Source organism: Schistocerca gregaria, chromosome 8, assembly GCF_023897955.1.
Source record: "Schistocerca gregaria isolate iqSchGreg1 chromosome 8, iqSchGreg1.2, whole genome shotgun sequence".
NCBI classification, from domain to species: Eukaryota; Metazoa; Arthropoda; class Insecta; order Orthoptera; family Acrididae; genus Schistocerca; species Schistocerca gregaria.
The window spans coordinates 327820450-327964628 of record NC_064927.1 but is presented as its reverse complement, the minus strand read 5'-3'; the positions used below and the strand labels follow the sequence as shown (position 1 = coordinate 327964628).

General features: G+C 40.7%; 1 protein-coding gene across 1 annotated transcript; it reads left to right on the top strand.

Moving 5' to 3' along the window:
• The first annotated feature begins 31912 nt into the window (after positions 1-31912).
• LOC126284958 (odorant receptor Or2-like) lies at positions 31913-121893 on the top strand. Its single transcript, XM_049984232.1, has 5 exons — positions 31913-32733; positions 103358-103457; positions 111812-111913; positions 116285-116440; positions 121837-121893. The coding sequence occupies exons 1-5, from the start codon at positions 31913-31915 to the stop codon at positions 121891-121893; spliced, it is 1236 nt and encodes a 411-aa protein (XP_049840189.1).
• Positions 121894-144179: the final 22286 nt, after the last annotated feature.

Genomic DNA, 144179 nt, shown 5'->3' with positions numbered 1-144179 from the left:
ACTGCCAAAAAACCATGGGTGACAGAAGAAATACTTCAGTTGATCGATGAAAGAAGGAATCAGAAAAATGTTTAGGGATATTCAGGAATACAGACATACAAGTCGCTGAGGAATGAAATAAATAGGGCAGGGAAGCTATGACGAAACTGCTGCACGAAAATGTGTAGGAATGGAAAAAAAATGATTTTTGGAAGGATTGACTTAGCATATACAAAAGTAAACACAACCCTCGGTAGCATTAAAAGCAAGGGTGATAACATTAAGAGTGTTACTGAAATTCCACTGTTAAATGTAGACGAGGGAGCGGATTGGTGTAAAGACTACATTGAAGGCATATATGAAGGGAAACACTTGTTTGATGTGATAGAAGACGAAACAGAAGTCGATTTAGAAGAGATAGGGGATCCAGTATTGGAATCAGAATATAAGAGAGCTTTAGAGGATCAAATAAGTCACGACAACATTCCATCACAGTTCCTAAAATCTTTGGGGGAAGGGGCAACAAAACGACTGTTCACCTTGGCGAGTAGAATGTATGAGTCTGACGACATATCATCTGACTTTCTGAAAAATATCGTCTAAAAAATTCCGAAGACTGCAAGAGCTGAAAACTGTGAGAATTATTGCACAATCACCTTAACAGCCATTGCACCAAAGTTGTTGACAAGTGTAATATACAGAAGAACGGAAAAGAAATTTGAAGATGTGTTGTATGGCGATCATTTTGGCTTTAGGAAAGGTAAAGGTACTAGAAAGGTAATTCTGACATTGCAGTTGATAGTGGAAGCACGACTAAAGAAAATTAAGATACGTTCATAGAATTTGTCGATCTGGAAAAAGCGTTCGACAATGAAGAATGGTGGTCGATGTTCAAAATCCTGAGAAAGATAGGGGCAAGCTGCAGGGAGAGAGGGATAATATACAATATGTACAAGAGTCAAGGGGATTAATGACACTGGACGATCAAGAACGAGGTGCTCGGATAAAAAAGGGTTTAAGACAGTGATACCGTCTTTCCTAGTTACTGATTAATTTGTAAGACGAAGCAGTAATGACGGTAATAAAAGAAAGATTCAGCAGTGGAATTAAAATTCAAGGTGAAAGGATATCAGTATTACGATTCGCTAGTGGCATTGCTATCGTGACTGAAAGAGAAGAATAACATGATCTGCTGAATGGGGTACACATTGTAATGAGTGCAGAGTATGGACTGAGAGTAAATCGAAGAAAGATGAAAGTAATGAGAAGTAGCACAAATAAGAACAGTAAGAAACTAAACGTCAGGATTGATGGTCATGGAGTACATGAAGTTAAGCAATTCTGTTTCCTAGGCAACAAAATAACCAATGACAGATGGAGCAAGGAGGATATCAAAAGCAGACCAGCACTGGCACAAAGGGCATTCCTAGACAAGAGAAGTCTACTAGTATCAAGCATATGCCATGATTTGAGGAAGAAATTTCTGAGAATGTTGGTTTGGAGCAAAGCATTATGTGGTAGTGAAACATGGACTGTGACAACACCAGAGCAGAAGAGAATCGAAGCATATGAGAATTCATGCTATAGGTGAATGGTGAAAATTAGGAGGAATGATAAGGTAAAGACTGAGGAGGTTCTGTGCAGATAGGAGAAGAAAGGAATATGTGTAAGACACTGACAAGGAGATCGGACAGGACGTTACGATATCTGTTCAGATATCAGGGAATGACTTCCATGGTACTAGAGGGAGCTGTAGAAGGCAAAAACTGTAGTGGAAGACAGAGATTGGAATACATCTGAAGGGGGACAAAGGGAGAGTTGGTCCATTTTGTTAGTGCAGGTTGCCTACAGCAGGGGCAGGTATGCACTCAGGGGTAAAAATATTTTTCTCCTTTCATTGACAGATCATTAACTATTTTTCCCCCTTGATTGACAGGTTATTAAACATATTGCTCTGCTAACAGGGTCCTTCCTTTTGAGTGACAGGTCTTTAACCTATTGTTCCCACCCTCTCCACCCCCCACCCCTCTGGAACTATCCAACCCATCGCCTCCCTCTCAATGCTACAGGCACACTTTCAAGTCTGAGTTATTGGAATAGCCCCTCTCACTCTTATCGATTTGTTTGGCCATTTAATTAAATTGATCAATTAAATAATCACCCTCCTTCTGCTAAACCCGCCCTCCAGAATATTGGCGGGAAAAAGACTGAGTTGACAGGTGATTTAGAGGGAATTGGATTGCAGTGAATGGAATATTGTTTAAACAATTTCTCAATGTGTGGCATATTGTTAATTTAAACAATTTTGGGGATTGCAGGCAGTGTATAGAACATAGTTTATTTATTTATTTAACGAATTTTTCAGGAATTCGATCCCCAACCCCTCTACACTCATCTCTCCTCCTCCACCTGGAAACTGGCGGATCTCCAGTAGAGAGGAAGGATCTGATGAAGGGAAATTCTAGGGTATATTAGTCACTTATAAAAAAATTAGTTTGTGGGGCTTGGAATGCTCTTGCTAATCATTCTCTGCTGCTTGGAATAATAAAGTCTTGTAGGAAGTAATTAAGTCGATCACCCTTCTTTTCATTCCGATCGCGCAAGGTATACGGTCGTGAAACACACGTCACACGTAATTACACAGTTAAAAATATTTCGATCGCGAAGCACACACTGCCCTCTTTCGCCAGTCGACTGGACCACACAGAAACCACTGCACACGCTGCCAAGTATCCCGGTGCAACGGCGGCCTCTGTGAAGCGCAGATGCGGCAGTCAGCTACCAAGCCACTTGCAGGTGTCCGTTCAGGTCCCGCAAGCGTGAGACGGCGGCATACCTTTCATAATTAACAGCTGAGAAATTCCTGTGAAAACATGTGTTCACCTAGGCACCGTTGCCAGCACGATGATGCATAACCTTTACACCTATGGTCCAGTCAATACCTAATTGCCTTGTGACTGACCATCGCAAGAGCAGCTAAAATGTTGTCAGTGATGTACTGAAATCACAGGTCTATGTAAATAAGAGCCAAGTCTCCCTCTGGCACTGGACTCACATTCGGGAGGACGACGGCTAAATCCCACGTCCTGAGATCCTGATTTAGGTTTTCTGTGATTTCTCTAAATCGCTCCAGGCCAATGGCGGGATGGTTCCTTTGAAAGGATACGGCTGACTTCCTTCCTCAAAAAATGGTTCAAATGGCTCTGAGCACTATGGGACTTAACTGCTGTGGTCATCAGTCCCCTGGAACTTAGAACTACTTAAACCTAACTAATCTAAGGACATCACACACATCCATGCCCGAGGCAGGATTCGAACCTGCAACCGTAGCGGTCGCGCGGTTCCAGACTGTAGCGCTAGAACCGCTCGGCCACTCCGTCCAGCCTTCCTTCCTCTTCCTAATCCGATGAGACCGATGATCTCACTCTCTGCCCCCCCCCCCCTCTGCCGAAAAAAAGCAAACAAAAGAAATCGCCCTCTGGATGCGCTATAGAAATCTTTTGCAGTACCTTCCAGCATAGCACAGGATGCATTGTTCATACTTTCTGTAGGTTTGCGTATGTGGATGTGTCATGGATGGCTCCCAGGACCCGGTCCTCCCGCTGGTGGACACAACTTCCAATATAGAACACACTTCTGACATAACGAGTGGTTGGTCCACTTTCAAGGCCTATCCCAGATGTGAGGCGTGGTGGATCCGCCTCTGAACGTGGCTCTGGATATAATGCACGACAGATCCACACTCTAACGATAACTCGGATGTGGTATATTGTGGATCTGTATCATCCCAACATCGCTCCGGACATTGTGCATGGCGGATCCACCTTCAAACCTTGCCCCAGACATGGCGTATTGTGGATTGCAACACAACATCGCTCCTGACATAACTCACAGTGGATCTGCACTTGAACACTAACTGGGTTCCTCTGCAGGTCCTTGGAGCCATCTATGGCACACGCACATACACATACAGAAAAGAGATTAAACGCACCATAAATGTACAATATGTGGGTGGAGACGACTTAATTTAATTGATACACTGCTGTACTTTCCGCCTGACCAGTAGAATAGCGCTTTTGCGCTAAGTGTTGGCAGCTGTACTACATTTACAAGCAATTTTAGAGCACAGAACGAGGAGTGATATCATGATTGAAGGGGTAGAAGTGATATAAAACCGATAGAATTACGAAAAATGACGGAAAATACTTATAAATTGAAGGAAAATACACCGAAATGAGAGGAAATACCGAAGTACTTGCGTTTCTTCTGGTTAGCGCAGAATAATTCTTGTACACGGGGGCCAGTATGCAACAGCAAGAGGAATCCGAGAAAACTTTGAAAAATAAATACCAGGAATCTGGGAGACAACCACTTTTTAACTGTGGAGGCAGCGCTCTACTCCATGTCTATTGAGGTAACAGTGATAGACGCAGGACCCGAACAGACATCTGCGAGTGATTTTCATTTAATTAATTGATGTGGTTAACCTTGCCAAAATGTTTGAGGACATTTGCCTTAGAACATATTAATTAGATCATGCACATGAGGTTTAGCATGCGATGTTCTTCTGACAATTAGTAGCAAGGAGTTGTGGCTTGTTACACATATTCAACGTCTTCAGTGTGTTGGACGAGGCGGAACTATTCATTGTTCTAGCGGACATGTAGTTGCCAGCAACCGATTCATATCCATCTATGAATAAGAAAGCGACAAACGTTACATCACATATCTTCACACAACTAACTTATACAGCTGGGCGATGTTGCAACTTCCTCCCATATCTAATTTGGAGTGGTTTCCTCCAGAAAGCATGAAACATTTTATGGTGAAGGACATACCAGACACTTTGAATACAGGATAATTACTGGAGACAGGCCGCGAATACCGCAATAGTGATCAGAATTTACATTTAGATTTATCCCTATAGCGCCGTCCTCGATAGTAGAAACTCGAAGAACTGCGTTGATTGCAAATCCTAATTTTAAAACCAATGTTATTTTGAAACAAAATCTAGTCGCCATCGAAATGGATACACTAAATGTTCTTCAATAAACCAGTCGCAGTTTCAATGGCGACTTTTCGATTTCGATTATGGCTGCACACTGAATAAATTCCCATCGAACTGTGTGAGACTACGAGTATGCTACACAGCCACTGACAGTCTCGTCTACCACATTAAAACTCCAAATGCGTACGAAGATATCAGGAGTTGTGTGCATATAAGGTTCGATACTTCGGGATTCAAAGATAATAACAAATACTATATTCCACTAGTGAATAAATGCTTCTGGATTAATGAAGACCGAACTCAACGGTGCATCTACCTTAGAATTAGTGTGCCTGCGCTCAAAAATGTATAATCTTGAGACAGAGTGTGGGCGCATTATGCAAAGAGCCAAAGGGGTATAACACTCTTCAGCGAATAGGCTAACCATTGATGATTACAACCTTTGTATCCTTGATTCAGATGTGAAAAGCACTGAGCATTAAGTCATCCTGTGAAAAAGTAAGTTGTAGTGACTACTAAACAACTTGAATTTTCTTTATCTGCACAGGATGGGGGATGTCATACACTTCCCAATAAAGTGAATGCAGTGGACTTGGACCATTATCCCATTAAAATGATGATTGTATAAAATGTAAATACTTGATTGGTTTTAATTGTAAGGAATAAAAATGTGAATAATATAAACACTTTAAAATTATGTTTATTTGTTATGTAAGCACCTGACTGGCTTTTATAGTAAAAAAATTAAAGATTTAAATACTGGAAAAAGTGCAATATGAATATTGTAAACATATGAATAATGTACATGAACAATAAACTGTGATGAAAAATTACTTTTTAATAGTGATACTTATATGTAGAGTATTTTTTATGTTTGTCACACAATGTAGAGAGTGTCTGTCTATCATCTGGGCTGGTCCTACAAGGACAACTGAGACATGCAGACATATCTCTACCTCTTGCTGCAATGGTCATCTCTCTTGGCCCTGCAGAGGCAACGAAAATTTATTGTAAGGTAGCATTTAATTAGTGACAGTGATAGAAAGATGTTCTCTCTCTCTCTCTCTCTCTCTCTCTCTCTCACACACACACACACACACAAATGTGAGATGACATTATTAACCAAATATTTCAATTTAATTGATAAGACAGCACAAATGATAATTTTGGAGGAATTTCACATCGTAATTCAGAGTGACAAGGGTTCTGCATTATAGTATCACAACTGAAATGTTGCCTTCAACGAACAACCGGAAAAGAAGACTTTTTTTTCAAAAGTCAATACGGGATATGGGTTGAGTAATGTTCATTGACGTCAGCAGACAGCTAAAGGGGGGCAGTATTTATATTGAGGTACTTCTGTTTTTACTCATCTATCCTCACCAAAAGGAAATTTGCATACTAGTAAACAATCGACCTTAGCAGATTGTTTTGCTTGAGGGACATTTATACTTTAATCACGAAAATGTTAAAACAGCTATTCCAGAAATATCTGGGTCCCTGAAATTCAAGCCTCTTGGCTATTACACCATCAATATTCGTCTTAGAATGATGACTTATTGCAGTTGAGGAGCAATGGAGATCTCTAAAAAGGACAATCATAGAAGTTCGAAAGAAAACATAGGTAAAAAGAAGATAACTGCCAAAAAACCATGGGTGACAGAAGAAATACTTCAGTTGATCGATGAAAGAAGGAATCAGAAAAATGTTTAGGGATATTCAGGAATACAGACATACAAGTCGCTGAGGAATGAAATAAATAGGGCAGGGAAGCTATGACGAAACTGCTGCACGAAAATGTGTAGGAATGGAAAAAAAAAAATGATTTTCGGAAGGATTGACTTAGCATATACAAAAGTAAACACAACCCTCGGTAGCATTAAAAGCAAGGGTGATAACATTAAGAGTGTTACTGAAATTCCACTGTTAAATGTAGACGAGGGAGCGGATTGGTGTAAAGACTACATTGAAGGCATATATGAAGGGAAACACTTGTTTGATGTGATAGAAGACGAAACAGAAGTCGATTTAGAAGAGATAGGGGATCCAGTATTGGAATCAGAATATAAGAGAGCTTTAGAGGATCAAATAAGTCACGACAACATTCCATCACAGTTCCTAAAATCTTTGGGGGAAGGGGCAACAAAACGACTGTTCACCTTGGCGAGTAGAATGTATGAGTCTGACGACATATCATCTGACTTTCTGAAAAATATCGTCTAAAAAATTCCGAAGACTGCAAGAGCTGAAAACTGTGAGAATTATTGCACAATCACCTTAACAGCCATTGCACCAAAGTTGTTGACAAGTGTAATATACAGAAGAACGGAAAAGAAATTTGAAGATGTGTTGTATGGCGATCACTTTGGCTTTAGGAAAGGTAAAGGTACTAGAAAGGTAATTCTGACATTGCAGTTGATAGTGGAAGCACGACTAAAGAAAATTAAGATACGTTCATAGAATTTGTCGATCTGGAAAAAGCGTTCGACAATGAAGAATGGTGGTCGATGTTCAAAATCCTGAGAAAGATAGGGGCAAGCTGCAGGGAGAGAGGGATAATATACAATATGTACAAGAGTCAAGGGGATTAATGACACTGGACGATCAAGAACGAGGTGCTCGGATTAAAAAGGGTTTAAGACAGTGATACCGTCTTTCCTCGTTACTGATTAATTTGTAAGACGAAGCAGCAATGACGGTAATAAAAGAAAGATTCAGCAGTGGAATTAAAATTGAAGGTGAAAGGATATCAATATTACGATTCGCTAGTGGCATTGCTATCGTGACTGAAAGAGAAGAATAACATGATCTGCTGAATGGGGTACACATTCTAATGAGTACAGAGTATGGACTGAGAGTAAATCGAAGAAAGATGAAAGTAATGAGAAGTAGCACAAATAAGAACAGTAAGAAACTAAACGTCAGGATTGATGGTCATGGAGTACATGAAGTTAAGCAATTCTGTTTCCTAGGCAACAAAATAACCAATGACAGATGGAGCAAGGAGGATATCAAAAGCAGACCAGCACTGGCACAAAGGGCATTCCTAGACAAGAGAAGTCTACTAGTATCCAGCATATGCCATGATTTGAGGAAGAAATTTCTGAGAATGTAGGTTTGGAGCAAAGCATTATGTGGTAGTGAAACATGGACTGTGACAACACCAGAGCAGAAGAGAATCGAAGCATATGAGAATTCATGCTATAGGTGAATGGTGAAAATTAGGAGGAATGATAAGGTAAAGACTGAGGAGGTTCCGTGCAGATAGGAGAAGAAAGGAATATGTGTAAGACACTGACAAGGAGATCGGACAGGACGATACGATATCTGTTCAGATATCAGGGAATGACTTCCATGGTACTAGAGGGAGCTGTAGAAGGCAAAAACTGTAGTGGAAGACAGAGATTGGAATACATCTGAAGGGGGACAAAGGGAGAGTTGGTCCATTTTGTTAGTGCAGGTTGCCTACAGCAGGGGCAGGTATGCACTCAGGGGTAAAAATATTTTTCTCCTTTCATTGGCAGATCATTAACTATTTTTCCCCCTTGATTGACAGGTTATTAAACATATTGCTCTGCTAACAGGGTCCTTCCTTTTGAGTGACAGGTCTTTAACCTATTGTTCCCACCCTCTCCACCCCCCACCCCTCTGGAACTATCCAACCCATCGCCTCCCTCTCAATGCTACAGGCACACTTTCAAGTCTGAGTTATTGGAATAGCCCCTCTCACTCTTATCGATTTGTTTGGCCATTTAATTAAATTGATCATTTAAATAATCACCCTCCTTTTGCTAAACCCGCCCTCCAGAATATTGGCGGGAAAAAGACTGAGTTGACAGGTGATTTAGAGGGAATTGGATTGCAGTGAATGGAATATTGTTTAAACAATTTCTCAATGTGTGGCATATTGTTAATTTAAACAATTTTGGGGATTGCAGGCAGTGTATAGAACATAGTTTATTTATTTATTTAACGAATTTTTCAGGAATTCGATCCCCAACCCCTCTACACTCATCTCTCCTCCTCCACCTGGAAACTGGCGGATCTCCAGTGGAGAGGAAGGATCTGTTGAAGGGAAATTCTAGGGTATATTAGTTACTTATAAAAAAATTAGTTTGTGGGGCTTGAAATGCTCTTGCTAATCATTCTCTGCTGCTTGGAATAATAAAGTCTTGTAGGAAGTAATTAAGTCGATCACCCTTCTTTTCATTCCGATCGCGCAAGGTATACGGTCGTGAAACACACGTCACACATAATTACACAGTTAAAAATATTTCGATCGCGAAGCACACACAGCCCTCTTTCGCCAGTAGACTGGACCACACAGAAACCACTGTACACGCTGCCAGGTGTCCCGGTGCAACGGCGGTCTCTGTGAAGCGCAGATGCGGCAGTCAGCTACCAAGCCACTTGCAGGTGTCCGTTCAGGTCCCGCAAGCATGAGACGGCGGCATGCCTTTCATAATTAACAGCTGAGAAATTCCTGTGGAAACATGTGTTCACCTAGGCACCGTTGCCAGCACGATGATGCATAACCTTTACACCTATGGTCCAGTCAATACCTAATTGCCATGTGACTGACCATCGCAAGAGCAGCTAAAATGTTGTCAGTGATGTACTGAAATCACAGGTCTATGTAAATAAGAGCCAAGTCTCCCTCTGGCACTGGACTCACATTCGGGAGGACGACGGCTAAATCCCACGTCCTGAGATCCTGATTTAGGTTTTCTGTGATTTCTCTAAATCGCTCCAGGCCAATGGCGGGATGGTTCCTTTGAAAGGATACGGCTTACTTCCTTCCTCAAAAAATGGTTCAAATGGCTCTGAGCACTATGGGACTTAACTGCTGTGGTCATCAGTCCCCTGGAACTTAGAACTACTTAAACCTAACTAATCTAAGGACATCACACACATCCATGCCCGAGGCAGGATTCGAACCTGCAACCGTCGCGGTCGCGCGGTTCCAGACCGTAGCGCTAGAACCGCTCGGCCACTCCGTCCAGCCTTCCTTCCTCTTCCTAATCCGATGAGACCGATGATCTCACTTTCTGCCCCCCCCCCCCCCCTGCCGAAAAAAAGCAAACAAAAGAAATCGCCCTCTGGATGCGCTATAGAAATCTTTTGCAGTACCTTCCAGCATAGCACACGATGCATTGTTCCTACTTTCTGTAGGTTTGCGTATGTGGATGTGTCATGGATGGCTCCCAGGACCCGGTCCTCCCGCTGGTGGACACAACTTCCAATATAGAACACACTTCTGACATAACGAGTGGTTGGTCCACTTTCAAGGCCTATCCCAGATGTGAGGCGTGGTGGATCCGCCTCTGAACGTGGCTCTGGATATAATGCACGACAGATTCACACTCTAACGTTAACTCGGATGGGGTATATTGTGGATCTGTATCATCCCAACATCGCTCCGGACATTGTACATGGCGGATCCACCATCAAACCCTGCCCCAGACATGGCGTATTGTGGATTGCAACACAACATCGCTCCTGACATAACTCACAGTGGATCTGCACTTGAACACTAACTGGGTTCCTCAGCAGGTCCTTGGAGCCATCTATGGCACACGCACATACACTTACAGAAAAGAGATCAAACGCACCATAAATGTACAATATGTGGGTGGAGACGACTTAATTTAATTGATACACTGCTGTACTTTCCGTCTGACCAGTAGAATAGTGCATTTGCGCTAAGTGTTGGCAGCTGTACTACATTTACAAGCAATTTTAAAGCGCAGAACGAGAAGATAAACGTGATATAAAACTGATAAAATTACGAAAAATGACGGAAAATACGTATAAATTGAAGGAAAATACACTGAAATGAGTGGAAATTACCGAAGTACTTGCGTTTCTTCTGGTTAGCGCAGAACAATTCTTGTACACGGGGGCCTGTATGCAACAGCAAGAGGAATCCGAGAAAACTTTGAAAAATAAATACCAGGAATCTGGGAGACAATCACTTTTTAACTGTAGTGGCAGCGCTCTACTCCATGTCTATTGAGCTAACAGTGATAGACGCAGGACCCGAACAGACATCTGCGAGTGGCTTGGCAGCTGACAACCACGTCTTCACTTCGTAGGGCCACTGGGGCACCGTGACGCCTGGCAGCATGAGCGGTGGCGTCCTGTGTGGTCCGGTGCGCAGGGGACGGCGGACATTGCGATCGAACTATTTTTAAATGTGTGATTACGTATGAGGCGTGTTTCTTTCTGGTGTACCTTGTGTGTTTAGAATAAAAAGAAGAGCGATCAATTTGACTACTTCTTACAAGACCTAAATCTTTCCAAACAGCAGAGAATAATGAGGAAGAGAATTCCAGGCCCCACAAACTAAATCTTGTATAAATAAACAATATACCCTAGAATTTCCCTTCATCATACCCTTCCTTCCCACTGCAGTGCCGCCAGTTTCCAGATAGAGGAGGGGAGGATGACAGGGGGTGACGAAGAGGTGGAGGGACCGATTTCATGAAAACTTCCTGACACAAAAAAATAAACTACATTCCATATATTGCCTTGAATCCCCAAAATTCTTTAAATAAAAAATATACCACACATTTTCTAAATTGTGTAAACAATATTCCATACACTTCAATCGAATTCCCTCCAAATAATCTATCAACTGAGTCTTTTCCCACCAGTTTCCAGGAGGGGAGGGTTTACTAGAGGGAGATGAGGGGTTAATTGATTGATCAATTTAATTAAGTAGTCAATTAAATTGATAAGAGTGATTTGGGGTTTTCCAGTAACTCAGATCTGAAATTGTACCTGCAGTAGTGACGGGGAGGGGGTGGGTTAATGGTTTCATGAGGTGTTCGGAAGAGGCAAGGGAACAATAGGTTAAGGACCTGTCAGTCAAAAGGAAGGATTCTTATAGCAGAACAATAGGTTAAGGACCTGGCAATCGAAGCAGAACGATAGGTTAATGATCTTTCAATCAAAAGGAAGGATCTTTTAAGCAGAACAATTAGTTAAGAATATGTCAATCAAACGCGAACAATAGGTTGATGACCTGTCAATCAAACCTTAGGTTTGCCGGTGAGTGTATACCTACCCCTGCCGGCTGGGGTGGCCGTGCGGTTCTAGGCACTACAGTCTGGAACCTAGTGACCGCTACGGTCGCAAGTTCGAATCCTGCCTCGGGCATGGATGTGTGTGATGTCCTTAGGTTAGTTAGGTTTAATTAATTCCAAGTTCTAGGCGACTAATAACTTCAGAAGTTAAGTCGCATAGTGCTCAGAGCCATTTGAACCATATACCTACCACTGATGTATTCAACCTGCATTAATAAAATCCACCAGCTCTGTCATTGTCCCCCTAGTTACATCCACAAATAATTGAGGACATAGGTTGCAAGTACTAATCTGAACTGAAGAGGTTGGCACAGGAGAGGCAGGCCACATCAAACAAGTCATAAGACTGATTGAGGACCCAAAAATAAATAAATACCAAAATAAAATAAAATGAAGGCTCATCAGCAACCTATTCGTGATCTTCGTGATCATCTAAGTTAATGTCTTCGCTGTTGCTACTACTGTTGCTGCCTCTCCTTCTTCTTCTATTTTTCCCCAGCGAGTCGATTAGAGTGCAAATTCATCTCTGCTAGTCCACAAGGACCAAAGTTTCTATAGCAGTAATTGAGAAGGAAGACGTGTTCATAGATATGACAAAAAATGTTTGAATGAACTACATAAGAACTTTCTTGAATTACCGAATTCCTATTGCTTTTTTTTCTCCCAAATTGTTAGATCAGATTTCGAGGAGCTCAATAGGTATTTACATCTGTGAGGCTGAAGCTTGTTCTAATTGATTCTCCGCTTTATATAACCTCTGTCTCCCTTCTAAAAATTGTGGAGTTGATTCTCATGGAGATTTCTTTGTTGAATCAGACCTTACATACTGCACAAACTCCGCAGATTTTGTGCCAGATTGAGGATTGTGTAACAATGAATGAGAAACAATAATGTAGATACAAGAAACATATATAAGAAAGTGATATAGGCATAACCAAAGAAAGTTTCATAAAGAGAAAAAAAGTGTACATTTTTTGTAGGCAGTTGTTGCATGTGTCGAATTCCCTACTCTCTTTCTCTGTCACTCAGCTCCCTGTTGATTGCGATGTTCACGGTTTTCTGACAAAACATAAATGACTCAAGCGAGTTCGAAGGTCTCCTCTTATACACTCGGCCCCCAGCTGAGTCAGCAGAGATTTATTTTGTTGTCTGCTGAATCAGAGATTGCGCTTTCACATTTCCAAGAGAAACCGAGTGTGTCTTTTCCTGACAGAATGAAAGGTGACGGCTATTTTCCGACAAGTTCAGATTTGTTAATCACAGCGTCAAAAATGGTTCAAATGGCTCTGAGCACTAAGGCACTTAACATCTGAGGTCATCAGCCCCCTAGAACGTAGAACTACTTAAACCTAACTAAACTAAGAATATCACACCCATTCATGCCCCTGGAAGGATTCGGACCTGCAACCGTAGCGGTCGCGCGGTTCCAGACTGAAGCGCCTACAACCACTCGGCCACAGCGGCAGGCACCACAGCTTCACTCAGAAGCTTTTTACACTCAGCTTCTCCTCACTGCAAGCTTCCCGCCTCTGTAGATATAGAGGAGGCATACTACAAAAAATTAAAAAATCTTGTAACCTCCCCACAGAAAAATAAAATAATATAAGTAATATTCATATTTGGTGTAACCTCTCAACAGTAAAAGTTCCGAAACCTCCCAACAGTAAAAAATATAACCATAACATTGACATTTAGCGTAACCTACCAACAGACAAATTCCGTAACTTATCAATAATAAAATGTGACTAATCTCTCAATAATAAAAAATGTGACTCACTTATAACCTTTCAATAATTGACTGTCAATTTAATCTGGTAAATTTTCGACCTCAGCAGTGCAGCGTCATGGCCCTGAAAGATCATACTGAACAAATTGAAAATTCTTACCTCAGTCTAGTCGCCGGATAACGCATATATATCTGCTCCTATATGAAACTAAACTTTTCTGGCACAGCCCAGTGCAATGCTGGCCTACAGATTTGTCATGTATAAAAGGAACAACTGATTTTTCTTTTCAGTAATTGGGATGACCAAGGATTGGAGAAATGAGTAAATTCTTTAAATTGAAATGAATGATTGTCAAAAGTTACTTTTTATGAGAAAGATTATTATTAAGAGGTTTTTTTGAAACATTTACATGGGACTTGATATAACAATACTACATATGCGCGAGGCTACTTTTACCTTATGCTGCAACGATGAGCCTCCGCCATCGCTCCACCACGACCGGCCCAGCCAACACGATACACCAGACTGCTCGCTAGCAACTACATACTGCTACTGCTACACAGTTCCTACTGCATACAACTCTGCTCTTTGGTCTGAGATTCTCTTACAGTTAGCATATCGCAGGCAGCACGTGAGCAATACATCGAAATTACATGAGCTCGAGTGCGCTAGCAACAAATTCTTTAACCATGGACCTCTTACAATCTTGGTGAACCAGTTTTAAAACTTGAATACTTATTTGACTATACAAATCACACTGAAATCCGACACCCACAAATAACTCGAGAGCATGACAAAGATTCATCTAGATGATGTAACATGTGTACTATCACGTCATGAGTATCTTAGAATTTCCTATCTCTTGTTGCTACCCTCTCACGTTAAAAAAATTTCACTCTTACGAGCGATGGTGATGTGAAGCTTCCGCAGTCGCCGTGGACTTGCAAAAGAAATAAAGTTTTGCATCTGTCTTGCACTTTTCAAGAGAATGGCTGTCGTAGTATACGACACGAAGACGACGTAGTGCTTCCACACATTATGCGAGACGTCTAGAATGTAGCGTAATGGGACCGTCGCATAGAATAACTTCAGTCAATAATAGCAGCTCCATTCAGTATACGTTACTGTCTATCGCTTTCAAACGATTCGTGTTACACTGTGGGGAAAAAAAAAAGAAGAATGCGGTCGCTCACGATCCGGTTTACGAGAAATTTCTCCATTATCTACTGAAGATAAAAGTCATTTCTGCTTCGTAATCTGAACCACCAACATCGTGGGAAGGTTGGTATGATTCAATACACTGATTGCCAAACCAAATTTCCAAAGAAGCGTCATTTTAATGAAAATCTAGTCGCTATTGATTGCAGTAAGTAGACTCAAAGTACACTTTAAAACCCCAGTCACAGTTGTAATGACGATTTTGGATGTTCGCAAGAAGCTTCTTTATCATTTCCTCTCGGTCCACATGCACCAGATCTCCCCAAGTCAGAGAAATTTGAAGAGGTACCGGGAATCGAACCCGGGTCTGTCCGCACTAAACGCACACTCATCATTTGGATTCTGAAGTGACTGATTTCATTGCGTTTGTAAAAACATGATGGTGATGAATAACATCCGTCTCCATCTTCAGTGCTTATTTTGGCGAGAGTACAACCTTACAATATGAATGAAAGACAAAATGTTTACTTTAATAAATGAGCGAGATTGTAATAGACTATATTACAGTTTTTTTGCAGCTGTGTAATAGCAGGAAATGACATTGATATTCTCAATATACTTTAGATCCGACATCACGTAAAGAACCAGGTCCTATTGGATTTCTTGAAGAGTGATTATTTTACTTTCATCCAAGCTTGTGAACCTAATGTTTAATTAATAGTAATCCTGGAAAATATGGCACTTTATCTTTCTTTATTTTTTTTGGGTGGGGAGAGGGGAGTTAAGGCACGTTCGCTTTCCAGTATTTGTGGTATTTGCATCTATTATAGTATCCTAGAGAGCAAAGGAGTTCCAAGAAACTACACCACAGTTGGAATAAAAGGTTGACTGAGAGACATGGAGGTTGGATTCAGCCCACTCTCCCCTAACCCTCCCTGACAGTTCATAAAAAGTGAAACGGAGGTTTTGAATGAAGTGTGAGCAAATTTATTTTTAGAAAGAGTTTACCATCATTCTAGTGTCACCACGTTAAGAGAGAGAGAGAGTTTGTAGCCCATATATACGCATGGGATAGTACAGGAATTCGCTAATATTGATATGAAACACGCGTTCACCATTCACTGTCTAGAGAAGTCTGCAATGGACCGACATCCACTTACGGAGTTAAAAGAAAAAAACACTCCAGTCAGTGGTCTCTCTTGCAAGCACTGAAAGTATCATTACAAACCATGGAGGCTCGGGTATTTTTATTTTTTTTATCAAGAGTAAGAATGATTAATGTAGCTCGTAACTTGAGGTGAATAACACCTTTCTTGTGCAACACAGGTATATGTAAATAATGCCTATGATGGATACAGATGAAAAAAAAGTCCACATTAGATGAAATTTGAAATACAAGAACCAATGGAATCTATGTAAGTAATACTGCATTTCAACAGCCTCGTACATGGAAAAAACCACACGTAGAGCGTAAGAAATTAGCATAAAAAGTGTGCAGGGGTAAAAAAAAGTACAGTGTAGAACGGAAAAAGAATCATAGTGCATACACATTTAAATGAGAATAGTTTCCTATTATTTCAGGAGGGTTTATTGTTTTAAATGTTGCTCAGCTTGGTTTCCGTTATTAACTTGTTACATACTAAGCATTGTTGTGGCTTATATTTCTGCTGGTACCAAACTGCATCGTTATTCAACGAAGCCTGTTTCACTAGTGTGAGAGATGCCGTTTTGAGAGATGCCGTTTTGAGAGATGCCGTTTTGAGATGCCGTTTAAATTTCGACATGGAGCCAGGCGATAAAAATGCTATAGCATTTCGTCAGAGTAGAGCAAAAAGTTCTAGACTTCATAATGTGAGTAAATGATGACAATCGATGAATCATGTTCCTTGCGAAGATTAGAATGCAAAAATCAGGCTTCCACGCAAATTTTAAAACATGATTTTTCTGTGTTGCACGGTCAGTTTGGTTTCCGTTATTCATTTGTTACATAGTGCGCATTGTTGTGGGTTATATTTCTGCTGGTAGCAAACTGCATCGTTATTCAACAACGCCTGTTTCACTAGTGTGAGATGCCGTTTTGAGAGATGCCGTTTTGAGAGATGCCGTTTAAATTTCGACATGGAACCATGCGATAAAAATACTATAGCATTTCGTCAGAGTAGAGCAAAAAGTTCTAGACTTCATAATGCGAGTAAATGATGACAATTGATGATTCATGTTCCTTGCGAAGATTACGAATGCAAAAATCAGGCTTCCACACAAATTTGAAAACATGATTTTTCTGTCTTGCACCTTATAATTGGTTGTTTTCTGTCTTAAAAGATGCTTTTCAAGCTTCATTACGAAATACTAATGAACTGCGGTGTTAACAATGGCGTTTGTTCCGGAAAAACAACTGAAAGATTGTCGGTGATCACTTAAATAATTAACACAGTGTGTGCTGGTTTGATACCAGATCTACAAGAAGCTTCATGCTGTACGGCTGTAGGCCTATGTTTGGGGAGGGACGATGCAGCATGGAGTAGCGTAGTAGCACGACACAGGTGCGCAACAAGGCGGACCATTCTGGCTTGTTGGAGTTAGTTCCGTTAGATGGACTACGAAGCTAACCGGTTCCTGATCCGGAACTACGAGAGTAACTGAACTGTATTGCACTGTAGTGGAAGTGGAAATGTAACTGGCCTGTTGGAGGATGGGCCTGCCAGCAGACGGAGCAACATTAACATCCACGTGATGTGCAGACGTTGTTTGTTCTTCGGTAGAAGGGCCGGCAGTTCCCTGGTGGGCGTGTTGCTCGGAAACGTAGCTAGTGTCACCTGGTGGAGTCTGGGACAAATGGCATGTTTACGTACTGACAGTGTACAGCACAGTGTCGTGGCACGAGATGGCTGTTTTATACACACTGATCAGCCAGAAACTATGAGCACTGGCCTACTATCGATAGAAACCCATCCAGCCGATAGAAGCGTCACCAGGCGGGAATGGCTGGTAGTGAGACACACGCACGATGAAAGGGGTATCAGAGAGCGTGCGGTCCGTGTGAGGACTGGGGAAGTTGTGTTATCTACACTGAAGAGCCGAAGAAACTGGTACACCTGCCTAACATTGTGTAGGGTCCCCACAAGGACGCAAAAGTGGCGCAGCACGACGTGGCACAGACTCTACTCATGTCTGAAAGAGTGCTGGTGGAAATCGACGCCATGAATTCTGCAGAGCAGTCCACTAATCCTTCAAAATACGAGGAGTTTGGAGACCTGAATAGTGCGTTGAAGGCATCACAGATATGCTTCACAATGTTAATGTCTGGGCAGTTTTGTGGCCAGTGGAAGCGTTTAAACTCAGAAGAGTGTTCTTGGAGCCACTCGGTAGCAATTACGAACGTGTGCGGTGTCGCACTGCCTTTCCTCGAACTGTCGAAGTCTGTCGGCATGCACACTGGACATGAATGGCTTCAGGTGATCAGGCAGGATGCTGACGTACGTGTCACCTGTCAGAGGCGTACCAGGAGTCCCGTATCACTCCAGCTGTACGCGATCCACAGGATTACAGAGCCTCCACCGGCTTGAAGAGTCCCCTGCTAACATGCAGGATCCATGAATCCATGCGGTTGTCTCCATAGCCGTACACGTCCATCCCATCGATACAATGTGAAACGAAACTGGTCCGACCAGGCAACATGTTTCCAGTCATCAACATTCCAATGTCGGTCTTGATGGGCCCAGGAGAGGCGTAAATCTTTGTGTCGTGCAGTCGTCAAGGGAACGCGAGTGGGCATTCGGTGCCGAAAGCCCATACCGTTGATGTTTCGTTGAATGGTTTGCACCCTGACACTTGTTGACGGTCCAACACTGAAATCTGCAGCAGTCTGTGGAAGGGTTGCCCCTCTGTCACATTGAACGTTTCTTTTCCGTTGTTGGTCCCGTTCTTGCAAGATCTTTTTCCGGCCGCATCCATTGCATATGGGAAAGATAACCTAAGAATGTTTTCGTAGGACTAGATACGTTAATGGTTTGTGTACTAGATGCAGTGATATGTTTCATAGATGGAGTGATAGGAGGTTTGAAAGTCCTGAGAAATGTAGGCATAAACTGTGGCTCTAATATGTAATATCGATTGCTTGCGTGTTGGAAGTTACCAAAGAAGCAAGAAGTGCTAAAAGGATTGCCAAGAGGAAATTTGAAGATGAAGAAATGCTGCCGGATGAAGACTATGCTTCAGGAATGTTCTGAGGCACAGCTGAATCGGACTCATATCTTCATTTGCAATTTCCCGCAAGTTGTATTTTTCAGAATTCATTTACAAATATCTCCTAAAGATTAAAAATCATTGCTCTATTTTTTTCTGTGACTTCCAATAGTCCATACTTACGCAGTAGATCCAAGCTTTAATGCACGATCAACTAAATTATAAAAAAAAATAACATTTTTACTAGGATAAATTATAAAAATTAAAATTTAAGATGTGATATTTTAATCCTTGTAATATACATGATAGACGGTATTAAATAGGTCTGGTAACTTAGCCATCATGTCATGTATATTTGGTAACAATTGGGACTCCTTCAAATGAATAACATCAGATTAAATGGTACGTCAATTTGAGGAAGCATTTTGGAAAAAAAATTGCATCAGTTTCCTTGTGATTTTTAAATAACCTTAAGCAGGTTCAAAAATATTCAAAATACTTTTGATTTGTTTAGAAAGTGTGCTGTATTACCTGATAAAAACAAAAAAAATCTTTAAAACATATATATTTTAAACAGTGCGTGAAAGAAAGAGGTGTTGATTTTTACATGATATTGAGCCGAAAAACACTTCCGCTCGTCAACAGACTCCCCAGCCGTGAATATTATGAAGGATATCTGGGATGCTTTACAACCTGCTGTTCAGAAGATATTTACACCCCATCGTATTCGTAAGGATTTATGGACAGTCCTGCAGGGTTCATGGTGTCAATTCCGTCCAGTAGTGCTTCAGACATTAGTCGAGTCCATGCCACGTTGTGCAGCAGCACTTCTGCCTTGCGGGGCCCTAATAACATAATGCAGGTCTACCCGTTCGTTCGGTTCTTCACTGTAGAACAACACTGTGGGTATCTGACAAATGTCCTAGAAACAATTCGCGAGGTGCTTAGAGAAACACAAAATGAAATACGAAATCTATAGAAGAAATAAATAAAATCGCAGGAAGAAAAGAGTAAATCATTTAGGGAAGAAATTGAAAAGACCTTCAACCAATAATTAGTAGTTTTGGAATTACTTTACGTGACCTTGAACCAGAGCACGAAAACTTGAAAACGAATCAGCGTTATGACAAGGAAGAATTGTTATCTAAATGTTACACGCATAACAAAACAGAACAAGCATCTTAACACAACTGTAAAATAAATTGGCGAAGAAGTGGAAACTTCGACATTAAATTCTGAAGAACAAAAAGAACAGCTAAGCAGAATTAAGGAAAAAGTTTTTAATTTATCGGCTTTTCCGGTCTGGTTTTTAAATATCAGCCAACAGAGAAATAATAAGAGATAATGATAATAGTATGTGATCAGAGTATAAATTTCTACAGCTGCTTAATACCAACTTTGGGTATTTGACAGTGGCTTTTTGCGTAAGGTCCGTTCATTGTAAGTTTGACTGTGAGTGACTCTTCTGAAAATGTTTATTTATCGGACTTCGTAGAGTGAATAATTCCAAAGCACTGGCTCGTGCTGGGAAATTGCAACGTAAATGATAACAAAGATTAAATAATATCACTGTATTCACAAAGTATTATACTAAATTAAATTACGTAGACACTTACATTAAATCTGTTGCTATGTGTAACTATGAGATTGCGTCTAAATAAAATAGAATAATGGCGGTGTGCCAAATAATTACCGGCAGTGATGGCAGATATGTGTCCGATCTGGACCGCTACAAGAACAAAAAACGTGCCCTCTTCTCAGCAATACAACTGAATTGCGAAATTATTATAATGTTTCAGCAGTTTCACGCCACAATCGACACAACCGATTATACTAATTAATATCATAACTAACTCTTTATGTATATTCTCAACTTATATCTACGTTTTTGCACTATATCAAAGCCCATCCTAAAAATATGCGTTTAAAAGTTGATGACCTGACAGCGAAAATGGCAAATTTATCAACCAGTGCACATAGAGATTCAAATGACGCAATGCCAGTTAAGTTTTCAGACAGAGCAGAATATCAGTCTTTAATAAATGTGAAAGAAAACCAACAGAAAATTAATCCGTAAAATAAGCGTTCGAGAAACACTATTAATAAGGTAGTCGAGCGTCCAAAAAAAAAAAAAAAAAAAAAACTGCCACTATGAAAAGAAGAATTTGACTGTGTACGTTCCTATTCAGAAAACTTTGGTGACCATACAAATCTACGGCGTTTAGGTGATTTCCCACGAGACCAGTACCACGCATCCAAATACAAAGAATCGTGGATGTGGTGCAATAGAGAACAATCTGGTTCCCACAGAAATGGTAACTTCGATTACAAACACTTTTTGACAGTACATCAATTCAAAAATTTCAGGAACTAGATGCATCTCTTATCTAGGATTGTTAGGTTCCTATACTCCTTGCCACAAAATTGGCCACTTCAACACAAATTAAAATTTCTCTGCGGTTAACTGGAAAATGAACCTGCAGCAAGAATGCGCTCAGTAGTGACAGATTGCCAAAGCGTAAATGATTTCTGTAGAGTATTTTTGTTAACCTACTACTGGTCACGGGCCACACAAGACCGAGTAAAACATAGCATTATAATGTTACGGAACTCTGAACAGTCTGTCTTCCTGATTCCAGCAAAATACTTGGAAGACATGGTGTGTAGGAATCAGTCCTTATCAAACCCATACCGTCTGTCAGAGATAATTCGCATTTGTTTAACAAAGTAACCTACACTTTTGAGACATGTAATTTTGCCAGTTGATGTAGAGTTGATTTATAAGCATTTCAAAAATTACTTCAGGAACCCGAATAGGACAGTGACAACGGCTTTTGTACCGCGTGAAAACAAGAACTATGATAGCTCGCATAACAAACACAACCACAGAAACAATTACAGATTGGATAACCGAAACGTCCGTACGACGCACAATGAAATGAAATGAAATGAAGTGATCGTATGGCATTGTTGGCCGGAAGGCTCCATCCGGGGAAGTTCGGCGGCCGAGTTCAAGTCTTATTTCAGTCAACGCCACATTGGGCAACTTGCGTGCCTGTGATGAGGATGAAATGGTGATGAAGACGACGCAATACCAAATCCACGAGCGTAGAAAATAATGATTGTTGTGACAGAAGTAATTTCCGGAGCTCTGACTATGAACACAGTGACATATGTCTTAGAGATTTTGGCAAAGGAAATAGGCATAATCACAAATACCAAAACTATCAAAATAATGAAAGACAATACTATGACTAAAATGTTGAGGTAGATCAAACATTCAAAATACATGGCACAATAACGATTATGCAAATAGCAATCAACACAGTCAAAGTAATCAGTTTCATAATTCACAGTGGCAAAATTCTTGAAGGGCAAGCCCAGCACGACAGATAGAAATAGCTGAAGTTATAACACCAAGTCCACAAGATAATGAACGACGAGGAAGCAATACAAGACTATGACTCGCAACGCCGGCAGCAAGCAATTCAGTGGGCCACACAAAACACTCGGCTGCCGAAAGTTTGGACTTCGTGCGTTTTGGAGACATTACAGATTTTGGCTGGAAGAAACATCCAATAACAAACATTTCAGTCGGCAAGACTACACTTGCCGCTGTCCTTAACTCTGATAGCCGTATTTCCATTGTCAGTGACACTGCCTTCCACAAATGTATGACAACAACAGGTTGTCTGACTTCACGTAAGCTTAAAGTAAAAGGAGTGATTTCTTGAAAAAGTGTTGACATGAAGCATCAAACATATTTATACTTTTTGTGTCAAGACCATAAATTTTCGACGAATATCTTGATTGTTCCTCTTTTGTCCACTGAAATAATATTAGGAGCAGATTTTCTAAGCAAGTAAAACGCTGTTTTGCATTTCACTGACGTCGCAGTAGGAATGGAAGTGTTGGGTAAGTCAGTTTCATTAACATTTCAAGACTGGATCTTGAAAAAAAAAGAAGAAATAAATAATTTTTGTTTTTTGACAGATAATGCTTCGCAGATTCCATCTGAATACTTTTGTACTGACATAACTTGTGCATATGCTTTTTATGATTAAATGGATCAATAGATATATACACAGAGTCTCACTCAGGATGAGGGCACAGCAATCTAAAGAACGCAATGTACAGAAACTGACAGTAAGGTTCTTCTTGACATTCTGGGAGGACATTCTATTGTTTTTACGCATCGTGTAGGAACTATTAAGGGTTTTCAATATAAATTACAGTTCAAGGCGTACAATAAGTTTTGAGTTAAACCATACATCATTTCAGCTTGAGACAGGGAAAAAGTGAAGGGAGATATTCAGTTCATGCTAGAACTCGCAGTCAGTTCATACAACAACCCATTACATATTGTGAAGAAGAAAAATTGCTCGGTTAGGCTCCTAGTTTAAGCGGTTTGTCACAATTAATGAGACTACAAGAACAGGCTAGGTACAAACATTGGAAGGACCCGTGCATAATTTCTGCAGTGTGCTAATTGTGTCTTCTGTTGACCTCCCTGTAAGTGTTTGGCAAAAAGAGTTACATCTGGATCCGGAAATCACTGTCAATCAGAGTTTGGTAGAACAACAGTAAAATATTTTGGCCATATACAAGGAACGTAGAACAAAAAAGGTATGCCAGATTGGCTTAGTGCGCTCTCATTGGTCAGCGATTTGTTACGTCACCCGGGCAGCCAGACGGCAGCAGTCTCCGTTTGTAGAATATGAGAGATTGCAAAATAACTGTTTTCACGTCTCTTCTCATATAACTTAGAGTTTCGTGCTCACAGGGTTGAACGCACTTCATGTTAATATTATATACAAGGTTTCCGAAAGAAATGCGTTAATTATTAGTAGCTGTCAAACTACAGACCGATACCATCAAACTACAGACCGATTTCACTTTTGCCAGCATTCTCAAAAAATTTAGAAAAAGTAATGTACAGGCAGCTTCTCAACCATCTGACCACAAATAACATATCATCAAGAACACAGTTTGGATTTCTGAAGGGTTCTGATATCGAAAAGGCTATTTACACCTACAGTGAAAATGTACTTAATTCATTGAATAAAAAGTTACAAGCAGCAGGTATTTTCTGTGATTTGTCAAAGGCATTCGATTGTGTAAACCACAACATTCTTTTAAATAAATTATAATTCTATGGTGTCACGGGCAGTGCTGCAAAATGGTTCAAGTCATACCTCGCTAACAGGAAACAAAGGGTGTCAGTGCAAGGGACTAGTGAATTAAGTCCTCAGTCATCATCAGAATGGGAAGAAATTACATGTGGTGACCCACAAGGATCCATCTTAGGGCCATTGCTCTTTCTTGTGTACATTAATGATCTCTCATCAGTTACACTGCCAGAAGCAGAGTTCGTTTTGTTTGCAGATGACACAAGTATTGCAATAAATAGTATGTCGAGTGTAGCTCTAGAAAGATCTGCTAATGATATTTTCATGGATATTAATAAATGGTTCAAAGCTAACTCAGTGACATTAAACTTCGAAAAGACTCACTATATGCAATTCAGAACCTGTAAGAGGTTTCCACCCAGCATATTCATAAAGTACGAAGAAGAGCAGATAGAAGAGGTTGACAGTCTTAGCAGACATAGGCCACATAAACTTGCATACTTTGCCTACTTTCATTCCATAATGTCATATGGTATAATATTTTGGGGTAACTCTTCAAGTCAAACAAAAGTTCTCAGAGTCCAAAAGTGTGTCATACGTATTGTTTGTGGAGTAAACTCACGGACGTCTTGTAGAAACCTCTTCGAAGAACTGGGTATACTAACTACTGCCTCTCAGTATATTTACTCCTTAATGAAATTTGTCCTAAATAATATATCTCTTTTTCCAACAAACAGCTCAGTTCATATATACCAGGAACAAAAATGATCTGCACAAGGACTTAAAAGCACTTAGTTTAGTTCAAAAAGGGATCCACTACTCAAGAACATTCATCTTCAATAATTTGCCAGCAAACAAAAAAAAAAAAAAACTGAGTTACAAATAAAGATCAGTTTAAAAGGAGCCTGAAAGACTTACTAGTGGCCAACTCCTTCTACTCCATTGACGAATTTTTTAATAGAAACAAATGATGTGTTGTATATATTCATACTATTAGTATTGTTATTTCAGCTTAAAAGAAAGTGACATGTTCCACATCCACGAGGATCTCCTCAACGCGGATCTACGGAACGAAAAACTAATCTAATCTAATCTAAAGCAATGATGAAAATTCGTCACGCAAAACTAGTGGCCGATATTCGTATCCGCATTCATGCTCGTGTTTCAGGCATCTGAGTACGGTAAATGTTTTACACTTGGGTGGTGCCTATTTTACATATGTTTTTGTAAATAAAAAGATAGTAATTTTTGAACTTATCTTACAAAGCTGATGCAGAAGCTATGTCGAAGATGCTGAAGGCGACGCTGACCAGAGCCAATTCTTCCTTGCTGAATTCCGTTTCATTGCATCAATTTTGGCTGTTTTGTTTAAATGTCTAATCCGTATAAAAGTTCTTGTTCTGACATGTAACTGAACTATTTTGCTATTAAGTTCGGGAAATTTCGCACTTATATGATCTGCTAAGGTTATCATCACTCTATTACAATGAGAAATATTTGATCCATGAAAAGCAGCAAATATAATTTCTAACTCACGTATTGTAGCAAACCAGTCAGTAGAGGGAGAAATGAGGCCCCCTTTTGAAATAATAGTAATCCAGTCTTACTTCAGGCTTAATTATGTATCAACAACACACTGCCCTGCTCTATTTCCCAAAGAACTGTTAACGTTTTGCACTTGAATGCTATATATCCTGCTACATATTTTGAAGCATCATCATTCACTGGTACACACTGAATCACTGAGCTCGAAATCTATGAGCAAGTTTTCCTCATTTGTAGGGACGTCAAATGATTTATCAGTTACACGTATACATATTTCACTGGAGAGGAAACGTGCAAAATATTCCTCAGTTGCATCAGCTGGTGTCGGGTAGTTTTCAGAAGCAGAATTCTCATTTCTGTCCTCTGAAGTCGAAGCCCCAGAAGACAAAGGTATTTCACTTGCAGTTCCAGTCAGTATCAATAAACGAATTCTGTTTTTCACCTCCAAAGGAGTGGGATTGTTGTAGAAGACACCAAGGCCACGGATTCTGGAAAAGAAATTTTCCAGACAATCTTGATTAAGTCTGACTGTCAATATATAAGGAGCTCGGGAATTTTTCATATCATTGTGAAGTCCAAAAAGTGAATTTATTGATATAATGAATCCCTTCTGAAACGGGAGAAGACTGTTTCTTTCTTTTTCCTTCTCGCATATTAGAACATATTTCAAGAAATCTTTTTAGAGAGTTTTCTTGACTTCTGATATTAAACCCGTAACCACTTCTAAGGGGAGCTTTCTCATCTTGAAGGTATCTCGAATTCAGCACATCGAAAGCATCGTTGACCAGCTCCATGAAGCTTCCTTCGCGATCTGTATGCAGAACATATCTCACAGCTTGGGCAGTGCGACGTCAAAATATCTGTGCAACCCTTCGGACATTCTGACGATCAAGTCCACTAACGTTAAGACGAACCTCTGATATGTGGTGATTGATCGAAAGATCGCCTTCCTGATGTCGAAGAAGATCTTGTGTAACCTTTTTGTAATCACAGTACCATCAGCCAAAGTGATCCCATCATCGATAAAATGATTTCTTAATAACTTAAGCAAATGTGGAACATCAAAAATAACCAAGACTTTCCTGCTATGATCAATAGGCTTTGAAAAGAACATTTTGGATGTAGACACACCAAGTAGCTTCCACACATTCATATTTTTTGGTCACACGTAACAGCTGCGATAGTGATTCCTGCTGTTTCAACTTCTTTTATGACATTCTGTAACAAATCACTAGACATTGCAACATCAAAGTCATAATACACTGGCTGCTTCCATTTTGAAAACAAGCTGCGAACCATGACTACTTGGACATTGTTGTGTGGTCCGAGTACTACATCGTCGGACGAATGTAAGTCACACGACCATCAATGTTCATCTCGTCGAAGCTTAGGACACCAATCGCCTCTAATGATGTGAACATTTCTGACCTACCTTTAATTAACTCCAAAACTGGTTTCAAAATACCTGGTTGGTACTTGAGCTGTTTCGTCCATGTCTGGAGTATTGACCTGCAGGGAAAAGGATAATTCTTCCTCCTCAGGTAGGCATATGCTTTAGGAGACAAAGCTATCAATGTGAGAGCATTTGCAATGTCCTCTGAGCACCACTTTACTTGCTTCCTCTTCTTTAACAGACAACGAATTTGTCTTGGTGTGAAACAATGAGAAAGTGTACTTCTCACATCATTTGTGCTTCTTAGTGTGAGACACATCACGTTTTATAGATGTAGCTTGCTCTATAACTTCTTTCATGAAGTTAATTCTTTGTTCCAGTCGAACATTTTTAATCTTCAAACTAACCAATTCTTTCTTCAGTGCTTGAATTTCCTGGTCTTTAAGTGAAATTAGCGGATCAGTAAAAACGTCTGTGTTGCTGGATTTGTCCAGCTTACTTTTCTTGGGAGATAAAGTTTTCAACGTTGAGAGAGCTCTTTTTTTACTGTTCTAGTGTCACAGCGACCTTCTCTCTCTGTTAGAACACTACCGGAACTTCGAATACATTTCCGTGCCAGTTTGGTATTTTTAGAGACGGAACAGCATTATCCTGTAGCAGTTTTCGTGTAGGTAGACCTAATAATTCATTCTGCAAGTCTCGTTTGTAATCACTTTCACAAAAATGTTCAGAACAAACTCTTGCATTATTAACATTAATTTTGTCCTCTCGTTTACAACGAGCAATCCACTTACCCTGTAGTTCAACATTTTTTGGAAAACGATGATAAATTACGCCTTCAGTCCTACGTCCACTATTACTACATTCAGCAACTGCACAACACGGCATATTTGTAGACATAATTCCAAGAACGAAGCTACAAGACTCACGGAACAATTCCTTTCCAACTGAACACTCGGCGGGACAAGAATTACGGACTAACTAACGTGTAACATGAACTCACATGCACGCCTTCGATAGAAACACTGAGCGACACTGTTGTAAACAAACTGCAGTAGCTGCCAGGTGACGTCACAGCTCGAGATTCATCATGGCGGATAAAGGAGTGGGAGGTCGCATTTCCACTCTCGTGGTCAGACGGTCCAGCAGCCCATATAACTTCGGCAGGAGGTATTGGGACAGACCCAAAGATACTTAAAGCAACTGTTAAACAATCTTTGGTCTCGTCGTGGCACAGTCTTTGCCCCTGCGCAGTCTGATGCATTTGTAATTGAAGTGTGGTAGGTGATGGACATATTCAGTAGTGCTGTGTTGGCGTGTGATGGTATTTGTTAGATGAAGAAAGATGTAGTATAAAGAACAGCAAGGAATAATGTAAGGAGAAAAGGATACAAATTTTGAATATTGTTATTCTTTTTGAAACGAAAAAGTTAGAGGTAAAAGTGGAGCACTGTGTAATTGGGAATGATTATTGCCAGCTAGTTAATTTTCTCAGAGCTGAGGGAAAGACCACCCCACTTCCCTGAGCGATGCATTAACATATTAATTGATTAAGCCGTTCGGTTTCTATAGAAATTCTCTGTTAATGCTGTAAGTATTTTAAATCATTGTTCGCTTTGTTAGGCACAGTATTTTTCAGACCTATGTTATGTGTGAAGATCATGCGAAATTTTGCTTTATCTTTTTGAATACATATCTCATATTAAATTCTTTGTCTTGGAATACCATTTGACAGGAATAGTTACACTCTCCAGCCCTCTGTTTATCACTACACATTACCACATGCAACAGTTTGTCTGTTTAGAAACAGAAATCTAACTTAACCGGTGCCTGCATGCTGTTTGCTGTTGTACTTTCACGAAATCTGCACCAGTGTTGGTCAAGACGCGAAGTAAGTGGAAAGTTTCACTGGGGCCCGATAAGCGTTTTACTTTAGTTGCGTATTTAGTATAAAGGCAAGTTGCATTCAGATCAATTACAGTTCATTTACAATGACATTTTGTTTAGTCAAAGGTTAGCTTACGAGTTTAAGTTTGCTTAGAGTTTGTGGGGACATAGTTTTGGTAGTACCTGGACATTTATAGAGTGGGAGGTACGTTTGGGCTGAATTTCAGACAAAAACAGATACAAGTGGGAGGTTACAATGGCGTGAACAGCTTGATCGCGGTTTTCCCACAGATACTCGATCGGATTTAAACCAAGGGATTCGGTGGCCATGTGAGTACGGGAAATTCATCCTAGTGCACTTGGAACCACGAGCATGCACTGCGAGCTGCGGTACACGTTGGATTGTCCTACTGGTAGAGACCACCATGCCGAGGAGAAAAAAATACTACATTTAGGGGTGGACATTGCCCTCAAGGAGGCATAGGTTTTGGTGTTGGTCCACTGTGCCATCCAAAATGGCCGGTTAATCCAGGGAATGCCACGAAAACATTACGCTCCTACCTCTGGCCAGACCATACAGATGGTAATAGCGCGGCAGTAGACGCCAACGACAATCTGTCAGATGGAGCATAAAACGTGATTCATCTGAAAAGAACACCTCTCGCGACTCAGATGCGGTATTGGTGTGCAAATTCCAGCCTTCGTCACTGATGAACAGCTTTCAACATGGGTGCACGAACCAGGCACCTGCGGCAGACGCCAATACACATAAACATTTGTTGGGCGGTCATTGAGGAGACCCTGTTGGTAATCCTTTGGTTCAGCTGGGTTGTCAGTTGTTGAAAATAAGACGTGTGTTCGCCCCTACACATTTCTGCAGCTGTCGTTCACGCCTGTCATCTATGCCTGCAGTGTGTCACAGTTGCCTCGGCACTGGTTTTGGATAGCGCCATTTCGCCATACGCTGTATACTTTAATCAGACGATCCCCAAACAGTTTACAAACTCTGCCATCTCAAAAGCTTCCACCCTTGATCTGAAACCCAATGATCATACCCGTTTGGACGTCTGACAAATCTTTCTGTTTTCACATTACGATAATGACTGCACTGTTTCCCGCGTACTCCCGACAGGAATTATATACCCTCCGATGCGACGTGCCGTCTGTGAGTGTTCATAGCAGGTTGACGTCGAACATAGGCCGTGACCATGTGACTGGGCCACTACTCTTACAAGAAGGCGTTCAGCTGTTAAAGTTAAAGCATAAGCACAGGTATGAAAAACTGTAGCCTTCGATTCGACAGCCACAGTACACGACAGGAACATGGAATTTTTCGCTCTGTCAGTTCACTTATAGGTTGGTTTAGCATATTAACACTGCGTAGATAGGAGTTGTGCACGGTCTACATTCATCTATGGTTATGAACTAATCCTATTCAGCATTTTTGTCACTTTCTAGAGAAAACTGAACACCCAGCAGGCATGAGTGTCATGTGTCAAAGAACTTTCCATATGACATCACTAGCTGAGTGACAGTCAGGTGTTTTTACCCCCACAGTGACGCTTTCCAGACGGTAACTGATATGTGAACAAAGTTTAGTTGAAGTCAATCCAGCAGTTTTAGAGGAGATGTGAACATACATAACCACATACATATATATAATATATATAATGTGCAAGAATATATTTTTCTCGTTTTCTGACTGTGATGAAATATGCTCAATATGATGCCCATAGTGACGCTGAAGTTACCCCAAAAGATTCATCTAGTGGTTTCGGAGATCAGCTTGTTGAGACATTGTAACAGACAGACCAGAAAGTTTTAGCAGTCGCAAAATTTTAAATCACAATGTGAAGTAGCTTTGGAGATTGGCGTGGACAAAAGCAGAGAAACAGACACAACGGTTTTACAGATTTATTATTAGTACCAATTGTCAAGCCTACTATACAACAGATGTACACCAGGGTCAGTCATACAAGCACACTGCAAGCAAAATGTTGTGTTGACATACAACACTTTCCTAGCACACACCAAGGAAGGAATCGAAAACGACCATTTGCCTCATCTAAAACTGCCCATTCATATAGATTGATGTGGACCGAATGTGTCTCATCAAGGCGTTGACACTGTGAGAATAAAAAATACACCAGCATCTAAGTCAGATTCAGATTCACGTTGAATACTGTGTATTCAATTCTAGACAGTTAAGCTAGCTATAATGTGTTCCAGTATTCAGCACTTTCTATGTGGGGCAACTGATTTATCAAAGACACATATAAATATATATCTGACAACTGATGAAAGTAGGCTCAGTTTCCAGCACATGTTACAAGTAAATTTCCTTTGATACACGGAAAATATGCTCAGCGTCGACGTAACGAGGTGGAGAGGGAGTAGTTACATTTAATTGCGCCGTCTCTAATGACCTCAGTGTTAACGGGACGTTAAACCATAATCTTCCTTCTACTTAATTGGGCTGATCCATCAATTTCTGTAATGCTGAGCAAGACGACCAAACCACTTGCATCTTTCATTTATCGTGTCGTGTTACTTTGCCTGCATTACGTAACTCAGACTTCATTAACTTTACAAGACCCTAAATAATGGGTTACCATGCTCAACATCACTCTATTACTGACAACTCATTATCAAGCCGGATATTTGCTGCAGTTACGTTCATTTATATATAGATGGTCGCTGGAATCTCAGTGGATGTAAAAAAGACTGAACGATCCCGACTAGCTGTCGTTTGTCATCTAATTTAATTATCTTACGAATGAAGCGCCAGTCAGCGGCACTTCTAGACTAACTAGATGGCGCGAGAAGTACCGGAGGAAACTGAAATGCCACTGTCCTGGGCTGACAGTGGGCAGTCGATCCTCAAACTGAACATCCGCCATCTGTGGCTCTTTGGTGCGTGGCCTCTGTCTGGTTCATGGTTTTATGACGTGTACAACGCTTTCTGCCTCGCAATGGGCGTGTGGAACGCGATAGAAAGTTCACTGTCCCTTTACTACAGCTGGGGAGACATGGATGAGACGACGCTGGTATTCATCAGCGCCTTCACCAATGCCTGCGGCACCGCCAAGATGGCCTTGTTCATGCGCAGTCGGCGACAGTACAACGCACTGGCTCGCCGCGTGGAGGTGCTGATGTCTGTGCAAAGCGAATTCTGTTCGGCAGACCCTGCCTTGGCTGACATTCGGCGAGGCTCCCAGCGGCGTGCCTCCCGCCTCACCATAGGACTGTTGTTCCTAATGTTCTCGCAGTACCCTGTGTGGTTCCCCATGCCGATCATTACGCAGCCAGAACAACGGCGCCTGCCGCTAGTTCAGCACGGCTGGGACAACAACACCAACTACTACGAGCTGTCGTACGCCTTGCAGTGCATGTTAGCGACGTGGGCAACACAGCTCAGCAACAGTGTGGACTTACTCTTCGTTACTGTCATGATCCTCACGGCTGCGGAGATGCGAATTCTTACGCTGCGCATTGTCAGTCTGAAATCGGAGAACAACGAAGTAGGGCTAGTAAAAAGGGACAATGTCGTGATCGGCCAGACGGAGAATACTTGCGATGATGAAATGTACGAAAAATTATGTCAGTGCATTGAAAGTCACCAGAAAGTCATCAGGTATGTTGGACAAATTGAATAATTTCTTTTACCACAAACCTGGATACGCCACAAACTATAATGCTTGCTGCACTGCTGTACTGTACATTACATTAACATTTAGCATCTGCTAGTTTCTAATGTGATGAACCATTAGAACTGAGGAAGTGCTATGCGAAAAATCTTGTCGTGAAATCAAGCGAGATTTTGTCACAACCGGTAACTTACACCTAATGACGATGACTGTAGAGCCGCGCACTCCTGGTAAAAATGCATTTTATCATACGATTAGTAAGTAACAGATGGTGTTAGTTGTTTGACTTAAATCCACGAGGAGAACTATCCAAGGACAGGCAAACTTATTATGTAGGCTCACAGTTAAGCGAAGCAAACGACATCATGCTTGGCAACTCTAAGAAAGACGTCCTTGCAAAATATTTGCTAGATACATATCTAGTAGGATAAACCTTAACTTTATCTGTTTTGAAAAGAAAGCAGAAAGTAACTTTCCGTTGTGCACACTGTCATCAGAGATGGGGAAAAAAGGTGGACTGCGGATCGATGGTGCAGGAAACTGACTCCAGTATTTTCAAAGGAATCATTATGATACCAGCCTTAAATCAATATAGCCAGGCGTCCGTGTACCCTCTTCTTTCCCTTCGAAAGCGACTTCAGTGCCTTCCTCTTTTTCATCAGTTTGTTTAGTGTGTGGTAAGGTGTTGGTTTGTACATTGGGGCCGTCATCTGATTTCTACAAATATTATGGGATTCACTACGATATGCCAGGCCGTTACGGTTACGGCGAAGATTCTGTGCAAATCACAACGTTCAGGCCTTAAATGAATGGTGGGCTATAAAGTATCTTGTGTGGTGCTAATGAACGCTTAAACACATAAGAAATGAGCAGTAGAGATAACATTAAGGTACATCGGGAATCATTCTTCAGATGACGGGGACGGTTGGGTGTAGGTAAACCGAAATTTCCCCTTAAGAGTTTCGTTATGAAAATGAGTATAACCTGGTCTCGGTATCTGGATGCACACATACAGTACACATGTTTTGATGGTAAGCCATCTGCGTACTTTCCCAAGGATGCACATCAGCTGCTTAATCACATCTGTTGTTCGGTGGATAAAATTTTTCCTTGTTGATGATACGGCCCTTTACGCTTGTTTGTGGCGGAAGGGCGTGCGAGGAGTGAGGGAAGAACTATTGATGAAGGTGGGATGTAAAGCTGGTGGTAGGACACTTCTGATGTTGACCAGTGTAAGCCTCTTCTTCTCTGCATAGCTAGTCCCAACTACGACCAACTGAACTTCATGACTGAAGCCGCGACATAATCTCGTTCTACAGTTTTTAACACCCTCTCGCCCCACATACAATCTTCCGTTATCATAGTGACGAATCCTTGATTCCCCAAAATGTGTGCTATCAACTGGTCACTTCTTTTAGTCAATTTGTGTCACAAACTTCGTTTTCCCTCAGTTCGATACACTAATTCCTGTTAGTTATCCGATCTACCCATCTAAACTTCAGCATTCCTCTGTAGTACCACAGTACAAAAGCTTCTATTATCTTCTGGCATGAAATGTTTATCGTCCTATTTTGATCTCCGTGCAAAGCTTAAGTCAGACAAATGTCTTAAAAAAATATTCAAACACATTTATATTTGATGTTATCAAATTTATCTTTCTCGGGAACATTGTTCTTGTTACAACTTTTGCAAATTTTGTATCTTCTTTGGTGGTGGTGGTGGTGGTGGTTAGTGTTTAACGTCCCGTCGACAACGAGGTCATTAGAGACGGAGCGCAAGCTCGGGTTAGGGAAGGATAGGTAAGGAAATCGGCCGTGCCCTTTCAAGGAACCATCCCGGCATTTGCCTGAAACGATTTAGGGAAATCACGGGAAACCTAAATCAGGATGGCCGGAGACGGGATTGAACCGTCGTCCTCCCGAATGCGAGTCCAGTGTGCTAACCACTGCGCCACCTCGCTCGGTCTATATCTTCTTTGGCCTCCAGCAGTTATTTTGCTGCCCAAATAGCAAAATTCTTCTACTACTTTCAGAGTCTCATTCCCTACTCTAATTACCCTAGCAACATCTGATTTCATACTACTACAATCCTTTACCCACGTTTTACTTTTATGATGTTCATTTTATAACAGTCTGTTCCATTCAGCTAATCTTCCCTCACACACACATTAAGAAAGTAAAGCACCGACCAACCACCTAAAAGTTATCCCCATGGGCCTGAAAACGGTAGATGTGATGTATACGTACAGGCAAACGAATGTTTACTATTGCAGAAAAATTGGATAATTTATTCAAGAGAAAGAGCTTCACAAATAGAGCAAGTCGGTAACGCGTTTGTCCACCTCTGGCTCATATGCAAGCAGTTATTTGGTTTGGCAATTAGTGACAGTGTTGTTAGACTCCCTCTTGTCATCTTCTGTCCAACTGTTGCCTTAGCTCTTGAAAATGCAAATTCGTTTAAACTGGTTGGAGGAACATACCCACAATTGGCCAAAAGCTCTCAACTGGGGAGAGATACAGCGACCTTACTGGCCAAAGCAGACTTTGACCAGCAGGAAGACAAGCAGTAGAAACTCTCGCTCTGTGCAGGTGAGGATTATCTTACTGAAATGTACGCCCAGGATAGCTTGCTAAGAAGGACAACAAAATGGGGCGTAGAATATCGTCGATGAACCGCTGCACTGTCAGGATGCCGAGGATGACAACCAAAGGGGTCCTGCTATGAAAAAAAAAAGGCAGCTCAGACCATTATTCCAGGCTGTTGGACCGTATGGTTGGTGAGTGTCAAGTTGATACCCAACCATTGTCTTGGAGTATTGAGTTATGTCTTCACAGATCATCGGGGCTCATTTCGAAGCGTTATCACTCGAGACAATTCTAGTCCATTCAATGAGACTATAGACCAAAGAAGTGTCTGGAGACGCCTCCAACAGCGATGGGGTACCAACTTTACTCTAGACCACTGTACAGCTCGACAAACAGGAGTGAAGGTCTGGGGTGCTATTTCTTTTCGTAGTAAGACTCTTTTGGTTGTCATTCGTGGCAGCCTTGCAGCACAGCGATACTCTGGCGGTATTCTACATCCTGTTTTGTTGTGCTTTATGGCAGTCCATCCCAGGCTTACATTTCAGCAAGACAACGCCCACTCGCACAAGGTGAGAGTTTTTATGCTTGTTTTCATGCTAGTCACACCTGGATCTCTTCTCAGCTGAGGTCGTTTGGAGGGTTACGGGCAGGGCTCGCCAACGATCCCAGCATTTTGACGATCTAACGTGTGGCTGGACAGAATTTGGGAAGATATCCCTTAGGATGACATCCAACAATTCTGTCAGTCAACGCCAGGCTATATAACCGCTTGCGTAAGAGCTAGAGGTGAACTAATGCATTATTGACTTTCTCGATTTGATAAGCTCTTTCTCTTCAATATGCCATCCACTTTTTCTGAAATTTTAATAACTTGTTTGTCTGCGCATGTACATCTCACCTCTCGATTTCCATCCTAGAGCGTACTTATCCGTCTCTGACAGAATTATATCATCATCAGAAACTTAAGTGTATTTATTTCGTATCCTTCAACACAGCTGAAGAGGAATGGACGTCTCTAAAAAGAGCCATCACAGAAGTTGGGAAGGAAAACATAGGTACAAAGAAGGTAGCTGCGAAGAAACCATGGGTAACAGAAGAAATACTTCAGTTGATTGATGGAAGGAGGAAGTACAAACAGGTTCCGGGAAATCAGGAATACAGAAACACAAGTCGCTGAGGAATGAAATTAAAAGATGAAGTGCAGGGAAGCTAAGACGAAATGGCTGCAGGAAAAATGTGAAGACATCGAAAAAGATATGATTGTGGTAAGGACAGACTCAGCATACAGGAAAGTCAAAACAACCTTTGGTGACATTAAAAGCAACGGTGATAACATTAAGAGTGTAACGGGAATTCCACTGTTAAATGCAGAGGAGAGAGCAGATAGGTGGAAAGAATACATTGAAAGCCTCTATGACGGTGAAGATTTGTCTGATGTGATAGAAGAAGAAACAGGAGTCGATTTAGAAGCGATAGGGGATCCATTAATAGAATCAGAATTTAAAAGAGCTTTAGAGGACTTACGGTCAAGTAAGGCAGAAGGGATAGATAACATTCCATCAGAATTTCTAAAATCTTTGGGGTAAGTGGCAACAAAACGACTATTCACGTTGGTGTGTAGAATATATGAGTCTGGCGACATACGATCTGACTTTCGGAAAAGCATCATCCACACAATTCCGAAGATGGCAAGAGCTGACAAGTGCGAGAATTATCGCACAATCAGCTTAACAGCTCATGCATCGAAGGTGCTTCCAAGAATAATATACAGAAGAATGGAAAAGAAAATTGAGAATGCGCTAGGTGACGATCAGTTTGGCTTTAGGAAAAGTAAAGGCACGAGAGAGGCAATTCTGACGTTACGGCTAATAATGGAAGCAAGGCTAAAGAAAAATCAAGACACGTTCATAGGATTTGTCGACGTGGAAAAAGCGTTCGACAATATAAAATGGTGCAAGCTCTTCGAGATACTGAAAAAAGTAGGGGTAAGCTATAGGGAGAGACGGGTCATATATAATATGTACAACAACCAAGAGGGAATAATAAGAGTTGACGATCAAGAACGAAGTGCTCGTATTAAGAAGGGTGTAAGACAAGGCTGTAGCCTTTCGACCCTACTGTACATCGAGGAAGCAATGATGGAAATAAAAGAAAGGTTCAGGAGTGAAATTAAAATACAAGGTGAAAGGATATCAACACTTGTCAGAGTCGTATCTAGATGAATCAGAGGTCCCATATCACTCCAACTACACATGCCCCACACCATTATAGAGCCTCCACCAGCGTGAACAGTCCCCTTCTGACATGCAGGATCCATGGATTCAAGAGGTTGTCACCACACCCGTACAAGTCCATCCGCTCGATACCATTTGAAACCATTTAGATGATGTATCGCTGAATGGTTCGCACGCTGATACTTGTTGATGGTCCAGCATTGAGATATTCATAATTTGCGGAAGAGTTGCGCACTTCTGTCACGTTGTACGATTCTCTTTCTTCGACCGCAGCGATGTCGGAGATCTGATGCTTTACCGGATTCCTGATATTCGCGGTACACTCGTGAAATTGTCGTATGGGAAAGTGCCTTCTTCATCGCTACCTCGGAAATTCTGTGTCCCTCCGCTCGTGCGCCGACCATAACACTACGTTCGAACATACTTAAATCCTGATAACCTGCCATTGTAGCAGCAGTAACCGATCTAAAAACTGTCCCAGACACTTGCTGTCTTATATAGGCGTTGCCGACCACAGTGACGTATTCTGCCTGTTTACATGTCTCTGTATTTGAGAACGCATGCCTATATTAGTTTCTTTGGCGCTTCAGTGTAGTAGGTACTCTACCTGAAACCATTCGGTGTCTGTAGGTATCTTCCACGTATACAACCTCCTAACATGATTATGTCGTGTGTAAATTTCTACTGGGCGATTTCTCGTTTAATTTTTTTCTCCAAGTCGATGTTCCACATTCTCATCTACCTACCATCGAATTCAAGTCCGTCAGAACAATTAAACTTTCGTCTCACTTGAAGATCAGAACTCCCTCATATATTATTCTACCCATTCTTCATCTACGGAGTTAGTAGGCAAACGAACTTTTACTACTGTTGCTGGGGTTGGCTTTGTGTCTTTCCTGGCTGCTGCAATGCCTGTAGATGCCCGTCCAATGAACTGTTGTCCCACAATGCGTTCACTGAGCTGCTCATAGTAGCTCAGCTACATTCCCATTTTCTTGCCCGTTATTGTCGCGCCTTGTGCACAACTCCTACTTGATTTTTTGTTAATGTTTCTGTACTCACCTGATCAGCAGTCCTGTCCTCCCAGCCAGTGTCATACACTAGTTAACACTAAACCTAACTTCGACTTATATATTTCCCTTTTTAATTTCTCTAACCCGACTCTCCGGTTGGTGGATATACACACACCAACAAAAGTTTCTCATGACCTCGGTTTCGTACAGAAAACTGAATAGAGATCAACATAAACCTCATTTCCGCCCTTTTTATTGCTCATGAAAATCACACATTGCATGTTGTACCAAAATACAGCGAGATCTTCAGAGATGATGGTCTAGATTGCTCTACACACCGGTACCTCTGACACCCATTAGCACGTCCTCCTGCATTGATCCATGCCTGTATTTGTCGTGGCATACTATCCACAAGTTCATCAAGGCACTGTTGGTCCAGATTGTCCCACTCCTCAACGGCGATTCGGCGTAGATTCCTCAGAGTGGTTGGTGGGTCACGTCATCCATAAACAGCCATTTTCAATCGATCCCAGGCATATTAGATAGGGTTTTTGTCTGGAGATCATAATGGGCACTCTAGCGGAGCGATGTAGTTATCCTGAACGTAGCCATTCACAAGATGTGCACCATTGCCGTCCGTGAAGACGAACGCCTCGCCAATATGTTGCCGATGTGGTTCCACTGTCGGTCGTAGGATGGCATTCACTTATCGTACAGCCCTTACGGCGCCTTCCATGACCAGCAGCAGAGTACGTCAGTCCCACGTAATGCCACCCCAAAACACCTTGCTGCACTCGCTCGACATTGTGCCTAAGGCGTTCAGGCTGACTGCGTTGCCTCCAGACATGTCTCCGACGATTGTCCGGTACAAGGCATATGCGATACTCATCGGTTAAGAAAACGTTATGCCAATACTGAGCGGTGTATTCGGCATGTTGTTGGCCCATCTGTAACGCGCTGCATGGTGTCGCGGTTACAAAGATGGACCTCACCATGGACGTCGACAGTGAAGTTGCGCATCATGCAGCCTATTGCACACAACTGGGGCCACAACATGACATCCTGTGGCTGCACGAAAAACATTATTCAACATGGTGGGATTGCTGTCAGGGTTCCTCCGAGCCATAATCCGTAGGTAGCTGTCATCCACTGCAGCAGTTGCCTTTGTACGGCGTGGGCGAATCATTTTTCCGACAGTTCCTGACTCTCTGTGTCTCCTCCATGTCCGAACAACACCACTTTGGTTCACTCCGAGACGCCTTGACAGTTACCTTGTTCAGAGCCATTTCTGGCACATACAAGGTGTTTCAAAAATGACCGGTATATTTGAAACGGCAATACAAAATAAAAGAGCAGCGATAGAAATACACCGTTTGTTGCAATATGCTTGGGACAACAGTACATTTTCAGGCAGACAAACTTTCGAAATTACAGTAGTTACAATTGTCAACAACAGATGGCGCTGCGGTTTGGGAAACTCTATAGTACGATATTTTCCACATATCCATCATGCGTAGCAATAATATGGCGTAGTCTCTGAATGAAATTACCCGAAACCTTTGACAACTTGTCTGGCGGAATGGCTTCACATGCAGATGAGATGTACTGCTACAGCTGTTCAATTGTTCCTGGATTCTGGCCGTACACCTGGTCTTTCAAGTGTCCCCACAGAAAGAAGTCACAGGGGTTCATGTCTCGCGAATAGGGAGGCCAATCCACGCCACCTCCTGTATGTTTCGGATAGCCCAAAGCAATCACACGATCAACGAAATATTCATTCAGGAAATTAGAGACGTCGGCCGTGCGATGTGTCCGGGCACCATCTTGCATAAACCACGAGGTGTTCGCAGTGTCGTCTAAGGCAGTTTGTACCGCCAAAAATTCACGAAGAATGTCCAGATAGCGTGATGCAGTAATCGTTTCGGATCTGAAAAATGGGCCTATGATTGTTTGGAAGAAATGGCGGCCCAGACCAGTACTTTTTGAGGATGCAGGGACGATGGGACAGCAACATGGGGCTTTTCGGTTCTGTTTATTGACGAAGCCGTCCAGGTAAAAATAAGCTTCGTCAGTAAACCAAATGCTGCCCACATGCATATCGCCGTCATCAATCCTGTGCACTATATCGTTAGCGAATGTCTCTCGGGCAGCAATGGTAGCGGCGCTGAGGGGTTGCCTCGTTTGAATTTTGTATGGATAAAGGTGTAAACTCTGGCGTTCGAGACGATATGTGGACGTTGGCGTCATTTGGACCGCAGCTGCAACACAGCGAACGGAAACCCGAGGCAGCTGTTGGATCACCTGCTGCACTAGCTGCACGTTGCCCTCTGTGGTTGTCGTACGCGGTCGCTCTACCTTTCCAGCACGTTGATCCGTCACGTTCCCAGTCCGTTGAAATTTTTCAAACAGATCCTTTATTGTATCACTTTTTGCTCCTTTGGTTACATTAAACCTCCGTTGAAAACTTCGTCTTGTGGCAACAACACTGTGTTCTAGGCGGTCGAATTCCAACATCAGAAAAATCCTCTGTTCTAAGGAATAAACTATGTTGTCCACAGCACACTTGCACGTTGTGAACAGCACACGCTTACAGCAGAAAGACGACGTACAGAATGGCGCACCCACAGACTGCGTTGTCTTCTATATCTTTCACATCACTTGCAGCGCCATCTGTTGTTGAAAATTGTAACCACTGTAATTTCGAAAGTTTGTCCGCCTGAAAATGTACTGTTGTCCCAAGCATATTGCAACAAACGGTGTATTTCTATCGCTGCTGGTCTAGTTTTTATTGCCGTTTCAGATATACCGGTCATTTTTGAAACACCCTGTAGTAACGATGTGGACACGATCAAACAGCGGTATTGACCGTCTAGACACCGTTGAACTACAGATAACACGAGCCGTGTACCTCCTTCCTGGTGGAATCATGGAACTGTTCAGCTGTCGGCCCCCTCCGTCTAATAGGCGCTGCTCATTCATGGTTGTTTACATCTTTGGTCGGGTTTAGTGACATATCTGAGCAGTCAAGGGGACTCTGTCTGTGATACAATATTCACAGTCAATGTCTGTCTTCAAGAGTCCTTTTTTGATGTGTGTAATATACCACGTTCCGACCCGTGGTAAGATAGTTTTGTTTCTCCTGATGACGAAATCCTCCTGTGTAGTCCGCTCCCGAATACCCGAATAGTGGGATTTATTAAGTGTTGGAGTACTGTAGAGTAGAGGATGCCGGCGTTTATCAATAAATTCCAAAACGATCCCCGTGTCCTCAGAAAGTATTTTGGCTGTAATTTCCTCTTGCTTTCAGCCGTCCGTAGTCCCTACACATCAAGGCCACTTGAAGTAGAAATCGAGACTATTATAGGTGCTACTACTGGATAGGTTGCTGACCTTCTTCAGAAACCACACGTTTACTTGGCTCCTCAGTAAATACTTCTCCGACGTGTTTGCAGCTGCAGTGTGGATACCTGTATCGTTGAGGCTCGCTGGCCACACCGCACAGCAAGATCTGTGGCTCATAACGATAGTCCTCTTTGCTGTGATGCGTTTAATTCGTACGAAATGACATGTAATATCTCGCAGAATTCCAATATGCTGTCAAACAACTCTGAAAACACTGCTGTAAAAACATAGAAATCGTTAGCGAACAAATCGCGTCCCACATTTACTTCCTGCGGTAATAAGAGAAAATCATAATTTGTGCACCTTTCAATGTTAAGCACCGTCTCACACGCTTTATAAGCAGGGGCATGTAAGTTTTGTTTGAACAATAACACGATGAATTTATGTGAAAACACCAATTCTAGCGACTAGGTAAAACCAACGACTTTTTAAGGTAACTTTGAATTTTATCGGTTTTCAGTTTAGAAAGTTTTGAATCTGAAGATAACAGTTACATAAAAATTACGTTATACTAGAAGTATTTAATGATTGTTACTTCTTCACTGCGTTTCAAAGCTTAATACCAGGTGATCAAAAAGTCAGTATAAATTCGAAAACTTAATAAACCACGGAATAATGTAGATAGAAAGGTAAAAATTGACACACATGCTTGGAATCACATGGGGTGTTATCAGAACAAAAAAAAAGTTCACAAAATGTCCGATAGATGACGCTGGACAGCAAACCGTAATTGCTACCGTGACGGGTGAGAGGTACGCCGATATGTTACAGAACCGCATCATCCCCGGCCTGGCTGATAAACACCTGCTGGAACGTACGATGCTTATGCAGGATGGCGCTCCACCCCATATTGCTAGACGCGTGAAAGATCTCTTGCGCGCGTCGTTTGGTGATGATCGTGTGCTCAGCCGCCACTTTCGCCATGCTTGGCCTCCCAGGTCCCCAGGCCACAGTCCGTGCGATTATTGGCTTTGGGGTTACCTGAAGTCGCAAGTGTATCGTGATCGACCGACATCTCTAAGGATGCTGAAAGACAACATCCGACGCCAATGCCTCACCGTAACTCCGGACATGCTTTACAGTGCTGTTCACAACATTATCCGTCGACTGCAGCTATTGTTGAGGAATGATGGTGGACATATTGAGCATTTCCTGCGATGAACATCATCTTTGCTTTGTCTTACTTTCTTATGCTAATTATTGCTATTCTGATCAGATGAAGCGCCATCTGTCGGACATTTTGTGAACTTTTGTATTTTTTTGTCTAGTAAAACCCTATGTCATTCCAAGCATGTGTGTTAATTTATACTTCTCTATCTACATTATTCCGTGATTTATTCCGTTTTCAAATTTATACTGAATTTTTGATCACCCGGTATATTGGCGCTTACACTGTGACTAACGTGAAAAGACACTCTTATTTATTAGTATTTCACTAACTGATTAGTTAAACAAATAATAAATAAGTGTGTTTTCCATGTAGTAATGGTTCATCAAGTACTCTCCTAAAATGAACACAAAATAAAATCTACCAAAGCTTGAAAATCGCCTATAAAGACCGAAACCGGTAATTGCCTTTATTGAATTGCATTTATGGCTGGAATAAATAATCGGAAACAGCTTTCTATTTTGTGCATATTTCCGAATATGTTACCTTCGACTTTTCAAAACCAACAGTATAAATAGTTCTCAATCTAATTGTTTAATGTAGGACACAGAACTATTCAACCAGTGATGAAAGCCAGCTGCGAACTAGCATTTATTTACAGAGTGAATTCTCACCCGATGGAGAGTCAGTGTTAAACGTTATACCTCTTTGTTTAAATAATGGCTCTCACATCTGCCGTCAACTGAACGGCACCTAGACCTCAAACGTGTGGAGTGTCCTGGCCGAGAATGTTGGACCACTGATAGGAGGGAGATAGCCTGTTGAAGGTCACATGACCCACCAAATTACTCTCTATAGTTTCGGTGTATGATTATGTCGCTGCTGCACCACATGTAAATACGTTGTCAGAAACGTATCGCTAACTAATAACATAGAAAACTGCGAAAACGAATACCGAAATAAGTTTCTTTAATTTACGTCTATGGTCACAAACTTCTTGTTATCAGATTACGGGTTTCGGTCTATAATGACTGTGGTGTCACCGCCAGACACCACACTTGCTAGGTGGTAGCCTTTAAATCGGCCGCGGTCCGGTAGTATACGTCGGACCCGCGTGTCGCCACTATCAGTGATTGCAGACCGAGCACCGCCACACGGCAGGTCTAGAGAGACTTCCTAGCACTCGCCCCAGTTGTACAGCCGACTTTGCTAGCGATGGTTCACTGACTTCTACGTTCTCATTTGCCGAGACGATAGTTAGCATAGCCTTCAGCTACGTTATTTGCTACGTCCTAGCAAGGGGCCAGTATCCGTACTATGGATATTGTGAATCATGTAATGTCAAGAGCGACGTTCTCCATTAATGGATTAAAGTTAAGTATTCCACCAGCTACGTCCGTTTTTCTCAATTCTAATTCCCTTATCATGTTCCAGACCTCACGCCAGCCTGTGTGAGCTAAAACGTGTGCATTTCGGCCTCCTTTAGCAATAGGGGGTTGGCTCTCCTGCCAACCACAACAATGACCAACATCAGATCTGTTTTATAAAAAATAAAGTCAGTAGTACTATTGACAACATGACTCATGTGTAAGATGTTATTTATATATACTTGACGATGCTGGTGCAGATTTTGCATTTAACATTTGACGATGCCACTTTGGCTGCAGTACATTAGGACTTCGTTTTCTATCAAACAGATCTGATGGTGGTCATTATAGACAGAAATCGGTAACGTGTTAACAAAAATTTGTGACCATAGACGTAAATTAATGGAAACTTATTTTATATATGGGTCACTGTTTTATTCGCGACAATGTCGCAGCTTGTGAGAATACCGAAATATACTTGTCGTCAAACTATCGTTCGATAACGAGTGACCACCAAAAAGGAGGAGCGCCATATTGTGCACCAGCCATATCGTAATCCCTTTACATATGCTCTTGCCATCGGAAAAGAAAAAATTTCTCCCTGCAACGTTCTGTGCCATCCCGCGCCATTGTTCGGAGACTAACAACAGTCGACTCGGGAAATACCATCCCATGCCAAGGCTCCCGGTAACTAAGGCAACACAGACAGCTGCGTTTGGGATTTTGTCGTGACCGTGAAGCTTGTGCTGCTGATGGTGTCGTATTGTGCTCAGCGACGAGTTGTAGTTTTGCGCTATCCTTGCGACAATCATCGTCGAATATGGCGGCAAGCAAGGTAAACGTCCCAGTCTTCCAACGTTTTGGAGAGGCACAGCTGTGTTACTCCTGGCATCGCAATGCGAGAGGACGTTAGGCGTGACTTCAGGTCACTGCTGGTGGCGACTAAAAAAGCTGTGATGACACAGTACTGTGTCACCCTCATGCTCCATGCTCCTGCGATATCCCTCATTCAATAGTATCGTGGTGCCATTTTTCAACAGGATAATGCTCATCAACATATTGTAAGCATTCTAAAACCTGTCGGCATGATGTTGAGGGGCTCCCATGGCTACAGTATCCCAATATCTGTTCCCGATAGAACGTATATGGAGCCATATCAGCGTCAACTGCATCCCAGTGCCTTTAACTAGAACATCAAGGAACAGTTGCAACAGTTGTGGGTCAGCTTCCCTCTAGGAGGGATACATGGAGTTTATGATCAGTGCATGTTAATAAGTGGCCTCTACTGCCAAATTCTTTCTAAATTTCGTTTGATTTTGTAATCACTGAAATCACATCACACATCCTCTTAATCCATGATATATTCCGCCACATTCACCTTCTTTGTCTCACAGTGTATACCTATAAAAGTACTTATTTCTTTGTACCAGTGTTTTATTAACCTGTTTACGGATACTGTCGAAGGAGCTATAGAAATACACTAACCAACTTTCTTATTTTTTTTAAATATTTTGTCTTCATATATTTTGTGGTATGACTATAGTTCCAGTATTTCTAACGAATTGATATGTAGGCCCTTATTTGGTCGGTGGGGTATTTTGATATGTTACTCTGCCATTTCAGATAGGTGTTTTTCACATGGGTGTTGGGTATTATACAGAGGTGACAAAAGCCGTGGGATAACGATATGCACAACATAAAGATGACGGTAGTGACGCATGCAAAACGTATAAAAGCGTGGTGCACTGGAAGAGCTATAATTTGTACTCAGGTGATTATGTGACAAGGTTTCCGACATAATTAGCGTCTCATGAAGGGAATCAGCAGACTTTGGTAGTTGGAACTAGACGTATGGGACTTTCCGTTTTGTAAATAGTTAGGGAATGCAATATTCCAAGATCTACAGCCTCAAGAGTCTGCCAAAAATATCATATTTCAGACATTACCTCTCACCGATGGCCTCCACTTAACGATCGAGAGAGCAGCGTTTGTATAGAGCTGTACGCTAAGCGATACAGATAGCCGTACAGTAGGTACAACCACAACGGAGGGGTATCTGTTGAGAGGCCAGACAAACGTATGGTTCCTGAAGAGAGGCAGCAGCCTTTTCAGTAGTTGCAAGGGCAACAGTCTGGATGATTGACTGGTCTGGCCTTGTAACAATAACCAAATAACCAAAACGGCCTTGCTGTGCTGGTACTGCGAACGGCTGAAAGCAAGGGGAAACTACGGCCGTAATTTTTCCCGAGGGCATGCAGCTTTACTGTATGATTAAATGATGATGGCGTCCTCTTGGGTAAAATATTCCGGAGGTAAAATAGTCCCCCATTCGGATCTCCGGGCGGGGACTACTCAAGAGGATGTCGTTATCAGGAGAAAGAAAACTGGTGTTCTACGGATCAGAACGTGGAATGTCAGATCACTTAATCGGGCAGGTAGGTTAGAAAATTTAAAAAGGGAAATGGATAGGTTAAAGTTAGATATAGTGGGAATTAGTGAAGTTCGGTGGAAGGAGGAACAAGACTTCTGGTCAGGTGACTACAGGGTTATAAACACAAAATCAAATAGGGGTAATGCAGGAGTAGGTTTAATAATGAATAGGAAAATAGGAATGCGGGTAAGCTACTACAAACAGCATAGTGAACGCATATTGTGGCCAAGATAGATACGATGCCCACATGTACTACAGTAGTACAAGTTTATATGCCAACTAGCTCTGCAGATGACGAAAAAATTGAAGAAACGTATGATGAAATAAAAGAAATTATTCAGATAGTGAAGGGAGACGAATATTTAATAGTCATGGGTGACTGGAATTCGAGTGTAGGAAAAGAGAGAGAAGGAAACGTAGTAGGTGAATATGGATTGGGGCTAAGAAATGAAAGAGGAAGCGGCCTGGTAGAATTTTGCACAGAGCAAAACTTAATCATAGCTAACACTTGGTTTAAAAACCATGAAAGAAGGTTGTATGTATGGAAGAAACCTGGAGATACTAAAAGGTATCAGACAGATTATGTAATGGTAAGACAGAGATTTAGGAACCAGGTTTTAAATTGTAAGACATTTCCAGGGGCAGATGTGGACTCTGACCACAATCTATTGGTTATGACCTGTAGATTAAAACTGAAGAAACTGCAAAAAGGTGGGAATTTAAGGAGATGGAACTCGGATAAACTGACTAAACCAGAGGTTGTACAGAGTTTCAGGGAGAGCATAAGCGAACAATTGCAGGAATAGGGGAAAGAAATACAGTAGAAGAAGAATGGGTAGCTTTGAGGGATGAAGTAGTGAAGGCAGCAGAGAATCAAGTAGGTAAAAAGACGAGGGCTAGTAGAAATCCTTGGGTAACAGAAGAAATATTGAATTTAATTGATGAAAGGAGATAATATAAAAATGCAGTAAATGAAGCAGGCATAAAGGAATACAAACGTCTCAAAAATGACATCGACAGGAAGTGCAAAATAGCTAAACAGGGATGGCTACAGGACAAATGTAATGATGTAGAGGCATATCTCCCTAGGGGTAAGATAGAGACTGCCTACAGGAAAATTAGAGCGACCTTTGGAGATAAGAGAAGCACTTGTATGAAGATCAATATCTCTGATGGAAACCCAGCTCTAAGCACAGATGGGAAAGCAGAAAGGTGGAAGGAGTATGTAGATGGTCTATACAAGGGCGATGTACTTGAGGAGAATATTATGGAAATGGAAGAGGATGTAGATGAAGATGAAATGGGAGATATAATACTGCGTGAAGAGTTTGACAGAGCACTGAAAGACGTGAGTCGAAACAAGGCCCCCAAAGTGGACAACATTCCATTGGAACTACTGACAGCCTTGGGAGAGCCAGTCCTGACAAAACTCTACCATCTGGTGAGCAAGATGTATGAAACAGGCGAAATACCCACAGACTTCAAGAAGAATATAATAATTCCAATCCCAAAGAAAGCAGGTGTAGGCAGATGTGAAAATTACCGAACAATCAGTTTAATAAGCCACAGCTGCAAAATACTAACTCGAATTCTTTACAGACGAATGGAAAACTAGTAGAAGCCGACCTCGGTGAAGACTAATTGGATTCCGTAGAAATACTGGAACACATGAGGCAATACTGACCTTACGACTTATCTTAGAAGTAAGATTAAGGAAAGTCAAACCTATGTTTCTAGCATTTGTAGCCTTAGAGAAAGCTTTTGACAATGTGGACTGGAATTCTCTATTTCAAAATCTAAAGGTGGCAGGGGTAAAATACAGGGAGCGAAAGGCTATTTCCAATTTGTACAGAAACCAGATGGCAGTTATAAGAGTCGAGGGACATGAAAGGGAAGCAGTGGTTGGGAAGGAAGTAAGAAAGGCTTGTAACCTCTCCCCGATGTTATTCAATCTGTATATTGAGCAATCAGTAAAGGAAACAAAAGAAAAATTCGGGGTAGGTATTAAAATCCATGGAGAAGAAATAAAAAATTTGAAGTTCGCCGATGACATTGTAATTCTATCAGAGACAGCATAGGACTTGGAAGAGCAGTTGAATGGAATGGACAGTGTCTTGAAAGGAAGATATAAGATGAACATCAACAAGAGCAAAACGAGGATAATGGAATGTAGTCGAATTAAGTCGGGTGATGCTGAGGGAATTAGATTAGGAAATGAGACATTGAAACTAGTAAAGGAGTTTTGCCATTTGGGGAGCAAAATAACTGATGATGGTCGAAGTAAAGAGGATATAAAATGTAGACTGGCAATGGCAAGGAAAGCGTTTTTGAAGAAGAGAAATTTGTTAACATCAAGTATAGATGTAAGAGTCAAGTAGTTGTTTCTGAATGTATTTGTATAGAGTGTAGCCATGTATGGAAGTGAAACATGGACGATAAATCGATAAATAGTTTAGACAAGAAGAGAATAGAAGCTTTTGAAATGTGGTGCTCCAGAAGAATGCTGAAGATAGGTGGGTAGATCACATAACTAATGAGGAAGCATTGAATAGGATTGGGGAGAAGGGAAGTTTGTGGCACAACTTGACCAGAAGAAGGGATCGGTTGGTAGGACATGTTCTGAGGCATCAAGATATCACCAATTTAGTATTGGAGGGCAGCGTGGAGGGTAAAAATCGTAGAGGGAGACCAAGAGGTGAATACACTAAGCAGATTCAGAAGGATGTAGGTTGCAGTAGGTACTGGGAGATGAAGGAACTTGCACAGGATAGAGTAGCATGGAGAGCTGCATCAAACCAGTCTCAGGACTGAAGACCACAACAAGAAAATCAATGTAGGATGAACGACGAACATATACGTTAGGGCCCTGGGCGAAATCTGCCGTTAATGGGCTATGGCAGCACACGACCTACACAACTGCCTTTGCTAACAGAGCAACATTATTTACAGCCCCTCTCCTGGACTCATAAACATATCGGTTAGACCTTAGGCGACTGAAAAACTGTGGCCTGGTCAGCTGAGTGCCGATTTCAGTTCCTAAGAGCTGATGGTAAGGTTTAAGTGTGGCGCAGACCCCCAAGCCAATCCCCAGTTTGGAGGCAACACAGTGTGTAAGGTGCTGGTGGCTCCATAATGGTGTGGGCTGTGTTTACATGTAATGGACTATGATGCACCTGAAGCTACCATTGACTGGAAGTAGTTATGTTCGCTACTTCGGGTTCATTTGTAGCCATTCATGGACATCGTGTTCCCAAACAACGACGGAACTTTTATGGATGGCATTGTACCGTGTCATCGGACCACTATTATTCGTGATTGGTTTGAAGAACATTGTGGACATTTCGAGCGAATACTTTAGCCACTCACATCACCCGACATGAATTCCACTGGACATTTGTGAGACATAATCGAGAGTTACGGGCACCACAGAGGCAGCATGACTCAGTATTTCTGGAGGGGATTTCGAACGGCTTGTTGAGTCCATGCCACATCAGGTTTCTGCATTAAGCCTGGAGAAAGGAGGTCCGTGATTCTATTGCTATGTTGTATATGAAGGGATTTAATGTTCGCTGTATTGCTGGTGTGAAAACATCGTGCTGTTTGTCGTATGTGGTTCTTAAAACATTTCTTCTGTGCTGTTTTGTATATTCCAGAGCCTGAATGTTGGTCGTGTATTACATTTTCTATTATTTATGAGTTTCTGTTGTTGTTGATTATACTTGGAGAATACAACTTTTAGCCTGTAATTTTTGAGGTTTTACAATATTTTGTAATATATCGCAAATGTATGATATGTTATGTATACATTTGAGTTTATCTGTCACTTCTGTGGTGTGGTTTGTATTTGCATCTTTCTTTACTTTGCAAAGTACTGAGTCGGCTATAGAAATAGTGTAGTCATTGATAGCTGCAATGTATTTCACTAATTGTATTTCCTATTGCATGTTTTCTTAGTTTACAGCTATTTTATGTGCACTAATAGGCATTGACCTATATACTGCCAACATATTAATGTATGTGTGACATGAAGCAGCAGGGATAAAGATCTTCATCATTGTATTTTTCCTGTAAATTTAGCATTTCTATGTAATGTAGTTTCTTGTGATATTCGGGTGCAGATAACTGACACCTTTGTTTATGTTCCACTGCAAATGGAACTTTCCGATAAACACCATTGAATCCTCTTCTATTAGCAATAGTATGGTATGTACACATCACTTACATAATACAGTTCCCTTTTTTATTGGGGGTCTTGGCTGTAGAAGAAATTTTGCATCAAGTGATTTATGTATATGTCAGCCATGATACCAATTACATGTTATCACATTGCTAGGTCATCTGGATGCTCACAAATGCTACCACTAAATGTAAAAAGTTGTAACTTAGGGTTATAAGGAAAATACAAGTAGAACATGAAGACCAACATAAACAACCATACACAAGAGCAGATCATAATTACAATTAAAAATGCAACACTACAAATGAAATCGCAGTACATGTTGTGTGTTAGTGATCCTCCTCATGTATAGAGTTACCAGTTTGTTTATCGCCTCTGTATACAACGTTTCCTCTCAAGCTTTCAGTGAGTGGACCTAGTCACTTAGGCAACTGAACGGTATTAATGAAAAGTGGGTAAAACAGTCTGGCATATTAAATATCTTACATTGATTGCCTAGAGGTTTTCTTCGAAAAGGAGTGGTACTATTATCTTCCTGATTCTTGTCCGAGTTGAAGTACAGCTCTAACGGTGAGGTCATAGATGAGTTGTTAGGCATTAATTTTCCTTCCCTTCTTCCAAGGCTGTATAATGGTGTAGCATTATATAGTAGGGATTCATTTTCACAATGTGACAAACCACCCTAATAAAACACTACCCGTAAACTTCGTTCTGACTGCTCAAATTGTTCATGTATTTGGCTCCAGCTCTCGTTAAAACAAACTGGTCACTAAGCATAGTTCCCTCAGAAACCATGCTGTTGAAGTTAGGAATTCTATCTTTCAATATTAACAATCGATTTCTCTTAAGCTATTACAAGTTCTTCAGATATTATCAGTTATTCGAGTCAATCTGAAATCAATTGGAAATTTTTTATAATTTTTGCTATATAAATGAAGATCTTGAGGTCCTTCGAAAATGTGATTTTTTCAGTTTAAGTTTTAACGTGAGATATTTTTAAAGAAGTTGTCTTACAATAGACGAGAGTCATAATTGGCACGACAACGATCTTTTATCGCAATGTAACAAAAAAAGCAATTAGTCAGACCTTACTGAAATGGCTTTTAGTGAAGTTCACCAGTCCTGGGTAAAATTTGTGCCCTCGGCCAAAACCGATATAGAAACATCGCATTTTGTGTCAGCCAACAGGTGGGAGAAGATCATTGGTTCAAAATGGTTCAAATGGCTTTCAGCACTATGGGACTTAACATCTATAGTTATCAGTCCCCTAGAACTTAGAACTACTTAAACCTAACTAACCTAAGGACATCACACAACACCCAGCCATCACAAGGCAGAGAAAATCCCTGAAGCCGCCGGGAATCGAACCTGGGAACCCGGGCGTGGGAAGCGAGAACGCTACCGTACGACCACGAGATGCGGGCTAGATTATGGGTCACATTATTACGCTATACTGTGTTTTTCTCTTATTATTAATCACTCAAACAATTTATTGAAATGCCTATTTTTTATGATAGCCTGTAACACATTTATCTTATCATCTATGTAACTGAGGACGGTAGAGAACACCATACGTGAAAATTAATCTCTCAGAAGGAAATGAAAATAATTCATTTTCTTGTTCAGGTGTTCCTTTAATCTGTGTGCCTTTTAAATTCGGTCTTAATTCGTTAAGAACTGCTCTTCTGTTGAACAAAATTGGCGGTACGTGAATCAGTCTTAGTATAAACTTTTGCTTATTTATGGATTACATGAAATGCTTGCAGTCGTTTCCTGAAACTAATTTTCTTATTTTGTTACATCAAACGTCTCAAAAATGAGATCAACAGGAAGTGCAAATTGGCTAAGCAGGCATGGCTAGAGGACAAATGTAAGGATGTAGAGGCTTATGTCACTAGGGGTAAGAGAGATACAGCCTACAGGAAAATTAAACAGACCTTCAGAGAAAAGGGAACCACTTGTATGAATATCAAAAGCTCAGACGGAAACGTAGTTCTAAACAAAGAAGGGAAAGCAGAATGGTGGAAGGAGTATATAGAGGGTCTATACAAGGGTGATGTACTTGAGGACAATATTATGGAAATGGAAGAGGATGTTGATGAAGATGAAATGGGAGATATAAATACTGCGTGAAGAGTTTGACAGAGCACTGAAAGACCTGAATCGAAACAAGGCCCCAGGAATAGTCAACATTCAGTTAGAACTACTGACAGCCTTGGGACAGCCAGTCCTGGCGAAACTCTACCATCTGGTAAGCAAGATGTATGAAACGGGCGAAATACCCTCAAACTTCAAGAAGAATATAATAATTACAAACCCAAAGAAAGCAGGTGTTGACAAATATGAAAATTACCGAACTATCAGTTTAATAAGTCACGGCTGCAAAATACTAACGCGGATTCTTTACAGACGAATGAAAAAACTAGTAGAAGCCGACCTTGGGGAAGATCAGTTTGGATTCCGTAGAAATGTTGGAACACGTGAGGCAATACTGACCCTACGACTTAACTTAGAAGCTAGATCAAGAAAAGGCAAACCTACGCTTCTAGCATTTGTAGACTTAGAGCAAGCTTTTGACAATGTTGACTGGAATACGCTCTTTCAAATACTGAAGGTGGCAGGGGTAAAATACAGGGAGCGAAAGGCTATTTAGAATTTGTACAGAAACCAGATGGCAGTTATAAGAGTCGAGGGACATGAAAGGGAAGCAGTGGTTGGGAAGGGAGTGAGACAGGTTTGTAGTCTCTCCCCGATGTTATTCAATCAGTGTATTGAGCAAGCAGTGAAGAAAACAAAAGAAAAATTCGGAGTAGGTATTAAAATCCATGGAGAAGAAATAAAAACTTTGAGGTTCGCCGATGACATTGTAATTCTATCAGAGACAGCAAAGGGCTTGAAAGAGCAGTTGTATGGAATGGTTAGAGTCTTGAAAGAAGGGTGTAAGATGAACATCAACAAAAGCAAAACGAGGATAATGGAATGTAGTCGATTTAAGTCGGGTGATGCTGAGGGAATTAGATTTGGAAACGAGACACTTAAAGTAGTAAAGGAATTTTGCTATTTGGTGAGCAAAAAACTGATGATGGTCAAAGTAGAGAGGATATAAAATGTAGACTGTCAATGGCAAGGAAAGAGTTTCTGAAGAAGAGAAATTTGTTAACATCGAGTATAGATTTAAGTGTCAGGAAGTCATTTCTGAAAGTATTTGTATGGAGTGTAGCCATGTATGGAAATGAAACATGGACAATAAATAGTTTGGACAAGAAGAGAATAGAAGCTTTTGAAATGTGATGTTACAGAAGAATGCTGAAGATTAGACGGGTAGATCACATAACTAATGAGGAAGTAATGAATAGTATTGGGGAGAAGAGAAGTTTGTGGCACAACTTGAGTAGAAGAAGGGATCGGTAGGTAGGACTTGTGTTGAGGCATCAAGGGATCACCAATTTAGGATTGGAGGGCAGCGTGGTGGGTAAAAATCGTAGAGGGAGACCAAGAGATGAATTCACTAAACAGATTCAGAATGACGTAGGTTGCAGTAGGTACTGGGATATGAGGAAGCTTGCACAGGATAGAGTAGCATGGAGAGCTGCATCAAACCAGTCTCAGGACTGAAGACCACAACAACAACAACGTATTCGGCCAGACCGCTCTTCATTCCGTGGCCCAAAACTGACAGTCAGGAAGAGCAGAGCTTTTGGACTTTTTTTTCAAGAGAAAACTATCAGATTGACAATGTACTTAGATATGCTGGATAACTTTTTGATTCCGAAATTGACGTTGATGACAAAGAACAATTAATGCAAAATGGAACACTGTATTTCCTAAATATCTGTTTGCTTTGTAAGTGGATGGTCTTCGGTACGCCAATTAAATAGCCCCCATGTTCACTGGACCAGACAGCTCTTCACTTTTTCTCTTGCAGATTTAGCAAGCGTACCATGTCTTTTCCATCCATACCAGTCTCTAACACAGCTCACAGCTAGAATGTACCTCGAGATTGAATAAGTCACATTTGACGTGTGGATGTTTATCATGACACTTTGGTTTTCCTTTCATATCATTCTGTACCACAGCTCAGAGCTTGAATCTACCTAGCGCCTGAATAAGTCACACCTGATGTGCTCAAACGAGTTCGGCAAAGAATTTTCTTAATATGGGAAGTGTGCAGCATAACCAATGGAAGTCACATTGAACCTGTTTAAGTATAAGGTAAAAAACTTGATGTATTTTGCTCTAAAATGACATTAAAACATGTCTGTAAGCTAAATGCATAAATCAATAGTGGTATTCAAAGTTATAAGTTCTTTGTGGTGTAAACATTACGTAAGTTATTGAAAAATGGTTTTGTAGTATTAAATATTTGTAGATTTAAATCTAAATTATAATCACTGTACAATTAACATTTGTAATTTATGTTAAAACACTGAGAGTGATGTGCATATGGTGAATGTGCATATGGTAGTGCATCTGACATGGTAGTATGTCTGTTTTAATCTCTAAAACTATTTCTTTTATCATAATGTAGATTTAGCTAGTTTTTATTGCCTTACCTTGTATAGCTTTTGATTCTAATATGTTACTAAACAAGTTTCTCTAAAATGCTCGTTATTGTAAAGAACACGTTACTTTTGTTTTATACATTTTCTGTATATATTCTGATAATATTGGAGACTGTGTTGTAAGTTTATATTTATTTCTCTTAATACTTCTTATTTGCCTATGGAATATTACAATTGTGAACTTGTCGAGTAATCACTTTATAAACTTCGTCAATATCATTTACAGATTTATAAAATTATTGGGTATTTATGTTATAAATACGTGAATCTGTAAAATTCAATTTCATGTCTGTATTTTGGTTTCATAACTTTGTAAGAATAATGGGATACCAGTTCCTGCAACAGATCATTGCCGCGTAGATTGCTTTCTTTCTCTCTCTCTGTTTCTCTGTCCTTCCCTTTTTTTTTTAAATATCGTTCCAGCGTCCTCCAAACGTTCTCTTAAGAGGGTCTGTCATTACATGTGCGGAATAGAAGGGACATCCGCCATGCTGGTACGATACTGCCTGCCTTATGTCCAATGGGATTTCTTCCGATAACTGCGCCAGCACGGTATCTTAAGAACTCAAGGTACTAGAGTCTATTTAGATTCCCATAAATAATACAGGTACTTAAGATGCGGGCCTTGAAATACACGCACCACCTGTTTATAGACCAAGAGCGTTGCTTAAAGTAGCATGCATGAACTATCAACTAACGATGAACTTTTGCTAAACGCGGTTGGCGGTGATGTGTTTGTTGTTGTTAGAAGTAGTTTAACTTGTCGCGAAATTGAAGTAGATACTTCCTGTGAGTTAGTATAGGCAGAAGTCATTATTGGCAACGGGAATAAAATAATAATTGGATCTTTTTACCGACCTCCCAATTCAGACGATACATTTGCTGAACGGTTCAAAGAAAACTTGAGTTTCATTTCAAACGCGTACCCGACTCATACGATAATAGTTGGTAGTGACTTTAATCTACCCTCTATTTGTTGGCGAAAATATGCGTTTAATTCCGGATGTACGCATAAAAAATCATCCGAAATAGTGCTAAACGCATACTCCGAAAATTATTTCGAGCATGTAGTTCCCGAGCCCACGCGAATAGTGAAAACACACTTGACCACTTAGCAACAAATAATCCTTAGTTAGTAATGAGCATCAAAACCGATTCAGGGGTTAGTGAACACAGGGTTCTCGTAGCGAAACTGAATATTTTAGCCCCCAAATCCTCGAAAAATATGCGAAAAATATACCTATTCAAAAAAGCATATACAAATTCACTTGATACCTTCATGAGAGACAATCTCCACTCATTCCAAATTAATAATATAAGTGTAGACCAGATGTGGCTTAAATTCAGAGAAATAGTATATGCAGAAATCGAGAGATTTATATCAAATAAATTAACAAACGACTTAGCTGATCCTCCTTGATACACAAAACGGGTTAGAACATTGTTGCAGATACAACGACACAAACATGCCAAATTTAAACAGACGCAAAATCCCCAAGATTGGTGATCTTTTACAGAAGCTCGAAATTTAGCGCAGACTTCAATGCGAGATGCTTATAACAGTTTCCTCAACGAAACTTTGTCTCGAAACCTGGCAGAAAATCCAAAGAGATTCTGGTCGTATGTAAAATGCGTTGGCGGCAAAAAAAAAAAAAAAACGATCAATGCCTTCTCTGCGCGATATCAATGGAGGTACTATCGAAGACAGTACTGTGAAAGCAGAGTTAAACACAGCCTTCCGACATGCCTTCACAAAAGAAGACGAAGTGAATATTCCAGAAATCGAATCAAGAACAGCTGTCAATGCGAGTAACGATTCTTTTCAAAATACAATATGTATGACATCTTTAAAATGTGTAGTTCTTGTGCAAGAAATAATTGAAAGTGTTTTCGGACTTTAAGTACACCCTGCAGAACTGACCATGTGAAAAGCATGTTATGTCGTCAAAGTTCTCTTAGCAGCGTCTTACAAGTCCCATAAGAAAAAGTATACAGTTCCATTCGAAAAAAAAAAAAAAGAAAAAAACCAAGTCGATATCATAATTCGGTGACTATAAACTACCAAAAATTGCGAAAGTCAAGAACTTCACCATATTGTCCGCTATAACTTGGCAGAGACCGCCCCTCGATATATTTACTCAGTCTGGATATACCCGGGGTGGCCTTATTAGCTGCCTCACGCTGCGTATTTAGAAAGCGCCTTGCGTTATATGTGAATAAGTTTATTCAAATACTTTGGTGTATACAGTATTTTCGGTGTTCCCGTCATTTGCGAAAACAAATTTTTCGGCTGTTTCTCTCGTGAGGCTGCAGCATGTAACTGATCATGCGAAAAGCATGGATTTTTTCCATTCAATCCACACACTTGAGGCGACTAATGTCGTGCTTCGTTGGCAGCTATTCAGAACTCTAGGCGAACGGCGAACTAGTCGTTTAAAGCGAAATGGCAGGTCGGTGGAACAGAAAGGAATACGTGGAATGAGAACATCTCCGTCTGACCTGCTGTTAAGAACTGTCGTTTGGCATAACTTTTTTGATAGTGAGCCTGGTTACGCTGCACAATCTAATTGGATTAATGCTGCGCGAAAGAAAGATGGGTGCCCTACTTTTGAGTGACAATGTATGCAAGGGACACCAGGAAGATCCAACGAATCAATCGCTAATTTAAAATGCCGTCTGCATTCATGACACTGTCAGTCGATTTGTAGGAGACAGACTAGCCTGCTTTTTGTTCATAGATGGCTTAGCTTACAGCACTGACGTCAGGTGATATTTTGTTCATAAAGTAGCATGTTCGAAAAGCTATTTATGACTTTTGTAATTTCAGGAAATGTCTGGGTATCTTCCTCAATAAACTGTTCGATCGACGATCCAATAATACAAAAGTTCGCTGGAAATAAAATATAATTTGTGACGATATCAACTGGAATTTTTCCATTGCCGTTAGTTGTTTTGAAAATACGGCTGGAGCATTCTGCTGTAGATATATGAGCACAATGGTCTTTAATGTGTGTTTATGAACGTGTGGCCAAAGATGTGATGCTTAAGACAAGCGTTGAGTTCATCAGCCGGTGTTGATTTTGATGTGACTGGCACAGTCTGCCACTAGTTGACCGGTAAAAAAATGAGAGCTCCACCGAACGGTTGTGTATTTTTTCGTAAATCTCGAGAAGTTCGATCAAGGGCTTCAAGTGATTTCTTATGCAAAGTAGTGCATTTATTCCAGAGAGCGTAGAATGCAAGATATACAGAGAAGCTTGCCAAAAATTCAATTTACTCTAAGTGATGAGCGTTGGGTAACTACACTGATGGATGCCTCTGCCAGCTACCACCCGCGACAAATACGAATGTTATTCGTTATTATTTTGACATGTCCGACATGCAACTAAACGCTCTGCAAATTTGCAATACTTAAGCCATGCCAGAACCTTTTCAAATATTACATGCTAGAGCCTCCGTACATTGAAAGACAATTTGAGCAGCGAATGCTTTATCTAGCAACAATCCAATAAAGTAGCTGCAATACGTGATGACGTAGAAGCCAACACAACGCTATTTGTGGATGGATTTTAGCTAACAGCCAACTGAAGGGGAAGGTTTTTCCTGTGCCGCCGGGAGCACTAAGGAAGGATAGCATGCCACGATTATTTGTCCTTGCATATGTAGTCGTATCGTAGGTCAGCCTTTGGTCCTCTACTAAGAGTAGTTTATTTGTTACGACAAACGCACACAATTCATCAGCACTGAATTGTTGTCCTGTCAATAGCAGTCGTACACAGAAATTCTGGTGCAAACAAGCTACGTTGAATGAGTTGCTTGTTGTTGACGATTATGAATACGTCTTCAGCTTCTATGAGGGCTCCTTTGAAAATACTGTCAGACTGTAGAATACATTGAGAGATATCTTCGCTCAAATCCTCTTTGAATTTTCCCCCCAAATCCCTTTGTTTGGATGTCGAAAGTGCGGTAAAAATGATAACGAATAATGTTCGTATTTGTCGTGGATGGCGGCTTACAGAGGCGTTCATGAATGTAGTTTCCCAGTGCTCATCGCTTTCGAGTAAATGAAATATTTGGCAAGCTTCTCTGCATGTCTGGCATTCTACGCTCTCGATCGTTCTCAGATTTGCAATTGAATCTGTACTTTTCACATAAATCAGCAGTATTATCCAATAATAATATTCGGTATTATTTGAATATACTGTGTAAATACGGCCCAATGTGACAAAGGAATACAGATTTTTTGTTTACGTCGTTGAAATATTTGCAACATAGTACGCCATGTGCGTATACTACTCTATCGGCAAATACATCCTCTTGGCACAGCGCTAAAAATGCTGGTGCAGCAGCTACGTCTCGTGTGTTCTCTTCCGTTAAATACACTCTTTGTGCATTTTCAAGATGAAAATCAAGATTATCAACACTCGGATGACGCCTGTGAATTGGGAAATTCAAACTGCACCAAACCGCCTCGTGGCTGCTTGGGTATCGACCTGACTGCAACAGTATGACTTCTCTGCGTGCGTGACATTATCGACTCCTAATACTGCCCTATCACTGCTCTTATTCACGTACTTGCAAATGTACTTCATTTATGTAACTGAACAGCAATATTCCACGTTTAAATGCGCTTTAAATGTTGTTCATAGCGAAGGCGCTTATGGTACAGTCCATTTGTTGTCGATTTCAGTATCGCCATTTCTCATTCTGCTACGACTTTGAGATATAGAAAAGTCTTGATCGCACAATTCTTCATTCAGCGTTATACGCCGGCCGCTGTGCCCGAGCCGTTCTAGGCGCTTCAGTCTGGAACCGCGCGACCTGTACGGTCGCAGGTTCGAATCCTCCCTCGGTTATGGATGTGTGTGATTTTTTTAGTGGTAAGTCCAGGGGACTGATTAACTCAGATGTTAAGCCCCGTAGTGCTTAGAGCCGTTTGAACCATTTGAAGAGTTATACGTATCGAAATTTCATCGTCAGACTGCAATTGTGGAAAGAACAGACTGTTTCCTCTACTATGGAAATGTTTCTGCACCAAGTAATTTCTCGTTCTGACTGTAGCTAAGTAAACTCCACCATCTGGTTTGCGACGTCCGTAATGAGTATAGCCGTTATCAATGGTGCGACTTACATGTATCAGTTCTCTTGGGTACGCTTAGGGCATTAGTTATCTGCCATGGGTGATGATTGTAGGTTCATAGTACCACGTGATCCATGTTCCATATTTTTTGTGATAAAATCGAACGGCAATCGATCGTCTTCATTATCCCACATTTCTGCGGAGATTACATCACCAATTTGAGATGAGTGTATTTTCGTTCCGAGCCATATGAAAATGTATACTATAGGAAGAGTTTCACTGTAAATGTTATTCTTCGCAATGTCGTTACTGCATGTACTCCTCTGAACGCAATGATTTTTGAGTTAATCGATGAACACCAGACGTGAGGATTCAGTTATCGCATATATATCTACCACGTATTGCAAAACGCGATGTTCCGTTGTGTTTTTAATTTAGTTCGTCGCATGTAAGAAGGAGTAAGAGAAAAGAAGTGAAGAGCAAAATGGAAGTCAGATGTGCGAAATGAGGAAAGTTTTTCTTCTTTTATATGACGAAATGTGTGCGACTAATAATGAACGCGCTTACCCGGGCGTTAGGTAAGTTTACATAATACTGAAATGACATGCGTCAGCCCACTCTAAAAAAATTATGGGATACTGGAACGCATCGTAGCATCGATGTCTTCTAGAGACACTTAAAGTTGTGTTATTACATCGCTTTCTTCTCCATTCATAACAGTCACTGCTTCTTTCGAACAATTTTATCGGAGCGTTGTGCCAGAGCAAAAATAATTGCAAAGTAGAAAATGTCTGGTGCCTGGAATCCCATCGCATCGCATCGCTGATTAACTGGTACGTCATCGTCACACATGAAGTAGAATTCTAGAAATTTATTTTCAGCGCTGGAAAACAGAAGAGGATGAAGTGGTTCTTTTCGAGAAAATTGACTAATTTTTTCAGACTAGAAGTATCATAAAATTTCCAGCAAAAAGATCCATTAAAATGTGATAAAATTGAGAAATGCTACTATTCTCATTTTTAATTGAAAGTATTGCAAATGCAGATTATTTTTATTTTAAATAAAATTATATCAATCGACTTCAACAGAATGAATGAAAATGAGCGTCAGGTAAAAAAGTCATTGCTGATAAACGGTGCGCTTCTTTGCGAATGACCCTATTCATAGTAAATGTTTATACAGAAATTACTATGTAAAAAGCTAAGCAGACTTCGAATTAAGATGCAGGCTCCACTCATTAATAATAACTACCAATAGAGCAGGCTCGAATTTTTAATAATAAAATAAATAATGACAGAGTGCTTAAGGCGATCGATCGTTGAGTCACCAAACATGTCACTTCCAAATTAATTTAAACGGCCAGAAATTAATTACATAATTTAATAACAACAAGAGAACTGAGAGGTTGTCGTATTACTGAATAAAATATGTTCAAAATGCAATATTCAAACTATTACTCACACAAAGGAGCAATTATTAAAACTTAAATTCTTATCGTATCGATGCCAAAACAAGAAGAAGAAAACAACCTAGCGTCGTATATTTCGTAGGCAGAACAATTATAATTATCGAAGAAGAAAAATTTGCACAATATTAGAGTGTTAAAAGACATTAATTTTACAAGGTTTTTCTTTTACATATGTACCAATAAAAGATATAATATTTTGTTGTTCATTCAATTGAACTGACGTGATCTCTCCAAAATTTTGACGTAGCTGTCTACAACCAGGAACATCATCTGAAATTATTATTATCATACCCGTCCAAGGTCATTAAATTAGGCATAAGCGTTCACCCTCAAGTGTTTATGAAAGTATGTATTATACAGCCTCCTTCAATAATGAAGACAGCGTTCATTAGCATAACCTGCCTTCCACGATTCGATTACGAATCATGCACTTCAATCGTTATGAAAAACCTTAGAAAGGTACAGCAAATGTTAATGACTTACTTATTATGATTCGCCATATATTTATCGTGATAAAAATATTTATTTGATTGAATTATATTGGTTGTCGTTCGAATGTGGGTTTGCGAAACAAACGTTACCATTAGATTACATCGGTGACACGGTATTCACCTCATTAGTTAGTTACGGATCTGATCAAGTCTACGCTGGATAATTAAAGTAACTGTTAATAAACAGACACCGGCTGGATCACTTCTAGTAATTATTACCGACTACTGGTTTCATATTCAGGTCTAATTGGAACAGAATAAGAGGTAACAACAATGAAAATTAAAAAACTGCAACGTTACAAACAGCACTATCGGACACTGCACAATTAACAACAAACTGTAATGGTAACTCACAAATACCTGGCGGCACAAAGCTGTAGACGGGATAAAAAAAAATTGTATAGTCACGTGACATGAACGTATGTCTTAGGCTGCTATATTAAAGAAGCGTCGAAGAAGGTCCTGTGTCATAAACATTTCATGGTAAGGCGCTGAACCAGTTGATAGTATATGCTCACCTGACCTGAAAACATTGACTGTGTGATGGGTTGTCTTTAGCCACCCCCACTGTACTTGCTTACTGTCATCGAGTATTTCCGATGACTGGTGCGGTAGGCCACCTGCAATAAAATTGTGATTCTATAATGCTGTAGCAGGGTGAGCGACGCTGCAGTATGTTTATGGGCATCACAGGCTGCAGCCTGCGGCGACTACCTTCCACTGCGGCCAAACAACAAGACGAACAGATTCGTATTAGTGGAATGAACAGAAACATCTGGCACTGCCTGCCTACTGGAGTACTTCATAAATATTAAAGTAAGTGTCATGGAAGAATCCATTCTGCTCATTAAGATTCTTGTCATATTCTTTTCTTCTTGCAGTATAAATTTCAAGTTCCTGAAGCTTGCGAAGCTGCCTCCCTGTGTTTGCCCTGTGCAAAATCTCCATGATATTGTCAATAATAGCGACTTCATGTTTATGCATTGATAGTTGCGTACGCGATAACTAATGCAGTTTTGCTTTTTGTGAGCGTTTGCTCATTAAAGCGCATTCTAAATATTCTCCCTTTCTATCAAACGTATTTCTTATTCTTTCCTAAAAAATATGCCATGGGACCAGGGCCTCTCGTCGGATAGACCGTTCGCCCGGTGCAAGTCTTTTGATTTGACGCCACTTCGACAACTTGCTCGTCGATGGGGATGAAATAATGATGATAAGGATAACACAACACCCAATTCCTGAGCGGAGAAAATCTCCGACCCAGCCGGGAATCGAATCCAGGCCCTTACGACTGACATGCTGTCTCGCTGACCACTTATTTTTTTTAAGTTCATTTTGTTCGTTTTCGTTCGTTGTATCTGCTCTGGGCAGACGTCGAAAGACACCCGTTAAAGTTCGTTGTTGATCCATTTTAACCTATGACATATTCACACTCAGTACCTTTTTGTTTTACGTTAAGTGAGGAACCGCACTTTGTGGGGCCGGGTATGTGTGAGTTCTCATAATATTTTGTTGTTATTTGTGCAGCCTCTGATGATAATCTTTCTAATGTCACAGTTTTGTAAGTTTTAATGTTCTTACCTCTTGTTCTGTTCCGAAGATGATTATCAGTGTCGGCTGAAAGCGGTAGTCTATAGTAAAAGAAGTTATCCAGGCGGTATATGTTTATTTATTATGTGAACAGAGAACACTGTTTTATGAGAGATCATATTAACTATGTATAGATTATAGCGTAGTTTGAAGTCTGGATTACTCTGTCAGTGCTCACGGTTGAATTTAATATATTTGCCCTCCTATTCAGGTGAAGTACGTGGAAATGTGAGCTAAACATCGACACAGCTCTTCCAGCGTTTAACATAATTTATGATAATGAGCCTTATGTATTAAGGTGTGTTGGAGGTGAACGCCACATAAGGTATGGAATTTATTTTATGTACCGTTGTTAACAAAATTAAAAACCTTGGAAACCAATATATGTGTCTGAGTTTTAAATAAATTCATATGATTCAAACACGGTTAGTAAGAGATTTCTGCGAATTTAGCATTTGAAAAAAATTTGAATCCTATCCATGGGCAGTAAGCAAGCATGTACAAAGTCATGTCTGAGAACAAATAAATCAATTCTAAAGTGTTCGTTGACTTGTAACAGGTTTTACAAGCATGACGTGTGTGCATATGAAGTACAGTAAAAATATCTTTCTAGGAGCAGAAGAGATGACTTCCGGTTTTTCAACAGTATGCACTTCTTTCAGTTTCATATTTGGCAATAAGTTGTCAACTTATGGAAAGGAGAAACACATGTTAGTAAGTATGTTAGGATAATTGGTTTGAGGATTGTGTACATCTTGGATGGTAGCTGTCGACGTGTGGTCTTCCGTGTTTAAATGTGATGAGCTGGACCTCCGTCGGCGACAGAACCAGTTTTAGAAGATCGGAGACCTGGACGGTCAAGCTGATGAAATTCTATCAATAACACATTACATAAAACTTGCATTAGGTCGTCTGTAAACAAAAACTTTAGTAACATATACATATAATTTACATAACTGCTTACAAAATTAACTGAACACATGAAGTAGATCTATGGTTTTGTTGGGGTCCGTTAGGAGTCCTATGCAAGCAGCAGTTTTCATCGTGGCTTCATGCTTAGAGGTCTAGCTACTTCAGTGCTCTTTATGGCCGAGCCTGCGTAGCCCCCAGCTGATATTATGGTACATACCATATCCAACATGGAATAAAAGTTCGTAAACGATATTTACCTTATACACAAATTAAATTTTTTGTTCTTGATAATCACGATTTCATGTTGACCTCTGCGCTTCGCATAACTTCTATATGCAAACTCCTATCTAAAAAAAAAAAAAAACAAAAAAAAATTAAATAAAAAAAGGTTACAAGAAACAAGGATGCTCCTCTCTTTTTTTCCAACAAAGAACGTTGTCGTCAGAGCAAAGAGCATTGTGATATCAGATACTGGTAGCGCATCATTGCTGGTACTCGCACCCGAAATATTACAATCATTTTACATTACGTAGGGACTTCATCCGTCGTCGACTGACCCCAGGTTTAGAAACATATAATCCTTAATACCTGTCAACCCCATTAATCACTCACGTAACAAGCCCTTCTGGCTTTGCAGAGCGACAGTAAACAAAGACGATACGTCCCCATATGTCAACCTGACTACTCCGTCAATCCTAGTGTGGTGGACTCGAAGGCTATATGCAGCTCGTGGCCCCGCACGCGAGTGCTGGGAACAGGCATGCTAGATACCGGCCCTCCCGCTACGCAGCCCCAGTGCCTCGAGCGATACATTCCATGTACCGCGACAGCGGAAAGAAAGTCCTCGATTAATGGCAATACATGATCGACGAGTTCCTAGTCTTAACGAACAGAACGGAATACGAGTACCCTTTTGCTGTTTAGGATCCTCATTCATGGACCCACCGCCCTGCTGGGGAGTGCCGGGAGTAAGAAGAAATTGACTTGCAGACGTGATGTTTCAACGATTCTCCTACGGCAACAGAAACAGTCTCTGACTGTCTGCAGTGGCCCCGGACGCTCCGACGGTTGATGACTGGTGATGTCCATTGCAATGACGACCGACTCTTACTGGCCGCCCGCTTCGCGTTTTAGTTCACATTATCGGTATAATTTTTGGCATATGGTACCCTTGTTTTTGTAGCTTCTTATATATATATATATATATATATATATATATATATATATATATATATATATATATATATATATATATTCCTGGAAATGGAAAAAAGAACACATTGACACCGGTGTGTCAGATCCACCATACTTGCTCCGGACACTGCGAGAGGGCTGTACAAGCAATGATCACACGCACGGCACAGCGGACACACCAGGAACCGCGGTATTGGCCGTCGAATGGCGCTAGCTGCACAGCATTTGTGCACCGCCACCGTCAGTGTCAGCCAGTTTGCCGTGGCATACGGAGCTCCATCGCAGTCTTTAACACTGGTAGCATGCCGCGACAGCGTGGACGTGAACCGTATGTGCAGTTGACGGACTTTGAGCGAGGGCGTATAGTGGGCATGCGGGAGGCCGGGTGGACGTACCGCCGAATTGCTCAACACGTGGGGCGTGAGGTCTCCACAGTACATCGATGTTGTCGCCAGTGGTCGGCGGAAGGTGCACGTGCCCGTCGACCTGGGACCGGACCACATCGATGCACGGATGCACGCCAAGACCGTAGGATCCTACGCAGTGCCGTAGGGGACCGCACCGCCACTTCCCAGTAAATTAGGGACACTGTTGCTCCTGGGGTATCGGCGAGGACCATTCGCAACCGTCTCCATGAAGCTGGGCTACGGTCCCGCACACCGTTAGGCCGTCTTCCGCTCACGCCCCAACATCGTGCAGCTCGCCTCCAGTGGTGTCGCGACAGGCGTGAACGGAGGGACGAATGGAGACGTGTCGTCTTCAGCGATGAGAGTCGATTCTGTCTTGGTGCCAGTGATGGTCGTATGCGTGTTTGGCGCCGTGCAGGTGAGCGCCACAATCAGGACTTAATATGACCGAGGCACACAGGGCCAACACCCGGCATCATGGTGTGGGGAGCGATCTCCTACACTGGCCGTACACCTCTGGTGATCGTCGAGGGGACACTGAATAGTGCACGGTACATCCAAACCGTCATCGAACCCATCGTTCTACCATTCCTAGACCGGCAAGGGAACTTGCTGTTCCAACAGGACAATGCACGTCTGCATCTATCCCATGCTACCCACCGTGCTCTAGAAGGTGTAAGTCAACTACCCTGGCCAGCAAGATCTCCGGATCTGTCTTCCATTGAGCATGTTTGGGACTGGATGAAGCGTCGTCTCACGCGGTCTGCATGTCCAGCACGAACACTGGTCCAACTGAGGCGCCAGGTGGAAATGGCATGGCAAGCCGTTCCACAGGACTACATCCAGCATCTCTACTATCGTCTCCATGGAAGAATAGCAGCCTGCATTGCTGCGAAAGGTGGATATACACTGTACTAGTGCCGACATTGTGCATGCTCTGTTGCCTGTGTCTATGTGCCTGTGGTTCTGTCAGTGTGATCATGTGATGTATCTGACCGCAGGAATGTGTCAATAAAGTTTCCCCCTCCTGGGACAATGAATTCACGGTGTTCTTATTTCAATTTCCAGGAATATATATATATATATATATATATATATATATATATATATATATATAACTGATGGAGCTCTTAAGTGGTAGGAGGAGGGAGACGTCGTGGTCAGGCCTCGGAATTCGACCCCTACCCGCCTTGCTCCTCCGGCCTGCCACTGACTCTGCTACTATACAAATAAGTAAATATAAATAAACTCGGTAGGCAGCTCAGAAAAAGGCATAAATAATTTAAAAAAAGAAAAAAGTCGCTAGAGCACTTGCCCACGAAAGGCAAATGTCCCGAGTTCGAGTCTCAGTCCAGCACAGAATTTAAATGTGCCAGGAAGTTAATTTCTTTTTAATCCCTGTTTAGATCACTGGAGGATGCAAATAAACTGTCGTGAAACCGGTCGTGATTTTAATAAACTCTCTATAGCCAGAGCGGTTTTTGTTACCATCATATAAAAATATTATGCCACTGATTTTCTCTCCCCTTCTCCACCCTCTCCCTCCAAGGTATAAAGAACTGTGCTTACTGTCTTCTTCTTCTTTTATTTTGGTTTGATGGATTCTGTTTTTCCTGCACACGGCTGTGAATCAGAGTCCCTCCCAGCAGCGTTACACAACTGTTGTGACAATCGTTTATTGTACTTGGATTATTGAAATTGCCCGTTGCCGTTGACTTTAATCATTTTAGAATGTTGATGTATCAAGCCAGTCGACTTCAGTGTGGATATAAGCCATTCTAGGTCTATTTCAGGAACATATAACTATTTTTCTCTGACTCTTAGTGGTAATTTATCTTTAAGAATCTGTAACACATCTTGGTTCAGTATTGGTTCCTCCGAGTATCGTGTCTCGCTCACATACTTTTCTAAGTACTTGTGTAAGCTACTTTGTTGGATATGCAAGTGTCCTAATTTCCTTACTAACCCTTTCCTGTACACAGGTGCACCACTACGTTTATATGAAACGTTTTTGCAAATTGTTCATATGTCTGACAGCACCCGTCAGTTTCTGTTGCCCATAGCGCTGCTTCGCCCTGAGTAAATCCTGTAGAGAATAGTACTTTTAGTAAATCAGACCGTATCTTTAGGTAGTGCTACTTTAAATGATTTTATGAAAAGTCTGGATGCGTGCTCTTTTCATCAGGTGAAAAGAATCGATACTGCCTATGCTTTAAAAAAACGTTCCCCTAAATGTACAGATGAGAAAATGTTTTGAGTCGCCCACCTCCCCTTGGTCCATAGTTAGGCGACGGACTACAGTGATCTGTGTCATCCCTATATACTCTATCAAACTGACTAGTAAGTATCACCTGTTCTAGTAAAAATTTGTAGAGCATCAAGCAAGATTTATTGAACAGCAGAGAACTCCCTCCTTGTATCATTAATTTGTGCAGTAACATCATTACGCATCTCATGCAGGTCCCTATTAAGTGCGGTTTTCATCTGACACAACTTAGATTGAGTTAGTTACAATGAAGCATCTCGTTCCGATCATACTCCCCTAGTAGACTGCTGTATAGCAACTTTAACTCGGAAGCCCGCTTTCCATTAACCCTAGGATGCATGGTGCCGCAAACACACATTAATGCATATGCAGGGCCTCCTGTATATCTTTCACAGACGTCCATTTCGCCAATTCATGAGCAAAATTTCGGCACTGCGTATCAAACTGTTCTTTCACTTTTACTTGTTGTTCAAAAGCTAAACCATCTAGCTGTCAAACATTCATTGAGGCTGGATTGTTCCAGTCGTATTGAATCCATTTCGTCCTTACATTTTTTTATAGCATCAGGAATGGACTGAAAGACATCCAGTTTTGATGGTATGCAGTCGAAATTTGTCTTCATCATTGCTTCTGCGTTTCTATACAATTCCACGAACGGATGTACAACATGGCTAGTTTGTGAAATAAACTCCTCACCTTCAGCTTGCGATTTTCTCTCGCTACTTTAAGGTCTTACATCATCAGCTGCCAGGTCAGCAAGTTCACTGCCATCGGCACGAAAGACGATATCACTGTTCTCTATAGATCTCGCATTTACGTTTTTACCCGTTAGTACTATGCACAGCTAATGGAAAGTCTTTTAATAAATAACCTGCTTCCATATTAATTAGCAATATATAAGTAATATTAACTCAAAGCGTCAATTTTCTACATTTTATTTGTAATCTAGCGTTATTCTAGAATGCAACTATGAGATTTATGTTTGTTGTAACAAACATATTTTGTTGACTCTTTTAAATATTTTTTTTCTTTTACAATCTTACGCTTTTAGTTTACTACGTTTCATAATCGATATATCACCGCCCCTTCCTCTTCCCTTTTTTAGCTGCTAGTGTTGCAGGGGTAGCTTCTTTAATTAGCAGTCAAAAGTCCTCAGTGTCGGGTTCGGACCCCACCACTGCATAAATTTTGACGAAAAGTCATTAGTAACGTTGGACGACTTCAGGCATAAGAAGTAACTCTTATTTTGCCAACGGCCTTGTCAAAGACGGCGGAGAAGCGGGCAGAGGTCCAGGGCCTCTCTTACGATTGCGATGGGAAACTGCCTCTAAAAGCATAAAGGGGAAGAATCAGCAATAATCAACGATGTGAGGAAGCATAAGACAGTGGAAACCACTTCATCAAAAGACCCATAACGTTTATCTACATGCCTGTTAGTGAAAAAATATCATGATGATCTCTCCATTGGAAAAATATTCCGAAATAGTCGTCACTCTGATTTCCAGGTGGGGACATCCAAGTGGGAGGTTATCACTAAAAAAAGATTGAATAACCAACGAAAGAAAAGGTTTCTACGGGTCGGGGCTTGGAATAGCAGAACTTCGAACATAGTATGGAGGCTACAAAATCTGAAAAACGAAATGAAAGGCTCAAACTACATGTAGGGGATGTCAGTGACGTGGAATGGGAAGAAGACGACGATTTCTGGTCAGACGAGTATAGGGCAGTATCAACAGTAGCAAATAATGGAATAACGGGAGTAGGATCCCTGATGAATAGGAAGGTATGACAGAGAGTGAGTTACTGAGAATATTTCAGTGATAGGGTTGTTGTCATGAGAATCCACAGCAATCCAACACCGACAAAAATAGTTCAGGTATACATGCTGACGTCACAAGCAGAAAATCAAGGGTTAGAGAAAGTATATAATGATGTCGAACGGATAATTCAGTACGTAACTGAATATGAAAATCTGATAGTCAAGGGGGATTGTAATGCGACTGTAAGGGAAAGAGTAGAAGGAAGAGTTATAAAAGAATATGAGCTTGGTTCTAGGACTGAGAGTGGAGAAGGACTAACTGGATTCTACAGAAAATTTCAGTTAGTAATAGCGAATACTCTGTTCAAGAATCACTAGAGGAGAAGGTACGCTCGGAAAAGACCGGGAGATAAAAGATTTTTTAGTTAGTTTACTTCATGGCCAGGCAGAGATTCAGAAATCACATGTTGCATTGTAAAGTATATCTCGGGGCAGATATAGACTATGAACACTTTCTAGTAGATATAAAGAGTAGTCCAAACCTTAAGGGACTTGTCAGGAAGAATCAGTGATCTAAGAAATGCAATACGAAAGTACTAAGTAATGAGGATATATACATAAATTCACTGAAGCTATTTATATTGCGATAATGAATATCTCAGTAGGCAGTTCAGTTGAAGAGGAATGGGCATCAATAAAAAAACGGCAATCACAGAAAAGGAGAGAAAAGCGAAAGGACAGGGAAGATAACTGCAACGGAACCATGGGTGACATAAAAATTTCTTCAGATGAGGGTCTGTTAGAAGATGATCATTTTGGCTTTAGCAAAGGTAAAAAAGGCACCATAGAGGCAGTTCCGATTTTGCTATTGATCATGGAAGCAAGACTGAAGAAAAAACAAGACACGTTTCTGGGATCTGTCGACGTGGAAAAAATTCTCGACAATTTAAAGTAGTGCAAGATGTTCCAAATCCTGAGAAAAACAGGGGAAGCTATATGAAAAGATGGGTAATATAAAGTGTGTTCAGGAACCAAGAGGGATCAAGAAAAGGGGAGCACCAAGAACGAAGGTCACAGGTTAAAATGGGATGTAGTCTTTCAACTCTGCGAAAAATCTATGCGTCGAGAAAGCAATGATGGACATAAAAGAAAGATTCAAAAGTGGGATAAAAATTAAAGTGTAAAGGATATCAGTGACAAGACTCGCTGACGACTTTGCTATCCTCAGTGAAAATGAAAAATAATTACATGATATTTCCAGTCGCGCTTCGGTAGCTCAGTTGGTAGATCACTTGGCCGCGAAAGGCAAAGGTCCCGAGTTCGAGTCCCGATCCGGCACACAGTTTTAATCTGCCAGGAAGTTTCAATTACATGATCTGTTGATTGGAATGAACAGTCTAATGAGTAATATAGATAGAACGTAAACTGAAGAAACACGACAGTAATGAGAAGAAGCAACAGCGATAAACTGAACATCATAACTGGTCATCAAGAAGTAGATGAAGTTACGGAATTCTGCTACCTAGGGAGTAAATTAACCCAAAGCGGGAGGAGCAAGGAGGACGTAAAAAACAGTCTAGCACTGGCAAAAAGGGCATTTCTGGCCAAGAGAAATCAGCTAGTACCAAACATAGGTCTTAATTTGAGAAAGAATTTGCTAAGAATGTACGTTTGGAGCAAAGCATTGTGTGGTAATGAATCGTGAACTTTGGGAAAACCAATAGAGAATAGAAGCGTTTGAGTTGTGATACTACAGAAGAATGTCGAAAACTAGGTGGACTGGCAGGGTAAGAAGAGAGGAGTTCCTTGCAGAGTCGACGAGAAAAAGAAAACGTGGAAAACAATGCTAAGAAATAAAATGGAAATGCCGTATGGCCGTGTGGCCTCGTGAAAGTCTTTCGCGTTGACGCCACTTCGCCGACTTGTATGTCGATGGGGATGTAATGACGATGATAAGGACAATACAACACCCAGTCCCTGAGTGAACAAAATCTCCGACGCAGTCGGGAAGAGAACTCGAAGCGTTAGGTATGACATTCCGTCACGCTGACCACTCCGCTACCAGACGCGAGCAATGCCTAGAAGAAGGACAACAAGGAAGAACTTCCTAGGTTCTGTAGGGAGCTGCAGAGAGTAAAAAATGTATAGGAAGACAGAGATTAGCAAACATAGAGCAAAAAATTGAGGACGTAGGTTTGCAACTGCTTTTCTGAGACGAAAAATAAAGGCACAGGAGGGGAATTTGTAGTTGACCGCATCAAACCAGTCAGAAGATGGCCCCAAAAAATATGTTTCCAGACCACAGTACGATGTTAAATTGACCATTGTTTTATTATGTGTCGTACATTTTACCTTCATGTATTATGCAGTGCGGTTGCACTGAAGCGCCAAAGAAACTGGTATAGGCATGCGTATTCAAATACTGAGATATGTAAACAGGCACAATACGGCGCTGCTGTCGGCAACGCCTTTATGACAATAAACGTCTCGCACAGTTGTTAGATTGGTTACTGCTGCTACAATGACAGGTTATCAAGATTTAAGTGAGTTTGAACGTGGTGTTATGGTCGGCGCACGGGCGGTGGGACACAGTATCTCTGAGGTAGCGATGAAGTGATGATTTTCCCGCTCGGTCATTTCACGTAGGTACCGTGAATATCAGGAATCGTATCTCCGACATCGCTTCGACCGGAAAACCGACTGTGTTGGCGAATTTTAGAATACGTAATTTAAAAGTGGTAATGGTACAATATGGAATGAAACAGTACCAGTTTCTCGCATGAGAAAGCTCGTATCATTGAATGGTTAACCCAGATGATCAAAAACCAGATTTGAATGCATTAATTTTTGGAGGGTCATACGAATGAGTATACATGCAACCACAAATTGCTGACAAGTGTAATCAGACTACTCATCATATAGGCACAAAATGAGAGATACTCTATTTTGAACTACCTTGTTTTGACTACTTTCAGAATTACCTAACTATCCACTTCCCACAAAAGTAGACCATCGACTTTATTGCGATATTGGCCAGGGTACAGAATACAAAATAAATATTCCAGTCCAAAAACCTTATTAAACTCTACACATACATTTACACGCAGAGAATAACTGTTTCTTTTTCTTGCTTGCTACAGTTTTAATAACATCCAACTTAATTTTTAACTTGTGCACGTGTCGTTATGTGGAAGCAACATTGCTGAATAGCTATATGGTATTACACAGAGCAGGCAACCACAGTATCATACCAACATATACCTGTGGTCGTCTTGCGCTGCCTCGCGCTCGTAGCCTCATTTAAGTACTTCCAAAGCCTTACTTGTAGCTTACATATCTTGGGAGGGACTACCACAGCATTTTGAATCGAAATGAAGAGTATTTTACAAATAATACTAGTAATAAAACAACTTGTGGTAAGTTTAGTGTAGCATCTGTCACGATATTTTTTTCTCTCTTTATTCCTACGGTTGGAAGTAGCAGTTTAGTAAGCGAATAGAACATGATGGTTCCTTTATCTTGACCCCGTGCAAGACTGTTTAAATGTATTAGACGTCAGCAAAAAGTATTTACAGTGTCTCCACTGTGCACTTTCCTACCTACACCCGTGTGGTGTCAGTTAATAAATAACTTGTACAACAGCTGTTGTGTGCTGTTAACAAGATGCTGCAGTTTGCCTACTGCGGCAATGAGAATACATAAAAACTTTCGGGCTTCCAAAGCCAAGAAAATCTTATAAACTGTATTCTGTCTGCATACAGTTTTAACTGTCTACCTGTAAACCCTTTGTGCACCAGTTGTTTACTGCCTGAAACAGCCATTTTATTAACTTTTTTAAGAAGTATCAGTGCCTTTCGCATGAAATCACCGACACTATTTCATGACAGAGACGTCTAGTGGTACATTGAGGACCTTGTAATAATGTAGTGTGCTGTAGCAATCACTTACAGCGTTTAAATCAACAATTGGTGCAGAGATTATGCTACGGGATTGTAGGAGACTGTGACATGTGGCACTGCTGTTTTTTTTGTTCTTTTTTTGTTTTTTTTTTATAGTTGTCACGCTGGAGAGATAATTGGCTCTGAAAGTAAAGATGTATGAAGTTATTATAATTTGCAGTAGTGCTGTTATGGGCGGTTTTAAAATGAAACCACTGGAGCAGAATGTATTTTTGAAATAAATTTATTAAATTTTGGGACTGTTTTTGTTTGTTACTTAGGAACATAATTTTTTAAGCATTATGAGTAGTTGGAAGTTCCGGGATCTGTGACTGTGCCGAGGACAAATGAGAAATAGCTTTCAAATATATTTCATGGAATGATGGGTAGCTGAAAATTGTATGACCGAGTGGTTCCAAGATGAAACCGCAACTGTTAAACAATGATTCTTTATTTTTACCTATTTCGTCTTGTATTAGCTGCTTACTATGAGGATAAAGGTCAGTTTTGTCAAAAATTTAAAAATTAGGTACTTCATATGTCCTTGTGACTCAAACGGTTAACATGACTACAAGAAAGATGGTAAAAGTGTTATACAGAGGTACTGTATTAAAGAAGGAGTAACACATTTCCCTCAATTTAGGAGACTGTTCGCCACAATACAATCAGATATAGATACTGTCAAATTAGGACTGGTTGTTATTAGTGATGTTATTCATCAACTGTTAAGAAAAAGAGTAAACGTGAAACACAGACTTAAAAGACTTAAACTATTCACCATTAAAGAAATTATGCTTTTAGGAGCAACTAATATGGGAAGTAGTGCTGGAACTGGCAGAGATCGAAACGTACAAAGGAAAACTGGATAACATGGTTAGAACAAATACTATAATGGAAGGATGTAAACTGTAGTTGGAAAAAGAAGAACCTACAACAGGTATACATGCTTTAAACACAGTGCATGGACAAATCTAGCTGTGATTGGAGAATACTAGATATTAGCATTTACTGTAAACAACAGTGTTAAGTGGCCATATGTTGGAGTGCTGGCTGAAGACGACAAACTGGAACACCACTGCTATGTTAAAATAACACAAGAGACATCAGTTAATATAACTCTACTATCACCTGGAGTCTGATTAAAACGGATAATTATATTATATTTAAATGTGATGGGCTGGATGTTGAGCCCCTAGCAGCAGAACAACTGTTTGCAATGCTAAAAAGAAATGGAATAACAACCATTAATGGTGATTCGTTTGCAACAGCTGTAAATAACAAGTTCTGTAAGGAAATTCCCCAAGCACATGCAACAGAATAGTGGGTAGTGTGCATCCAGGAAAATGTGAAATGTTCAGAAAACCAGCTTCATGTAGGAAAAAGAGGTTAGATTACCTGAGTGATCTTGGCTAGATTAGTAGAAAGAGAGGGAACATCTGGTAAAGCCATAAAACGGATATTTTAAAGGAAAGAAATGGGTACATATTAGGATTTGAGAACGTACCTTCATTGTGCTTGCCAAATTACTGAATGGAGAAAGAATTCGGGGATTCCAAAGTGGATTTTAGTTACAAGTTAGAAGTTTAGCTGGGTGTTGTTGAAACTAAACCAAGACGAAATAGAAAGTAGCTTTGTGTGGGTAAATGTATATGTAGAGACTAATAAAGATATTTCTCAAGTATTTTTTTCATATTCTCTTTCCTCTTCCAAAAATCCTAAAAAGTCATCTACTTCCTGTGATGTATGTCTATTGCCTAAATGGACGCACTAAAGAAATCTGCTTATAAGGCTTCATGCACTTCTGGACTAGCTTCGATGTTGTACACCTAACAACTAAACAACAGTTTACAGAGTTCAAAACCGATGGAATTATAGCTTTTACGGGTAATTTGTTTGCAACAAAAAATTATTAACTTAAAGTTCTACAAGGATATATGATGTAGAAAGGTTAAGTACGCCACAGGAGTCTGTTTTCGTATTCCAGTAGAGCACATTTCTGCAGATAGTAAAAATAAAAATTGGTGTGTGGTGTTTAAGATTGTTCTGCAGCCAACCTTCTGGGGTTATAAGTCCACAGTGACAATGAAAACCCCTGGGAAGGTGGAATTTTGGCTAGCGATAATAACTATAGGTTGGAGCTTGTTACATGGTTTCACGTCGAATTTATAATAGAAGTATTTCATTAATCGACGTATTTATGAGAATATGTTCCTATGTACATCGAGAATATCTTCTAAATGGCCATTTACTGAGTCAGTAATACGTTCTGTGGATTTTATTTCATCACAAGTTACACTGATAATATTGATTTCTCTAAGATTTTGTTTAAGTGAACTATATGAACTACATGGAGCAACAGTTCCACAATGATCTTTGGTAAGTAAAACAACTGAAGCAATAGAAAGAAGTTCACCCTTATATCAGAAGCACTGAAATACAGTAAGATCTCAGAGTTGTTGTTAAGTTGTAATTTGACACAAGCACTGCCAATGATGAATACAGCATGGTGTTCATGACGGAAATCAACACCCAAAGCATCATCAGTCGTAAGACTAGAAATAATTAACACAGTGACATCTGTGTCCAAGTCTTGAAACCTCATAGCAGTTCTGGACTTCCATACACTTTCCTTTGACAGCCCATCAGAACTTTCTTTTGTGAAAAATCAGACATTTATACCCATGAAAAACTTCCTCACTTACCACAAAAATAGTAATGCCAGTATAAAAAATGAAAATAAGTAGTGTTGCAGCAACAGCACGTGTTAACACTGGATATGGTTGGTTCAGAACTACCACTGTCACGCAATACGTGACCTATAATATTGTCATAATATAACATACTAACAGCTACGCAATCATGCTTACTCTTGTAAATCTGGTTTCTTGAACTGTTCTCTAGTGAATTGTTTTGGTTTGTTCTTTGGTCTCGATTTCTAATCTCTCTCTCTTATTGTGGTATCTCCTGCACATGTGCCATCCAAGAATTCAAATAATGGTCATTACATTTCTTATTTTGGTAGCTGTTGTTTCCTTTGTTGTTATGATTGTAATTATTATGGTTGCATTTATTTGTGTCCGAACGTCACTTAAATCTGTGATTCAGGTCCCTGCTATTATCATGAACTCTGTATGAGATGTTCACTCTCCTACCAGTGGATGTGTACCTATAATTCTATTGACTGTTGTTGTGTAGATTGTTATGCTCTCTCCTAGTCCTGTACAGCTGAATGGAGTCAAGTTACACAAGTGGGTTTTCAAATTTTTCAATGTCATCAGGAACAGTTGCCAATAATGAAAGTCTGACCTCATTTGGGATTTTGGTTTTGAATTAACTGTTAGGTTCCCCAGCAGCATATGTGTTAGGAAGACGAAGGTTCTTCTTGACTAGTAGCTCAAAATAAAGTAAGTTTTACATTTAGAATCTGTTTGACTTGAGTGCAATGAAATTTCATTTATTTCCTGTTGAGCCTCAGAAATGTGGATATCAGTTTGGTACATAGGTTCGTAGCCTATTTTTTTGCCTGTCCCGGTTGATAAGGATTAATTTATGAATTATAATTTTTATTTATATTTCACTGTTGCTGTTTGAATTTATATATTGATATTCTGTCATTTAGAGATGGTGATTGGAGCTGTGGATTCTAGAAAATGGAGTGCTAAATGGAGATATTGGAACATTTCCGACATGTTCTTCTGTCTGAGACCAATAGAGGGGTGACTGCAGCAGAGGTAGCCGGAAACATTGTCGTCATTTGTGTGGATAATGCCACTGGATGGAGAATGACAAAGATTATTTTCTCGTTTTAAGGAGGATCATTTTGACATTAGTGACTCTCTGTGTTCAAGAAGACCTTCAGGGTTTGATAAAGATCGTTTAAACGCATTAATCCACAAATACCCACGCAAATATGATGAACTGTGATCATTCCAGAATCATGCGAAATTTGCATGCAATGCGGAGGTTAAGCCACAACTACAAAACCTAGCAGATGGCCATGTGTGCATCTCTGCTTGTTCGTCATCAATAGGCTCGTGAACAATACCGAGTATTCCAGTCCCATATCGTTAATGGTGACGAGAGGTGTTGTCTTTGTGCTAACACGAGGAAAATAATGGAATGGTTGAGCCCAAACAAAGCTGAAATTTCACATACAAAGACCTGTGCACACTCACAAAAGTAAATATTACGCATCTGGTGGAATGTCGACAGTGTGGTGTATCACGAATTGCAACCCTGAGGTGTAACCATCACTTCTGACATTTATTGTCAAAAACTGCAACGTGTTACACACACAGCCCAAGAATAACGACCAGGAAGACTGAATGAAGTGATACTAATCCACGATAACACCCATCCTTTCTCTGCTAGGCTGACAAAAGCAGTAAACAGGAGTTGGGCGAGGAAGACATTCTGCAGCCACTTTATTCACCTGATTTTGCGGCCTCAGATTTTCATCATTTGCGCTCTTCTTTTAAGGAATTTCCTTCCAGATGAAAATGCGCTCTGAACGTAGCTCGACGAGTTCTTCGCCTCAAAATCACATGATTCCTACAATCGAGGGATCGAAAAGTTATCCCAAAGTTGGCAGACTGCTATAAACAGTGAAGTTCATTACATTATTGATGATTAAAGTGGTGTGTGTATTAAACTTTCGGGAAAAAAAATTACGAACTTATGCACCAACCTAATATTTAAGAAGTCTCATTTAAATACCTAGAAGGTACTGCAGGATATAGCCAGTGGATCTATAATGCCATAGGCTTCCCCGGCAAAATAACCACATTTCTATGTGGTTTTGTATAGGATAGGAAACAAAGATAATGTTGTCAAACTGACTGATCCAGGCGATTGGGAGTATGTTCCCACCAATTTAAACACAATAAATCATCTCATCCTCACAAGGCAAGATGCTTTAATTCAAGAATCTCTGGCCCTCTGCGATTTACTCGAGTGATCTGAGCAAGGTTTGAACAGTTTATTGACCTGAGTAGCAGTAGACAAAGATTAGTCTTACTGTGACATACATTGGAACTGAAGTTGCATCCTAAATGAGAGTTACTGTTGAAGCCCTGGGATTGTCACAGTCAGTTCTGCCAGTTATTGCATGGATGGGTTGAGATGTGGACGTCACTATTTAGAAAATTTGCTATGTATCCAATATTAGAACGTTGTCCTTGAAGATGTTAACAGCAGTAGCAGTGTTTATTATCTATTTCATCACTGCTTGTATTTCAGGATCAGTGGTAGTGTCTATGTAAATCCGCTTTGCTGCACAAAGGATTGCAATTTAGTTTTAATTTGTTTTTATTTGAGTTTGGGTGTTAGTAAATAACTTTTTAGGCTGAGTATTGAATATTTGTTCCATACTGCCTACAGCTGAAAAGTTCTAGTTCATTATCTCATCAATCTGTCTAACAGTATTTGTTAGTTCAGTGACTTTACCTTTATATATTGGGTTGGTGGATGTGTGTGAGTCCCTAAGTGTGTGCAAGTGCATTTCTTTATAGCGCATTGAGCTACTGTGTTGTTAAATGTAATTTATTTTCCCATCTGTTATACTTTATGGTGACTTACTTGTTGAAAGAGTCCGTTGGCTGTGAATTTCGATTTTATTGGATTTCATTGCATCAGGCAGAGACTCTATTTTACCATAAATTTATTTCCTGATTTCTTTGCACTGTCTTTCATATTTAGTTTCCAATCTCTTTAGCTCATTTATGAATCCACTAGCTGCTTTCATAGTCTTTCCTATTATTATTTTTATTTTCATTCAGTTTTTTTATGAACTGGTTGCAAGAGTGTAGAGAGAATATAAATGGTCAATGTTTTGTTTCCTGATCAGCCCTATTCGCTCACTACAAGAAAGTCACAGACAATCAAGTAAATTCCGTAAATGTATATGCATGAAGCTTAAGAGAGTAATGTAATGTAATGATGAACAAGAGTTCCAGCAAATCGTTATCGTTTAGCAAAAACATTTAAATAATAATGCATTGTTCATATGTGAAAAAAATCATTCTAAAAACAACAGAAAGACCAAGTGTTCATCACATATGACATGTAGGTGCTCCTGGAACAGAACAATAAGGAATAGAGGAATTATCCAAGTTGACAAAATCCAAGCTCTTGAAGTTGTGCCTTCAGAAAAACCAGATACATCATTCACAGACAACAGAGAAAATAGAATAAGAGAAAGTCCTTCATACATTTGGCAGGAATAAAAAGGAAATGCAAACTTCACAAAACTAAATCAAGTGTGTATAACTTACGATACTAAGCAAAACGAAAGTCATGTCTCTTGAGGGTTACATAAATCCTACCGTTTTTAAATGGATTGCACAAAACGCCTTAACGCCCCTAGCTTGCAGTGTGGTATGCACGTCCATGAAACTAGTAGCGGTTTTGCTTACAGCAGTGTTTTTCAACCTTTTTGAATACGCAACCCCTTTGCAAGTAAAAATATCCTGGCGACCCAGAGAACCATAATAAAAGCTTGTCAGCCATTTCAAAGGCAATATGTTTAATTTTCTTTCTATTGATACTGCACTGATCGAGAAATCAGGTGTTACGTGGAAAGAGGTCGCAGTGCTCTGCAGGCAGACATATAGTTACGTTCTTTGCCGCGACAGACGCGTGGGAGTGAGAATGGGTCGGTCACTAGAATCAGTTGTCCGCAAACGCCTGGAAGTATGGACGTGATTATTGTCTTCGAGATTCACTGTAAGCCAGCATAAAATGGACAGGTGTCTTATTGGTAAAGGATATGTGCAGCCTTCCACGTCTGGTGCAAGTGGCAGTGGGGGAAGAGAATCAAAATCGAAAAAAATAGACTTATGCCGACAGTTATCTGAAGTATGGTTTTACTATCATGAACAATAAACCTCAATATGTAATTTGGGCCGAAGTATTGTCGCGTGAGAGTATGAAACCATCAAAGCTTCTGCGTCAGCTATTCACCAAACATTCCAAGGAAACCGAAAATATTTAACGAGCAGCAAACTATTATGGTTCAGGTAATAAAACAGCCATGTTATTTGTTGATTAAAATAGTATTAATGTTTCTGATTTTTATTCGTTTTTATGATTTAACAAAATTTTTTATCTGATTTTTAGGTATCCAGTGTCAACGAAATAGCGTTACTAGGTAGTTACCGAGACGCATTCCGAGTAGCTAAAGCAGGGAATCCGCACACAGATACAGAGAATCTTATTTCGCCAACCGCCCTTGATATGGCTGAAATTACGGTAGCTAAGCAAGAGGCAAACATGCTAAAAAGCATACCACTCTCTGATAATACCACTGCACTCAGAGTAAACGATATGGCCGGTGACATTCGAGAACAATTAGTCGAAGAATTAAAGAAGAGCCCACATTTTGCTTTGCAGTTTGATGAATCTACTTATGCTTCAGATTGTGCTCAATTTACAGAATTTGTGCGCTTTTAAGCAGATGAAAGTATCATGGAAGACATTTTACGTTGCAAAGCACTTCCTGTGAAACGTACTGGCCATTGTTTGAATGACATGTTTTTGGAAAGCACCCGCAACTACGAGACTGACTGAACAAAATGTATCGCCATTTGTAGTGATGTTGCTAAAGCTATGACTGGCAGTAAAAGTGGTCTCGTCGCGAAATTAAAATCAATAATGCCAATTTTTTCGTGAACGCACTGCTTTCTTCATGAACAAGCCCTGCCAGCCACGATTTTAACTTCTGATTGAAATGATCTCTTAAAGAGGTTGTCAAAGTTGTGGGTGTACTAAAAGTAAAGCGTTGTTAACTCGACTGTTAATTATCATTATTGAAGACGTAGGTTCGCTCCATGAAAACCTTCTTTAGCACACAGAGGTCAGGTGGCTTTACAAAGGAAAGGCATTGACACGAGTTCTGGAACTCAAAGGTGAATTGTTAAAGTTCTTACAAGATTCTAAATCTGGATATGCGAATTACTTTCGCGACCCTCTATGGCTATTAAAATTAGATTTCTCGTTGATCTTTTTAACCACCTACATAGTTTAAACAAGAGCCTCTAAGGGAAAGAAGAAAAATTTACAACAGATAAGGATAAAATCAAACAATTCCTCACAAAACTTAGTTTTTAAACAAGAGCCTCTAGGGGAAAGAAGAAAAAATTATAACAGATAAGGATAAAATCAAACAATTCCTCACAAAACTTAGTTTGTGGTCAACGTTTTTACAAAAGATGATGTTTGAGTCTTTCCCTTGTATACAGCCGATTCTCGAAGAAATTGCAATGGACCACTCGTTGGTACTAAGTTCTAACATTCCTTCCATGATACAGAGCTTGCATAATTTGTAAGAGAAATTGTTTAATTACTTTCAAGAGCTGAACACTGATTCTGACAACGGTCATAGATAGATACTCACTTTTTTTATATGTCATTACAACTGGCTGATCTGAGCACGGTGACAAAAGAAACACTTACAGATTTAGCAGCTAACGGGATGCTCAAAATGGAATTTTAATCACAAAAGATTGACGTCTTCTGGATGAAGAGAAAAGAAGAATATCCACTGCCGGCAAAGGAAGCTTTGAAATTATTAATGCTATTCGCCACTTCCTACCTTTGTGAATTAGCGTTTCTTAAATGGTGAAATAAAAACTAGGAAGAGAAACGGATTTAAACTTGAAAATGTTTTTGTCATTTGTGTCTCAAAAATCGAACTGTGATTTGACACATTATTGATAACTAAACAGGTACAGCCTTGTCATTGAAACTGTTGTATTCTTATTGTAGTTAGGACCTATAACTCTCGCTTACTTTCATCTGGCTTAGTGGCACCTGTGGCAGATATCGTTGGTGTCGCTTTATGAATAAAAACTGTTCAAAACAATAAAATCTTAATAAGTGAGAAGCATGCTTTTTAATGATACAAATTAGAGACATTAGTCATCAGGCATCAAACTGCAGTTGTGTCGGTAAAGCGCTGTGCATTTGCATACAATAGCAGGATCGTATCATTATTGTTATTGACTTTACTCTTGACGTTATGGCTTATGCTTCGGGGGGAAGAAGTAAGAATGAAATAATAGAAAATGTGGAGGAAAAAAGACATCAGTGCTATTATTATTACGACGAACAAAGTACGTTAGACGCTCCGACAAAGACAACGTCACCGACAATGCAGTATGCAGCTGTACTGTTAACGACGCTCCTCGCGTTGGAATTATTGTAACCGATACCTCCGCTCAGGTCTCCTCGACGATGTTGCCAAATTCTCTGTGACGATGTTTCAAGCAAGACTCATGTTACTTCATGGCCTTGAAATAGCTCTATATGAATTCCATTTTAGATATATCGTCGTTTACCAACACGAATCCAATCAAGCTGTGCATTAACCAATACGTAGGCAGATGTTTCATTCTGCTAGCCACCTTTTGTCTTTGTGTCTCTTTTTGAAGATAAGGTAAAAACTAATTTCTGTAGACGACTTTTTGTCAAAAAGGATATACATTTTATAAACTGGTTTAGTATTTTTTCGGAATGGAATGCATTATACCTTTTTACTTGAATAGCAACAGAAAAATATGTTTCACATAACGAATGTTTTGCAGTGCAGGTAAGACTAAGAAGTGAGTTATCCTCTTTGAACGAGGTCCTCCTGTAAAACAATCTGATACCAGAAAGATCTTTTTTCAAATTTCTCGCAGTTACTTATTGGATCTTCTTCATATAGTTATCGATCGGTTCCTGGAAACGATTTTCCATTTTTGTAGTTATTTATCGTTAACAAGGTGTATTTATTATAAAACAGTCTACATTATGGTCAATTCAGAATTAATGTTAAACAAGGAATTAAGTAATTTTAATAAAAAATAAATACCATTTTCAATAGGCCTGTGTTTTTCTATTACAGAACCCCTAGTCTTGAGACATGTGGCAGGATGGTTGTTTCATTTACTTTCATTCAGTTTCAAAAGAAGACAACTTTTCTTTTTAATTAATTGCGAGAATATGTAGTATATATTTTTACAAATGATGGTACAAGTTTTTGGTAAGATACTTTTTTGCCCTTTTATAAAGCACTATGATATAAACAATGATTCACTTCACAGCAATTCCCATAATTAACTACATGAAAGAAATGAGACATTAACGAGTTGACCTACAACGACGATTTTGTGGGAATCCCAAAGAAGCCACAGAACAAGGAAAATAGAAACAACGTCAATATACAGTGTGTGAATTAAAGTCTGAGTTGAGCTCAGGCGTCCTAGATCCGCTCGGGAAAATTGCTGTACTTTGTGCCTTGTGTCTCTGCTACCAATCATAGCAATCTATTGTTTGGTTCGAAGCTTGTTACCGAAATGCATTCTAGTAACTGTAGTGCCAAATCTTGGACGTGAGCTGTGTGCATCATGTTGCAGCCATTTTGTATCACATTTTAACGTGAGCATCTTTTAAATGCGCTTTCATAAATTGTTCTCGTTCCGGTTGATGTCTTAATCACAGGAGGTGTTTGGCACAAAAATTAAGTTGTCAGTAATACACAAGACGCTGTCACTGCTCCGCCGTTCCAGAAGTTGATGTGGATTTTTCCCTCTACCTGTAAACATCTCAGAGGTAAATACCATCTGTACAAGACTTAGTGACTCTCGCAGTCCTAGTTCCATGCCGCAGAAGGAGGAAGAGATCGACAGACATCGTGCTGCTTCTCACTGCTGCAAGTGTTTGGGTATTTGAACTCTTCAACGGGTTTAAATGAAATTTGTATTCATTATTATAAATAAGTACCAGATCTGAAAGTGGGCGAATTTGCAACGTGCTTTCACGAAACCTTGTCTCTTCCATGTGACATTTATAGCATACGAGATGATCGTCAGGAAACTTATGTTACCAGCGATGCGGCAACTGCTTTCTAATGCAACCACGACCCCCCGAGGGCGGTTGAGAAACACTAGCTTACAGGATGTTAAACGCTGAAATACACTACTGGCCATTAAAAGTGCTACAACAAGAAGAAGTGCAGATGATAAACGGGTATTCATTGGACAAATATATTATACTAGAACTCATATGTGATTACATTTTCACCCAATTTCAGTGCATAGATCCTGAGAAATCAGTACCCAGAACAACCACATCTGGCTGTAATAACGGCCTTGATACCCCTGGGCATTGAGTCAAACAGAGCTTGGATGGCGTGTACAGGTACAGTTGACCATGCAGCTTCCACACGATACCACAGTTCATCAAGAGTGGTAACTGGCGTATTGTGACGAGCCAGTTGCTCGGCCACCAGTGACCAGACATTTTCATTTGGAGAGAGATCTGGAGAATGTTCTGGCCAGGGCAGCAGTCGAACATTTTCTGTATCCAGAAAACCTCGTTCAGGACTTGCAACATGGGGTTGTGCATTATCCTGCTGAAATGTGGGATTTCGCAGGGATCGAATGAAGGGTAGAGCCACGGGTCGTAATACATCTGAAATGTAACGTCCACTGTTCAACGTGCCGTCAATGCGAACAAGAGGTGTCAGAGACGTGTAACCAATGGCACCCCATACCATCCCGCTGGGTGATACGCCAGTATGGTGATGACGAAGACACGCTTCCAATGTGCGTTCACCGCGATGTCACCAAACACATATGGAAGTATCATGATGATGTAAACAGAACCTGGATTCTTCCGAAAAAATGATGTTTTGCCATTCATGTACCCAGGTTGGTCGTTGAGTATACCATCGCAGGCGCTCGTGTCTGTGATGCAGCGTTAAGGTTAACCGCAGCAATGGTCTCTGAGCTGATAGTCCATGCTGCTGCAAACGTCGTCGAACTGTTCGTGCAGATGGTTGCTGTTTTGCAAACGTCCCCATCTACTGACTCAGGGATCGAGACGTGGCTCCACCGTCCGTTACAGCCATGCGGATAAGATGCCTGTCATCTCGACTGCTAGTGATAGAAGGCCGTTGGGATCCATCATGACGTGTTACCCTCCTGAGCCCACCGATTCCACATTCTGGTAACAGTCATTGGATCTCAACCAACACGAGTAGAAATGTCGCGATACGATAAACCGCAATCGCGATAGGCTACAATCCGACCTTTATCAAAGTCGGACACGTGATGGTACGCATTTCTCCTCCTTGCACGAGGCATCACAGCAACGTTTCACCAGGAAACACCGTTTAACTGCTGTTTGTGTATGAGAAATCGGTTGGAAACTTTCCTCATGTCAGCACGTTGTAGGTGTCACCACCGGCGCCATCCTTGTGTGAGTGCTCTGAAAAGTTAATCATTTGCATATCACAGTATCTTCTTCCTGTCGGTTAAATTTCTCGTCTGTAGCACAACTGTTACATCAACTGCAGACGCGATAGTAACCTACTGGGGCCGCCGCCATCTAACTTTGACCAGTTCCTGGACACTACATGATTATAAACAACTGTGAGTGGAAGTTGAAACTGGAGTACATGAGCTGTTCACCCCTGGCTGGGCCTTTTCTGTGGCTGGAAAAACATCTCTTTCCACCGGTTTTCATTCTTAGTTTTAAGAATGATGACAAAATCTAGTAAGAGGAATAGCTGTGCATCTTGCTGGCGCGGATATATATACCTAAAGGAACCACATAGCACTGCAGTGCAAGGATACTTGTCATTACTATGACTAGGAAAAAGCACCATCTTCCAGGTGATTTTATTTGATACCGTGAGGTCATTACACAAATAGACGAGTTGCAGAATGCTGTTAAACTGCAAACACAGATTGATGTGTTAATGGTATGCAGAGACACACACACTTAGAATATGACTGCAGGTGGCTGTGGAGCGCTTCTGCTTCCAAGGCTGTGTATCCGTGTACATCTTTAACATAAGACATTTATCTTGCAAACGAATTACCGTTAAACTCTGTTATTCCACCGATTTTAAACCATGAAAACAGTTGTTATGTTGTCGGATGCACAAAATCTAAGCAGGTGCAAGTATGAGTGGAGCTTCACAAACAGATTATTTTTGTGAGTCCCCAATTTGGCAATATATAAATAAGATGCCATTGTGGAAAACAATGTTCCATATTAGGAGAAGTAATTTTATTCTGCTTCAAAATAACACTTCTGTATAATACTTACATAATATTTATTGTAGCCAGTGTTATGAAACTCAAAATATATTAAATGTACGTAATTAAAACTATATGCACAGAGACCTTTGTTATAAGCTTTCCTCAGTCCTGAGTGGCTGGCACATTTACTTGTTCGCAGGTCAGTTATTGTGTACACTCACCCCAGTTTACAAAACTGCAGAACATTGTTAAACATCACACAGTAGCTGTGATCATTTGTTGATTATACACTCCTGGAAATTGAAATAAGAACACCGTGAATTCATTGTCCCAGGAAGGGGAAACTTTATTGACACATTCCTGGGGTCAGATACATCACATGATCACACTGACAGAACCACAGGCACATAGACACAGGCAACAGAGCATGCACAATGTCAACACTACTACAGTGTATATCCACCTTTCGCAGCAATGCAGGCTGCTATTCTCCCATGGAGACGATCGTAGAGATGCTGGATGTAGTCCTGTGGAACGGCTTGCCATGCCATTTCCACCTGGCGCCTCAGTTGGACCAGTGTTCGTGCTGGACATGCAGACCGCGTGAGACGACGCTTCATCCAGTCCCAATCATGCTCAATGGGGGACAGATCCGGAGATCTTGCTGGCCAGGGTAGTTGACTTACACCTTCTAGAGCACTTTGGGTGGCACGGACTACATGCGGACGTGCATTGTCCTGTTGGAACAGCAAGTTCCCTTGCCGGTCTAGGAATGGTAGAACGATGGGTTCGATGACGGTTTGGATGTACCGTGCACTATTCAGTGTACCCTCGACGATCACCAGAGGTGTACGGCCAGTGTAGGAGATCGCTCCTCACACCATGATGCCGGGTGTTGGCCCTGTGTGCCTCGGTCGTATGCAGTCCTGATTGTGGCGCTCACCTGCACGGCGCCAAACACGCATACGACCATCATTGGCACCAAGGCAGAAGCGACTCTCATCGCTGAAGACGACACGTCTCCATTCGTCCCTCCATTCACGCCTGTCGCGACACCACTGGAGGCGGGCTGCACGATGTTGGGGCGTGAGCGGAGGACGGCCTAACGGTGTGCGGGACCGTAGCCCAGCTTCATGGAGACGGTTGCGAATGGTCCTCGCCGATACCCCAAGAGCAACAGTGTCCCTAATTTGTTGGGAAATGGCGGTGCGGTCCCCTACGGCACTGCGTAGGATCCTACGGTCTTGGCGTGCATCCGTGCGTCGATGCGGTCTGGTCCCAGGTCGACGGGCACGTGCACCTTCCGCCGACCACTGGCGACAACATCGATGTACTGTGGAGACCTCACGACCCACGTGTTGAGCAATTCGGCGGTACGTCCACCCGGCCTCCCGCATGCCCACTATACGCCCTTGCTCAAAGTCCGTCAACTGCACATACGGTTCACGTCCACGCTGTCACGGCATGCTACCAATGTTAAAGACTGCGATGGAGCTCCGTATGCCACGGCAAACTGGCTGACACTGACGGCGGCGGTGCACAAATGCTGCGCAGCTAGCGCCATTCGACGGCCAACACCGCGGTTCCTGGTGTGTCCGCTGTGCCGTGCGTGTGATCATTGCTTGTACAGCCCTCTCGCAGTGTCCAGAGCAAGTATGGTGGGTCTGACACACCGGTGTCAATGTGTTCTTTTTTCCATTTTCAGGAGTGTACATACATAGAAGTAGTTGGCACAGACTTCCATTGTCGCTTGATGACATGCTTTACGAGAAACACCTCTGGTCACTACATATCCATAATTCTTCTATGTGTATACAACCAGCTATCTCTATACCGATGCTGTCCTTTAAGATGTAAGTTTTAGGATCTTTTTATTGTCATTTGGAAATTGAAAATGCCTTATTTGACCATTTTTAAACTCTGTCTTGTTTTGGAATATGTACTAAATCAGACACAATAAATTAGTGTTTGCATGGACCCTTCATTTTAATGTGATTGTATATAGAATATTTAGAAATTTCGTATCGTGTGGATCAAGTGGTTTTATCTTTATTGCTCCATTCAGTGTCTAATTATATGGTTTAGCTACTTGTGAGGCGAGTATCTCTCCATTTCTGTGACCCAAGAAGATTGAAATGTATTCACATAACGGTTTTTAATGTTATGCAAAAAGTTCTATGAAACATCTGTTAAGCTGGGAGTATGGTGAGTAGTTGCATATTCCATACCATTACATTACTATTTTGAACTATTACTTGTAAAATTCGCCATCATGGTCGGTATTATGGTTCACAGGGCATCGATTCGCCCTGTCTGTAGCAGTTGGTCAATAACTTATGCACCATTCTACCTAGTCATTGCTTTCACAGGTGGCGCCACATCAATAACCACTAGAACGTATTTGAAACCGTTATTTGATCATGAATATTGTTTCATACAAACAAGATCAGCCTGCCATGAATCATCGAGAACTCCAATTGTAACGCGTCTGTATGAGAATTATTTGCATGCAGGTTTGTAGATTTCTTGAACTACTGTCTCCATAACTGTTGATGCATCTTTCTCAAGCCTCGGAAATGGCTGATATGATTCCATCCATCTATACTGTATTCCTGAACTCATGAACAGTTGAAATCATTTACTGTTTGTAGGAATGGTCAAAATATGTGTGTTTCAGAGATCAATAGTTCATTCCTTTTTGCTGCTTGTTAATACCTTCAAAAGCTTTATATCCATAATATTTTGGTACTTCCTGCTGTTAGGGCTTTTTATTCATCCCTCTGGGGTGTTGCCTTTATAATTTAATATTTCACCAAACATTTCCACTTATATGAGAATGGTCTTGAAATTTTTAAGTTTTTCAGAATACTAGACCCAGTATCCGTGTTGACCTCATCTGTCCATTTCACTGTCACTGTGAATGTTAATGAAGTTTGCAATAGTATATCCCTCTTCTTTTCCCTGTCTTCTGCTCCCATCAGCCTTTTCAGGTGTGTGTCGGTACTATTTAAACTGTTCAGTTATGGTCTTCATTGTTCATGAGAGAAAATGATATCATTCAACTGTTCTTACATTAACAATCGTAATTTGCACCAAATAGCCAGCCCTCTGCATCTTGACAGCTTTTAATTTTGTTGACATTCTGTTGCATTCTAAACAGGTTTTGAGATACTTTACAGATTAGATTAGATTAGATTAGATTAGATTAGATTAATACTTGTTCCATAGATCATGAATACGACACTTCGTAATGATGTGGAACGTGTCAGGTTAATAAAAGATGTCTGTACAAGAAATTACATTACACAAAATATTGCATGACACTAATAATTAAGTTTTTTTGTTTTTTTTTACTTAGTTTATATCTAAAAATTCAGCCAATGAGTAGAAGGAGTTGTCATCTAGAAATTCTTTTAATTTATTTTTAAATGTTAGTTGGCTATCTGTCAGGCTTTTGATGCTGTTTGGTAGGTGCCCAAAGACTTTTGTGGCAGCATAATTTACCCCTTTCTGTGCCAAAGTCAGATTTAACCCTGCATAGTGAAGATCATCCTTTCTCCTGGTGTTATAGGTATGCACACTGCTATTACTTTTGAATTGGGTTGGATTATTATCAACAAATTTCATAAGGGAATATATATACTGTGAGGTTACTGTGAGGATCCCTAGATCCTTAAATAGATGTCTGCAGGATGACCGTGGGTGGGCTCCAGCAATTATTCTGATTACACGTTTTTGTGCAATGAATACTTTTCACAGTTTACATGCTCTCAGACTAGAGATGGTGAAGGACTGTTCCTTTCAAATTAATATCTTAGTCCCAAGTCCCTGGGTTCTGGTGTTCGCCCCCATAGATTCAAACAACTCAACTTTTATAGCCATTCTTTTGATAACTCCTTAAAATTCCGTTAACACTGTGTTGACTGCTACAATTGTTTCCCCTAACATTTGGTTCACATTGATCGATTCTTTCATTCTACTGTTCCAATTGTGATTCATACAGATCAGCCTTTGATAGCTCCTGCTTTGTTAGGAATAAGAAATTCTGTTGATTTTGTGTTGACTGCATCAGATTTTGCACCTACATGTTCACAGATGCTCGACCTATACACACTCCTCATATCAAGTTGAATACCTGACATGCGTGCAGATTCACCCATGGTACTGACACAGTTAAATATTGATGTCCTGTATTTTCGACAGAATCTGCTGTAAGTTTTGTGTGTATTGGCTCATTTAATTTTTTTAAAATCAGTAACCAGACTTTTTGACCATGGCAATCTCAGTATATGATAATAAATTCATTGAATATCATGTCGCTCAATAAATGTCTTTAAATTCATATTGTCTTGTCTAAGAGCAGTAATAAATTTAGCAGAACCCCTTACGAACTGCGCTAGAATCGTAGTGCAATCACAGCTGAAGTCCACAGCAGTATTGTCTAGTATGAACACAGTGCTCACACAGCTTCACTATTTTTGGGGAGAGGATTTCACTGCTCTCACTGTGTGTCATGTGTGTTACACCACGAGAGCCTGAGAGTATGTGATGTAACAGCTGCTATCTGCTGTGAAATATTGTTTTTAGCAATATGTACATATGTCAAAAATCAATCCTTTTTTTTCAGGATGTGTTAGATATGAGAAAATGACATGTGTCTTGCTGGAATCAGACAGACCTACAATTATCACTCACATACTTGCAGAGAGAAGTTATTTTCCTTCTTCTGGTTTTCAGTGCCGCTGTAGGACGTCAGTCACTAAGTTCTTGGGATGAAAGTGAAGAGTCCACTCAGCCATGCTGATGGATACAGGTTATGGAGGATTTTATAGAGAAATAAATAAATTTGGTGCTTCCCTTACATTTTATTAATAAGTTCTTACATAGTGTTGGATATATGTACATGCTTAAATAAGACTGTAGTTCAGTGCCTACATTTGGTATACCTGGTTCATAAAAATTTTCATGTATTGATGTGCAGAATATACTTACAATGGGTAAACATTTGGCGCGTTAACTCCAGCAGATTGGTCTCCATTTTCTCGTAGAATCTGTATATATTCAAGTGGAAACTTAACCATTTGCGAAGAGCATGCTGGATCATGTAACAGGTGTCGATTCATATTTTCAAATGTTTGATCTTGCAGATGAGTGCAGCCCCTTTCTTTAAAAAAACTTTACCACTCATAGGAAGTTTTAGTACCAACATATTGAGTATACATGAAAACCACTACTGGGTAGAGTTTATGATCCACATCATTCCCACACTCTGTTCCTGGCGGGGTCAGGGATTTTCTCTGACTCGTGATCGCTGGGTGTTGTGTGATGTCCTTAGGTTAGTTAGGTTTAAGTAGTTGTAAGTTCTAGGGGACTGATAACCTAAGATGTTAAGTCCCATAGTGCTCAGAGCCATTTGAACCATTCCCACACTGAAACATTTGATATCACTGCTGTTTAAACGATATGTTGTGTTACAGTCCATTATTTTCATGACAGGCCACTGCGATAATTCTACATCACCTGCAAGAAAAAATACCTGTAATGGGTTGCACATAAGTATATGTTTCCCCACATTCTTTTATCTCCATCACTAATGCTTACATGAATAGCTGCATTGAGGTGGAGGGGAGCTGTGCTGTTGCTGCTTGTTTCCACATCATCGCACTTTGAGAGTTCTTATGTGACTGAGAGAATGTTTTTTCAGCCACTGTTAATATATAGTTTTCGTAGTAGTGTTCTGCAACTTTAAAACACAAAAAATGTGTGCCATCTCGGTTCTTAGGTATAAATGAGGTGTGCACCGAGCTCCACAGGCAGTTCATTGCTAACACTCAGACAAATACTCTTGAGAAATTGTAAATAACGCTGTGATACTAGACACCGACTCTGATAAACAGAGAGCGATAATATTAGTGGCTAATTTAAGTGATGTATACTGCAAGTGCAGAACATTGAAGCATCATTCAATACTTTTAACCTGTCCATTAACTTGCTGCTGGAAGAGAATGATGACACTGGTGTTTTTGAGAGATGTATTAAGTTGGGATATCTTAAATGGTTTGGGGCAAATTATCCTCAAATACATCATGATGCTTCAGTTGGAAGACTGCTGATCTGATGAGATGGAAGACCAGATGGTTATTGTTTCTTACTTGTTCATGTGGCTCAAATCTAAAAACCTTGAAATTTGTTAACAACTTCATAGATTGAATACAATTCTCTATAATTGTTTTCTAATCAACTTACACTTTTATGGTGTGGCACTTCTCACTGGTGTTCCAGAGCAACGCACTTATTTCTATTAACGTTGTTGTAATTGTAATAATTATGATTTGGATACACAATATCAAATTCATGGCCCTCCTCGTATTAAACTGAACTGTGATGGTTGCAAAAAGAAGCAAATAATATTAATTTTTCTTCTCAGTGTATTATTGTCCTTCTTTTTAAAAAAATGCACAGTTGTTGCAGCTTTGCAAGTTGGTGATAGGTGACAATGGGTCCACTCCATTTTCTGCGTATCTCAAAATTTCGTCTATAAATTCTGCTTCTATAGATTTGATACCTATGAGAGCGATAGTAGCATACATTTGTATTTAATGAACACATGAATGTATTCATTGTTCTAAATCGTTCACAAGAACACTTCCCTTGAGTAGACTGGTTACAATGATATAGAACAGCGCTGTGATGTACAGCCAGCAGCAACTCAGTCAGTCTGTTGCAGTCAATAATGCACTGTATAGGTCACCCAAGTTTACTATATACTCCTAATCTCGATAAATGCACGAGTCAACAGATGTTATGTTTAGTGTTGCATCTCTATAGACGTCGATAATGGATACCTTCCTGCTAAACATATTAATGTTGATATTAGTATGAGGCAGCTCATACCCAGTAGTCATGTTACTTTCGATGTACTCCATCCCCTGTCCCAGTCAAACCATTTACGCTGCACCTTCGCACAAAGTCGAACGATCTCGATTTTAGTTGTGACGCTATCCAGTGCTAAGCCTACATTCAAGCTTTTACACATTTCGATCCACGGGCAGGTATGCAATAAAAACTGGTCAGGATCGCAGTTATAGAACTACTTAACGTCATCTAAGCAGATGGAAACTGACTATCACACTCAGATATATTTGCAGTGCAGGAACGAGAAAGGTTGTGTATCCTCGTCAGATTTATCAGGTAGACTGACCGTTTGTGTTGTGTAGACAGTAGAAATTCAAAGTCTGGGAACAGTTCCTGTTTCACTCTTCCATCAGGGGCTCATTCCACTGTCAGAAAAATTATGATAAATGCTCATAAACACAACAAGTAATAATAATAATGCTGATATCAATAATAATGAGAGACGTAACTAAAATTTTCATGAGATGTAAGAGTTTCAACTATTTTCAATAATGAAAGAAGGTGAAGAATAAATTAAAATTTATGCTAAGATCTGGAGTTGAACTCAAGCCTACTGCTTATGTGGCAAATGTGCTAGTCATTATACCACTACAGCAACATAGCTAACAAAATGGTATGTACTACAACACAAACTTCAGTTCACACCTTGAGCCTTTTTTCCCCCTCTTAAATCATCAGTATTGCTGAGACTGTTCTGGTATTGGAATAGTACCTCAGCTTTGTACATAATGGAGAAATTCTGCCTGTACCTTAGGCACAGGTGATCTATTGATGTGTGGAATTAAATTTTCGTATCTTTAGTAATGATGGAAGCTATAGAAATGAATTAATGTTATCAAATAATGAGAGAGATGGATTAATAAAGTTTACGTTTTAATGTGACATTCTTCTTCTCATTGTGCCTGGAGGCAAGGGTTAATATATGCTGGCACTGACAATAGTGACGTTGATCAACCAGTGTACAGAACAAAGGTGAGGAATCTGTCTCCTGATGTCTTCCATATCCCAGATGAGCGGTGGGGGTTGTCAAATCTCTCCAATGGGCTAACGTTTTTTTTCAACCAGTGGGAGTAGAAGCATGGGGACAAGGGAAGTAAGGAGGTGAGAAGAGTGAGGGCAACATGAAACAGGGTATTTTGTTTACGTTACAGTCATGTATCATATTTGCATAAACGGAACAGCGGATGTCACTGATTAAATTAGTAAGACAATATGCGTGTGATTTGTGATCCAAGTTCAAGTGACGTCATTGTATACATAAGGACTATAATGGACCTACTGAGGTCATATCCGCACAGTCCCATTACTGATAATACCAGACAAAATTGCAAGATCATATCCCAGGATGGATTATCAGTGCTGTAAAGACTAATAGCTAGCATACACGTAAATGAGCATACAGTGTTCCTTCTTTTTCGTCTATGAAAGGTAAGAGGAAATCTAAAACACTATATGTTCCTATAAATACCATTTTCTACAATACAGTTTAGGTATAGATACGACAGAAGTGAATCTGTGAAATACTCTCAACGTTATCACTCATTGTTTACGACTTTTATGTCAAGTTCTGGAGAAACAGAACTCAAATTTACTTCCATGTAGCTTCATTCACATTTCCAGTAGCGTCTACCCAGAGTAGTATGGTGACAATTGAAAGATGTACTGAAGATGTCTCCACTAATGATTAACTCATACTCTTTCAGTAACAATTGTTCTGAACTTCACTTGCGCCAATTTGAATTTCCTTCATTTTAACAAGTGTCCTCAAGTGAAAACCTTTCAGAAGTGTTGCAGAACGGCAGCTGCTTTGATTTGATGGCAGAATGTTTAATGATAAAATAGAATTGTTAATTGAGTTTTGTCATTTATTGCTTTCTTTATGGCATTTATGGCATTTAACAGCGTTCATGTATATTCGGTGTGCACATTTCACTAACAATGTTCATGTTATTTGAATAACTATCTTGTTGACAGGAAAATTTCTGAGTCATATGCTACTTTATATCTGCCATGGTTCTTTGAAAGTGTGTTGTCTTACATTGAAGGAGGATAGGGAATGAACTAATAAATGGTATGAAACTAAGAAAACGAATATCTTGACTATGAAACAAAAACGAAAAGCTTCTACCATAGTCATCCAGTATGAGAGGGCTCATGGAACGACGCACGATGCCATCATATATCGTAGGCCTCCCAGTTCGTTTGATTTATATTTCCAGGAGGGAGCTGTTCACAAGGTGGAAGAAGATCATGACCATATACTCACATACTATACAGCCCTCAAATTACACTCAATAGCTGTGAATGGGATCAGACATTCATATGTGGTACAGGCGCTGAACTTGAGTGACTCACCTCCCTGTGAGTCACCTCCCTGCATACCTAATGTGTATATCAGTAGCTACACTCTTCTACGACGATCAACAGATGTCCAAAGAATCCTACACTAGGTTTTCCTATGTCTATCTTCTAATTCAATTCAGCCATCGTTAGCTATTTTGCTGCAATAGTAACTAAACTCGTCTTCTATGTTTAGTTTCTCTTTTATATAGTGTCTTTAGACTCACCTATTTAATTTGACTAGATTCCTCTACAAACATTTTAGTTGTATGGTACATGTTACACTCTCGTTTCCAGACGCTATTAGTGGGGCTGAATTGTTCTTCTAAGAGCTTTCCCATGTCTAACAGAATTAGAACATCATAAACAAACCACAAAAGCTTTATTTCTTCTCCCAACTTCTGTCTCTGTATATGCAAAGTGATTCAGGAGGACTGTCACATAATTCGTGATGTGATTCTGTCTGTGAAAATAAGCCGAAAAAATTCTATGAGCAATAGCCTAAATGGAAGCGATGTTGTGGTTTACATTAGGAACAGCACTTGTGCATGATTTGTGGTCCAAGTTCAACTACGTCATTATTTACGTGAAGAGTATAATGAGTCCGTTGAGGCCATACCCCCACACCCCCATTACTCATAATATGAGACCTAATTCCAATTCTGATTTTCTATCGTTACGGAACTGGAACTGCTTGAAGAATACATACGTCCACAAATGGATATGAAGAGTACCGAAATACTATGTAGACTTTGTGGTGGACAGAATAATGCTTGGATAGATGATTTATCCATGCTACAGGAGGTGTTCAAAAGGTTCCCCACCCATCTCACTATACTCGTCAAAGAGCTACAGGGTGTGTTGTGTTGCACATCGATCATATTCTTGGAGGGCTTTAATGCAGGCAACAGTGTCGATGATGCGAGCGAGAAGTTCTACATCTGCAACTACATAGATATTCCTCAAGCCACAGTACAGCGCATGGCGGAGAGTACCCTGTACCACTACAAGTCATTTTCTTTTCTGTTCCACTAGCAAACAGAATGAGGGTTAAAATGGCTCTGAGCACTATGGGACTTAACATCTGAGGTCATCAGTCCCCTAGACTTTGTTTAAACCCTAACTAACCTAAGGACATCACACACATCCATGCCCAAGGCAGGATTCGAACCTGCGACCGTAACAGCAGGGCGGTTCCGGACCGAAGCGCCTAGAATCGCTCGGCCCCAACGGCAGGCCAGAATGAGGAAAAGAAGACTGTTTAATGCCTCTGCATGACCGCATATTTCTGGTATCTGATCTCCGTGGCCCTTACCGGATTGGATATTGGCAACAGTAGAATCGTTCGGCAATCAGTTTGAAATGCTGGTTCTCTAAATTTTCTCAGTAGAGTTTCTCGCGAACATCGTCTTCCTTCCAGGGATGTTCATTTGAGTTCCTGAAGCATCTCCGTAACACTTAAACGTGTTGTCGAACCTGTCGGTAATACGTCTAGCAGCCCGCCTCTGAATTTCTTCAATGTCTTCCTTTAATCCTCCCTAGTACGGATCGCAGACTCTGGAGCAGTAATAAAGAACAGGCGTCCTATGTACGGTCTCTACAAATGAACCACACCTACCTACAATTCTCGCAATCAACCGACGTTGATAATTCGCCTTCCCTGCCACAATACTCACATGCTCGTTCCATCTCATATCGTTATGAAACTTTACTCCCAGATATTTAAACGAGCTGGCTGTGTCAAGCACAACATTACTAATGCTGTTTCCAAACATTACAGGTTTGTTTTTTCCTACTCACTCGCATTAACTTGCATTTGTCCACATTTAGAGCTAGCTGCCATTCATCATACCAGCTAGAGAATTTGTCAGCATCATCAGCAAACACCTGCAGCACATTCCGTCCACCAAATCAGTTGTATATATCCAGAACGACAATGGTCCTATTACAATTCTCTGACGAACACTCGCCGTTCACATCTGCATCTACATTTATACTTCGCAAGCCATCCAACGGTGTGTGGCGGAGGGCACTTTACGTGCCACTGTCATTACCTCCCTTTTCTGTTCCAGTCGCGTATGGTTCACGGGAAGAACGATTGTCTGGAAGCCTGTGCGCGCGCTCGAATCTCTCTAATTTTACATTCGTGACCTCCTCGGGAGGTATAAGTAGGGGGAAGCAATATATATACACTCCTGGAAATTGAAATAAGAACACCGTGAATTCATTGTCCCAGGAAGGGGAAACTTTATTGACACATTCCTGGGGTCAGATACATCACATGATCACACTGACAGAACCACAGGCACATAGACACGGGCAACAGAGCATGCACAATGTCGGCACTAGTACAGTGTATATCCACCTTTCGCAGCAATGCAGGCTGCTATTCTCCCATGGAGACGGTCGTAGAGATGCTGGATGTAGTCCTGTGGAACGGCTTGCCATGCCATTTCCACCTGGCGCCTCAGTTGGACCAGCGTTCGTGCTGGACGTGCAGACCGCGTGAGACGACGCTTCCCAAACATGCTCAATGGGGGACAGATCCGGAGATCTTGCTGGCCAGGGTAGTTGACTTACACCTTCTAGAGCACGTTGGGTGGCACGGGATACATGCGGACGCGCATTGACCTGTTGGAACAGCAAGTTCCCTTGCCGGTCTAGGAATGGTAGAACGATGGGTTCGATGACGGTTTGGATGTACCGTGCACTATTCAGTGTCCCCTTGACGATCACCAGAGGTGTACGGAGAGTGTAGGAGATCGCTCCTCACACCATGATGCCGGGTGTTGGCCCTGTGTGCCTCGGTCGTATGCAGTCCTGATTGTGGCGCTCACCTGCACGGCGCCAAACACGCATACGACCATCATTGGCACCAAGGCAGAAGCGACTCTCATCGCTGAAGACGACACGCCTCCATTCGTCCCTCCATTCACGCCTGTCGCGACACCACTGGAGGCGGGCTGCACGATGTTGGGGCGTGAGCGGAAGACGGCCTAACGGTGTGCGAGACCGTAGCCCAGCTTCATGGAGACGGTTGCGAATGGTCCTCGCCGATACCCCAAGAGCAACAGTGTCCCTAATTTGTTGGGAAGTAGCGGTGCGGTCCCCTACGGCACTGCGTAGGATCCTACGGTCTTGGCGTGCATCCGTGCGTCGATGCGGTCCGGTCCCAAGTCGACGGGCACGTGCACCTTCCGCCGACCACTGGCGACAACATCGATGTACTGTGGAGACCTCACGACCCACGTGTTGAGCAATTCGGCGGTACGTCCACCCGGCCTCCCGCATGCCCACTATACGCCCTTGCTCAAAGTCCGTCAACTGCACATACGGTTCACGTCCACGCTGTCACGCCATGCTACCAATGTTAAAGACTGCGATGGAGCTCCGTATGCCACGGCAAACTGGCTGACACTGACGGCGGCGGTGCACAAATGCTGCGCAGCTAGCGCCATTCGACGGCCAACACCGCGGTTCCTGGTGTGTCCGCTGTGCTGTGCGTGTGATCATTGCTTGTACAGCCCTCTCGCAGTGTCCGGAGCAAGTATGGTGGGTCTGACACACCGGTGTCAATGTGTTCTTTTTTCCATTTCCAGGAGTGTATATATTAGCAGCAGATGCTCCAGGTACTAACAAAACAAGTATGTACACATCCTGCAATATCAAAACAGAATAAACGAAATGACAAGATCACAACAGACTTCACAACCAATAACGTGAATGTATTTACTGTTAGTCAAGACACTGCACAGTAAAATCTTCCTCAGATAAAGGAATAACATACTGTGTCTAACGATGATAGTGATGTTTATAGTAATAAGTGAATCCATGAGAAGTATTTACAACCATAATAAACAAAATTGTAAGAAAAGTCATCATAGTGACTACTGGAGATGCTTTAGAATAAAACGAAATGAGTTTGATCATAATAAGACATTAATTACAGTCGCAATAGCTGGTATAACCTATATGACATGTGGGTTGACGTTTTTGGAAAAGGAAGCTTCTACTAGTTTCCTAAAACTTCTAAGTCCAAATGTATTCAACTTCTAACAGTATTTCACATTGGATGTATTTAGCTTGATTACACTTCTGCTTAATTTGATATACCTTACTGGTTTTTGGTGTGTAACAGAATAATAATATAACAGATAGACTATTAAATTCTGTATTTACAAGATTTTCTCTGTTGCAATTCCTATAAATTTCCATAGAATGTTAGTTCATAGGTACATGACGTGCTATACCTTGGAACATGTTTCCACATTTAGAAGCACATTAATTTTCTGGAGTAAATTTTTGTAATTAAAAAACAAAGTCCTGCATCATATAAGATTGAGTGCCCTCATTTAAAAACAGAATAAGAAAGTATGTTAACCTTCTATTACAGCCCTGACTAAAGTCAAAAGTCTGAAAAGTGTACCTAGGTAAAACACTCTCCCATGTTTTAATGAAACACAAGTAACTGGTTTAAAAACTCAAAGCAACAGATACACAATTCAATTTCGCTTGAGTAATTCATTCCTAGTGCATGACTTTAAACAAAGCAATAAATCTTTCGTAATTTAGGAGAGGTTTTTTTGAATCTACAGCATGATGATTTGACACAGTGTTATAATCAGGTTCTCCTCAATCAAGTTTAAACAAACTAAGAAATTACATGTTACCATGCAGAAGATTAACGACACATCCTTATCCATCGAGTAGTCATAAATAAATAAATTTTGAAATAACCTAACCACTTTACCAAAGGGCGTAATCTCAACAAGCAGTTTTATCATAGTAGAATCTCCACAAGAGCATGGACTGCCAACAGACAAAGGAAGTTTTCCTTCCAATTAGGAACATAGAACAGGTCTCCTCAACCATCAGAATATAGAACAAAGAACACATAGTGATATATACTATTTCAAGTGAAGCCCACTGTGAGGCTTCTAACCTTGAAGGCTTCTAATTGGTTGAAAGACAAACTGACTCCTCAAAGATGTGTTATTGTCTCAGTGACCATTCAAAGAGATTGCTCATGAGCAACTTATTTGTATGGATCGAAGCTGGTAATAGGAGATAAGTGTACAGTATCTTAAAGATAATGGTTAAAATCTACTAAAAGGAAAATATAAACGGAAGAAATGGATATGAACAGGTAAATTTCAGGATGTATGTTGATGTGACTTGTTGCACACCAGTACTATTATATTACTACAGCGAATGTGTGTTTAAATATTTTGACGACTATTAATAAATCGCAATTTTATTTATGACCATTTGAATATAACCACCAAGACGAAAACTGTCAGTATCATAATGTTTACTCTGATAAATTTGATTCAATTCCCAGAGAGAGTAGAAGGAGTTGCTAACTAATCACAAAGAAATAAAAAGTAGGTAAATATTCACAGTGATTTTCACGATCTTTGCAACTTGTTTAACAGTGCTAGCATAAAACTCAAGAACACATTGCTGATTTTATTTGTACAGTTAATATATAAGACCTAAAATAAACCTTACAGTATATTGCTTTATGCAGCTCTGGCTTCTGACAGATAGCACTAAGCTACATCTACAGCCAGATTATTTATTTGTACTATTTAGTGATAGAAAAACATTCCTCATGAGTCAGTCTATTTATTAGAGAAAAACGTATCAACATTCTTTCAGTGATTTCTGAGATTATCTGTGGCATTCATGTAGACTTATATTTTTATAATATGTATATTTGAATAATCAGCTATGTTATTTCTATAAACCACATGAAGCAAAAATTTGCTTAGCGACTTGGATGTTTATGTACATTAAACGTTTGCTATTTTTACACCTGACTGTAACATTAACTCGGCTATGAAAGACAAAGTGTCTTAATTTAACGATACATGAGACTGAACAGAAAAATTATTACTGGCCAGTTAGAATCTGAAGATAAGACCGCTTCAGATGTTAAGTTCTTTATTTTCTTGCCTTATTTGAGTCTTTGTCTATTATTTTTCACAGATAGCACATGAAGACGAAGCTGAATCGCTCTAAAACCGGTCAGGTTATGAATAAAGAACTTAGAGCTGAAGTGGTTTTATTTTCAAAACGACATATCCATGCTGTTGTTGGTCTAACTAAAATGAATTCTGTATTTGACTAGTGGTGCAACAAAAAAGGTGAAGGCTTCTTTCAGGTTGAATTGTATAAAAGTGTGGCCATGTTTTAAAAATTAAATAGATTTACTACATAGCTAGCATCCTGTACTGCAGCAGACACTTACTACAGTAGGTTACCAACTTGTAACGCTCATGTTTTAACGGTCTTATAGAATGAAATGTCGCAAAGAGTAAACAACATTTTTACTGTTGCAGGTTTGTCAAGCAGTTGGAGAACAGCATGAGTTCCATCGTAATGCTGCAATTCTACTTCAGTGTCCTCATCATATGTGTGACATTATTTCAAGCAACATATGTAAGATCTTTATTCTAAAATGTTGTAATATATCGTAATATTACTGTGTGTGGAATTATCAGCAGACAGTAAATATGCATCTTATAACATTACCGCTGGATATATTTCGTAAACCACATCAAATACTGACGAATCTATTCCACAGATCGAACGTGAGGAGAGGGGCTAGTGTAATTGGTTAATACAAACCATAAAAAATGCACGGAAGTATGTTTTTAACACAAACCTAAATTTTTTAAATGGAACCCCGTTAGTTTTGTTAGCACATCTGAACATATAAACAAATACGTAATCAGTGCCGTTTGTTGCATTGCAAAATGGTAATTACATCCGGAGATATTGTACCCTAAAGTTGACGCTTGAGTACCACTCCTCCGCTGTTCGATCGTGTGTATCGGAGAGCACCGAATTACGTAGGGATCCAAAGGGAACGGTGATGGACCTTAGGTATAGAAGAGACTGGAGCAGCACATTACGTCCACATGCTAACACCTTTTTATTGGTCTTTTCCACTGACGCACGTGTACATTACCATGAGGGATGAGGTAAACGTACACACGTGGTTACCGTTTTCAATTAAGAAGTGGAATAGATTGTGTCCCACTGGAAACGCATCGATGTATGTGGTATCAGCATCATGGTGCAGCTGCACATTCCGCAATTAACACTAGGCTGACCCTTGACAGGATGTTCGACGGGCGTTTCATAGGACGTGGAGGACGCATAAATTGGCCAGCATGTTCTCCTGATCTTACACCTCTGGGCTTCTTTCTGTGGGGTACTTTAAAGGAGAATGTGTACCGTGATGTGCCTACAACTAAAGAGGATATGAAACAACATATTGTGGCAGCCTGCGGCAACATTACACCAGACGTACTGCGGCGTGTACGACATTCATTACGCCAGAGATTGTAATTGTGTGCAGCAAATGATGGCCACCACATTAAACATCTATTGGCCTGACATGTCGGGACACACTCTATTCCACTCCGTAATTGAAAACGGAAACCACGTGTGTACGTGTACCGCACCCCTCATGACAATGTACATGTGCGTCAGTGAAAAAGACCAATAAAAAGGTGTTAGCATGAGGACGTAATGTGCTGCTCCAGTCTCTTCTGTACCTAAGGTCCACCACCGTTCCCTTTGGATCCCTACGTAATTAGGTGCTATCCGATACACACGATCGAACAGCAGAGGAGTGGTACTCAAGCGTGAACTTTAGGCTACAGTATCTACGGATGTAATTAACATTTTACTATGCAACAAACGGCACTGATGACGTATTTGTTTATATGTTCAGATGTGCTAACAAAAGTAACGAGGTTCCTTTAAAAAAAGTAGGTTGTGTTTAAGAAAATACTTCCGTGCCTTTTTTTATGGTTTGTATTAACCAATTACACTAGCCCCTCTCCTCACGTTCGGTCTGTGGAATCGATTCGTCAGTACTTGATTTGGTTTACGAAATACATCCAGCGGTAATGTTAGGTAGGTGACACCCTATATATATATATAGGGTGGACCACTGATCGTGACCAGTTCAAGTATCTCACGAAGTAAGCGTCAAACGAAAAACCTACAAAGCATGAAACTAGTCTGGCTTGAAGGGGAAAACCAGATGGCGCTATGGTTGGCCCAGTAGATGTTGCTGCCATAGGTCAAACGGATATCAACTGCGTTCTTTTAAATAGGAACCCTCATTTTTATTACATATTCGTGTAGTACGTAAAGAAATATGAATGTTTTTGTTGGACCACGTTTTTCGCTTTGTGGTTCGTGGTGTGGTTTCCTGTTGTCATGTCCTAGTTAATGAACCACGGGCAGCGTATGAGTGGCCAAGTAAGTGGTCCTGACATTAGGGATACCAGTTACTTTGGAATAAGGCTGGACATCTCGGACATATTCTGAATCGTGGTTACCTTGGTGCTCAGACGGCAAAGACTACCAAATCTACCGGTTAGTCCCTCAGCCACTAGGCATAAATCTCAATGGGACTTGGGGCAAGTAAAGCTAGCAACCAGCTTCCCCAGTACTTTAAATATGATGCTGGCAACAATCAGAGCAAAATGCCTCGGACCTTTGGAAGTCCCACCTGTAATTGACAAACCAGGATACGACTCGGCAAACGAATGGTAACGAGATGGGGAGCTATTAATATCAATGGGGCTACTCTGGGAAGAAGGTAGAGCTGGCAGACGCTGCAAGTAAGGTGGGGTTGGACGTTTTTGCTGTTAGTGACATTCGGGTAAGGGGTGTGAAAGAAGAGGTAGTGGGAGAATACAAGGTCAGGAGACAAAGCAGGAATAGCTCAATGGGGTTTAGGGCTTTACATCAGGAAATAAATGGAAGCCAGCGTAGTTGCAATAAGGTATGTAAACGAACGACTGATGTGGATAGATTTGACAGTGTCTAACAAGAAAATTAGGATTGTGTCAGTACATTCTCATTGTGAAGGGACAGATCAAGATATGATGGATAGTTTTTATGACGCACTCAGTGATGTAGTTGTTAGAGTAAAGGACAAGGACAGTGTTCTGCTCATGGGTGATTTTAATGCCAGGATTGGAAATCGAACAGAAGGGTATGAAAAGGTTATGGGTAAATTTGGAGAGGATATGGAGGCCAACAGGAACGGGAAACCACTCTTGGATTTCTGTGCCAGTATGGGCTTAGTAATCACGAACTCCTTTTTTTAAACATAAGAACATTCACCGGTATACTTGGGAAGGCAGGGGAATCAGATCTGTCATTGACTATGTAATAACAGATGAGGAATTCATGAAGGCTGTGAGGGACACACGCATATTCAGGGCGATTCTTTGATGGCACTGATCACTATTTAATCTGCAGTGACATTGGTATTGTGAGGCCGAAAGTGCAGGAGGTCAGGTCCATACGTAGGAGGATAAGAGTGGAGAAACTTCAGGATAAGGAAATCAGGCACAAGTACATAACAGTGACTCAGAAAGGTACCAGTTAGTTGAATGCACTCAATTACAGTCATTGGAAAAGGAGTGGACAAGGTGGAGGGACACAGTACTAGAAGTGGCTAAAGAATGTCTTGGAACAGTAGTGTGTAAAGGTAGGATGAAGCAAACAGGTTGGTGGAATGACACATTCAAGGCAGCCTGTAAAAGGAAAAAGAAGGCGTATCAAAAATGGCTACATACTAGAACTCAGGTAGACAAAGAAAGTTATGTTGAAGACAGAAATAAAGCCAGATAATTGCAGCATCCAGAAAGAACCCTTGGGAGGACTTTGGAAATAGGTTGGAGACTTTGGGTCAAGCTGCTGGAAAATCATTCTGCAGTGTAATTAGTAGTCTTCGAAAGGGAGGTAAAAAGGAAATTAGGAGTATTTTGGGCAGGTCAGAAAAACTGCTGGTGAATCCTGTTGATGCCTTGAGCAGATGGGGGGGATATTTTGAAGAGTTGCTCAATGCAGGTGAAAATACGGTCAGTAATGTTTCAGATTTCGATGCAAAATAGGATAGGAATGACAATGGAAATAGGATCACGTTTAAGGAAGTTGAGAAAATGGTCAATAGATTGCAGTGAAATAAAGTGGCTTGGGATGGATGGTATTAAGTCGGAACTCATCGAATACAGTGGAACGTCAGGTCTTAAATGGCTACACAGGATAATTGAAATGGCGTGGGAGTCGGGACAGGTTCCATCAGACTGGACGAAAGCAGTAATCACACCAATCTTTAAACATGGAAACACAAGAGATTGTAACAACTACAGAGGTATCTCTTTAATCAGCATTGTGGGTAAAATCTTCTCAGGTATTGTTGAAAGGAAAGTGCGAGTATTAGTTGAGGACAAATTGGATGAAAGCAGTGTGGGTTTAGGCCTCATAGAGGTTGTCAGGACCGGATCATTAGCTTAGGGCAAATAATGGAGAAGTGTTACGAGTGGAACAGGGAATTGTATCTATGCTTTATAGATCTGGAAAAAGCATATGACCGGGTTCCTAGGAGAAAGTTATTGTCTGTTCTACCAGATTATGGAATAGGGGGCAAACTTTTGCAAGCAATTAAAGGTCTTACGTAGATAGTCAGGTAGCAGTTAGAGTTGACGGTAAATTGAGTTCATGGTTAAGAGTGGTTTCAGGGGTAAGACAAGGCTGCAATCTGTCTCCACTGTTGTTCATATTATTTTTGGATCATGTGCTGAAAACAATAGACTGGCTGGGTGAGATTAAGATATGTGAACACAAAATAAGCAGTCTTGCATATGCGGATCACTTAGTTGTGATCGCAGATTCGATTGAAAGTTTGCAAACTAATATTTCAGAACTAGATCAGAAATGTAAGGACTATGGTGTGAAGATTAGCATCTCGAAAACGAATGTAATGTCAGTGGGAAAGAAATATAAACGGATTGAGTGCCAAATAGGAGGAACAAAGTTAGAACAGGTGGACGGTTTCAAGTACCTAGGATGCATATTCTCACAGGATGGCAACATAGTGAAAGAACTGGAAGCGAGGTGTAGCAAAGCTAATGCAGTGAGTGCACATCTACGATATACTCTCTTCTGCTAGAAGGAAGTCAGTACCAAGTTATCTGTGCACCGTTCAGTCTTTCTACCAACTTCGTTGTATGGGAGCGAAAGCTGGGTGGATTCAGGTTACCTTATCGATAAGGTTGAGGTTAAGGGTATGAAAGTAGCTAGGATGATTGCAGGTACTAGTAGATGGGAACAATGGCAGGAGGGTGTCCACAATGAGGAGATCAAAGAAAAACTGGGAACGAACTCTATAGATGTAGCAGTCAGGGCGAACAGGCTTAGATGTGGGGTCATGTTACACGCATGAGAGAAGCAAGGTTACCCAAGAGACTCATGGGTTCAGCAGTAGAGGGTAGGAGGAGTCGGGGTAGACCAAGGAGAAGGTACCTGGAATCGGTTAAGAATAGTTTTGAAGTAATAGGTTTAACATCAGAAGAGGCACCAATGTCAGCACTGAATAGGGGATTATGGAGGAATTTGATAAGAGAGACTATGCTCCAGACTGAACGCTGAAAGGAATAATCAGTCTTAAATAATGATGATGATGATGATCATGATGTGATAGATGGCGCTGTAATAGTCACAAACCCATAAGTATGTGGTATCACGCAACATTCCGCCTGTGCGGGCGGTATTTGCTTCATGATACATTACACATGTAAAATGGACCGTTTACTAATTGTGGAAAAGTAGTTTTTCATTTGATGCTTATTTCGTGAGATATTTGGACCAGTCACTATCAATGGACCACTCTGTATATGCACTTGTAGTAGTATACTCTATATTATCTTATCAAAAAATGCTGCAGTGTCTCTCAGAGAGTGACGACATTAATAATCCAGAATGAGATTTTCACTCTGCAGCGGAGTGTGCGCTGATATGAAACTTCCTTGCCTTTCTCGGGCAAGTGCTCTACCATTTCAGCTACCGAAGCACGACTCACGCCTGGTACTCATAGCTTTACTTCTGCCAGTATCTCGTCTCCTACCTTCCAAACTTTACAGAAGCTCTCCTGTATAGTTTGGAAGGTAGGAGCCGAGATACTGGCAGAAGTAAAGCTGTGAGTACCGGGCGTGAGTCGTGCTTCGGTAGTTCAGATGGTAGAGCACTTGCCCGCGAAAGGCAAAGGTCCCAAGCTCGAGTCTCGGTCGGGCTCACTGTTTCAATCTGCCAGAATGTTTCATATCAGCGCACACTCCGCTGCAGAGTGAAAATCTCATTTTGGATACATGCAATGTATTTACACAAATACAACCTGTAAGTTACAAAATTTAACAATTGCAATTGTTTTTTAAAGATAACATCGGCAAGAAGACGTTCTTCTTCATGCACAAATTATTTCTTTGAAATTCTCCGTAATTTTTGTCAAAATGTCCTGCGAAAAAAAGCAATTTCTCCACGTACTGTAACCTTGAGGTAGTTGGTGAAGGAGCTTTGGTGCAACAAACCTTACATTTCAAATGATCCCATACGAAGAAGTCACAAACTGAGAATTTGGCGACCGTATAGGCCAGTGGTTAACGCCTAAACGTGAGATGCTAAGTGTTGAGGAAACGTGTATGCATCAGCCGTCTGGGTTGTGGCTCCATCGTGTTGGAATCACATTTCTACCACGTTGATCCCCAAAAATTCCCGTTGAGGCAACAAACAATTTCGTGGCATTCGAACATAATGTTCGTTGTCTGTTACACTAGCGTCGCCTTCTTAAAGTAATAATAATGAAGCCCAATAATCTTCAGTTTGGAAACTCTGCACAACACGGTCACCTTAGCATTGTACCGTGTTTTATGATGCAATTCTTTTGAGTTGGCTGTTACCCTGCACAGACAGTTTTGCGTATTTCAAAACCATCCACGTGGAGGTGGCCTTCGTAGCTCGTCATTATTAAGAAATCATCAGCGAGAAGAACAAGAAGCATTCTCTCACAAAACAGCTTTCGTTTGTAAGATTCACTTTCGTGAAGCTACAGTACAACCATAATTTTATAGGAATGGATTGTAAGTCACAGTTCAGTATGCACATGTCAAAACTCATGGCGGTGGAGGGGATGGCTAATGGAGCAACTAAAGTTTTTAAGAACACTCTTTTACTCTGTCGGCATATTGTAGAGTCCGCATCGTAGGAGTACGACCAGTGCACTTTTTCTACGTATTTGGTGTAGCTGTGAGAAAAGAGTTAATACAGCTAAGTACTAATAAATTTTCCTCGGGCTTCCAGCCACGTCAGGTGCTTAAAATCCCACGATCTTTTGACTGAGCTCTTCTCAGTCATTCTCAAGTTGTAAGAATGACAGCTGTGTCACCCTGGCAGGGTCGTTATTTAGGCGCACTGCTCGCTGTGATGTCACTAGTGCTCTCTTCCTCACCATATATGGTAATGTTTTCATCCCGAGTCCGTCGAGTCCGTTTTAACCTCGCGATGGCCGGGTCCCAGGCTATGCTGAGCTGCAAACCGCCGTCTTCGTTGATGTTGTTTTCAGAGGTTTTTATTTCAATAGCTTCTTTTATGACGCTATCTCAAAATCCCTCCGTCCTCATAACGACAGATGTTTCGTCGAACCGAATTCAGTGCCCAGTTTCTAAGGCGTGTTCTGCCACGGCTGAGTTTTCTGGATAGCGTAGGCGTAAGCAACTCTCGTGTTCCGTCCGGCGTTGCTCCACAGTGCGTACTGTTTGGCTGATGTAGTAACAGCCACACTGACATGGTATCTTGTACACTCTAGGCATTCTAAGCCCTAGATCGTCCTTCACAGGCCTCATGAGCTATTGAATTTTTGCTGGGGGACTGAACACCGATGAAATGTTATATCTCTTCAGGAACCGGATACTCTTTCCCGACACTGTACCACAGAAAGGCAGAAACATAAGTTCCTTGCTTTCTTCTTCGGTGGTTTTCTCTCCTCTATTGGTATGTTTCTTGCGTGTCACACCAGATAAAGCCCGTGGCACCTGTCCGTGGCTGTACCCTTTTTCCCGGAAGACTTTTCGGAGGTGTCTCAGTTATAGTGGCAGACTTTCAGCGTCTGAGACGACTTTAACACGATGGAGGAGGGTATTCAAAATGACACGGTTTTGTGCCGGATGGTGGTGGCTGCGAGCATGCAGATACCGATCTGTGTGTGTCGGTTCCCTGTAGACACTGTGGCTGAGGTGCCCCTTGGTTGTCCGTCGAACGAGGACGTCAAGGAAGGGCAATGCACCATTTGCCCAGTTAAGTACTGTGTTGCAAAAGTTTGGAAATTTGTAGTAAGTTTCTGTGGGACCAAACTGCTGAGGTTATCGCTCTCTAGCCTTACACACTACTCAGTCTAACTTAAACTAACGTACGCTAAGGACAACAGATACACCCGTGCCCGACGGGGGCAGCTGCGCGAACTGTAGCAAGGCGCCCTATACCGCACGGCTACCCCACGCGGTTTGTGTTGCGATCAGGTATCGAAACAGTACGCAAAACCACTGAACAGTATACGGAAAAGCCGCTGTACTGCGATAATTGAGAGGTAACGTTTGAAATAATGTTCAGCGGTGAAAAAACGATGCTAAACGGTCCGCTGCGCCATTGTCACTGGAACTGGAGGTTCCAAACGACAGTACACCACCGCTTGGGGGCGACTGCCTACTCCCCTCTACTTCTACCACACAACTCAAATCCGTGCTGTCATTTTGCGGTACCCTGTTGAATCTTAAAAAGTGATAATATAATTAATTAGTTTACTTTGAAAATCCTTAATCTCACATTGATCTTGGATAGGTGTTCCCCACATACTTGCTACTGCGTTTCAGTAACTTCCTCTTTTGCCTTGTAATCTGTATAACTGCAGCGCCTTTGTTTATTTGTTACAGAGTACGGACTACAGCTCAGTCCTGAAGTCCGTATCTTACCTTCCTGTACCCGCTGGCCAGATCTACTTATACTGCTGGGCAGCGCACAACGTTACCGAACAGGTGGGTACATCTTGAGTTTTGGAAATGGGATCCCGTAATCTTCGACTGTAAATGAGGCAAGACGAAAAAGCACGCTCTGAAAGATGGCTTGTCAGCGCTGCAGTGATAGAAAAAAAAAGTGGTTCAAATGGCTCTGAGCACTATGGGACTTAACATCTGAGGTCATCAGTCCCCTAGAACTTAGAACTACTTAAACCTAACTAACCTAAGGACATCACACGACACCCTTCCATCACGAGGCAGAGAAAATCCCTGACCCCGCCGGGAATCGAACCCGGGAACCCGGGCGTGGGAAGCGAGAACGCAGTGATAGAACTCTACATCTACGTAAGTGTTCAGTAATCTACTATGCAGAATACAATGAAGAGTAATTCGCAGCAGATATTGTCTGCATTCTGTTGTACCGCATTAGTGTACTAAACGGCTGTCGGTATGCCTCTGCAGTCGCTGCAGTGTGCTGGAAAAGTATCTACAGCATCTACCGCAAAATATCTAGGAGTTACTATGAAGAGTGACGCTAAGTGGAATGAACACACAAAAAAAATAGGAGGAAAAGCAGATGCCAGACTGAGATTCATAGAAAGAGTCTTAAGGAAATATAGTTCATTCACGAAGCAAATTCCTTACAAGGAGATTGTTTGACAAATTCTCGAATACTGTTCACAAATCTGGCATCCTTACCAGGTAGTGCGGCGGGGCTGGTTAGAAATGGGGGCGTTAATGTTTGTTCCCTGTGTCTCGTCGTACGGTGCACTACCAAAGTTTCACCTACGGCGTCTGATCACAAGCCCATTTCTCTGCATACGTATGTACTGCGCTGACGACGTAAAAGCAGCGTTGATGAAAATGCCGTCAGCGTTGCAAAGTCCACGTAAACTATGGTATCAATACCCTGTAATACCTTATAACAAATTTCGGGTGGAGGGCGATTGCTTCATCTCTTTAGAAAATTGTTAAAATTCAGCAAACGAGTTGTTTTATGTTTTTAGGTTCAAAATAAACAATTGCCAGCAGACCATATTTAATTAACGAATAATATCACTGTCCTCAGCTCACAGTTCATACAATTCAGTATACACGCAAGGCAGCCAGGAATGTACTTAAGTCCGACCCGAATTATTACGCGATTTACAGTCATTAGTCTGCTACCACATACGAGTTTCACACTCTGTCCTTTTTCAGTGAATGTCTAGTAAAGAAACTGCTCGTCAAATATTTCATAAACGGATATGAAACATACCACACGGAATTCTACAAAGGCCGAAAATTCACAATCGGTTCTCTTTCCAACAAAACGACCCAAAACCTTCCAAACTTCACAAAACTATCCGTAAATACAACTGCTATTACGGCCACACAATATGGACGTGAGAAGCCAATTCTTTCTTCATTTCACACATAATAAAGACGGAAGCGTTCAACATGACCTGCACGTCCTATAGCTGACTAGTGACTCCCCCTGGATGCTGCTTCTACCACAGCAAAATCTATCTAGCAGTGTGCTGGAACTGCTTAACTCTGATTGGTTGATCAAAATGACCAGCCTGTCAGAACTATCCTTCGAGATTATTCTCGCACCAAAACCGTCCAACGCCAATCACTATTCCCAGTTGCATTTACGTCATTTAAGTATGTAAATACACTCCTGGAAACTGAAATATGAACACCGTGAATTCATTGTCCCAGGAAGGGGAAACTTTATTGACACATTCCTGGGGTCAGATACATCACATGATCACACTGACAGAACCACAGGCACATAGACACAGGCTTCAGAGCATGCACAATGTCGGCACTAGTACAGTGTATATCCACCTTTCGCAGCAATGCAGGCTGCTATTCTCCCATGGAGCCGATCGTAGAGATGCTGGATGTAGTCCTGTGGAACGGCTTGCCATGCCATTTCCACCTGGCGGCTCAGTTGGACCAGCGTTCGTGCTGGACCTGCAGACCGCGTGAGACGACGCTTCATCCAGCCAAAACATGCTCAATGGGGGACAGATCCGGAGATCTTGCTGGCCAGGGTAGTTGAATTACACCTTCTAGAGCACGTTGGGTGGCATGGGATACATGCGGACATGCATTGTCCTGTTGGAACAGCAAGTTCCCTTGCCGGTCTAGGAATGGTAGAACGATGGGTTCGATGACGGTTTGGATGTACCATGCACTATTCAGTGTCCCCTCGACGATCACCAGAGGTGTACGGCCAGTGTAGGAGATCGCTCCCCACAGCATGATGCCGGGTGTTGGCCCTGTGTGCCTCGGTCGTATGCAGTCCTGATTGTGGCGCTCGCCTGCACGGCGCCAAACACGCATACGACCATCATTGGCACCAAGGCAGAAGCGACTCTCATCGCTGAAGACGACACGTCTCCATTCGTCCCTGCATTCACGCCTGTCGCGACACCACTGGAGGCGGGCTGCACGATGTTGGGGCGTGAGCGGAAGACGGCCTAACGGTGTGCGGGACGGTAGCCCAGCTTCATGGAGACGGTTGCGAAAGGTCCTCGCCGATACCCCAGGAGCAACAGTGTCCCTAATTTGCTGGGAAGTGGCGTTGTGGTCCCCTACGGCACTGCGTAGGATCCTACGGTCTTGGCGTGCATCCGTGCGTCGCTGCGGTCCGGTCCCAGGTCGACGGGCATGTGCACCTTCCGCCGACCACTGGCGACAACATCGATGTACTGTGGAGACCTTACGTCCCACGTGTTGAGCAATTCGGCGGTACGTCCACCCGGCCTCCCGCATGCCCACTATACGCCCTCGCTCAAAGTCCGTCAACTGCACATACGGTTCACGTCACGCTGTCGCGGCATGCCACCAGTGTTAAAGACTGCGATGGAGCTCCGTATGCCACGGCAAACTGGCTGACACTGACGGCGGCGGTGCACAAATGCTGCGCAGCTAGCGCCATTCGACGGCCAACACCGCGGTTCCTGGTGTGTCCGCTGTGCCGTGCGTGTGATCATTGCTTGTACAGCCCTCTCGCAGTGTCCGGAGCAAGTATAGTGGGTCCCGTTCTTTTTTCCATTTCCAGGAGTGTATTAATATAAAGGTTAGCAAAACCAAACGAAAACTAATGTTGAAATAAATTTAGAATATGATTTTACTTTCTTCCGAAAGTCAGGCTGCTTCCTTACAGAAGCATTTACACTTAGACACACATTATCAGCAATGTGGGTACAAACATCTTTCCCACGCTATGATTGCGTAATGCATTACATAATATAATACTGAAGATTTACGTATGTCCCACATACACCCTCTCACTCATTCTTATTCATTCCACAACAACAAAACAAATAGTTATTAAATAAATATTAATCGTTTCTGAATTTTTTGTTACGGTAATAAAAAATAGCTAACCTTTTTATTTATAAAAATTCTAACAAATTGACCTAAAATTTTGTGAACTTCAGTAATGATTCCAAATGATACAAAAAGACAAACTGTTATGAATCCTGACTTTAATCTTACAAGGTTCGGTTTGGGATGTTTTAGGTAATTTTCTCTAACTCTGAAAGTATGCCAGCTAGAAAGCCGATATTTTTACAAAATCTTCTTTTTAGTATCAAAGGACAGTATATTGACTTTTAACTAAACTGAATAATAATTAATACAGTTTATTTTGATTTTCAGGGGCTGGAATATTCTGTCGTGAGAATTGACTAAGGTAGCGCTTCCCACTTCAGGCTAGCGATAGGTGCGAATGAGTCACTCTAAGAGACAAGCGGCTGTTTCTATCACCGCCGTCGGCTCCGAAGCTAAGAGCTGTACTGTAAAACGCTATTGCGTATTGACTCACGACGTTACAGTTGGACTGATAGAAGAGATAGAAAGTATTCCACGAAGAGTGGCTCGTTTCGACACAGGATCTCTTAGTCGGCGGGAGAGCGTTACAGAGATTATCAACACATTCCTGGGGCAGACGCTACAAGAGAGGCGTTATGCATCACACAGAGGTCTGCTATTGAAATTTTGAGCGAGTAGTTTTGTAGGAGGCTCGGAAAACTTATTGTTTCCTCCAGCAGACGTCCTGCGAAATGACCTCAACAAGAAAACCTGATAAATTAGAGTGAATACGTAGGGCTAACAAAGGGGATATAGAGAGTGGCCGGGGGGGAGGGGGGTGAAGAGACGCCTAGTAGTACCATGCTCCACTCATCGATGGATGTCGATTTAGTAGTAGCTTTCAAAGACACCGATAAGAAGACCTTACAAAGGTTCTCAAAAAATTAAACAACAGTTCTGCAAAACTTTGGTTTCCTTCCTTAAGCTCCTTTTAGACGATTTTTCTTATGTCTTGACTAATGACGTTAATTACAGCCTACGAAAAGAAGGAGACTTCAGCTGGTGTCTTAATCCTCACAGGCGGAGGCGGTGACGCTCGCGGCATACGGCTGTTCCTGGTTGGAGGCGAGCCCACGTTTCAAGCGCGCCCTGAGAATCCTCATGTGTCGCGCACAGAAGTCGCTGGTCATCACCGCTGCGCACCTCTACCCGATGAGCAAGGACACGTTCGTCTCGGTCAGTGCGTAAAATATCATCGTATCTTTGGGAATCTAACCAAATACGTAACCTTTATTTTGGATCAACAGTCTTCTGACTGATAGGATGCAGCCACGTGAGAATTAGTCTCCTGTTCCAATCTTTTCGTCTGAGTGTACCACTTGTACCCGTTGTCCTGAATTATTTGCTTCATATACTACAGTCTCGATCTTCCATTCAAGGTTTACCCTGTACAGCTCCCTCAAGAGCCACAGAAGTTGTTTATTGGTGTCCTGACTCATGTCCTACTACCTTGTCCCATCTTCTGATATTCTTCTCGTATTACCAGTCCACTTAATTTCCAATGCCCTTCAATACTACCACATCCCAAGCGCTTGATTACGTTCTTCCTTGATTTCCCGACAGATAGGATCCACCTATGCTGTGCTCCGAATGTACATACTCAGTTTTTTAATTAAGGCCCTTGGTTGATACTAATAGATTTCTTTTGACCATTGACACTCTCTTTGTCTGTGCTAGTCTGCCTCTTATGTTCTCTTTGTTGCCGGCCGCTGCCACCGAGCGGTTCTAGGCTCGTCAGTCAGGAACCGCGCGACTGCTACGGTCGCAAGTTCGAATCCTGCCTTGGGTATGGATGTGTGTGACCTCCTTAGATTAGTTAGGTTTAAGTAGTTCTAAGTCTGGGGGGTCTCATGACCTCAGATGTTAAGTCCCATAGTGCTCAGAGCCATTGAACCATGTTGTTCTCTTTGTTTTGTCTGTCAACGAAATTTTGCTTCCAAGTTAGAAGAATTCCTTCACTTCGACTACTTCGCGATCCACAATTTTGCTGTTAAGTTTATCGCTGAATTCATTTCTGCTACTTGTGATAAGATTCGTCTTACATTGGTTCACTCCCTACCCATACTGTGTGCTGATTAAGCTGTTCGCTCCATTTCTCAGCAGTGACATCAGTGAATCTTATCACTGGTATCCTATCAGACCGAATTTTAATCGCACCCCAGAACCACTCTTTTATTTCCATCACTGCTTCTCACATGCATAGATTGACAGTAAGGGTGGAAACCCACATTGATGTCTTCGACCCTTTCTGATCCGAACATCTCGTTCTTGGTCTCCTGTTTTTATTTTTCCCTCCTTTTTCTTGTACATATTGTACAGTACCCGTCCTTTCTTACGGTTTACGATTATTCTTCTGAGGCCTTCGAATACCTTGCACCATTTTCCCACTGTCAAATGTTATTTCTACTTCGACAAACCCTTTGATATGTTTTGATGTCTAGTAAGTCCTGCTTCCATAATCAATTGCAACATAAGATATGTCTTTCTTGTGTTTTTACCTCTGCTAAAGCCTAACTAACAATCTAAGAGACTCTCAGGTTCCTTATAACGGCACAAAATAAAATAAGAACCTGATACATGAGTTCTACGTTAGGATAAATCGTGAAAGTTAAAGTTTCCACCAAACAACATAGTAATCGAGACAGTTGGTGCAGTGGTTAACACACTGGTCTTACATTCATGAGGATGCTAGTGAAAAAGCTCATCTGATCATCTAGATTTAGGTTTTCTGTAATTCCGTAGTCTGATTAAGGAGAAGGCTGGGCCGCGCGGAATGGCCGCGCGGTTAGAGGCACCATGTCACGGATTGCGCGACCCCTCTCGCCGGAGGTTCGAGTCCTCCCACGGGCATGGGTGGGTGTGTTGTTCTTAGCATAAGTTAGTATAAGTAGCGTGTAACTCTAGGGACGGCTGACCTTAGCAGTTTGGTCCCTTAGGAATTCACACACATTTGAACACTTTTGAGAATACTCAGATGCTTCCATTAAAAGAACATGACTGATTTCCTTACCCATCGTACATCACTACTAATCTGTGTTCTGTATATAATGACATAGACGTTAAACTCAAATTTCGTTCCTTCTTTCAAACATAATCAAAACTATATCTGTTTAACTGGAATTATTATTGAAGTAGACTTCATTCCATGTGGTCTTGTGTATCTTTTATCTTTCCTAGTGATAATTATGGATATAACAATGAAACATACTTGTCAATAATATCCTCAAATATGTGTAAATAGTAAATTATAGTCGGTGAGTAATTTCATCTAGCAACATTCCACTTAATCCACTCATAGAAGCAAACCACCCATCCACACACACACACACATACACACACACACACACACACACACACACACACACACGCACGCACACACACACACACACACACACACACACACACATACACGATTTGTCGTCTCCTTCGTAAAATCTGAGAAACTGTGTTCAATTGCGGCATTGTGTACCATGTAAGGAAATAAGTTTTTGCCTTTCTTTAGATATATCAGCTTAAAATATTCCCTGAAATTAATAACAGAAGGATGTTGCTTCTATTTCTTTTCTTTTATTTCATACTGATATTTCTTACTAGAGCTGGTTTCAAATTTCAGTATATTGTCCAATTACTTAACTCAAGTGTAACTCAACAGATCCACCATTGATGCCACTGATCCACAGAAATGTATCATAGCCAATGATCACAGCCACTAAACATTCAGCAGAAACTCTGCCACTGCGGTCTATGTGGACTCAAATGAATGACATGTGCTACACAGTTCCTCATAGACATCGTCTATCTTATGTTTTATACAGTGGTGACAGGACATCAGAACACATACCGCTGTTTCTCTCTATAAGAAAAGGTTAAATGTTTGATAGTGCGGAATTAAGCACAAAACAATACTTCATAATAATAATCAGTCCTTTTTAATATCTATGCAATAAACTAGTGCTAAATACGGAACATGGTGTTCACAATAAACTCACGCTGCTTCAACAAGTTCGGATGAGTTTCCACATTCTCCAGTCCCCTTACCAAAACTATGGCTTCCGTTACATATCGTACAAAGAAATTTCTTTTGTAATTCTGAGTAACTGCGCTAGTCAAGCTGCTTCTCAGTCTTTTACACTTTAACTGCATACTTTTATTTTAGTTAGCTACACTCACACAGTCACTCACTCACTAATCATACCGGACTCGAGAGTCCATTACCGCTGCAACGTTTAATTAGATGGATCAGAAAATGTACAGTCTGTCTCCGTACTACTTCATCTGAACAGGCCAATTGCAATAGCTGGTCTTTTTCAGCTTCCTGAAGCTTTGGGCCCAAACTAGCGAGAATGGAGACACCTGGTGCCGTTTCTCCCTCCTCGCACCGTAAAGTCTCACGTTTCACTGTGATTTTCCTTTCTCCTTACACCGGCTGCTTGTCACAGACACTTCAAAACTCTGACGAAGCCAGAGTTTCGAAGCCCATTTTGAGGCTGACGTTTTCCTGAATATTGTTTCTCGGCGTAAGTGTGGTATATAAAAGTCAATATACTTCCATTGAAGTATTTTTAAAAGTTAGTGTTTTTATTTCAAGAAATTGATATGAAAATAGTAAAGAAAACAAAACTAACCCAGGGCCTGAAAAAACACACTTATCCACTTTCCTTTCCTCCTGATTACAGATTTACAAACAGTGTTATAAGCGCTGAAAGGTATCTCTATTCGTAGAACACTTTTACGAGATCGTGCACAATGAGGTTCGGATTACACTGATTATTGTTGTCAGCTGTATCTTAAAAATGCAATACATTCGTACAAATCGCTTCCCTACTACTGGAAAAGGCTTCAAGACCAATTTTGTAATGAGATACGATGTCAGTTTTGTTCATAAACGAACAATATACTCTTTCATCTATTTGTTACTGAAACATTAAACGATAATATATGTACAGCTGCTGTATACTTCCACAAAAGATAACTGTGGAAAAAAATACATGACGCTCAATTCGTATGGATTCTGTCAGATAGATCCACTTACTGGTCCTGAAACACTATAATTAAGTGACAATGTTTTGCTTCAAGGAATACCTCGCATTTATGTCAAAAGTATTACTGTCCACCTGGAAACACGGCGTCATCCCCGAAACTCATGCAAGATGCGGAGCACTGTCATTTCAAAATTTGTATTTATGTTATGTAACAGTAAAAAGATGAACCTTGTTGGTAGATGCACCTTTCCCTCTTAACCAACTTCAGCTCATTTTGTCTGACGACATTGAACAGAAATAGGATGTTACGGAGTTTCGCATCGCCTGGTAGACTTCTGTGTTTCTTGAGCGCCTCCTAATACTAAGAGCTTATTTGAGTTAACGTCTTTCAAGGAAAAAAAAATGGCTCTGAGCACTATGGGACGTAACTTCTAACGTCATCAGTCCCCTAGAACTTAGAACTACTTAAACCTAACTAACCTAAGGACATCACACACATCCATGCCCGAGGCTGGATTCGAACCTGCGAACGTAGCGGTTTGCCTGTTCCAGACTGTAGCGCCTAGAACTGCTCGGCCACGCCTTCTGGCCAACGTCTTTCAAGAGATCTGTAAATTTTACTCTTTATCGGTATCAGACCAAGAGGTCTGATTTGATCTGTAGAAAACGTCGCACTATCATGCTGATAGTACAATTCGTAGTACACTGTTTTCGACAGGCAAGTACCAGGCTGCGGGCTTAAGTTCGGTTTAAATTTTTAATTTATCACTAATTTTCGTGTCTGGTGGGTTTCTCGCACCACTAGTATGTATTTTCGTCGAAATGTTTACAATTGTTTACTCTGCAACAGGTTTCCACATTGTGTTTTGCAACATTACTGAATTGTCAATGTTTAACCTTGTAGAAATCTGCCACTGAAACCAGAAACCTGCCAGTTATTGGAATACCACTTTGAATAGGACGTATTGTGTAGCTGCTTTGACTTCATGTGCTACATTTTTTGTCCTTAATTTCTTCAGTCGAAATGAGACAGCTAATAACTGAACTTTGTAAAAAGTAATTAGATGTGAGAGACTAAAACTTGGAATCATCTGTCTTAACTTCAATATTGTATGTGGGAGAATTAAGTGAATCACCGCTTTATATTTAAAGACAAACATAGTCCAGGGCTTGCTTAAACAAATAAAAGAAAGCAATGATATTTTATTTACACAGATATAGACACAAAATATAGTTATGCACATAATGTATTTCGGTAAGTAGTGATTTCTAGATTTTTAGCATGAACAACATACTACTGTTCAAATTATTTGGTAAAATTATATACATTTACACATTCTAAAAACTCTTTAAGAAATGCCATTCTTTCATTTCCCTATCTGCTGTAAGAAATAATTTCGAACTCTCAGACACACATAAAAATACAACTTGAAAAGAAATAAACTCAATGAAAATGTTATACTCACACATTTTAAGTGATAGTAGGCAAACAGTTATTATTGTAACAGCGTGTACTAGCTGTCGTTAATGAAGCCTCTATCTTCAGGAAAACTTCTTGCAACTAATAAATTTCTGTTGTTTCCTTTTCAGCTGGTGAATGCATCATATTCATTCTATGCACTGTTGGGACAGATGAATAGACGATAGATTTCATCTCTGTTCTGGCATCAGACCACCATTGGTTCATGATATGTAGTGAGTTTAATAAGTGTACTTATATTTTTCAACATCTCTTTCACTAACAGTATTCCTTTGTGACATTATATGATGTAATAAAATGAGTCAAAAATTCAGCTGTTTACACATTGTTGAAACAGATGAAGAGACATAAAATAATTCAAGACATCATATTCACATTTCTTAGGTGTGTGTAAACTAAAATAATGTAAGAATACTTGCAAAAACTTTAGTAATTGCAATTAATGAGGATGTAGCTTTCATTACTGAAATGTAAAATTATCCAAATGGAAAGAAGCACACAACTTTTTTCTTAATTTCAGCTCTCTGAATACGAAATACAAACGTTTACCTCCTGGAAGAAACTATTAATGTTACAGTATGAGACATTTGGTAGAATAAATGGTCATAGGTGTAAAGGATATACGAAGATGCTTATATTAAAATTTTAATAACAGTTGTTGATTTTCTTTGTTAATATACAAAATCATACAGTTAATTATTCTGCTTATTTATTTCAGTTGGATTTCATATATCACTTCCATTTTTAAAAATATTTATACTTATTTCATTTATAGAAATGTAAGTTGTATCAACTACGAAAGTCCTGTGTATATGAGATGGTGTTCTGACCATTTTGTAACATGTAACTAAAACAAATTTCTTGAGATAATAGTTCAGCTGTAACTTCTAAAATTAAAATTAAATATAATTCTCACATCTTTAATTTATTAGGCTTATTTCAAAGGATGGAGAAAAATTAATTTCTTGTGTTTTAACTGTAACCACATATATTATTAGCCTGAATTATTATATGTATATATGTAGAATTTTGGTAAATTTAATTTCAATTATGACTAATCTGCACTCTTCTGATCAGTTATTTGACATGTCATTTATGTATATCTTAAATTAGAAGACACTTTTGTAGCAGGAAAAAAAATAGGAAACAAGATTCTTTATCTGAATCATGTTGTTCAATACTCATCTAATTTGCGTTATCTCTCTGAAGGCAAAGTATGAATCCTACATTGTAATACACCAGTGAATCTATTGCAGCAAGTTAAATATTTGCATTGTGGTCCTAATCACATCATGTTGTTAATTATGTAAATAAAAAAGTCTGAAATATTGACAGGCATGGCATCTGTTCCTTAGTATATGAAAATTACTCTTATTCACTCTCAATTTGGGCTCAGACACCAACACTGAGGTGCATAACCTCTTGATTGAAATGAGTTATTGTGTATCTGGATTAAGATTCATAACAGAAATAGTTATATGATGAACTATATGCAGTCTCAGCTTATCAGTATACTTTAAACAGATTGGAATAAAAGTCACTACTCAGTAAACTTGTAATAGATTTCATGTGTGAAGGTACTTTGTATCCTGGACAGCGTGAGAGGGCTGGGAATCATTAAAGAATTGGACTTCCATAATCAAAATCTTATGTAAGCTTAAATATACTATTCAGATCATGATGCCATACAAGACTTGTTGCATTTTTTATAAAACACACATTAACTAAAAGAAACAAGTTATAGTGGTGAATTGTGTCTATCTAAAAGAAGTAATACATTGCTAGAGATACAATTAAGAGAGAGAGGAAAAGAGAGAGAGAGAGAGAGAGAGAGAGAGAGAGGGGGGGGGGGGGTGAGAGAGACTGCAATGTGTGTATATCACTAAACTTAGAAATAATAACAGCATATCATTACCAAGAACCAAATGGCTCTGTGAATTATACACTCCTGGAAATGGAAAAAAGAACACATTGACACCGGTGTGTCAGACCCACCATACTTGCTCCGGACACTGCGAGAGGGCTGTACAAGCAATGATCACACGCACCGCATAGCGGACTCACCAGGAACCGCGGTATTGACCGTCGAATGGCGCTAGCTGCGCAGCATTTGTGCACCGCCGCCGTCAGTGTCAGCCAGTTTGCCGTGGCATACGGAGCTCCATCGCAGTCTTTAACACTGGTAGCATGCCGTGACAGCGTGGACGTGAACCGTATGTACAGTTGACGGACTTTGAGCGAGGGCGTATAGTGGGCATGCGGGAGGCCGGGTGGACGTACCGCCGAATTGCTCAACACGTGGGGCGTGAGGTCTCCACAGTACATCGATGTTGTCGCCAGTGGTCGGCGGAATGTGCACGTGCCCGTCGACCTGGGACCGAACCGCAGTGACGCACGGATTCACGCCAAGACCGTAGGATCCTACGCAGAGCAGTAGGGGACCGCACTGCCACTTCCCAGCAAATTAGGGACACTGTTGCTCCTGGGGTATCGGCGAGGACCACTCGCAACCGTCTCCATGAAGCTGGGCTACGGTCCCGCACACCGTTAGGCCGTCTTCCGCTCACGCCCCAACATCGTTCAGCCCGCCTCAAGTGGTGTCGCGACAGGCGTGAATGGAGGGACGAATGGAGACGTGTCGTCTTCAGCGATGAGAGTCGCTTCTGCCTTGGTGCCAATGATGGTCGTATGCGTGTTTGGCGCCGTGCAGGGGAGCGCCACAATCAGGACTGCATACGACCGAGGCACACAGGGCCAACACACGGCATCATGGTGTGGGGAGCGATCTCCTACACTGGCTGTACACCTCTGGTGATCGTCGAGGGACACTGAATAGTGCATGGTACATCCAAACCGTCATCGAACCCATCGTTCTACCATTCCTAGACCAGCAAGGGAACTTGCTGTTCCAACAGGACAATGCACGTCCGCATGTATTCCGTGCCACCCAAGGTGCTCTAGAAGGTGTAAGTCAACTACCCTGGCCAGCAAGATCTCCTGATCTGTCCCCCATTGAGCATGTTTGGGACTGGATGAAGCGTCGTCTCACGCGGTCTGCAGGTCCAGCACGAACGCTGGTCCAACTGAGGCGCCAGGTGGAAATGGCATGCAAGCCGTTCCACAGGACTACATCCAGCATCTCTACGATCGACTCCATGGGAGAATAGCAGCCTTCATTGCTGCAAAAGGTGGATATACACTGTACTAGTGCCGACATTGTGCGTGCTCTGTAGCCTGTGTGTATGTGCCTGTGGTTCTGTCAGTGTGATCATGTGATGTATCTGACCCCAGGAATGTGTCTATAAAGTTTCCCCTTCCTGGGACAATGAATTCACAGTGTTCTTATTTCAATTTCCAGGAGTGTACTTGGTTCATTAAGCATTAAAAGTTGTGTGGTAACAATATGGTACCAATAAACTTATCTGAAAATTTTCAGAAAAACTGGGCAGAATGAAGCGTTTAACGACAGTATCATGCCATGATAAATTATAAGGTTGTAATTCTGAGAAGTAAATTAGCCATCTAACATACATTTCTGTATAATTCCAGGGTAGGGACATTTTAGATTATAGGTATGAAAACCATAACATTTGAATGTAATTGTAATCCTGCAACTAACTCGTTTTGCTTCACAAATTGTCATCTGGTAAAACATCTTTCTAGTTTGAGTGATTAATACAAAACTTTGGAATTTAATTTAATTTTTGGAATTAACTGTTATGCTGTCACAATAAACGAAGGATGAAAATGTTCTCTTATGATAATCATTCTTTGTTGATGGAAAATGTGCACAGATTTTTACTTTGAAATGACACCTGTAGCAATTAGCAAATTGCGATATTAAATGACAGAATTTGCTATGGATTGGACATTCATCGAGCAGTGGTGAGTGGAAGGTGTGTGTTCATGTGTGTGTGTGTGTTTGTGCATTTTTGTGTGTTTGTGCATTTTTGTGTGTTTGTTTGTGTGTGGGGGGGGGGGTGGTAGAAAGGAGAGATAACGCTCATGCTTCACCATACGCTATTCGCTGGAAAAACTGAATGCTTATTCCGGTTTAGTGGGAGACCTTATATCAGCTGTAGACACAATTTCTGCTTTTTTTCCTTTTGAAGTTTTATGTAATGCTGCAATCACATTGCTGACAGCAAGAGTTGTTACCTCTCCTCGTAGTTATTAGTCATGTTCGAGATCTATCCAGTATGTTGCTCACCGCAGCTATATTACTCTTCATATGTAAAGACATTTACAGATGTTGTAGAGACCTAAATTGCTTAGGTCTACCAGCACCTATTGTTATTAGATATTCCATTAAAATGTTACAATTATCGTACATATGTCTACTCTTGCAAATTGTGTATTGAGATTGAACATTTTTAGTACCCTGGAATTACAGCACTAAGGACTGAAACACAGTTTTTTTTTTAGAAATGTAGCACTCAAATCAAGAATATAAACATATGCAAAAAATTCTAAATAGGGGAACCAATTCACGAATGCCACAGAATTATCACCAAACATACCCAGTACAAATTTTGGTTAAAGTATACATCAAACTGCGAAACAGGAATATTATTATGTACATTTAAATTTATTTAAACACTTGGCATGTGATGTTGATCACGAATGAAGCTAAGCTTTTATGGTTTTCACTGCAATGTCCATTGTCAAATTTTGTCGTTAACTGAACTTTTCTCATAGGCACTGATTTAAGTGAATACTTGAAATACTGTCTCTGGACTCATATAAAGAGTACTTCTGGGGCGGACTTAATTTTGAAACCTTCTGATGGATTAAAACTATGTGCTGGACTGATATGTTTCACGATTTTAATCTGCCACAAGTTTCATATATTTTTTTCACTTAAAGTTGTACAAAATCACTTGCAGAACACGTAGCACGCCTACTGAAATGGCGATCAAATCGAAGATTAAATATGATCAGTATCACGGCCAAAACACCGTAGTACATGATGCCAACACCAGCTTGCCTCAGCAGCTGCTTCTGTCTGGAAATAATGGCACTTATTGAAGGGCCCCGTAAGAAGCAGTTAATGCTGGCTTTGTATCCTTGTGGAACATTCATTAATTTGTGGCGGTAGCATTTAAAAGAGTTAACTATTCAAACCCTGGTGTTAATGCTCATGCTAGCGCCAGAAATGATGCATTGCGAGCCGTTCTCTAAGACTAGATGATTCCTTCGGTTAGCGCCTAGTGCACTTAACAGAAAATAACAAATAATTACAATAAATATTTTCAAGTCCGCCACATGAATGGTAACAGAAATTCGGCGAATTTCTCGTAGATAATAAAAGATACAAACTTAGAGGTTGTGAATTATATCAATTCTCTAGAGACTGCGGTTAACAACATATTAGAAAGAGATGATATAGTATGCTATAGAGAAGGAGAACCAAATACGATTTCATATTGGCCTAACACTTCAAAACTTCGAAAGTTAAACGCATAACCTAAGAGACTTTTATAGCATGCCTTTCTTTCTGATGTATTACTGTGTAGTATGAGATCCGTAACGGACCGTATTGACACTTGATATTGTAAAAGATCAATAAAGGGCGGTTAATTTTGTATTATAACGTAAAAGGAGAGATGTTGCATATAGGTAATAAGCGAGTTAGCAATAATACTATGGGCAATCTGGCGCAGATTATCTGCATTTGTGATGTTATGTGGCTGACTAATTAACCTAGTGATCGTCATCCTTACTGCTGGAAAGCCACACCTCAATTCCCCTGCCCTTAAAACTTCCTCCCCATCTCCAACCAAGAGTAAATGATTAGAACTGAGAACTAATAAAAAATCAAAATGTCGAATTTTCAGAATAATGAAAATTAAAAGCTGTCACCCTGTCCTTCCCCCTTCCACTCCATCCAATCCCCAGCCAGTCACAGACTAGTATTAAAGCAACATGTGAATGTCAAATTTCAATATTAGCACTTTACACATAAAGTCACGACCCTTACCCCTTTCATACATCAAATAATATACTCCTTGAACACCTCTCACATAAAAAGTAATGATTCTCTCTCTTTAACACATACCGACGTTTTTTTTAAATGGAACCCAATTAGTTTTGTTAGCACATCTGAACATAAAAACAAATACCTAATCAGTGCCGTTTGTTGCATTGTAAAATGTTAATTACACCCGGAGATATTGAAACCTAAAGTTGACGCTTGAGTACCACTCCTCCGCTGTTCGATCGTGTGTACCCTGTATATATATCACACACAAATCGAAAACTGCATCATTACATTACTGAGGGAATGAAAGAAAAATCTACAGTATATACATATATAAAATTCTCAATTCTCGCATAGGACGTTAGAATATGCACTGTCACAAGCAGTGGAAAAATACCAATTCTAAATAGCGTTCTGCACTTTTTTCTCTATTGCAAATAGTTGTTCCTTGCAATTTGAGCAGATGCTTGAGTCAACTTCAACACACAGCCAAGATTTTATTGATGTGTCTGCCTTAAGTAAATCGAAGTGGCACTGAATAGCACTTTGTGGCCAAACAATGTAGAATATGAATAATATATCTTTAGTGTTGTGATTGACGAGCCTCCTATACGGGAACAGAAACGGTTATGTGACATAAATACATTCATGTCTATCATCAACTTAAAAAAAAAAAAAAACAGCGTATTGTTCAGTGTAGGTAAAGAATTCTCTGAAGCGAAATTACTATTTTGTCTCTCACATCTCTAAAATTTCCGAGACCACGAGTGACTTCATATGTCACTTATCGATACATTGTGCATAGAAACTGACATTTTTATACAAACAAACAACTACGTATCAATACTCTCAACTGTCTCTGCGTTACCCACTCTTCGGCGATATATTATACACTTGATACTTCTGTTGATGATGTCAATTTCAGGAGGCCAGTGGTCGAGAAGTTTCACGTTAGATATATCGTGCAATCCTTCAAATGAACCAGTACTGTTGCTGCGGATTTGGTGGTCGCAGGTTTCACGCTTAGTATCAGTAGGCGCTGCTCATTCTCCAACACCTACAGTCATCAAGTGCATGTCCACTGCGAAAGTTCTTCAAGTTGTGTTACACGGAATCTCTGATTCAAAGATTACTTTAAGTAACTGATAAATAATTGATATTAATGAACCGATTCTTATTAGTAGCCGTGCATATTGCATGTACAGTTTTTGCTAAGTCAGTGACTGTAATGGTGATGATAGTCTCTCCAGTGGTTCAGCATCAGCTGAAAATTTCTTGGTGAGTCTTCCTGCTTGCCTTCTCGTGGCGTTCACAGAAAAAAATGTGATTAGTAACTGCTAGTCGGGAAGCTTTTTTTCTCTTTTAATATCGGATTGTTGTCTACAACACATATTCCTCATGGAAGGGGATGTCGATATATCCCAGGAAATACAATCTATTTACGGATGTGCATAATAAATCATTTGGAGAAGAAACAGATTAAGTGTACCTCGCTTCTCAACACAACTTTGAATTAATAAATAAATTGAGGAAAAATTTTTTTTTAACACATTACGAGTGAAATAATACCGTGGAGCAAACGTGTCTTAGGATTGATGGTAATATGACCAATAGTCGTGGCCTTATGAGAATAAAGTTGCGATGTTACCTCTTATAGGCCGTCACTGAAGCTTGCTAGCTGTCTTAAGGTGTATGCTGTAGACACACAACAGGCTATTTTATTTAACCGACATTTCCGATTCTTGTGCAGAAACAAATACAATCCCATGCCATCTGTTCCCATAATCCAATACATACTGTTACACGTGCAAAATCCAAGTCAGCACTTATATGGACTGGTTCCGAATCTGCGAAATGATATTTTTACTGAGCATCTCTCCACTGATCGATTGTTTCTATAAGCAATCTTTTCGCCTTTAATTGTTGTGGTTTCGACAGTCATCGTAAACTTCAGGCGATAATCAGAGCACCTTTATTAGGTTCCTTTTTATTTATTTCCACTCTTTGATATCAAATGAAGTGTGCTACGAGTTACTTTTAAAGAATCTGCTGTCTTTTTAAACCTGCAACAACAGCCTGAGCCAGCGAGGTGTGCGCGTCGCTGCCGTTGTGCGCTACGAAGAAGTTAAGTGCTGTGGGCGCTGCGAGTAGCAAATTGTCCTGAATTGTTTTAACAAGGCCGGCAAAGTGTCTTCTTCTGCGCCCTACAGCATGGGAAAGAAGAACACGCAGCTACGAGGGGGCATTCGGTTATATTACTCACTCAGTCTGCTGACCAAACAAAGAAGACCCGAGAAGACGAATCAAAGCCTGTCCACCCTTTGTACGTCAAATGCAGATGAGGGTGGACAGCGCTGTTCGACTTGACGACGACCTGCGCCAAGGACGAGGTGGTCTAAAAGTCTGTCGACACAGACTCACTGATCTGCGTTGTGGAAGCATCGTCAAATACATATAAATGCTGGTACTGATTCCGCATTTAACAGTTGACTATGCCACTGTGGCTGCAGTGCATTAGCACTTCGCTTTTATGAGACAGATCTGATGATGGTCATTAAAGACCGAAACCAGTAATCTGTTAAACAGAAAAGACTGTGACAATAGACGTTAAATTAAAGGAAACTTATTACAGATGGTATTTTTTTTTTTGAAAGTTAATCATTACTAAGGAACAACTAATGCATTTTTAAAGCTACATCCATAAAAATTGTCTAGAAATAAAAATATGGGTGTCTGTGTTTTTGGAAAATCAACTTATAACCTGGTTAAAATTGGAGATTAAAGTTTTTACGAAAATATTTCATTATGAGAGCATTTTCAAATCGAAATCCATGAAAATTTGGATATATCTTCTAGGTTATAAATAAAGAACAGATATGCTTCTGTGTTTCTGCTATTTGAACACATAGGGAGTTGCATGGTTCAGTTAGTAGTCAAAGCCCAGCCCAAACTACTAAGGATATAAACTTGAAATTGGGAGAGGATGTTGACCATATACTACAGGAATAATTTAGTAAGGGATTTTTCTGAAATCTACCCCTAAGGCGGTGAAGTAAGAGATGAGCCTATTTTTAAAAATATATCGCTATTAGGGCAATTTTTAAGCTAGAATTATGAAAACTGTTATTTGTCTTTTTTTCAGAAATAGAAAAATGCATACTTCAGCATTTTTGGACATTCAACCACGAAGAGGGTAAAATAGTGAAATCAGTGTTGAAGTACCAATAAAGGATTTTCTAAGCTATATCTATGAAAATTGGTTTGATTTCTTGGTTAGATATAAAGAAATATGTGTTCCATTATTCTTGAAACTCAACCCTTCAGGGAAGAATTAGGGTATGAAAACTTTTATGAAAATATTTCGTTCTATTAAAACATCCTAAATGTAAACTCTTTCAAAATTTGTATTTTTCTCTAAAGAAATATGTCAGTTTTAAACATGGCTGTTTCTCAGAACCGTTTATTACTTTCAGCATAGTATTATACAGCCAATCGATTGCCACAGTTTGGCCGTATGATTCTGTGTTGAAAGAAATATGTATTAGGGGATGAAAGGTTATACGGAAATATAATCACATAAATTCAAAAGACTGGGTTGACAAACAGCTTTCTACTCTAGCTGTTGGAATCGCTTTTTGATCAGAAGCACATACGGAAAAGATCATGCTTCTATGGCCTTAACTAGCGTGCAAAGTTAGGAAGATATTGCAGTTTTTGAATAATATTAAAAACCGATTAAAGGGAAACAAAAAAATTGGGCAGATCATGCAATCTGCGAAAGCGAAGAAGAGGATGCTAAGCTAGTAATGGTGTAATGGGTGAACTTGGAGAAAAAACATGTAAATTAGATAATCTTGAGTTGGTTGCTGTTATGTCTTCATTTTGGAGATGAATATGCACTGGTGCTGTCTTGGAAATTGTGGATGCCTGGTTTCCCATTTCTGAGATAAAAGTTCGTCATATGAAATACTATGTTATGATTAATAACAGTTTGCTAGTCTGCAACTTTCTCTTGCTAAAGTCAGATGTTCCTCAATGCGAAGAAAATACTTCTATGCTTTCTGCCAATATCTGCAAATGGTACTCAACCAGTGACACATAACAACTTTTGAAAAAAAAATTGAAATCTTTCAAAGTTCGCGAATTTGACTGGGCACTGCAGGAAATAATTCAGTTACGCTTTAACGTTAATGAAAATATGGAGGATAAAAATATGGACCTTTATGCAGCAATATATGTAAAACTGCCAGAGGTAGTAGCTAATAAACACACGGTAGGTAATAAACGTCAGTATAAAGGATATTGCACGTTTTAAGCGCCTGTTGATAGCGGGTTTATATCCCGTAAATAAGAATGCCCAATGTGAGGCTAAATACGGGACACATGTAAAGAAATTAAACGCTGCCCACATTCTCTTCCGTGCAGAGCTCAATCATTTTCACATTTCCGTAAAACGGAAAACGTCTACAGGCATTCAGTATTCAGATTATAAGTGGATGACTGCGGAAGATAAGAGAAAAGACAATGAATTCTGAGTTGTATCACTACATATTACAAAATACCACCGCAGGAGACATGTAAGTCTGTTGATGTTTCAGGTTGTTCACAATACAGGTATATGTCATTTCTTTTAAATAAAAAAACTTATAAATGGAAATCTTGGAATAGTATTACTGATCATCACCGTTCAGTTGTAATGTGTGAACTCTGTCTGTGTCATTCTCGTTCCAGGAAAAATTAGGGGCATACTCAGTTGACTTCGTGCAGTCAAAACTAGTCACCAGTGTCATTCTTGGTGGAAGGAAGTAGTCCGTAAAATTTACAAACTTCATCAAAAAACTGAGACTGCCCTTGGTGTCAAGGTTTTATGGAATGCGCGTAGGAGGCAGTGGCTGGAAGTAGTCATAGGACAGACTCTATTTCGTGATCCAATCAGGTACTTTTGAATTAACGCTTTATCATGAAATACTGCATGCAATGCAGCTATAATGAGGAGTATTTCCAGTTTAAATTGTGTAGATAAAGAGATTGCATGAAATAGTTTACTCAACCACTCTATGAAGTAGCTCAGAGTCTGACTACCTTTGTGTTATAATATAAAACGATATTAATCCCCGAAGAAGGATCAACATTTGCTCTGCAGACTTTTGTCACATTTGTGAAAACCCGTTTGTGGACGATGATGTAAAGCACCGAGATCACTGTTACTTCATAGTTGCATACTAAGGTGCAGCGTATCCCAGTTTCAGTGTGAATTACAGACATCACTACTGTGTCTGTCATATTCCACAGTCTGAGAAATTACTGCTGGCATTTCTTGATTACAAACATTTGCAAAAATACAGCATGACATTCCGATCAAGAGACTGAATTTAAGCCAGGTCATTTATCGATGCTGCTGTCAAACAAAACAAAAAAAAATAAGTACCTCATGAAAATTATTCCAGCAATGTACCAAAGGAGATACTGCAACATATATTTACGATTTCTTACATTGCTAAATTGTGTGACATGTTCCTTTGAAAATTTTGCAGCTTACCTAAAATATGATGAACTCATGGTAAAGATATCATATTTCACTGATGATTACGAGTTTATGGTAGCCAGAACTGTGTTTCTCTACATGAACATATAAGGAATCAATCGATTCTGTTCCAGTGTCACTTGTACCCAATCCAAAAATGTGAAAGTTGTTAACAGGTGAAACGATATAGGAAGCCGAGTATCAAAGAACTTGAATTGTGTGGAAAGTATTCAAATGTAAGACACTAAGAAAGTATTCAGATTTGTATTCAACTGCTTCTCCTTGCTGACATGTCCGAAAACTTTCACGGTCTTTGCTTCAGGACATATGAATTAGATCCCACACATTATATTACCTCATATTACTTGGCCAGAGATGCACAGCTGGAAATAAGTAAAGCAGAACTGCATCTTATAACACATAATGAACTACTTCAGTTCGTTGAACGAGGCATCAGAGTTGTTCTTGAAGACATACAGTTGCAAGTAACAGATTCTTGATTGATTACGATGAAAAAAATCGATGAATTTTATTTTATTCACCTTGATGGGAATAGCCTGTACAGATGTGTGATTCGAACTGAGGGTGCTTAATGGGTGTAGTTCTTGAATACCTCAAAAGTATTTGCGATTTGTATTCTTATTTTCCGTTATGTCTGGAGTATATGACACTTCCATTATACAGTAAAAATCCATATAATTTTTTTTTGGCAATGAATGAGAAGAACAACCAAACCATTCACAACAGAAATCTAAAACCATGTTTGTTAAACAAATTAGTCATAAAGAAGATTTATAAAAACGTATCGTTTATGGAAGCTTTTAGAACGAAGCCATAGAGAGAAATTAACGCGTAAAGTTGGATGAGTGCACACAATGATTCTGTGAAGAATTACTTACAACTCGGGAGAAACGCTGCATTCGAAAAAACCACGCAAAATGAAGCAAATTGAGTGAAATAAGTGGGCACTAGACTAGCAGTATCACAAGAAAGTTGATTCGCGGCAGATGCATTAATTTCAGAACCTAATTTTCAGAGGGGAATAATTTTTAAGGAGAATCTACTCGTCATCGAATTAGTCTAGCACAAACCCATCGCACCTGGAATAGTTATTTTAGGTATTTCGAGAACGCTCCTATTCGATTTCTATCAAAGATATATGTTGGACAAATTCCTTAAAACTGTATAGAGGAATGCTACACAGGCAGTGACAGCCTCGTCTACCACATGAAGACTCCAAATATCTAGAAATATGTCAGGAGCTATGTGCATATAGGTTAGATACTTCGGGATACCCAGCTAATGACAAATACGATATTCCAATGCAGAATAAGAGAGTGGTTGGATTAATGAAGGATGAACTGAATGGTGAGCTTATCACAAAATCTGTACGTCTTTCCTCAAAAATGCATGCTCTTGAGACGAAGTATAGGCACATAATGCGCAAATGGGCTGGTTGTTGAGGGTTATGAGCAGTATGTGCTGGATCCGGATGTGAAAACCACTGAGCGGCATGTTGTTTTGACAGTTAAGGAAATTAACGTCTCTTTATCTGCACAGGGTGAGGAATAGCATGTACTTCCTAGAGAAAGTAAATACACTGATCTGGAGACATTGTCACGTTAGAAATGACGATTGCATATCGTGTAAATACTAGGTAGGTTTTTATTGTAAAAAATTAAAAAAAAATATGTAATGTAAACTCTTCAAAAGTATGATTGTATATAATGTAAACACTGGGTTGGTTCTTATTGTAAAAAAATAAAAAAAAATTGTTGAAGTTTAATGTGAATATTATAAAAATGTGAATAAAGTAAGTAAATGAAAAAACATTGTAAGTGATATAATAAATTTTATATGTAGCGTATTGTTTGTGTTTGTTTCCACCAATATTAGCGAGTTTATCTGTCTCTCAGGTGGGATGCATCTCATCAGGATGTCTGAGACCTGCAGAGATCTCTCTTCCACTCTTTGCACTATACCTCTCTCGCTGCCCGAAAGAGGAAAGTGAAGATGTGCACCGACGCTACATAGAACGTTTACTGTTTGTACGTGTGTGTGAAACATTCAGGAAATAGTTCGAGAGATTGAGTGTTTATACCTTCTTAACAAAGAAAAAAAAAAAAAAAGGAAATTTGAAAACAGTTGTGAATCTCTGGTTTTGCTTCGATACCCTCAATTTAAGTTACTGTCTCATCGGTGAGTGACTGGAAACTAAGTTTGTGCCACTAACAGCCGTAACATATGACCAGGATTTCTACGGGTTTCTTGACATATCACGCGACAAAGTTTTGCCACGGCAATCTCTGAAGGCTTCACCCATTTCATTCAGCATCTGTGTATCTATAGCCCTATGCTTGCTTTTGCAGCTACTAGGGGGTAATATTAATCTCTTTAGCAGTTTAGTTACGGTGACTGTGTACCGTAGAGGATCCCTCGCAATATGAGCTGTTCTACTGGGCACACATACACTCCTGGAAATGGAAAAAAGAACACATTGACACCGGTGTGTCAGACCCACCATACTTGCTCCGGACACTGAGAGAGGGCTGTACAACCAATGATCACACGCACGGCACAGCGGACACACCAGGAACCGCGGTGTTGGACGTCGAAGGGCGCTAGCTGCGCAGCATTTGTGCACCGCCGCCGTCAGTGTCAGCCAGTTTGCCGTGGCATACGGAGCTCCATCGCAGTCTTTAACACTGGTAGCATGCCGCAACAGCGTGGACGTGAACCGTATGTGCAGTTGACGGACTTTGAGCGAGGGCGTATAGTGGGCATGTGGGAGGCCAGGTGGACGTACCGCCGAATTGCTCAACACGTGGGGCGTGAGGTCTCCACAGTGGTCGGCGGAAGGTGCACGTGCCCGTCGACCTGGGACCGGACCGCAGTGACGCACGGATGCACGCCAAGACCGTAGGATCCTACGCAGTGCCGTAGGGGACCGCACCGCCACTTCCCAGCAAATTAGGGACACTGTTGCTCCTGGGGTATCGGCGAGGACCATTCGCAACCGTCTCCATGAAGCTGGGCTACGGTCCCGCACGCCGTTAGGCCGTCTTCCGCTCACGCCCCAACATCGTGCAGCCCGCCTCCAGTGGTGTCGCGACAGGCGTGAATGGAGGGACGAATGGAGACGTGTCGTCTTCAGCGATGAGAGTCGCTTCTGCCTTGCTGCCAATGATGGTCGTATGCGTGTTTGGCGCCGTGCAGGTGAGCGCCACAATCAGGACTGCATACGACCGAGGCACACAGGGCCAACACCCGGCATCATGGTGTGGGGAGCGATCTCCTACACTGGCCGTACACCTCTGGTGATCGTCGAGGGGACACTGAATAGTGCACGGTACATCCAAACCGTCATCGAACCCATCGTTCTACCATTCCTAGACCGGCAAGGGAACTTGCTGTTCCAACAGGTCAATGCGCGTCCGCATGTATCCCGTGCCACCCAACGTGCTCTAGAAGGTGTAAGTCAACTACCCTGGCCAGCAAGATCTCCGGATCTGTCCCCCATTGAGCATGTTTGTGACTGGATGAAGCGTCGTCTCACGCGGTCTGCACGTCCAGCACGAACGCTGGTCCAACTGAGGCGCCAGGTGGAAATGGCATGGCAAGCCGTTCCACAGGGCTACATCCAGCATCTCTACGACCGTCTCCATGGGAGAATAGCAGCCTGCATTGCTGCAAAAGGTGGATATACACTGTACTAGTGCCGACATTGTGCATGTTCTGTTGCCTGTGTCTATGTGCCTGTGGTTCTGTCAGTGTGATCATGTGATGTATCTGACCCCAGGAATGTGTCAATAAAGTTTCCCCTTCCTGGGACAATGAATTCACGGTGTTCTTATTTCAATTTCCAGGAGTGTATGTCAACTGCATAGTCAACTATTTCTTTGAACTTGAGCAGTAACTCTTCTACAAAGTTCTGTCCTGTGGTCAAAGTTTCAAGTTCTTGAGGCTATACTGTTACGGCGTAAACTGAAGCGCCGGTACCCTAGTCGGAAACCAGAGAGGAGAGAGGTCTCTGAAGAAGACGTAAGCCAATTCCACGCTGACCGACCACTCTCCAGGACGACAACGCGGCGGCAGCGAACTCTATGCGAAGTGGACATAGGAGCGGCGAAGACTGGTCACTAACAACTTGTACAGCAGCATCAAGATTAGGCACTTCAAGGCCAGCGACTTAGGAATTGTATATACTGAAGAGATTTCTTCTTTGCGTGTCGCCCTTTGTTTGCCACATTTCTGTGTTATTGTCAAAGTTTTGTCATTGTTCATTTCGTATTAATACTCATTAATACGATTTGTTTGAATGTTGTCTAGCGAAAGGAGAAGGTAGGCTTCCTAGACCTCACATATTTGTGGCCTTGCGGTTCTAGGCGCTACAGGCTGGCGCCGATCGACCGCTACGGTCACAGGTTCGAATCCTGCCTCGGACGTGGATTTGTGTGGTGTCCTTAGGTTAGTTAGATTTCATTAGTTGTAAGTTTTAGGGGACTGATGACCTCAGAAGTTAGGTCGCATAGTGCTCAGAGCCATTTGAATCATCTGAACCGACATATTTGACGTCAAGGCAGGATTGAACAGTGACACTACTGCTTTTTTATCTAGTGTACTGAAAATGTATGTTTTTCCACTAATGTTAGTTGATCTTTACGCTATGGTAATCATTGTTCCTATAACCACGTCATTGTCACTGATACAAATTTTCATGTAGTGAACCTCAAAGATATCAGGCATAGTTGTTGCCGTTAAATAATATATTTCCATCATGAGTGGTATTCCGAACCATCTGTTCTACATAGTTTTCAGAAAATGCGTTTTTTTGTGTTTCACAGGTTGTCTTGTGATGACCATCACTAACTAAACATTCCCTTTTGATTGTTGGTTGATTAAATTCTCCACCGATGATTACAGTGTGATTTGGAAGCTCAATTACAAGCGAAATGAGGTTTTTTGAGAAGTTTTCAGTTGGATCGGGAGCTGATTCTGGTGATCGGTAGAAGAATCCAATCGCTCTTTTATACCCACTCTTTCCCCCAAACAATTTTTTTTGCAGTTTCAATTCCTATCTCGTCCGATTTGAGTATCTTATTTAGCGTCACAAATACACCACTACCATTTCCCATTAGCCTGTCATTTCGATATGCACTTAAATTTTCCTCAAACTTCCACTGTGGTTGATGTCAGTTGGTATACTATATGGAGCGGAAGTCTTACGTGTATTAAGTGAATGCAGCAGCTTCACAACTCCAAGGATATCTGCTTCTAACTTATTCATGTTCGCACCTGTCCTTGATTCAAATTCTGTAATGTTTACTTTGTCTTCTTTCGTGAACGAATTTCGGACAATTGTGTTTAATAACTCTGTGTTACTGGCTCTGTCATTGGTCACACTACCAATGGTAACTGTGGTCCGTTAATTAAGGAAACATGCGACTAGATAGTTGGACAAGAAAATGAAATTAGATAGTTATTAGAGATTCGATGCTCGCAATGATTATCATACCATAATAAAAAATCAACATCTTTCAATAAATCGGCTCAGTCAAGGTAGGAAATACATATATGCAAAAAAAATGAAATATGTAAGGTGTTAGCCCAATCTTAGAATGACAGCCTTCAAATTATTTTCACTTTTAATGACATTTTGTTACCTGTGCTCTGCAATGTACTAAATCTTTACTGGCTCACTTTTTACTGTGAAAGTTCTTAAGTCAGTTCGTGACGAATGTTTTAAGCTGGTTTCGTCGGTGTCTGGGGAATGGCTACACATCTCTCGCGTTACAATGTTATTGTCCTGTTAGCTTCCTATGATTTAACTAAACTACAGGCAAGTTTATGTTTGCAAAATGAATGAATCCCATTAAGATGTGCCGGCTACTGTTCACTCACTAAAATGTTTGTCGAGCCCTAGGTTAATATTGTGATTGCAACGACAGATTGATTTACGGTCTCCATCAAGAATGCATTAAGTGTGGCCGACCATGTTATTACTGGGACAATGTTGTCTAATAGATGCCAAGGACTAGACAGAGCTGTTTTAGAGACAGTTTACACTTGAACATTGATTCCTTTTTGTCAAAAGCCAAGAGAATCTGTTACTAATAACTCAATTTGTGCAAGCAGTCGCATAAATGTGGTTCGTGATTATTTAATTTTTGTTACCAATACTTCCTCCAATCAGATGGGGACGTGAGCTATCACTTTATGAACACAAAGTCTGCCACTGACATCCCGTAGCAAAGCGTGGTTGAACGCAAACATTTTTTAGTCCTGCCTTGCGATGATGTGCTTCGAAGATACGCTACAGTGTACGTAGCTTGGAACACAAGGTGGCGTGGAATGATCACGCCGTTTCATTTAAATTATTTCCAAAAAAATTATTCCTAGAGTGTCACCCACTTGGTGCTCGATATAAGCATATTAAAAGAGTAAGAAAAGTGACAGCGATAGTATGTCGTAGGAAATTAAATAATTTGATTTACTCGTAAAGACACGTGTTTTCTACCGCAACAAGAGAGCATGGGTGTTATATTAAACAGATTTGCTTTAAAAATAAGTAACTGCCTACGCACAATTCTTTACCATTTAAGTCATATACCTTCGTCTCAATATGCACTTCTTTTTCCGGTCTGGTGAGTTACTTTCTGAAAGCTAGTCTCTTGAGGTCACTTGGGAAATTAGTGCACTGTTCTTTAAAACACATATTCCCATCAATTAGACAACTATTTAACAGATTATAGTCGTTCTTCTGCTGTAAACTATTCAGTTTTTTCCTTACTTATCTCCGTCACCCAACATCATTGATATATAAGAACACTTACACCATACATCGGTTAAATAGAGGATGACATAACTACGAAGGAAAGTTTCGAAATTCGCCTTTAAAGGGATACATCTTTAAAGTAAAAGACCATGCAAAGAAATGAAACTATTGTTCACCTGTATGTTTTAATATTGAGGTCTCTGGTGTTGGAAGAACACAAAAGCAAGAAACTGAGCCATGGATTTTTTATTTTCCTCAATATTAAATAGAACATCTTAATGAATTTATCCAAACTGGATGCTGTCGAACTCCGTGACTGTTCCTCTATACGGTATAGAAAAATATCCGTTACCAGTCACAAAAAAAGTTTATTTAATTGTCACACGACCGGTTTCGAGCTTCAGCCCATCCTCAGTTGTTTATACATTTATGTACATCTTTATACTGCTGGAGATCAATAAAGATGAAGCACCATTATTATAGTTACGTTGTGGTGGCAGTTTTGCCACTTAGTTACACACGTATTATCATTTTCACGTCCATATTTCAGTTTTATAAAGTTTAGCTGCACATTTCACTATTACTATGTGCACCAGTGAAATACACTATGTTTTCATAATAGTGAACTATGCAGCTAAAGTTGACAAAAATAAAATATGGACGTGAAAATGATAATAAGTGTGTGACTAAATGGCAAACTGTTACCACAACGTAACTATAATAATGGTGTTTCATCTTTATTGATCTCCAGCAGTATAAACACGTACATGAATGTATAAACACCTGACGATGGGCGCAAGCCCGAAACCGGTCGTGTGACAAATAAATAATCTTTTGTTGTGACTGGTAGCGGATATTTTTCTACACCCTAAATAGCATATCATCATCTCAGAGAAGTCGACAAAAAGTTTGATTTAGATTGCTTAATAACCTGCGAGAAGCTACAGGACTAGTGTTGCTGAATGAGGGCAAAGAAAGATTCCTTCATCGAAAGAGTGCTACGAAGTACAATTTAACAGCTACGAAGTACAATTTAACAGCCACGAAATTAAGAGAACAACTTCAGTAGCTGAAAGTGGTGCACACACCTTTAGATTTTACTATAAAGGTTTCATACATCTATATTCATAATTAGTGCAGGATACTTGGATTTATTTTGATTTGCAGTTCCAAAACTCTAAGAATGACAAAGATTAAGATGGGACAAAGTGTTGGTATTATTGGACTGACTAAAATAGGTTTTTTAATATCAAAGATTCCGATATCAGTCCCGTGGGAACGGTGCGCGAAATAAAGTACATTTCAGCATAAAGTAATGGTTGAAGAAAAGCTACGTCGAAGACGTACGTATGGCCCTTGTAATAAATATATACCGCCCTTCTTATAAATATATACCGACAGAACAGCAAAACCAAAGTTTTCCGTGTTATTTGCCATACTTTTACATGCTTCGCTTTTTAAATAATTAGAACTTAGTATTAAAAAAATTAGTTAAAGCGCTACATACAGAATAATAATGTAATAAAATGTAATTGTTGAATTAAGACCCTGATTTCTGGTTTAAATGAAATAAACTGCAGCTATCAGCCGCACATGACACAGCTCCTAATGTCACTGACTCGGCCTTATTAAAAAGTCACGTGACTTCTGATGGTGGTTTCAAAGTTCAGACCTACCCAAATATGTGGGTGCACTGGTCCAAAAATGAAACACATCGAAATAAAACATTTGTCAGTTTCAGAAAGGACACTGGACAGTGCTGTTTACAGACACACACTTTTTATTGCCTGGAAACAAAAATGCCTTTCAAATTCACTTTTTTTCAGAATGAACAAAGTACTAAAATGTTGAGAGAAATTTTCAAGATACTAACACACCGCCGGCCGGAGTGGCCGTGCGGTTCTAGGCCCTACAGTCTGGAACCGAGCGACCGCAGAGGTCGCAGGTTCGAATCCTGCCTCGGGCATGGATGTGTGTGATGTCCTTTGGTTAGTTAGGTTTAATTAGTTCTAAGTTCTAGCCGACTGATGACCTCAGTAGTTAAGTCGCATAGTGCTCAAAGCCATTTTGAACTAACACACCACCGATATGAAGCCCGCCACAACATGAAGAATGAGCTAGTTCAGTGGAGACAAACGGTGAATGGGATGTGGAATTTTAAATCTGAATCAGCATGTCTAATGAAGAGTGTGGAAAGTGAAAAATCTTAGCAGAAAAAACCACATGGTGCTCCAGTCCCGGTGTGACCTGACGTCAGAAACACTCCAATGATAGAGGATAATTCCTATAAGCTACGAAACAGGCTGTACGGTGCAGTGGGCAGGAATGACAACTATATTGGTACCATGGACGAAATTATTTATGAACTGTATTTTGCTAGGCCAATCGACAACTAATACGAAAATATGTACGACAAATCGAATTAGTGGGATTACGTTTAAGAGTATTTACCAGTTCACGGAACCGATAAACATTCAAACATACAGTTTGTCAGCGTAGTTTGTGCTACATATGTGTTCGAGTGCAATATCGATTATTATTACTGATGATCGTCGAATAATGCTGATGGTGGAGTAGTGACACACTGAGAATGAAGCTGAAAATTTTTATCTTAGCTCTCTTAAGTGAGTGAGACTGCTTGTATTGATTTTGTATGATAAAGCGCAGTGACACATTCTTCTACCACGAGCTGGAAGAAAAGCAAATGGACCAATTGATGGATGTGGAAGAAACTGGTAACAATGAAGTTACGAAATAGTCAAAATGTTCAAATGTGCCTGAAATCTTATGGGCCTTAACTGCTAAGGTCATCGGTCCCTGTCGGCCGGAGTGGCAGAGCGGTTCTAGGCACTACGGTCGCAGGTTCGAATCCTCCCTCTGGCATGGATGTGTGTGATGTCCTTAGGTTAGTTAGGTTTATGTAGTTCTACATTCACGGGGACTGATGACCTCAGACGTTAAGTCCCATAGTGCTCAGAGCCATTTCATCAGTCCCTAAGCTTACACACTACTTAACCTAAATTATCCTAAGGACAAACACACACAACCATGCACGAGGGAGGACTCGAACCTCCACCGGGGTCAGCCGCAGAGTCCATGACTGTAGCGCCCTAGACCGCTCGGCTAATCCAGCGCGGCATGAAACAGTCGATCTGAACTTAGCAGTTCATTTCTTACAGTACAAAAAAGATGTAATTTCGTGAGAGCCAAATCTTCTACGATTAGGTTTTTACGGTAGGAAACAAAGTCTCTTCCATTCCTTAAGCGGAGGAATTAAATTACGAAGTTATTCCAGAAACATATTTGATAATATGTCGCACGAGAGGGGGGGGGGTGTCGCCATTGTTTGCGATTGAATTATATAAAGTAAGCTGTGTATCTAATAATGTATCACTAAATAACGCAAAGCGTAACCTCAGAAGAAGGGTAGTATTTCATAGAATCTGCCAATGGTACAGTCAAGCATGGTACAGAACTAGATTTTTAGAATGTTCTAGAATCTATTAATATTTTTCAAAATAGGTTGAAGGTCCGTGAATACCCTGGCGATGGAGAGCCTGCAGATGGTTTGCGCTGGACGCTACGCAATTAATTCGTGCTTTACAAATTGTGTAGCTGCTGATCTGGGTGTCGCAGAAACGTTAAGAAAGGGCACTACAGGGACAAATTTCAGGTCTGCCACACCTCGTCCTGAAATAATATTTTATGTGTTTTTTAATAATTTGATATGACTAACGAGCTTAGTGTAGCGTCTGTCCCTCGGCCGTATGATAATTAATAGTAACGTTGTGGAGGAAAGGAAGCAACCGGCGATCAGCAGCAGAATGAGTTGCACTTTGTGTGTGTGTGTGTGTGTGTGTGTGTGTGTGTGTGTGTGTGTGTGTGTGTGTAGAGAGACAGAGAGAGAGAGAGAGAGAGAGAGAGAGAGAGAGAGAGAGGGGTGGCAGGAAGCGGATAGCGCATATGAGAACCTCTAGAAACCATATACTCCTGTGTACTTGTGCTGTTAGAGTCATAGCAGTTCACAGTCATATAAACAAATCGTGAAGCTAAATACAGCAACCTCTCAAAATCTTTGAGTGCTCACTGTTAACTTAATTGTATGCTTAACCTTTTGAAAGGCACTGACCTATAAGTGACCGACTTAATGGCCGAACAGTAGCGTACCAGCTAT

Coding starts and splice junctions, on each gene's coding strand:
- LOC126284958 (XM_049984232.1), top strand. CDS start 31,913: ATGGCGCGAGAAGTACCGGAGGAAACTGAAATGCCACTGTCCTGGGCT. Junction 103,458..111,811: donor CATTATTTCAAGCAACATAT/GTAAGATCTTTA, acceptor TATTTGTTACAG/AGTACGGACTACAGCTCAGT. Junction 116,441..121,836: donor GCAAGGACACGTTCGTCTCG/GTCAGTGCGTAA, acceptor TTTCCTTTTCAG/CTGGTGAATGCATCATATTC.